Genomic DNA, 123,765 nt, shown 5'->3' on the forward strand with positions numbered 1-123,765 from the left:
AAAGAAGTATTAGGCACTATATAAGCAAGTATAATTATTATTACAAATACATCTATATAATCCATATATTTTTAGTGCAAATGTGAAAACACAAAGTTGTGTTAGCTTTTGTGTCTAATGGTACAAAGTCTTAAGTACAATCCAATCAGTAAAGGAAGTGAGACCTGTCCTAGGGGTCATAAGTGATTTTCATCACCCATGGTGATCCTCAAATTGGCAAACATGCTTCAAAATGGCTCATTTTGTGGACAACTCTCCATTTGTTTTGTACACAATTTTTCAGATTTTCCCCATTATCTTTCAAATTGCATATTGCCTCATTCTGAGCATAACATATGTCATGGGAAAATATGATTCACACCACATATGTCAAGGTCAGGAGGAAATGATGTGAAATATATAAAAATAAAGGGGAAAATTTGTGTACAAAACAAATGGAGGGTTGTCCGCAAAGTCGGCCATTTTGAAGCATTTTTACCAATTTAGGGAACCCCATAGAAAGTACAACAAGACTTTTTAAACGTCCATAACTTGCCTATTTCATAACCGATTTTGATTAAACTTGTTTTAAATTGTTCCTCTCATACTCTTTGCATTAAGATTGCTTCTTTTCTTGGATCTTGGTTTCCTTTAACTGTACAATCTGGATAGGAAATCAGATAGTATATTGGAATTATAAAGAAAGGGAAGTGAAACCTTTTCTAGAGGTCATAGATCACTGTCTTCACCCATATTGACACTGCCCTACTTTAAAGAAAGGAAGTAAGTGACAACATGGGAATTTCCTGTACAAGAGCAAACCATGTGTAAAAAATTTACTGCATTTCAATAGTAATGATAATAATAATGTCATATTTTCCTCAGGGTAGCCACTTCAGTTCCAATAACTATTCTCCCAGCGCACCTTGTTTAATATGATAATGTATCTCATTAACACTATAATCAACAATATATCGTGATGTCTCTTAAAAACATTTTATACGTGGGCCTCCTTGCATCAAATGTTTCTATAATCGTATCTTTACCATGGTAAATGATTGCTCAACAACCAATCGGAATCAAGGATTCCATGGACTTTACCATTGGATGGCAAAGTTACCCTAATGGCAAGGAGATGATTGCATGTCTCTGTGAATGTATATATTGTGATCGGGATCATTTTCTTGAGTGCCAATTGCTTTCATTAGCTAAACTGTACTGGTCAAACCAGATTTATATTGCTATAAAACAAGAATAAGATGAAAAGGTATTGTATTGGAATATCATTCTAACTTTTATAAAGAATAAAAAAAAGGTTACAAGTGTGCAGTGACTGTTATACTTAGTATATTACTGTCATGGGAATATTCATTGATGTTGATGATAAACATAGGTTGAGTTTAATGTCCATCTTCTATGATGTGTAAAATATAAAAGGAGATGGATGCACAAAATTTGTGAATAGATGAATGGATAGATAGATAGATAGATAAAATTTATAAGATCAACTGCAATTAAAGGACAAGTCCACCCCAACAAAAAGGTGATTTGAATAAAAAGAGATAAATCCAACAAGCATAACACTGAAAGTTTCATCAAAATCGGATGTAAAATAAGAAAGTTATGACATTTAAAAGTTTTGCTCAATTTCACAAACCAGTTATATGCACATCCTGGTCGGTATGCAAATGAGGAGACTGATGACGTCATCCACTCACTATTTCTTTTGTAATTGATTATACGAAATATGAAACATTCTAAATTTCTCGTCATTGTCAAGTGAAACAACGATTGATTCCTCTCTAAACGTGTGGAATTAGTATTGTTTAATAGTATGTTTATGTTTCAGTGAAGTTGGTCCTTATTGTCAAATTTGTTAAAAATGAAATATTGTTTAGTTCAAACAATAAAATACAAAAGAAATAGTGAGTGAGGGACATCACCGTCTCTCTCATTTGCTTGTCACTGGGTTGTGCATATCACTGTTTTGTGAAAAATAAACAAAACTTTAAAATGTCATAACTTTCTTCTTTTACATCCGATGTTGATGAAATTTTCAGTGTTATGTTAGTTTAATTTTTCTCTATTTATTCAAATCAACATTTTCTGGGGTGGACTTGACCTTTAAGGCTATATCTTCACTTGCATTCCAGTGGACAAAATTCAACTTTCATTGAGAAAGAGTTATGGGAGAAAGTGAAGCACCCAAAGTAAAAGTGAAATGATAATGGGACCTACGAAACAAATCGGGGGGGGGGGTGAAAGGGTAGACCCATAATGAACCCAGGATTATACTGCCGCATGTCTGCCATTTATACTTGTCGGCTATTTTGTTGAGAAAGTTAGAGCCAGAGGAAGGTGAAAACGAGCAGGTTAGAAGAAAGGAAGGAAGGAGTGAGACGAATGAGAAAATGGAAGAAAGAATAGAAGAAAATAATTCCATGAGGACTACCTCATTCAATGTGTCCGTTATCTACTTCCGTCTTATATTTTGTGAAGAAAGTCGGAGGTTGAGGAAAACTTGAACTTTTGTTCTCATAGCAACACACAAAGAAACTTTTCAACCAACACAGATGAACTTTCATGATCGTATAAAGTCAGAGGTTGAAAAGTGGGTCAGACTAGAGGAAGGAGTGAGACCAGTGAGAGAATGAAAGAGAGAATAGGAGAGAAAATTATTCCATGAGGACCCCCTCAACCCCCTTCCTCCCTTCTCCTCACTATACATTTTGTTCAGAAAGTCAGAGAGGTTAAAAAAAGTGGGTCAGACGAGAGCAGCAAGAAAACGAATGAGAAGGATGGAAGAACGAACAGGAAAAAAAGTGATTCCATTAGGACTCCCTCAAACCCCCTTCCCTTCTCATACATCGTCCATCTTGTCTTTTGTTAAGAAAGTGAGGTTAATAAAAAGTGGGTCAGATGAGAACAGGAAGAAATAGGACTATCGAGAGAATGGAAGAAAGAATAGGAGAGTAAGTGATTACATTAGGACTCCCTCAATTCCCTTCATCTCCCTTCCCCCTCCTTATTCATCTACTTCCATCTTACATTTTGTTAAGAAAGAGAGGTCAATAAAAAGTGGGCCAGACGAGAGCAGGAAGAAATAGGACTATCAAGAGAAAGGAAGAAAGAATTGGAGAGAAAATGTCTTATTAGTCATTCCTTTTTCCCTCCTCCTTCACATCTGTCACACGACTCCATTTTCCCCAGTCACCAATTTTTTGTTGTTAAGAAAGTTGTTAGAAGGAAGAAATAGGACTAGTCAGAGAAAGGCCTGCATCATCCCTCTCTTGCTCAAACTAATGTTTACCTCCTCACACACGTTAGCCTGCAGTCACAGACCCTGATTGAAACTTTTATCAACAAGTGGGTCTTCAACAAAAGACTAGCACAAAACAATACTAGTACTTGCCATTTCAGAGGGGACCTTCTGCACACAAGTCAATGCCAGGAACCTTAGGCTGCATATTCAGACCACTTTTCTTGAGTGAAGGGTCTGCACAGCAAACTACACAGTACATGTCTCTCTACATCTCTCGTCAATCTTGTCTTTAAAAAAAAAAAAAAAAATTCCAACAGCAAACTACACAAAGGTAAACATATTCTTTAGAATGACACAAACACAACTACTCTGAAACAAATTATCAAGTTATATTCTATGAAATTAGGAGTTTTCAATTTTATTCAACATTCACATCAGTTGTTGTTCACACAACATCATAATAAAGACTGAAAAATAACACATCGTCTCATAAATAACTTTTACATACATCGACAATTACAAGCTGCATGAAAAAGGGGCGTGGCGACTATTACCAAAAAAAAAAAAAACGGCAACATATTGAGGATAGAAACACCTCCAAGATATTGAAAATAAGACATATCCAAACATATAAAAGACACTGTTTATTTAAGACAAATTTCATTCACAAAGTTTTATTTCAATGTACATACACTATGTCCTCACCTGTTGGAGTCTATGGAAAACTTATGTTATAGCAAAATCATTCTGTCTCTCACGGGTTAGTCACATCTAAAATTAAGTAAGCAATTTGCTTTTGTTGGGGGGGTGGGGGCCTTGGAGATATATCAAGATCAAAATGATGTTCACGTAAATCAAGACAATTATCTTTAAATTGTGTCTTGTTTATAAGAATTATTTGGAGACGTCAAATGGAAATTAGTCATGACGCCACAAACTTCAATGATGCTGGAGCGTAACTGAATAGTTAATGATGATAATTCTTAATGATTTTGAAATAGTAGAAAGAGAAGCGTTATAGACATCAAGAATATACCTATTGTTTGTTAACAAATTTTTCGGCATTACTCCTATTTGTTTAAGATCAGTATGCTCGATCTGTAATGAAAATCATAAGATCAGTATGCTCGATCTGTAATGAAAATCATAAGATCATAAGTCAGAAAAAATTGGAACCAGTGGGATTCGAACCTGCCATCTACTGCTTTCCGGGCAGCGACTCAACCACCAGGCTATTCTGGTTCACGGCTAAGCCACGATGAACTGGAATTCAAATACCCTCGATCCTCTTCTTTCTGACTCATTAATATTCAAATGCCGTCCGCCGTGGACAATAGATAGTAAATTAAGAGGCTTTTATAGGAGGAAATTATAATTTGTTAACAAATTTTAATTTCCTCCTATAAAAGCCTCTTAATTAAATACCTATTGTTATTATGTAAAAAACCAAAATAGAGAGGGAGAAAGAGAGTGTTTAAAATATCTGCACTAACCACAGATACGTTGTTAGCGCTAACAGTGCACTAACAGAGGCCCTGTTACAACCGGTAATGTGGCGGCGATGCCTAATGTTACAACAGTGCATTGCTTAACATTGAAATAAATGTTTTGACTTCACAATCTGAAAGATGTGGTGACTGAGCTTACTGTTAGTGCTCTGTTAGGCTAACAACGTTTCTGTGCGGTCGGCACTGGTCTACAGTACCAACAGATGCAATGGTCCAAGGAAAATTGACAATACAATTTTTTTTAAGCCAATAGGGTACGAGAACCTAGTAAATTCTGTAGGCAATACCCTTATACATGTATTTGCAGTAAGGCGCCATGTATCAAATGTAAACTGTCACAAACTTTCCACATCAAAGAGGAGCAAGACGCATATTTCTCCTTATAGTTACTTACGCCCCCTTTTCACGCAGCAGGTACCATTTACATTGCAACATTCATAATACAGTGACAATATACTTTGTTGTAAGGCAGTCACAGAACGCTAAATGATAAGTGTTTTCAGTTCCCTTTCCGGAAACACCATAAAAGGCTGGATAACCCTTTCCTGAATAATCATCACAACTTGTTCATTTAAAAAAAAAATCATTTTAGCTGTTTCAAGAAGCATTGGATCTATTTGCCTAGTCTTACTCTACTTTGATTTTTATATTTATAAACCATGGCATTCAAACTCTGCACATAAAATACAGGAGGAAGAATGGATTCGTCATCCAACACCACCAATACAGCAGTTTCCACATAGGTTTGCTTCATAATGATGAATAGCACAAATAATTTTGTTGACCGATTTTGTCGCCTTCCCGCAGAAAGGATGTTAGCATGCAGTGAACAGTGCGCGCTAACGGCCTTTGTGCGGGAAGGCGACGCGGAGTACGCGATAACGTCCCTTAGGTGGGAAGGCGACGTGCAGTCCGCGCTAACGGCCCTTAGGCGGGAAGGCGACGTGCAGTCCGCGCTAACGGCCTTTGTGAGGGAAGGAAACGATATTATGAAGGGAAAAATGCAGGAACCTTCGGTTTGCATCCAACGAACAACAAAATTAACCGATTCAGTATTCGCTGGTCAAAATGGAAAGTGGCTGGCAGCTTTTACTGTTACATTTTCAGGTTATTTGCTACACACAGTTCTAGAATACTATTGTTGGCATAAAGACAATGTTCCTCATTAAGTCTTCCCTCTCTGTTCAGGTAGGTAAAGTGGTTCTTTACTGTAACAACCATGGTATAAGAAAAAGGATGGGATTATGAAATACTATTTCATAATTTTCTGCTAACCTTTTGTTTCATATATATAAGCTCATACTAGCAGTGAAAGACCATATACATACCGTACACACCATGTATATTTGATGGGGACAAGACATTTGCTCCTGCGACAATTGCTCCAGTCTTAATAACTACGAGGGCGTAGGGTTGGAGTTCGGATTGTAACACAATATTTTTGGTTCAGAATGATGTAAAGATAATAATTAGGGTTTATTTACAGTAGTTATGGAGATTGGATATCATGTTTGGTTAAACTTGCAGATTTTCCGTCAAGGCAATTGTTGCCAGAGCAAATGTCATGGAACCATTTGATACTTCAAATTTGAGGCAACTAGAATTTTAGAAATAAAATCTACATCAACACTGAAAATGGAGACTTATATAGCATGAGGATGATTTTTGATCCATTCTATGCATAACCAACCTTTCTGAACGTCTGACCCCCCCTCCAAAAAAAAATCTCTATTCTCAAACATACTTCACTGCTCAAGCCATAGTAATAAGCATTATACGGTGAAATACAACTCGTCAAATGAAATTTATAGAAAAAACAAATTATTCCAGGAATGTTAGGGTGATCTAGGGCCGATTCCATAAAGACTTGTTATATATAATTAATAACAACTTTGCAATAAGAGTTTAAAGTGACTGAAATCATTCAATATGATCGGATGAAAGTAAACTTGTTCTAGAAATCATGCATTTGTTATTATAACAAGGTTTTTATGAAACAGGACCCAGGGACATGTTTGGGATTACTCTTTGGGAGATTCTCTTAGTAATGGATAAAAAGATTGAATAAATACAAGATGGCTTTAATCTAGGCAGTGTTCCGATTGTTAAGTTGTCTACAGTTACTAAGGTAAAATTCAAAAATTCAATCAACAAACTTCCTCCTCATACTACAACATCAGGTAGGTGTTTCATAAAGCTGTTCGTAAAGTTACGCACAACTTTACGCACGACTGGAACATGTTCTTAGGTCACAAATCAATTATATAGGGATATCATTTAGCACAAGAAATGATCACCAGTCCTGCGTAAAGTCATTCGTAACTTACGAACAGCTTGATGAAACACCACCCTGGACCAAATACATTGTTTCTGCTTTCTTCAAGTTATGAAAATGCAATAACATAAACAAAAAATATGCATCCCATGCATAAATTGGCATAAAAAATAGGAGACAATAGCCAAAAATTCATGATAATTGATCATTCATGGCAAATAAAAAGAGGGAAAAGGGTTATTGACTATTAACATTTCTTTAAAATTTCTGTGTCTTTAAAAGGCAGTTAAGCAATGACTATGCTGTACAAACTAAAATACTACAAAAATATACAAATAAAGCAAATCTAAAAACCCTGAAATTCAAACAAATACTACACCAAGACATGTATCTCTTTCTATTACTATTTTGCGGACAAGGATAAGGACGTCTTGTTTTCAAATCAAAATTACTTTTTCATCTGTGATGACGAATTTAAAGAGAATATTCAAGATTATATAGTGAAAATATAATATATATTCAAATTGGACATACTGCAAAACAACTATGCAACTATAGTACATCTCCAAAGTACTATATAATAAAAAGGAATAACAAACCAATATATAGCATTGTAAACTGCTTACCAAATAAAGTAACTTTCAGCATCCTCAAATGCGTATTACTCAATCATAGCCCAACTTGCAGTTGGGAACCGTTTACAATCGAAAAGGCGGACATCAAAGTGGGTTGATAGCTATAATAAGCAGTAATGCAACATAGCATACCTTACACACTTAACATGACATCCTGGATGTAATTTTTTTTTCAGAGAATTATTATGTATATATTTTTTTTTGTCCCTGGCTGACAAGAGGCTGCAATGGCAACATTCAAAACAAGGGTTTTCATAAGGGCCACATTCGTAGGTGGAAACCTTTACTTCGCTGCTATTCAACTCGCATTGAAAGCAAAGAGATCAAAGCCTCACTGCAGGGGGTCAAAGGGCCTGCCTGAATACCTCTTGTGTGTGTGTGGGGGGGGGGTATAGGGGCAAAGCCCGCAAAATGTTTGAATACAAGCCTTTTCAATTGGCCCCAAAACTCATGTGCAAAAAAAAGTGAACATGAATTGGAACAAAATTTATGAGAAAATGAAATATTGTTAGTTATTTACGTTACGTTCACAGCTGTATGCACCACTTCACAAGGCCTGGTATGCCACAAGCGGCCCATGCCCAAAATGAGAACCCCTGATTTAAAATCATACTAGGCAAAAATAAACTGTTGTGTACAAAATGTGTATATACATCTACAAGTTTTATACTGAGCAGATAACACTTTTTCAGGGAGTTGGAGTCACACCTACACTCTCAAAAACCATTGGACATGCTCACAAACCGATGGCCCTTTCAATTGAGCAATATCAGGCAAAAGCAGCACCGATGCTTCTTTCAAATTCAATAGGAATTAATTTCAGTAGTAATACATACTACCCTCTAATGGCCAGAGTGTTTTCAAGGGCAAAATCTATAAAGGGGTACAAAACCTCGCCACCTACATGTAGACTATGACTTCATACATACCAAATGAGCATCTTAACATCACCCCCGAAGCAGTTACTATCAAGTGATACCTCCTTTTCTTCTTGGAAAAATTACCACAGATGCTTCTTCACAAAGGACAATTAGTAGAATTTGCAATTGGCATATTGTGGATGGGGTATAAAAACTTTGTTTCTCAAAATTTCACATAGAAGAATTCCATTTCATCTTTCTTTCTTCATTTTTTCCCTCTTTCTTTAGAGTGAACAAATTTTGTAAACACATTCATAACTCCTTACGCAACCTATTTCTTACACTCTTCAATATGCAAGCAGTAAATTGTCTAATGTCTATAACCAGAAGGAAATAGTTCATAATATACTCTATATAATAATATCATATATAATCACACAGCAAAATATATTTCATACTTTTGATCTTTTTTCAAACACTTTTCAAGGAAGATCAATTTTTAATAAAGCATTAATTTCATGAATATATTATATTTTCATAGTGATCTGTAGTAATTTTTATTTTTTTATATACATGATCAACCACTATACCACTCTCATTCTTTTATCATACCCCTTAAAGGACAAGTCCACCCCAACAAAAAGTTGATTTGAATAAAAAGAGAAAAATCCAACAAGCATAACACTGAAAATTTGACATTTTAAAGTTTCACTTAATTTCAAAAAACAGTTATATGCAAATCCTGGTGAGTATGCAAATGAGGAACCTGATGAGGTCATCCACTCACTATTTCTTTTGTATTTTACTATATGAAATATTCTAATTTTATCCTCATTGTCAAGTGAAACAATGATTAATACCTCTCTGAACATGTGGAATTAGCATTGTTTAATACTTTATGGTTCAGTCAAGTTGGTCCTTATTGTCAAATCTTTAAAAATTGAAATATTGTATAATTCAAACAATAGAAAACAAAAGAAATAGTGAGTGATGGACATCATCGACTGACTCTTTTTCATGTCACCGAGTTGTGCATATCTCTGTTTCGTGAAAAATAAGCGAAACTTTGAAATGCCATAACTTTCTTATTTTACATCTGATTTTGATGAAATTTTCAGCGTTATGCTTGTTTGATTTTCCTCTAAATATTCAAATCAACATTTTTCTGGAGTGGACTTGACCTTCAATATCACACAAAGGCTATGTTCCTTGCTATCACCCTTCTCAACAGAGCAGCAAATTTGAAGCTGCTAAACATACGGTTACGAACCACATTATTCTTATTCCTTGGAAAATTCAATACCATTTGCTTGTACATGTACGTATATATAGCCTGGGCTATTTTGAATTGCATAGGGGAGGGGGGATTCTCTCTCGTTTTCATCTCATTCGCAAATTAACGCCAAATTGAATTGAGAATTGAAGCTATCATACAATCGCAAATGAAGATCAGCGGATAACTGCATAGTAAATTTTTCCAAAAATATTCAAACTCTGAATTGGAGTTTGGCTGTAAATCTTCAGAAGTGAACAGTACACAAGTATACGCATTTTGCTTAGCCAAGTAAAATGGCAAGCAATTTACTCAGCCAATCAATAGTTTGCATTGAATACCGGCTCGTGTAATAACAAGGAACATTAACAACAAAAAACTTCTTCTTTTTTTCCTTTTTTTTTTCCTAACTGCTCATACCATGATTAAAGTCAGACTGGAGCTAAAACTAAGGGCACATAACTTCCATACTCCAAATCTTGCAACTCATATATCACCATTAAACTTTAACAAACAACAAATGTTTAGCTTGAATGTCAGGATTCTCTCAACATTATCCAAAGTCTTTCATTCAATGATACTTCTGGAAACAATGAAAATATACAAAATATGGGGGATAAACAATTAAAATGTATGAAAAAACAAATATTACATATAGGAGAATATCATGATAAATTGCGGGAGTATAACTTTGAACTCCTGGAGATCAGAAATAAATTTTAATAGAATTTTATGAGCACTTACATGCAAACTGTATCATGCTATATGCGATGCAGCAGTGCACATAAATTCAATGTGTCAATTCAGATCCAATTCTTTTCATGACAGCAAATAATAGGATTAATTAGAATTGACAAAATAGAAAATACGTTTATACTTATCATTAAAGCTGAAAACGCCAAGTTTATAACACATCTACAGATCTAAACATAAGAGCAATGTTCGCACAGGGCAAGCTTCAAACAGAACTGTGGACTACCAAAATCGGCACATTCCAAAATTGCATTGGATCAATTCCATACTGATATAAAAACATTTGATGGCTGAGAGCAACGCATGTATCATTGCATCAGTGCCAGGACACTTCAAGCTCCAATCATTTGCAAATTGCATAAGTGTTTGATTCGCAAAAACATTCTACTGTAGGCATTCTTGCATTCACATGGCAACATACTTAAGTCTAGTAATCACTATATATATGCCCTGAATATCTTCTCAAGTTAAGAATAGATTTTAAAAATGTGTGTAGTCACTATATATTCACTATGTTGTGCAAGATATAGTATTGTGGTTCAGAGATACAAAATAGACAATTGTACAAAGTGGGAAAAATGCTTTCATTAAATGAAAGTAAAATATACATATATGTGAACAATTTGAAAATGCCTAACTGTCTATAATGAAATTGACAGATGTCATTATGAGGACAACACACATTCCACAAGTGCTTAAAAGATGAAATATACATAACAAGAACGTAACAACTTCTGGCAACAATCATCATAATTCTTCTCTCCGTACAGGAAAACTGGGAGGATCGACGACGGACTGAAAGACATCTTCACCTGGGATATGTTCCTGACCAAATGAACCAAGGTGCGACCTTTGCAAAGCATGCTGGGAGGTCAGAGTTGAACTGTTGTTATTGACATTCAGCATGCTTTCGCTTTCTCCTTCTATGCAACCTAAATCGAACCCGGACATTTCTGCCTCGCTCGCGTCTTTGCATAATGAGCTGGTGTCCAGTAACGGTTCCCGTTTGAGGAGAACGTCCGTTGGCGTGGAAACGGCACTACCTGTGGAATTTGAGGCATAGTCACTGCTATATTCCATTTGGGAGGTCAGAAGATCGGCTTTGGTCTCAAGATCTCTATCGCTCTTTTTCGTAACAATCAACTTCAGGTTCTCGTTCTTTCTCTCCACGATACCTGCCTTCTTGGTGGTCTCTCCTTCTTGAACGTCGCCCATCCCACTATCTTCCCGATCTTTATCCAATCCATCATCTCCTATAAAGCTTCCTTCTGAAACACATTCAGTCTGGCTTTCTCTGATAGGGTTCGTGTCGCAAGCAACAGCATCTGTTGCCTCTGCATCCCCACTGGTGATTGGCACTTCTTCTTTGCTTGCAGCAGGACTGCCATCACTCGGTGAACTCTGTCCACCCTCGCCTTCGTTGGCCACAACGGTGCTCTCGCTGTCATCCGTAACATCTCCCGCTTCCTTTCCATCGTCACTCGCGCAGCTGCCGCTTTCATCGCTCTGACCAGCGCCCTCAACATGTGGTTTAACACTCTCCTTCTCATCTGCAACCTTGGATGTTCCCAGGCTTAACTTAGCTAAAGACACGTCACTCCCGTCATCAACGGAGGGCTCTCGTATACTTGGCACATCCTGGAACCGTTTGTCCTCTGTCACTTCGGACCCATCCTCTTCATCAAGTGTCTTTCCTTTTGCACTTGCAGCATTTTCAAGCTCACCAGTCTCCTCCAAGCTACTGCTTGGCACGATGTCAAAAGGCGCATCCTCTGGGAAGTCATAGATATCCTCAACATCGGTTGCCGTGACGATTCCCGAAGAGAATGAGGACGATGCACTGATATCCTGGGGTATTGCACTGTGGGCCAGCTTTACACTGGTGGCAGCGTCCTCGTAATATTGCTATGCAGGGAAAGAGGAAAAGGCAAAGATTCAGTCTTGACAAGGATCTTACCTTGATAATTTAGTTGCTTACATATTAAACAATTTTTATCCTTTTTTTTCTTTAATCATATATAAGTTTTGGTTATGACTCCATACATACCACATCAGCATTAACATCACTCCGAAACAGGTTAATTTTGTATCTATTCATATGATTGAACATTTCTTATAATGGAAAATAAAACAACAAAACACTTACTATCCAAAAGCCTGTTATTTTCTTGTCATTACCTTCATTGCAACTAATGTTTCTTCAAAGTCAAACAATGTACTTTTCTCTGCTTAAGTAGAGGCATGTTTTAAAGATAAATGCCATCTCAAAATGACTTTTTACAGAATCCAATATAATGACCACCCAAGTGTCTGTTTGTATGAATAAAAAATATGTGCCAAAGGATTCTGGAAGAAATTATATACTTGCTGAGAAATAATCAAAATAAGCGCAGATTCGGGCACTTCCGTTGGGTCTTTATTCCAGCAATAATACACTGTACATAATATACACTGTCCCACTTGTGCCTATCTGTGTTGGTGATCTTCAGTGTGATCATTTTTCAGCTTAGATTTTATGGTTTCACAAAGTTCAGTTTATGTAACTGTACCAGATCTAGATCCACGATGATATAGTAATACTTAACCTTGGTTTTACAGACTGTCTCACGAAATCAGTGTTTTACTGCAACTACTTTCATTTAGCTTTAAGAAGGGCTTATGAGTTCAAGGTGGGTGGTTCGAGGAGGAGGAAAGGCCAAAGACGACACTAAAGAGGCAAGTGGAGGAGGAAAGTAGGAGGGTTTGGTCGAGGATGGAGGGATGCACTGAATCGGGCAAAGTGGAGTGAGGGGGGTAAGGGCAACTGCAGCGAAGTGTGAGATGAATCAGCCCAGCCCCTTTCACAGGGACAAAACAGAGAATAAAAAAACAAAGACACTCACCATTTTTTCCTGGAGTTTATCCAGACAATCCTGGATCTCGTTAGCAGTAGACGGAGCAGGAATACCCATGGACGTAAACTGATTGAAGATCTCTCGGCTGTGACGGAGAGGCTTGTTCTGAGGTAATAACAGATAATAAAGGAAGGGTTCAAGTACATGTATTAAGCCAATAATGAGAGAGTATACAGGTCATGTTTTATTCTTACACAACCTTCCAGTCATGCATTCTAGACACATCTAGCATTTAAAGGACAAGTCCACCCCAACAAAAAGATGATTTGAATAAAAAGAGAAAAATCCAACAAGCATAACACTGAAAATTTCATCAAAATCGGATGTAAAATAAGAAAGATATGGCATTATAATGTTTCGCTTAATTTCACACAACAGTTACATGCACATCCTGGTCGGTATGCACTGGACGAGCCTGATGATGTCATCCACTCGAAATTTCTTTTGTATTTTATCATAAAAAATAGGGAATATCCTAGTTTTCTCCTCATTGTCAAGTGAAACAACGATTTATTCCTCCCTGAACATGTGGAATGAGCATTGTTTAATACTATATGATTTAGTCAAGTTGGTCCTTATTGTCAAATCTATAAAAAATGAAATATTGTATAATTCAAACAATGAAAAACAAAAGAAATAGTGAGTGAGGGACATCATCAACTGTCCCATTTGAGTTGTGAATATCACTGTTTTGTGAAAAATAAGCGAAACTTTAAAATGTCATAACTTTCTTATTTTACATCCAATTTTGATGAAATTTTCAGCATTTTGCTAGTTTGATTTCTCTCTATTCAAATCAACATTTTTGGGGGGTGGACTTGACCTTTAAAGATAAAAAACTATGGAAATATTAACTGCAGAAGATAAATGTTCACAGAACTGAACAAAACTTACACAGAATTAGAAAATATAAATAAATAAATATGTGCCAAAAAAAATTTAGGGAAAATTTATTATTACAGAGTAATGAACAAATGAAGATCGGAAAAATTTCTGAAAAATCCTATCATTTTATAGTGTGATCCCACATGTGGTTTGCTGTGTTATCTACACCAATAACAGCACATGATAATGAAATGAATATTCTATACGTATGATGAACACTTAATAAAGGAGAATGAAACCCTTGAAACCAGCTAAATCCATATCAAAGAGAAAAATCAAAGAAACATATTGTTGAAAGTTTGAGGAAGATTGAATGAATAATAAGAAAGTTATGAGCTTTTGAATATTGAGATCACTAATGCCATGTAGATCCTCCCATTGGCAATGCGACCAAGATCTGTGATGTCACACACGTACAACTCCCTCATTACTTTAGTACTTATTTCACTTATATTCTCACTTTTATAGAGTCTATCACAAGGTGAGGTGTTCTCTTTATGAGAGCGCAAGTACAGAGGTTTCACAACATTATATCATTGATGAATCGTTTGTCATATGATTAGAATGAGCAAAAAGAGATGTTTTGGGGTATATTTTCAGTGTCCAAAAGGGGAGAGTTGTTCATCTGTGACATCACAGATCTTGGTCGCATTGCCAATGGGAGGATCTCCATAGCATTAGTAATCTCGACATTCAAATGCTCATAACTCTTCTATTGCTAGTCCTATTTTACTCAAACTTTTGTTGATCTTATTCTTTGATTTTTCTGCTTTCACAAAAGCTAACTTGCTCCAAGAGTTTCATTCTCCTTTAAGGGTTGCTTCCATTTAATTCCTGTCAAAATTAGTTATCTACACCCGGGTCCTGTCTTACAAAGAGTTACGATTGATCCAATCAATCGTAATTCTATGGAAATCCATCAGTGTCATAATTTTTTCTACAGGAAATGTGCAAAATGTCCTTTGTAAACAAAGAGAAGCACAGTGAATTTTCAAGAAAACAAAGAATGCATGAATATACATCATAGATGTGTAACAAACATGCATATTAGATGTCGATGTTGCTGGCTGTCAATAATTGTGATTGATTGGATCAATTGTAATTCTTTGTCAGACGGGGCCCAGAACTTGACCTTAAGTAGCTTTACTAACTGAGAAGCCATAAAATATGTTCTCTTCAAAAGTGAAGACGCTATCGCAATGATTTTTCATTTCAATGCACTTACCAGCCATGACTTTCTCCTACTCTTCTTTTTCTTCGAATTGGCAGCTTTTTCGAACACCTCATCGTCCTCATCGCCTTTCTTCCTCAGAATGGTGTATGACCCCTCCTCGTCTTTGAATGATGGACTCCGGCCAAGGGAACTCACTGTAGGAGGGATGAAAAAAGGGTTACCATTACTTTCAAGATATGTGATAGAGAGAATACTAGAGAGTAAATTGAGATTTTTCAAACTTTTCAAACTTCTATTTTTAACTGATTTTGATCAATATCTTTTAAACAAGTGGAGCGCCTCGGGCAGTCTCACCTGCATCACGCGATTCAATATAGCAGCAGTGCTGACTTTGAAAACTACTATAAAATAATTCACAAAAAACACCATTCATATAATGATACAATACTACGTTCATTGACAATAAATGACATTGGACCTTGATCATGCGACTAAGACTTGTCAGTGATACTTGATTACCCCTATATCCACATTTTATAAACTATATCTATAAACTTTGAAAGTTATGACAGCAATCTAATAATTACCTCCAAAACGGCCAAAGTTCAATGACCTTTGACTTTAGTCATGTGACCTGAAACTTGCAAGAGATGTTCAATTATACTTGATTACTCTTATGTCCAAGTTTTATGAACTAGACCAATAAACTTTCAAAGTTATGACGGTAATTCAACAAATACCCCCTACTTGGCCAAAGTTCATTGACCCTAAATGACCTTTGACCTTTAATCATGTGACCTCAAACTTGCACAGGATGTTCAGTGATACTTGACTACTATTATGTCCAAGTTTCATGAATCAGATCCATAAACTATCAAAGTTATGATGGTAATTCAACAGATACCCACAATTTGGCCAAAGTTCATTGACCCTAAATGACCTTTGACCTTGGTCATGTGACGTGAGACTCAAGCAGGATATTCAGTAATACTTGATTAACCTTATGTCCAAGTTTCATGAACTAGGTCCATATATTTTCTAAGTTATGATGACATTTCAAAAACTTAACCTTAGGTTAAGATTTTGATGTTGATTCCCCCAACATGGTCTAAGTTCATTGACCCTAAATGACCTTTGACCTTGGTCATGTGACCTGAAACTAAGGCAGGATGTTCAGTAATACTTGATTAACCTTATGGCCAAGTTTCATGAACTAGGTCCATATTCTTTCTAAGTTCTACTGTCATTTCAAAAACTTAACCTTCGGTTAAGATTTGGTGTTGATGCCGCCGCCGTCGGAAAAGCGGCGCCTATAGTCTCACTCTGCTTCGCAGGTGAGACAAAAATTGCTTCTCCCTCTCCTCCTTCTTCGTTAAAAATTGATATTTCCCCAGCATTTAATTTTAAGTTAGTTACGTACCTGAAGAAGATGGGCTGGCCCCGCTGAGGGGGCTACCCCCTTTGGGCAGCAGTCTATGGAGATAGGTCGTCAAACATTCAATCTGGGCACGCTCTTCTTGAAAAGGCTCTCTCGATGTCTCATACTCAAACCTGAGAAATGAAAACAAGAAAGTTATGAAATTATTTAGCTTCACACAGTAAATAAAATGTTCAAACAAAGAGGACACTCTATTAGATTCACTGAATATATCTAGCATTTTGGCTGGCCATGACCTGGACTCGACGCGAGTTATCAAAGCCACAAGGAACAAGGCCAAGGATGAGGTCGAATCATTGGAGAATGAGGCCAAGGCTGAGGAATGTCAAAGTCATCTAGGCCAGCCTCGAGGCCTCCAACATTGATTTTGTCCCCCACCCCCTTTCTTCATTTCATTTCAAACTTGTATGTTATCTCTTAATTAGCAAATAAAAAGATAACCTACAAGCTGATAATTCTACATCATCTCAAGGATTTGTTTGATCAACAAGTGGAACGCCTCTGGCAGTCTCGCCTGCATTGAGCAGTTCGATACAGCAACAGTGCTGCCTTTGAAAACAGCTAATGAATAATTATTCAAAGAAGAAAACACTATTAAAATATGATGATAAAATATTATTTCCATTGACCCAAAATGACCTTTGACCATGATCATGTGACCTAAGACATGTGCAAAACAATCATTCATACTTGATTACCCTTATATCGATGTTTCATGAGCTACATCCATAAACTTTCTAAGTTAACTTTTCTACGGGCAAATCAAGACTTGCGTGCACTCCTGCGGGCAACTATGTGCAGATACGTGCAAGATACGGTCAATAGTCATGCGCAAGTCGCACGCAAGGCTTGCACGGAACCATGTGACAAAGCCTAATCCAAACTGGTTCAGGTCCAGCTGGAACCAGTCCGGGGAGTGAATGTGAACAAGGTCTACGGTTGCCTTACCATTCTCTTTTGTACGTGGCCTCCTGAGCCCTTTTCTCCTCTTCTTTCCGTCTCTCGTTCTCCAACTTTTGCCACTCGTTGTATTCCTTGTAATCGCGCATCTGCAGCTGGAAGTCGGCATTGAGCTGTCGCCGCTCGTCATACAAACTGTCAATTTCTGTTTGAGGTACATAAAAGAATGCAGATGATGACGAGAGCAAAAATTTCAATGATAGCACAAGGTGACATCATTTTTAAAAGATCAACTGACATTTAGAAGCCATGTTTTTTAAGTCACATGACTTCAGGTTGGTATTCCAGACCTTCAGGTATTTGCAACTTCACTGCACAGCCAGTTTTTTCCGGCCGTTCGGGTTCACAAGGGTTAATAAAAAATGAGAGCAAAAATGAAAGGAGTACGATCAAAACGATGTAAACCTTACAATTACTCAGCTTCTTATTTCTAGGTCAAAATATGCAATTAAGGCTGTTTTGATTCCCTTCTTCTTCTTCTTCTTGATTATACTCCTCAACGTCCCTATTAGGAACCACCCTACATGAAGTCATGAGGTATGATCATGATTAATCAACCTACTACACAAAAAATGAGCCAGTAACAATGGAAGGTTTTCATCATTATTAGCCATGAATATATATATTGCATAAAATAATCAATCAAGAGAAATGTACTTTGGAATGGGTACTTAAAGAGAAAACCACATATCCCTGATAATTAAGTTACTGACATGGCAGAAAGTTTTCCTTGCCCCTTGTCACAATTTACTTACCCAGTTGCCAATTTGAAATATGCATAGTCTTAGGGATTTCAATTTCAAAGCAGCCATAACTTCCTTATTGCTTATCTGATTTCTTTCAAACTTTCACCATATTTTTTTTCCAACGCAACATTTTATGACCAAGGCTGAATTCCCCTCTAAATATTGTTTTTCGCAGATCTTGGGGCAACTTTAGAAAAGAAAGTCACCCCGATGCATTTAATGTTAGGAATTTTAATAATAATAACAATATTCAGTTCTTTTATAGCACATAACACATAGCTACACATGTCCCTATGCACTTGGATGAAAATAAGGAAACTGAGAAATTAGAAAGTAAGTAAAGAGTGTTGGGCACTGAATTCATTACAAGTTAAACATATACTTTTTTAGGGAAGTCTTATCTGAGTCATGTATATTTCTCATATAATTAGGAAGTGCATTCCATAAGACGGAAGAGGCATGTGCAATGAGCACTCACCATATGTTTTGGTAAAGATGGGAGGAATAGCAAACAGCCGTTTTGTGCTTGATCTTAGAGTACCAGTAGTCTGATGTAAAGTTAATAGTTCGTTTAAATACGATGGAGCTATCTCATGGAAGCATTCATATGCAAAACTAATAATTTGAAAAAATACGAGAATGAACAGGAAGCCAATGTAAATTTCGTAAAACAGGGGTGATTGATTCATATTTCCGAAGTTTGAGTAACTAAACTAGGGGCAAATGAGCTGCCATGGCAAAATCACCCGTCGTCTTCATGTATTTCATATGCTGATTGGTTACCTTTTTTAATTCTTTCTCTCTGTGGTCCAGCTTCTCTGTATCGATTCCAGGCCTCGTCTGTCTTACTCTTTAACCTGAAGAGCTTCTGACGGATCTCGTCTTCTTTAGATTTCAGCTCCGAAACTTTCTTAAAATAAATCTGGCAATGAGAGTTTCAAATGAGAGAACTTTCGTCAATATCAATTGCACGTTCACAACACATTCACTTTCAAGCTTAAAGCCCTATTTCAGCTTTTGCAGGCAATTAAAGAGAAATGCAAGTTGTGGGTAACGATCTCAATGAGTTTTAACAGAATCCGATCAATTTAGATAGAACCAAATATTGAAGGTGCTCTAGGAACCATGGTTTTGTGCAAATTTCTTGATTATGCTCAGTTTAGCAAGTACGCTGAGAAAATTTATAATATTGAATGCAAGCTTTTGTCAAAAAGTGCTATTAAAATGAAGTTTAATGAACACTTATTGATCTGGTTTGAGACCATAGTTAAATTATCCACCAATATAAACATATTCATATTTACTTGAATAAACAGGGCAAACAAACCTCACAACAATTGAAGGAAAAAAAATATATATTTGGACGAAACTTTATCATGTCAATTTATTAACTGGGTTCTGTAGTCAACCATTAAACACTTCCAGGCATCTAGATGCTTCCGAAACCAAAACTGCTTACTTAAAGGTCAAGTCCACCTCAGAAAAATGTTGATTTGAATTGATAGAGAAAAATCAGATAAGCATAATGCTGAAAATTTCATCAAAATCGGATGTAAAATAAGAAAGTTATGACATTTTAAAGTTTCGCTTATTTTTCACAAAATAGTTACATGCACAATTTAGTCACATGCAAATGAGAGAATCGATGATGTCACTCACTCACTATTTCTTTTGTTTTTTATTGTTTGAATTATACAATATTTCAATTTTTACAGATTTTCACAATAAGGACCAACTTGACTGAACCATAAAATGTTAAACAATGTTAATTCCACATGTCCAGGGAGAAATAAAACTTTGTTCCACAGGACAATGCGGAGAAATTATAATATTTCGTATTTCATATAATGAAATACAAAAGAAATAGTGATTGAGTGATGTCATGTGTTCCCTCATTTGCATACCAACCGGTATGTGCATATAACAGTTTTGTGAAATTAAGCGAAACTTAAGAATATCCTAACTTTCTTATTTTACATCCGATTTTGATGAAATTTTCAGCATTATGCTGGTTGGATTTTTCTCTTTTTATTCAAATCAACTTTTTGTTGGGGTGGACTTGACCTTTAAATGTCAAATGATGCTTGGGTATGTCTTGAAACATGTTTGGAAGGATTTCTGGTTTTCAGGTGGTCAGTAGCAAGACAAAGGAGGACAAACATGCTATGATTTTTTTCCCCAGCTGCAGTTGAAATTGAAATGAAGAAAAACAACCACAGAGGGACTCTCCCAGATTTAATAGCAGACAGGTCTATTGCACAACAAATGAAAAACACAACAGGGGAATACTTTAGGGGGTTCCCCTTTAAAAAAATACACATTTACCAGTACACAGTAGCATATCTTGACCTGGGGCCAAGTTTCATAAAACTTGTCACAATACCAAATTTACATTAACAGTTAAAAGCTACTAAAATCCTTCAATCTGATTGGCTGATTGTACATTTGTTATATGCTTACGCAGACCATTTACTACTCACCTTACATGTACATACATGAATGAACAAACATTGTTTCTTCTTCTTTTTTTTTACCAGAGAAACACAGCACAGAAGTTGAATCACAAATCTAAAGCTTTATATAATGACTAATTTCTGGAAACATATACAATACATGTACATTCAAACTCATACAACAATCCAAGTCCCCTTAGAAGCATCTAAATAGTACATGATATGCACTATAAATGAACTGAGTTTATTATTTAATGAGTCTTTCAGGTTGGTATGCAGTGATGGGAAAGGGCATTGGTGACCAAACCACACACGGAAGGGAACAGAAACTCAAAACAATAACTTGATTTCCACAAAGTAAATTTCCATCAATCGAACAAAGTGAACTAAATGTATATATGTATAACTGTAGTCAAGGAGAGATCATAATAACAGGAAATCATATCAAGAATTATGCTTCCTTTTTATATGAATAATTCAAGTTAGCTTACGCAATTAATTAATCGAAACTCAAAATGAAGCAAAAACAAATTTGTTCAATACAAGCAGGCAAAAATATATGTTTTTACTAACAGGAGCGACTTTTCGCAAATTACTGCTTAAATCTGAAACGTTGGATAAGCTTAAAGGCTGGGATGAATAAAGATTTCCAAGGCTCCTTTTTTTTTGTTTCCAGGGCCCTTTTGAGCGCTTCAGGGGCTAAATCGCAGACCTGTCAACCTCTGGGAATGAAAATATGTATTCTGTGATAAAAAAAACTGTATTTTCCCAAAAAAAACTGTATTTCATAATAAAATGCGTGGCGCGCGCTCTCATCGAGGCACTCAAGCTGCATGCCAGCTAAAATGCGCACTGCTCTTGCAGATGAAAAAAAAAAAACATTGAAACATATGCAAATCTCACCCTGGTTTTAACAATTTTTTTTTTTTTTTAAGTTACCTGAAATTACATTAATCCCAATAGCCATATTTGTGAAAGTTCTATGAAATAGAGACATATAGGGATGATTTTTCATAATAAATTACGATTTAAAAAAAAAATCGTATTTTTTAAATAAAAAACGTTCAGTCATATTCTGGTTGCCAAAACATACTAAATACGCCAAAAACGTACAGGTAAGCAGCTCTGAAATCGCCACCAACCCCTGTGTAATTTTTTTCCTCAATTACAAGGCTTTGCAATGTAACAATTATACTCTGGTAGGAAAATGGAGTGTATTGCACGTATTGTTTTCACTCGGTCGACTTCTTCTAGGCTATAAAACCCATCAGGTCTGCCGTCACTTTAGTCTAGTTGCCATTTGGTCCAGACTAAACTTGGTGTAAAAGCCTCCTATGGGGGTTTTGCAAGAACATATGTGCAATCAATTGCAAATTCACAATTTAGAGATCAGTTTTAACTTTTTTAGCAAATCAATTGAAAGTTCTTGATTCAAAAAGCACACCAGCGTTGAGTGCAAATTTGCAATCAATTTCAATAGATGCTCGATTCTGTGACCAAGAATATGCTTACAATTGAATGCTACTTTCTTGCAATACTCCGCATCTGTCTAGTACTCATTTAATCAAATACCCTGTTGGTCTAAATTCCAAACGTTCACTCATACGTGTTTACTATTACATGTAAAGTGATGCTGGAACAAGTGGATATTAGACAAATAGGTATAGCCTAACTGGAAATTAGATAAAACGGTAAATGGGCTACATGGCATATAGACAAAATGGTTAGTGGACAAACTGGTTGATCAGATTTTAGAACTAGGATTAGACCATGTGGGAGGAGATAGACTAGAAAGTAGACATTGGTGTAGACCAATTCAATAACTCAAGAAAAAGAATACTTACATTTCTTTGTTTCTTCATCTCCTCCTTCCTCCGAATACACGACTCGATTTCAGTCCTTTTCGTCTGGTATTCGCTGTTAAAATACAATATAATACTGGATGGTTAAAGATAACCATACAGGTGTATATTTTTATAGGGATTGAAAAAATAAATAAATACACCAAAAGAGAAATTACATAATGAAATGAAATGGTCCTTTAGAACTACAAGACAACATCACCCTGATTACAGACCAACATACAAATGCACTCAATTTTGAAAGCATCGCTCAAAAAAAAGTTGTTTGATCCATAATATTTTGCAATGGTTCATTGTAAAATTGCCATTACCATGGCGATAATATCTGACACATTATCGAGCATGTATTATCCCAATCGGATGAATAAGTTTGATCTGCAAAATTTCCTATTTCATTCCTGAGATAATAAAGAGATTGTATCTTTTCATTATAGAAAAATAATTATTTATTTATTTCATATCATATACCAGATAACAATTTTCATTTGATGATATGAGGGCCATGTTTCTCTCTCCTACACATCTATATTTCTTGAGACATAAGGATTTGTAATACCAGCAGACATATACCCCTCCTCCCCATTCCCCTACCCCTCCCCCTTCCCCTCCCCCTTCCCCTCCCCATCATCCCCCCCCCTTCAATTCTTATACCAGCAAGGGGTTGTATATAAATTGTCAATAAGTTCAGACTGCTCGAGACTCACTGGACTTCTTTCTTTGACCGCTTGAGTTTTAAGATCTCGGCAATGAGCCTGTCCTCGTCGCGGCGGAGCCTGAAGTTGTGGTTTTCATACTGGTACTCCAACCTTCTAATGTTATCGTCAATAGCCTGGATGGTCTTGTGAGGCAGATTGGCTTTGATCTTGGAAAGTACGTCGCTCTGCAGTGATTCGAGAATTCACAACACAAAGCTTGTTAAACATAAATACAAGATGATAATAATGATATTGATATTCATATAGCGCTTTTGACAAGAGATTCAAAGCGCTATTTATACATACATAAAATGAAAGAAAAAATTACATGAGAACAATTACCTATACAAAATAAAATGTTACCTATTAATTATCAAGATGTTACAATAACTTTTTTTAAATGAGTTAACTCGAATCCAATGAATTCCCATCCAATTGTATGCATACATAATTGTTTTTTTTTTATTATTCTAGCACAAAAACATATTGAGAAAGGAGTAAAAGAAGCATCACATTCCACATTCCTGCCAGGAGTTGGGTCTTTTTCTGAGCAATGATAAAAAACAGTCCCACATGTCATATCTGTGTTGCTGATCTAATATGATCGAATGTTTACCAAGCAAGCTTACAATATGTCTTTTTCTTTCTAAGAAAAAATTATCAATTGTTTAGCTTGAAAAAAAAAGGTCATTAGAGAATGGCTTACGCCATGAAGTCATCCGCCAAACTTTAAATGGAATCAATTCAACTAGCATTTGTTTAACATTACATTAAATTTATAGTACATGTACTTCAGTACCTTCACTCAGGGTGCTACATAAGCACTTGCCCAATTGCCCGGGGCAAGTAAAAGTTAGAGTCGTAAAAGTTAGAGTCGGGCAAGTGTTTTGAAGTAAAGACCAAAACTACTTGCCCAAATTGGGCAAGAAAAATTCTCACAGTAGAATGACCAATATTAGGGTCGATATGATATATTGACCCTAATTTTGGTCATGGCAGGCAAGATAAAATCACTTTGGAAAAAGAAATGCAATAACAAAGTTGATCAGTTCATGTCAAAAGAGAGAAAAAGGTCAATGGTTTATAAAACCGCAAAACTTTCTTTTGGAGAGGTAAAACTTTTTTTTCAATGATTTTTTCGAGCAAGTGAAATAGATTTTTGGGCAAGTATATTCCAAGTATTTACAAATTTACTTGCCTGACTGGGCAAGTACTTCTAAAAAGTTATGTAGCACCCTGCTTCACTCTTTGGTACTTCATATTCCAATCATTCACAAAATACCGGTACAAGTTTATTTATAACAGGCAAAAAATATATAATTTTATATTTTGGGGGGCTACTTTTCGAAAAAATAAAACCTAATGCCTAAATCTGTAACAATAACATCAGATACCAGGAAGTGAACTCAGTTTTATAATTATGAGGGGCGCAATAAAAAGCTCTCCCAAAACTTTTAAGGGGAGTGGGAGGGGAGCACTGAAAAAGCTCTTCTTTGAGATACATGTACAATGGGAGCTTTTTTGGCCAATTACAAAATGGATGGAGGATGTCCACTAAGTTACAATCCACAACCAAAGGAGACAAAAATCAGATGCCCTGAATATATGCAAAATTCATCTTATTTTAAATGTGTGTTATTGCTTAAATGTAATTTGGTAATTGTGTATTATTCATAAAACCTTGACTGAGAATGAGGTTTTCAAGGTTGGCTCTAATACATGTAGTTCGATCATTGACTGACACTCATTCTAAATTCTGAAGTTAGAATAGTTTCAGTTTTCAGTTTCAGTTTCATTTATTTCACATCTCTCATAAAATCATTAAAATAACAGATACAATGTAAAAACATATTCATACAAATATACACAATAGATAATGGATAAAAGGTTTGGCTTAAAAAAAAAAAAAAATACAATTGTAATCAATTGTAAAAAAAGTGGACGGATAGGAGTGAATAACATTAAGAAGCAGTGGATGTGGGGGATCAGCAATAAGAGGCTGATCCCTAGTATACTGCAAAAAAAAACAGATTTAATAGAAATACATGTAGAAATAGATAAGAAAGACCCTACACACAAAAAAATGTAAATAGAGATATAACATGTACTTGGAAGTAAAGTGTTGTACAAATAATACAAAAGTGTATGATCTTGCTCGATTTCTAGTTTTTCTGCATTTATTATTTTATGTCACAAACTCCACTTCCCTTTTAATAGGCGAGTGATATCTCACTCTACCTGAAACAAATAAAGGCAAGAGGTACATGTAGCGAGTGATCACTCTTGCTCCCCTTAATAGTGAGTCCCTGAGATACACTTCAAATTGCAGTGAAGTGGGATTTTCCCCCAGTAATTTTGTCCCTGATTAACAAGCAGTTTTATGAAAAACATCACTGAGATAAAAAGAGAGAGTTTATTGCTCTGATTCCATCAATTGGATATGGACCCGGGCACAGTCAAACATACAATGTTAATAACGCTTGATTGTAAAGCTGGTTTTTTTTTTCATTGAATTACAATAATCACTACATGCTGTCAAGCATAATAAAGACTAAAAAGGACATGATTCATGATTGACAACAGGGAGTCTTGTAGGTACACAATGAAATTTTCAAATCAAATTTTTTTTCTTCATATTTTCAAATCAGATCATAAAACTTTATATTGAATCTTTAATCTACATGTACACAATAAATGGAGAAGTAGATAAAGTAAAAAGTCAGCAGCCATTTAAGATTACTCTCCGTACTCAGTTTGCCAAAAAGAAGTCATTATGCATACATACAATAAAGGAGTTTTCAACCATAACAAAGAGTTCAAAAACTTGGCCTAGTACACGCATGTACAATGTACTTCTACATGTATACCGTAATCATAAACCATAGTTTAACAAAACAAGGTCACTTTGAGAATCACAATTTGGCAACAAGCCCAATGCATATGTAACCTAAAAATTCCAGTAGATTGTGTTGTTGGTTTGAGTGCACTTAAAATATATTTTGATACCTTCTACACTAACACAGCTTTTTATAGGTTAAGGTGTCTTGTTGACTACCTTTTTGCACATATTGTAGGTCAAATAACATGTCCTTTCTTTGTGATTTACACGTACATGTAGGCCTACAAGAAGTTTGCCCAAGTTCAAGGTCCTGGTTTCATAAAACTTGTTTTCGAAGGCCCTTGATACATGTATGAGTTACTGAAATGGTGTGATTTTACGATCTATTAAACTGAAATCTAGCAAATTCATGTTCATGTGAAACAGGACCTTCAAATGACATGTAGGCCTGCAAAAGTCATCATCTGGGCTCCGTAACACAAAGATTTAATAGCGATCGATCGCTAAATGAACTGACCAATCAATATCAATGTTACACACGCATTATAGTACATGTTCATGTGCTGACCACGGACCAATCAGTACGGTTCTTTTATATTTGCAATCCATCGCAAACCTTTGTGTTACGGAGCCCTGGTGAGCTTTGCACCGACTATTGTTATAAGCTACAGAAATCCTTGCATCTGATTGGCTCAGAGCAAATCTGTCAGTGAAAATCACTGAGAAGATGCTTAATGCAACACTTGCTACGGTAGGTGACCCTACCGCGGAACTTTTCAAAGTGGGGGGCTGACCATGCAAAAAATCACAATCTTATGGTCATTTTTACGTTTTTGTACATGGTACATTCTGGAAAAGAGTGGGGGACTGAAGCCCCCCAGCCCCCCCCCCCCCCCACCCCAGCCAGGCTTAATAATTAATATTAATTATTAGCTTTGGTTATCAATGACCATGAAATGTATTAAAGCAGGAGCATCCTACCTTCTTTGAGATGTCATCACTGAGTTTACGAATATCTTCATCAAACTCTTTGCGTTTGGCAATGTTGGCTTCTTTCGAGTCCCTGATGCTCTTCTGATCTTTCAAGAGGAGTTCCCTTTCTGCCGTTTCAGCCGGTGAACTTTCATTGTTGGGTCGACCCAAAGATTTCTGAAAAGAGGAAAGAAATTTGTTGGATTAGTATAGTTTTGTCCAAGTTTTTGACACGTTCTTGTCAATAACATCCTAGTTATCAATTAGAATTAGAACTGTATTAAGCATTATAAACCAAACACCCATAACAATAATGCAATAATGGCTATCATCACCAATAATGCTGATATTTCCATCTCTATCATCACCTATATTTTCATCATTGATCAACCATCATCCTGATCAATCATTTTCATCATCAGTAGCAGCAAGAGATACATGTAAGCAATAATCATCGATCAACATAATCAATATCATACCATCCATCCATCCATCATCATCATTCATTATCACCATCATCATCATCATCACCATTATCATCATCATCACCACCACCATCATCACTGTCAATACCATCATAATCAACATCACCATCATCATCATCATTACCATCATCACCAATCATCACCATCACCATCATTCACACCACCACCACCATCAACATCATCATCATTATCACCATAACCATCATCATTCACACCACCATCATCATCAACATCATCATCATCATCATTATCACCATCATCATCACCATAACCATAATCATCATCATCATTCACACCACCACCACCATCATCATCATCATCATCACCATAACCATAACCATAATCATCATCATCATCATCATTCACACCACCACCACCATCATCACCATCATCATCACCATCACCATAATCATCATCATCATCATTCACACCACCATCATCGTTATCATCATCATCATTATCACCATCATCATCATTCACACCACCATCATCATCAACATCATCATCATCATTATCACCATCATCATAATCATCATCATCATTATCACCATCATCATCATTATCATCATCATTCACACCATCATCATCAACATCATCATCATCATCATCATCATCATCATTATCACCATCATCATCACCATCATCATTATCACCATCATCATCACCATCATCATAATCATCATCATCATCATTCACACCACCACCACCATCAACATCATCATCATTATCACCATCATCATCACCATCACCATAATCATCATCATCATTCAAACCACCACCACCATCAACATCATCATCATTATCACCATCATCATCACCATCATCATAATAATCATCATCATCATCATTCACACCACCATCATCATTCACACCACCATCATCATCATCACCACCACCATCATCATCACCCCACCATCATCATCATAACCACCATCATCACCACCACTACCATTATCACCATCATCCTCATCATCATTATAACCATCATCACCATCATCATTATAACCATCATCATCATCATCATCATCACCACCACCACTACCATTACATGTACCATCATCATCATCATCATCATTCACACCACCACCATCAACGTCATCATCATTATCACCATCACCATCATCATTATTCACACTACCACTGCCATCATCATCACCAATCATCATCACCACCACCATCATCATCATCACCGTCATCACCACACCACCATCAGTATCACCAAATCATTACCAGTTCGGCCTCCTTGCCACTGATCCTTTCTGTAAGGGATTGCAGATCTCGTTCATGGAGACGCCTGTTGGGTTGTCGTACGACCCTCCTCTTCCCAACCCCTGAAGAGAAGAAAAAGAACATTTAAAAGACTAATTTTAGAATGAGATCATGAGAAGTCAATATACAAAAACAGTGCGGGGATTAATTTTACTTCTCACATTTGATTAGCATTTCTGGTTGTAGGAGAAATTATTTCAACAATGTTTTGTACAAAAAATGCTACACAAAGGAAATTTTGTGCAACTCTCTTTAAAAAATGTGGAGGGGATTGTGATGCTATAACAGGAAAATTATCCCCTGCAGTAGAGTGGACACATTTTATGGATTAAAGGAGTTTCCCTGACAAAAAATTTATTGTAAAAATAGGAGAAAAAATAATCAGAATTTAGGAAAATCCCTGAAAGAATTTTTAAAATAGTTATTAGAATTTCAATTTTTGGATTGTGACGTCATACATGTACATGTATGCGAGCAGCTAAACAAAATGTGTACATGTACATGTATGTAGAGAATTTAATTTACAAATAGAGTTCATTCACAGCTTCAAAAGTGGGCAAGATGACGTTCTTGTACTTTGTTATTATCACTTGGATGAAAATTACAAATTATAAAATGGTAATAACAATTTACACAAAACATGTGATACTTTTAAACATAAATTGGTTCAGAGGGTGTGAAATAAAAATACTGCAGCATCCTTGCCATAAGCACGACATTAAATAGCATATGATATTAAAATAAATACTAGCTAGATTCTTTTTAGGAAATGATGACAGAAATCATGAATGTAAATACCATAATAATGTACTTGTAGAATAATCGTAGATTACCTCTCTAAAGGAGATTTTTATGAAAGTTTAATGATAAAACAGGTAATTGATCAGTCTCATGCTAATTCATGTCTGGTTCATTAACCCTGCAGGGACTTTCATGTTTCTATTCATGACAAAACATGTTTATATAATTTCATTCTAGTTCGTGTATTGAAAAAAAAATGATTATAATATATAATCCACAAAGAAATCTCTGCTCTTCTAGCCAGAATTTATTAACTGTACCAACGTCTAAAACATGTTCGTTTGGTGATCGTGCCTTTCAGTCAGCAGCACCTGTACTGTGGAATAAACTGCCTAATAATCTGAGGGCCATCACATGTACTTCCACCTTTCTAAAATCTTTAAAAACGTACTTGTTCTCATGTTAGATTATTTTGTTTAGGAATGGTATGTTACAATGTTTGGTTAATTTTTCATTTAGTATAATTTATGTATTTTATTCCAAGTATACCTGTATTAGACTTAATCACCTCTTTTGTAAAGCGCATAGAGATTCTGTTGAATATTATGCACTATATAAGCATATATTATTTTTATTATTAATACCAGTTGAGTGTTTCATAACACTGTTTGTATGTTATGAGCGACTTTACAAACGACTGGTGATCCTTTCTTTAGGGTAAACGATACACGTCAGATTTTCATTGGTGTCGGTCTAATTCCTAACTAAGTGTCACCAGTCCTTTGCAAAGTCCCTCGTTAAGTCTTTTTTAAAGTCCCTCTTAACATAAGAACAGCTTTATAAAACACCCACCAGTCGTATTAATATGTTGAACCCAGGAATAGTCCCACAGATGTTAAACCAATTTACAACCAACACAATAAAGATCCTGTTTACAATCTTTCCATCAGATGGGAACCTCTTGTGTCATGATAACCATGCAATGACATATTGGTATCAACCACAGACATACATGTCTGTAAAGAATATGGATGTCTATACTTTGAACTCTACCCAACAGACCACAAAACCACTGAGATATTGGCAAAAACATATGAACAATCCCTGTCCAATAATGGATGATAAATGTGTTTGTTATGTGTGCATTTCTTCCATCCTCTATAAATTGAAACTACCTTCTTTATGTACATGTACACTCTATATCCCTCGCCCCTTCCCTCACTCAACACCCCCCCCCCCCCCCATGCATGACTACATGTACATCTCTAGCTTCTTCTTCTTTTTTACCCTGGGCAATACAACATGCATTTGCCAATGTAAAGGCCTACATGTATCTGTGTTTGATTGTTTTTTACTTTTAAACCTTCCCACTCAAGTTCAGACCACAACAAAGCACACAAAACTGAAATAAAATGAACAAAATTGGTACGGGTGAGTTCCTCCTCCCCCCTCTCTAATCAATGTTTACAGACTGTCTAAAGCTTTGGTAAAGGACCAATAATTCCACTTCATTTCATTTATTTCCATTTCCAACATTTACATATTTTTTTTGTACAATAATGATTATAATACAGAACATAAAGCAATGAAACAGCACTTTTAAGTACAAAAACTTTACGATTATTAATGAGAATTATACTCCAGTATCATCTACATGTGATATTCTAAAAGAGTGGCCACAGAACATTATTTTCAGCCATTACATGTACATTAATACATATACATGTAGGCCTACGTTCAAATCAAATGTATGTATTTCTCTTCTGCAAAGTAATGTACATTATGCACCATCACTGTTACATTAAGAATGATGCAAATCCATCTGAAATACTTTGTGAAAGTCAATTATTTTAAGTTGAAAGAGAAAGTAAAAATCTAATGAGGAATATCGAGAGGATGTACAAATAAATGATGGATCCTCTTTTTACTTCCACCGGCTACACGTGTCTGAAGCTACATGTACGCCTTCAAACGTCCGGGCAAACTTTAACATTGTTTACCGTGTCTACTGAACTTAACTCTTCAATTCCTGTATGAGGAAGTTTCGCTAGAAAACGGAAAACTCAATTTCGAAGGACTTGGTCTGTTTCCTCTTTGGGAAATGCAGACAGGAATCTTATTTCACTACAAGCAAACAACTTAATATCACACTATCTTCTTTTCTTTTTAAAAGGGAAATAATGAAGGTTGACAGGTACCCGTGTACTTTTTTTTCTCCACAATCAAAGATTAAACTAATATACGACCCTAAACTTGTTGCTGTTGTTTTATGCTCTGACAAGCCTGTGTCCTACGCACAAATTGCTGCAGAGAGTATAGGTAACATGCAAATATTACCAGTTCTTGAAAAGAACTAGAAAATTTCTTGGCTTCCACCTAAAAAGTACATGTAGGCCTACATAAAATTAATTTTGACGGTTTATTTAATAAACTCAATTTGTTATCAGCCTTAATACTTTTGTATAATATTATCACTCCTACAGACGTACATGTATGTCTACAATGTGTATTCAAGAATGCGATGTAATAGCTCCATGGTACAAGCAATAAATGTACATTTATATAGCACTTTACAAATAATGTTTCTAAGCGCTGCATAGTAGTACATGTTAAATTTCAAACAAGGAACTCCCACTTCTCTGCTTCAAGCAATCCTGACAGAAGATACATGTACGATCTACATGTAGCGGGAGGCTGCTGTAGATATTGTCTTTGCCTAATAATACGAGTCTGATGCTGTTTATACGCAAAATTTCAGCAGTGTATGTGATGCGGAAGAAGAGTAATAAAAACAATGCTCTTCAAAAAATCCATTTTGTTTATATACTGAAATAGAAATCGGAAATAGAAGTACTAAAAAATAATTTTGTCCAATTGATCGTGGGCCCGGCAGCCATTGAGCAGCACCAGATTGATGTCATTGATCAGGACACATATTACAGGACAGCAGCGATTCCCATTTTTCAACGTCTTTCTGGTGTGACACAGCCGGGACTTGTACTCCCGACCTACCAGTTGTGAGACAGATGCTCTACCAACTGAGCCAACACACCAGTTATACCTTTGCGCTCCCCGTCTTACAATATAGTCAATTGACATTTTCTTTTTATTGTCTAGGATTCATTTCAAGGTTTTTTTTTCTAAAAACTGCCAACTGATTAATAAAGCAAAAGAGCCTATGTTACATGTAGGTTAGGATCCACTGTGCGATTCAGCTGCATTGTATCCTCTTTAAAAACGAGTACAATATGAAAAAAAGTAACATACCATAATGACTGACAAAGACATGTCGGCAGCAAAACTGAGCATTCGGTGTCATGATGTAACTCTTGGGGAAAAACTTGATTGACGATGCCTACAAGGAATAACTTTCTACGAGTGAAGTTGCTTTCAAATATTTAAGTTAATTATGAGATATCAATGTTTATATCCATCATTGATAGGAAGCTAACAATTGAAACAAAGAGAATACACCTGTTGAAACAAGTCTAATTTGACTCGACATGTAAACACACTTCCTGATGCAAGGACAGCACCTTTTTCATATTTGCAGTCCAAGTTCGTTTAAACATGCTTCATTTTAGAAGTCTGAATATTCATATTAGAAGAGGGTATTAATTTCACTCCCCTCCATAAACCCATACTTTTGAGAAAAACCTATACATGTAAGCACTTTATAATTTTTATTACACTTTGTTTCTTAGCACTTTGCATTGCAATCATTATTACCTAGACATTGGAGTCTGGCATGCCCCCGCACAATGTGTGCACTTTCTCCACTCCCTGGGGAGCATTCTAAGAAGATTTCCAAGACTACATTTCTAGGTATAGGACATAGACTTTCGCATCCTACTGGGTACCCATAATATATACATGTAACACCACGGTGGAGAATGGCAAGTGTGGACTGATGCCTTGCCAAAGAAGCCATGGGGGATTAAAACACAGGACCCTCTGATTGCAAGGCGAGAATCCAAACTGCTACACCACAATGCTTCCAAGTGTAGGCCTGCTAGAAAGTTCAATGAAAAGTGACAGGCCATAGTTGAGAATCAAGTTGGAACATGTTCATATACTGTATAGACCCCACACCACCACCCTACAATTGTTTGGAATCTGATATACATGTACCCCATTGAATTATGACTTAGTTCCCCCCCCAAAAAAAAAAAAAAAAAATATATATATATATATATATATATATAAAATAATCACAAATAGTTTAGTAATTGCCGTAGAAATAAAATCATAGATTTTAAAAGGAGCATAGCTCTCAAAAAATGAAAGGTAAAGTCACACTCTTCGTCATATATATATATATATATATATGTATGACTGCACTAGAGTTATTGTTCTCTTTAACTGTACTTTAGTTCAACATTAAATTTGATTTAGTTGCTGATGAACCCTCAGGGGGAAACAGTCTGTACAACTAAAATCTAAGCAACTCGCTCCACCCTATTACTATACTATATATATATATATATACAGGGTACCAAATATATATATACATACATAATTAGAGGCTACATTCATATAGGCCTACATGTACATTTTATAATTTGATATTGATACTCAGGAGGCCATTACCAAGGAGGGGTGATATCTCCTTGCCATTCTTATGCACACAAAGGGGTCATTGCAATTCTGTGATACAGCAATTTGAATTGCACAGAAGCTACAATGTTACGTACATGTACAGTATGTAAATCCCCAGGCATAAATGTAGGCTACATACATGTACATGTAGCACAGAAGTTGCGTGAGGTTTTCTGAGCACACATACAGGCCTACATGTAAACCTCGCATTAGTGCAAGTGCCCTTTACACAGCACATGCACATTGCACATAATGAACAGAGACTTCAAACTTGTAGCAGGCCTACAATAGCCATGACTATAATTTAATAAAGTTTATATACCCAGATATTCGGATTGGTAAATTTTGAATATATTATTTGAAATGTGAAGGTCAGCCACTCGTCAGGGCTATTAACATACATGTACATAAACATTTAATGTCACAGCACTTCCTATGTGCAATTCAATACAATACATGTACATGTATTCTGTTTACACTATACATACATTAGGCCTATAGTGGTTTTAACAACACAGTACTATCTCTCAATGATAATGCATGCAATCAGGGGGTGAACCTCCACCCCCCCCCCCCCCCACTTCATTTACAGTGTGTGTTGTGTACATTGGAATCTACAGATCATGCATGTACATTGTACAGTACATGTACTCATGAGCATACAAATTACTATATTACAGTGTACTGTACAAAATTAAACTTTAATTTAAAGCCCACAATTATCTACCTTAAAACCCTCAACTGCATGTACATGTTCCCTTGCAGGGATCTTCCCTTGAAGGGATATTAGTGGGTTTTCGCCCAGCGTCGTACGACGTAGAACGTACGTGTGCAAAAATCGCCAACTTTCATGGAAACAGAGGCCCGAGCGTTCTTGAGCTCAAATCACGGACGGTTCTTCCGCAAATTAGCGGGCGTCCGCATTAGAACGTAGGATTTGTCAACAGCCGTCAACAGCCAATCAGATCGCTTGTAGAGCGAGCAAGCTGAGCCGATCGATGTAAACACATTCGCCCATCGCGTGCATGCACATGTTGTACTCTACTCTGACTACACTGATAGCTGAAAGCTTCAAAACATGGACTCGAATGCGAGTTTTTCGGTGAGTACCATTTCAATTATACTAAAATCAAGCTAAGTATAATTTCAAAATGTTACAGTAGAAGTTTAAACGAGTATGATTATTGAAATATGATTGAAAAGCCGTTGCATGGCTCGGTCGACGACGCGACTGCAAGACACATGGCACTGCCAGTTGTGTGCACGTAGTAGGAACATATACAATGCACATGTTGGCGTGTCAACATTACATGCCAACCATGCCAGCCGGTCGATCCGGCCGCGTTCAGCGATTTGCGAAACTGCTTACAAGCGAGAGTTGAGCGCGACGGACGCACGAACAAAGAGATCGTTCTACGTCGTAGATAGCGTCGTACGACGCTGGGCGAAAACCCACTATTTTCAATGTAAACAGTAACTTTGCTTTTTTATCAAGTCTAAGTTGTATACCGTAGTCTGGTCTGTTATATGCTTTTCACACAGCATTTCCTTAACCCCATACTATCCTTAACCCCGGACTATCCTTAACCCCATACTATCTTTTTTTCGATTCACACACTGTCTTTCTTAACCCCGTACTATTTGCTTAGCCGGGGTTAACGCCTTAACCCCGGGCAATCACACAGCTCATAAATATTGATGATTTTACCATACAGAGCGCGATTAACGTGCAATTTCGTCTTCTGTGATTGGCTAATGCTTAGCCCCACTTTTGCTTTATAATAGCCCTGTTTCGTTTCACACTGCATCTCTTAGCACCGCAATTGTGGTGCTAGCACCACAATAAGCCGGCTAACCCTGCCTTTTTGCAGGGCCAGATAGTACCGTACTATTTAGTATTTACCGTGCGAGCCCACTTTGCTAAAACGTAGTGTGAAAACGAAGTGGGCTAAGCTTAACCCCGGGATATTGGTGGGGCCAAGACCCCCCCCCTTAGCCCCACCAATTTCCTGGGGTTAAGGGAAAAAAGTGCAGTGTGAAAAGTATATTAGTGGAATTATGTGGACACGGTGGACAAAAGCATGATTTTTTTTCTCCAGACCTTTGTTTATATATATAAGAATGAATGCACAAGGTTAGAGGCAATAATATTCAAGTTTTCTTATTTAATTTACTGGTACTTATTTTTTTTTTGCTTTAATGGTTAGGGAGGTATAAATACATCTACAGGTAAAAGGATCCTGCAGTGTAATACAATACAATACTATAGAAGTTGTAGTGTATTCCATTACTATTTCAATGACGACCATGTAAAGTGTACATGTTAACATTTACTGAAGGTTTATTTTAGAGGCTGTTCTCACTACGTTCCTCAAACTAGTTTACTGGAAACTAGTTTAACGCGTAGTGAGAACGGTCGTAGCGGTCTTGGAAGCGATCTTCCAAACCAGTTTGGAAAACCACCTCGCGATGTAGTTTTCAAGATCGCTTTGCCTCGTTAAACTGGTTTTAGCGTAAGTGAGGACACAACTGTTCTTCGGGAAGCGATCTTCGCACATTTTGAGCGCGCTACTCCACACAACAGGTGTAGAATGCCTATGCTGCGGTTTCGAATTTCGCGCGAAACGTGTCACCCCACTGAGAGCATTTCCATAGCAACAAGAGCGCTTTACGTGAAGTGATTTAGAAAACCACTTTCGGGTGATCAAGTGGGAACGCCAGCAAAGCGATCTTCCAAACTGGCTTCCTGAACCGTTTTCCAGTAAACTAGTTTTAGAAAGCGTAATGAGAACGGCCTCTTACACACAATTCAATAATGTGCATTGGGGTCAATGGGTGTCTTCTGCATGTACATGTACATGTACACACAAAGGATGATGACATCCCATACTTTGGTACACGTGTACCTATAAAACCAAGCGACCCCTGCCCTGGGCTGGGTTGTTTTGTCCAGCCAAGGATTACACCATCTCCTTCTGTTTTGATGCAATCCCAGACCACTGTAGTCTACTACCCTAGACCCATGTAGTGTGTGGTTTGTAAATCCAGGGACTTGTATGCAGTCAAGCACAAAGGCTGACACTTTTGGTCACACCCAGAAAGATTATTTATTGTGCAGGGGGGGGGGGGGGGAGGGATATGTATATGTGCATGAATATCATGTTTTACAGCAACAGGGGCTTTATACCACAGTAAATACCAGGGTATTACAATTTTTCTATCCCTGACATTCCAATGGTTGATATTTCTTATCTTGTATTGTTTACACATGTATACTGAAATGTACTGTATTGATCTTTGTATTTTTTTCAATGACAATGTACTGTAATAATACTACTGTATAAGTTTTACTGAAGGTTAATTTTACACGCAATTCAATAATGTGCATTGGGGTCAATGGGTGTCCTCTGCGTATGTACATGTACACACAAAAGATGATGACATACTTTGGTACACATGTACCTATAAAACCAAGCAACCCCTGCCCTGGGCTAGTCTACAACTGTAGACCCACATCTGCAGTGTGTGTATCACAGCTGATTCAAGGAGTCTGCATAGCAGACCAGAGCCTGCAGATCTGGGTCTACAACTTGTTTGACCAATGTACACGAAACGTGTACACAAGGCGGAGCTTGCTGAAACCCTCCGTTGCCAGTAGATACCATGATTGACAGCAGATTTGTGGAAGTAGGGGCAAGAGAGGGATTAGGATCCAGCTGTTCTGACCATTTCTTATCTTGTGGAATTTAAACAAATAGGGTATACTCCTCTTTCACTTTTGGGGCTTGCTACATACACATAGGATCCATATACATGCATAGATACATATATGAATGTACTTGAGTAGTCAGGAGATGGAATGGTTTGGATGTCCATGATGATACCAAAGTCTGTAATAGCTCATGGTTATAATAGCATAGGGCATATTTTGAAACATTTTTTGTTACAGCAAGGAACGTGTATGGAACTAATACAGTATATGAATGTGTAGAAGATGCCCTGATCACCCCCCCCCCCCCCCCGGGTCTTTTATAAGTGACATGGAATAAACCTTGTCTTTTTCTTCCTTTCTTTCCTTTTTTTCTTTTTTCCTCTTTTCATTCTTCTTGATTTTTTTTTCTTTTCCTCTTTTCTTCTCTCTTGTTTTCTTTCTTTTTTCTCTCTTCTTTTTCTCTTTATATCTTCCTTTCTTTCCTTTCCTTTCTTCCTTTTTCTTTCTTTCTTTCATTCATTCATTTTTCCTTCCTTCTTTTTCATTTTTATCTCTTTCTCTCTCTCTCTCTTTCTTTCTTTCATTCTTTCCCTTCCTCCTCCTTTCTTATTTTTTCTAATTTTATTTTCATTTTTATTTCATTTGCTCTCTCATTCTTCTTCCTTTCCTCCAATGTCCTGTTTTTTTTAATGTTATTTATCATCCTACGTGTATCTTTATCATTTCTACAATATAATGGAACTGATTGATTAAAGGACAAGTCCACCCCAACAAAACTTGATTTGAATAAAAAGAGAAAAATTCAACAAGCATAACACTGAAAATTTCATCAAAATCGGATGTAAAATAAGAAAGTTATGACATTTAAAAGTTTCGCTTCATTTCACAAAACAGTTTGATATGCACATCTCGGTCGGTATGCAAATGAGGGAACTGATGACATCACTCACTCACTATTTCTTTTGTATTTTATTATATGAAATGTGAAATATTTTTATTTTCTTGTCATTGTCATGGTGAAATGAAGTTTCATTCCTCCCTGAACACGTTTAACATTTTATGCTTCAGGCAAAGAGGTCCTAATCATCAAATTCGTAAAAATTGAAATATTGTGTAATTCAAACAATAAAAAACAAAAGAAATATTGAGTGAGTGACATCATCGACTCTCTCATTTGGATGTAACTGGCTCGTTCATATAACTATTTTGTTAAAAATAAGCGAAACTTGGAAATGTCATAACTTTCTTATTTTACATCCGATTTTGATGAAATTTTCAGCATTGTGCTTGTCTGATCTTTCTCTATTGATTCAAATCAACATTTTTCTGAGGTAGACTTGACCTTTAATGAACCAAACCGTTTTCTAAAGTACAAAATAAGAAATTATATGAAATTTTAGCGTGCAACATTAACCTTATGTACTACTCACATAAGATATGACTTGTTCTCCTTTCTTATACCCTCTTTATTTCTTCCCCTTCCTTTCCTTCTTGTTATCTTTTCTTTCTCTTTCTCTTTGTCTCTTTTCTTCTTTTCCGTTCCTTCTTCTTACATCTTAATAAATTAAGTTTTGTTTGCCCTGCCATTAGCATTTAGTTTCACATTTTCTTTATAATTCTATTCTTTCCTTCTTCATTAAGCCTATTGTGAATGTTTTGATGTTTTGTTTTATGGCTAATATCAAATAAAGATAAATTATATATATTTCATTTACAGATGAGATTCAGACATCCCCATTGCACATGAAATACAGGGGCCGCGGAAGCGGGGGGGGGGGGGGTGACCCCACTTTCAAAGCCGTGTACATAATCGTAAAAATGACCATATGATTGTGATTTTTTGCGTCATCAGCCCCCCCCCCCCTACTTTGAAAACCATTTCCACGGCCCCTGAAATATACACTGTTCATCATCACACCGGACACCTCGGGCCCACCCTGGATCCGCCTATGAAATGCATTTTTTTTTAGAAGAAGTAGCATACACTACAGCAGTGGCGTACCTATAGGATTTTCCACAGGAGGGGAAAATTTGCCCGCCAAAAAAGTTGACAAGCAAAAAAAAAAAGAAAGAAAAGGTCCTCAATCGAAAATAAAGGTTTTCGTACCAGAAAAAATATTGACATGCAAAAAAAGAAAAAGGCCTTCAAGTTTGTCAGGGGGGGGGGGGGGCAATAAAGGTCTTTCAAGCTCGTCAGGGGGGGGGGGGGCAGGGATATGTCTTTTGTATGGGTTGTGGCTCGTCAGGGGGGAGGGCAGATTGCCCCCCCCCCCCGTAGGTACGCTAGTGCACTACAGCCAATATAACTGGTAAGCACATATTTAACAGACAACAACAAAAAATTACCTACTTTCCACAATTCAAATCCAACATATTAATATTTTGAAACAAAATAATTATCCTTCAAAGCAATGGGGCATAGTACATGTAAGCAGTTTGCACTAATGAGTAAAGCATCAAGGCATATAGCTCCCGGGCATACCAATATGCAACTTTCACATCTTTGGCATCGACATTGCATGTGTTGACAAAGCTAATTGTTTTCATATTCAGTTCATTCAGCAGGATTGGCTGATTTAAATCACGTTGATTTTAATCGCGATTTAAATCGCGATTTAAATCACTGTGATCATTTTTTTCAAATCATTGATTTAAAGGTCATATCCACCCCAGAAAAAAAGAGTTTAATTGAATAAACATAGAGAAAAATCAAACAAGAATAACGCTGGAAACTACATCAAAATCGGATGTAAAATAGTTTATGATAACATTTTAAAGTTTCGCTTATTTTTCACAAAACAGATGGGTGTTTTATAAAGCTGTTCGTAAGTTAAGAGCGACTTTAAAGATAAATTCCAGTTTTGGTAACGATCTAAAAATGACTTTTTACAGAATCTAATATAATGACCACCCAAGTGTCTGTTTGTATGAAATAAAAATATGTGCCAAAGGGTTCTGGAAGAAATTGTGTAATTGCTGAGAAATAAGCAAAATAAGCGCGGATTCGGTCACTTCCGTCGGGTCTTTATTTTAGCAATAATAATACACTGTCCCACTTGTGCCTATCTGTGTTGGTGATCTTCAGTGTGAACATTTTTCAGCGTAGATTTCAAGATTTCAAAAAGTTCAGTTTATGTAACTGTACCAGATCTAGATCCTCGATGATATACTGACAACTGAGCCTTGTTTTACAGACTTTCTCATGAAATCAGTGTTTACTGCAAATACTGGAATTTCTCTTTAAGAACGATTTGAGATCCTTTCTGGTGGTAAATTGTATATACATTGGCGATGGTTTATCGCGTAAGAAGTGTTCACCAGTCGTTCTTTAAGTCGCTCTTAAAGGACAAGTCCACCCAAACCAAAAATTTATTTGAACAAAAAGAGAAAAATCCAACAAGCATAACACTGAAAATTTCATCAAAATCGGATGTAAAATAAGAAAGTTATGACATTTTAAAGTGTCGCTTAATTTCACAAAACAGTTATATGCACATCCTGGTCGGTATGCAAATGAGGAGACTGATGATGTCATCCACTCACTACTTCTTTTGTATTTTACTATGTGAAATATGAAATATTCTAATTTTCTCCTCATTGCCAAGTGAAACAACGATTAATTCCCCCCTGAACACGTGAAATTAGCATTGTTTAATATCATATGGTTCAGTCAAGTTGGTCCGTATTGTCAAATTTGTAAAAAATGATATATTGTATAATTCAAACTATAAAAAACAAAAGAAATAGTGAGTGATGGACATCATCGATTGACTCATTTGCATGTCACTGAGTTGTGCATAACTGTTTTGTGAAAAAATAAGCGAAAATGTAAATGCCATAACTTTCTTATTCTACATCCGATTTTGATGAAATTTTCAGCGTTATGCTAGTCTGATTTTTCTCCATTTATTCAAATCAACATTTTTCTGGGGTGGACATGACCTTTAACTTGTGAACAGCTTTATGAAACGGCCCCCAGTTATAATGACAATTCAGTGATATGAAAATTAGAGAGTCGATGATGTCACTCACTCACTATTGCTTTTGCATTTTTACTGTTTGAATTATACAACATTTCATTTTTTACGAATTTAACAAATAGGACCCTCTTGTTTGAACTACAAAATGTTAAAACAATGTAATCCCACATGGTCAGGGAGGAATGATTTTTTTCATAAAAATATTTCATATTTCACATAATAAAATACAAAAAAAAAATGAGTGATGTCATCGCCCTAATTTGCATACCGACAAGGATTTGCATATAACCACGGTTTTGTGAAATTAAGCAAAAATTTTAAACGTCATTACTTTCTTCTTTTAGATCGGATTTTGATGAAATTTTCAGCGTTATGCTTGTCTGATTTTCTCTTACTATTCAAAGCAGCTTTTTGTTGGGGTGCATGACTTTTCCTTTAAATCACTTCCATTGAAACATGTACAAATTATTTGGGATTTTTTATTGTTTGTGGCAGTTTTACTTTTTAAATTAAAAAGAGAAAGATTTTACCAACTTTATATCATGAGAACAGGAATAAATCCTTCATATCTACTCAGAACAATTGAAATCAAATCAATGAAATCAAGTCAATCTTGCAAAACCAAAGATGAACATGTAGCCTACATTATATGCGACCCCTACTCAACTTGTATGTATGAGTAGACTTTGTTAATAGTAAAACAAATTTCTTGTTTCTTTATGTCAAAATTCAAAAGTGTTTTAGAGGGCAGTTTTCAAGAAAGTAAAGGAACTCTGAACTTATTAGGCTGAATCTCAACATGATAGATTTTTGCCAGGATGGGTTATAACCATGGATCCTATACTAGAAAAAGCCTGTTCAGACATTCTGAGTAGGATTGTGCTTCATTCAGCCAGTTCACTGAAAAAGGTTCAGTAATTAAGTATACATTTACATTTATTTTAAAATATGTATGAATGTTCTTGGCAAAGGGCACTAACATGACTAAATCATAACAACTATACATTTTAGTGCCCTTTGCCAAAATGATTTATGTTTGTACATTTTTAAGTGAATATTTTGAATTGAGTACAATAAAAGTAAAAATCGGCAACGTCCCTGCTTACCCAATACACCGATATTTTAACATTTATATTCCTTTACATGTTCCTGTATTCAAATAAATAGGCCGACACAGTAGTATAAGGGAACCCGTTTTCTTATTTTAGCAAAACTGCTGCTAAAATACTAGTTTTCCAGTTTATTGTAAACGAAATCATTTAAATCAACTTGCAAGTTTGTCAAAACTTTGCAAGCCAATGCTTTGAAACAGTCAAATAGTTCCAACTATGGCTCAAAGAAGAACTTAAAGGAATTGTCCAGGCTGGAGAAATTATGATACATGTATCAATAAATAAAGTAAAATTCACAGAGTAAAATACTGAAATTTGATCAAAATCGGATAACAAATAACAAAGTTATTGAATTTTAAAGATTTCTTTTCGATTATTCCGGTAAAACATTTCTAGGCATGTCTTCATGAATATCCGTTAGTTGGGCTTATGATGGCATATCTCCACTTGTTCTTTTGATTATGATTATGTGAAATTAGGTTTATTAAAAAGGAATTTACCAAGAACTAAAAACAATTGAATTGGCAACTAATTAAGTACATTAGTTATTTATTGCCGCAACTTATTTCATCATAATGGAGACACATTATTTACACATGTATAAAAAAAATGAAACAATTATGATTTCATGTTATAAGAAAAAGGAAAGAGGGGATGTGACATCATCAACCCACCAAATGAACATTCATGACGATGTAAATATAACTGTTTTCACAAAATACTGATAAACTTTAAAATACAATAACTTTGTTATTTGTCATCCAATTTTGGTGAAATTTTCATCATTTTACTCTATTTATTTAGATCTGAATATTTTCAGCCCGGTCCATTCCTTTTAGGTTGATACAAACAAAAATAAATGCAGTCGGTCAAAGCTTTGAAAGCCAATGCTTTGAAACAGTCGTTCCAACTGTGGCTCAAAGAACAACTTGGGGTTGAAACAAACAAAAGATAAATGCAGTTTTCTTTAACATGTATGATCTTCAATCCTTGACCTGAAAATAAAATTTAAAAAATATATCTCTTTGGAGAACTTGAATCTCTGAGTCATGGAATTCTTCCAAATAAACTGATCCTCATTAAATACCAAGAGCTTTGAAAATGAGCACCAACTTTGCATGTTTGCAGCATTAGCTGTACCAAGACAGTTCCTTTGAACCAATAAGTAGAAGCTCTCTACATGTACTTTAGACACAGCAGAAAATGTCAGCTTCTTTATGGCTTTAATATTTTCTATAAATTATATTTTGACTGGATTTGATTATGAAATAGTTAAGAATAATTTTGGTGGTGAAATGCATAATTTTAAAATTGATGTCAGTGTGAAGGGTTATATTTTGGGTGTTTGCACTTTGTTAAAAAAAAATTGTTAGAAAAAATCAGATTGAAATTTAAAAAAATCTGATTTAAATAAAATAGATCCGATTTAGGTTTATATAAAAAAATTGCCAACATTTTCATTCAGCATACTTTTGAGTTTGAAAGTACCTGATTATCACATACATTATGGCTGGCATAAAAACACTTTTAATACAAAGGTGAACGAATGTTGCTGGGCATGACAACTTACACAAGGCTAATTAAGGCTAATTAATATCAAACTGAGCTAACATAACAGTAAAACAGGTTGAATACAGTAGCATGGAGAAGTGACTACAAATACAAGGTCCAATCAAGAAACTATGGTTAGAAGTTAATTCCAAACAGGAACAAAATAAAACATAGCTATCCTGTTTGATTAAAAGTATGATAGTTTACAAACTTACAATCGTGAAATTTAAGATTTTCATTTTGTAAACTATCATATTTAATATTTAAGTTCTGAATTTTATGAGAATGGTGTTTTTGAGTTTGATATTTTGGGTTTTAAGTACCATATGATAAATGTTTTAAGGAATACTGGTTTAATTTACAAACTTAAGCTTAGTTTGCTTCATAAAAATCTGATAACTTTATACCATTCCATGATTTTCTCTTATTTAAAATATTGCAATACCAATGTAACCTCATATGAATTGGACTCAATATTCAAAAGAAATGTTTAAGAATAATTACCTATTCTAATAGCACCATCCGCACCTTTATTTAATAAGCGAGAACTCACAATATTTATCTAAGTTCAAGAAGAGGTAGTTGTTACCCATGTAGTTTTCAGATCTTTTTCAATGCAATAATCAAGTTCATAACCATAATATACCCGTTCTTCCAATAAATTTCATTTATGGTCTATTAGGTCTATAGTCACGAAGCTGAGTTATGTAGGTCCCAAACAATGGAATGAGATTCCCCAAATAATAACTAATTCACAATTTATATATTCTTTTAGAAAACAGTATTCAAATTTTCTAGTAAATTATTATTAATTCTCACACATGATATCAATGCATACTTGTAACGTATCTACCCCCCTCAACTCGTGTTTTTTTTCTCCTTTTTATATACACTATTAACTATAATGATATGATATTCTGTTTTGTATTAATGTTGTTTTGTTTTTACTATGTTTTGGCGAGCCTCACATGTTTCTTATTACCTTCATGGGAAGCCACGCAATTTATTTTTATTATCTAATCACATTATTTGATGTTTCCTTGTATTTTTATCCTATTTGCGAAATAAAGATTGAATTGAATTGAATATATATATAGAGCTATGATAAAACCATCCACTATTTTGGGCCATGGAGCAAGGTTTTGGCCATACATGCAGCTGCTCAGTGGAATGTCATATGTAAACACTGTCTGATGGCCTGAGCGGAGGGTATTACATAATAACCCTGCTCATGGCTCTGTGGTTTGAAGTAGGGGATTATCTATACTCCTCAGTGGTCATAAAATTTGGTTTACAGACAGATGAAGTTATCCAATGAAAGCTCTCTGAAATTTTGGGTGGGTGGGACTTATTTTGACCGTGGGAACAAGTTTTCCAAAGAAGAAGCAGACTCTGAAATGGCTCGCTTCGCTCGCCCTTTCAGGCTGGTTTGCTTCGCAAACCAGCTGCAGATCCCACTTCACGAGCCATTCAGAGTCTGCATAGCAGACTAGCCCTGGGCTGGGTTGTTTTGTCCAGCCAAGGATTACACCATCTCCTTCTGTTTTGATGCAATCCCAGACCACTGTAGTCTACTACCCTAGACCCATGTAGTGTGTGGTTTGTAAATCCAGGGACTTGTATGCAGTCAAGCACAAAGGCCGACACTTTTGGTCACACCCAGAATAAGATGATATATTGTGCAGGGGGGAGGGATATGTATACATGTATGTGCATGTAATCATGTTTTACAACAACAGGGGGCTTTATGCCACAGTAATTTATTTAAAATTTTCTGTCCTTGACATTCCAATGGTTGATATTTCTTATCTTTGTTTATATGTATTAAATGTATTGTTTTTTATATTTTTTTGCCGAATAGATAATAATAATGAAACATATGTGGGCCTTAATTAACCTACATGGACATGTATGTGTTCAAGAATTTATCTCTATGTACAACTGGTTTTCATATGAAAGAGAAGGATATGATTATCCATAAAAACAACATAAAGAACATGTGAATGTACATGCACAAACATAATGTACATGAACATACATGTTCATATGTGTAGTTATACCAACTTTGTACATTGTACAAAATTGTGTTACATGTACATGTGCACTGTTCTTTTTCTTATTAATAAAAATAAAATAGAGATTGTGATGGTGGATGACCTTATAATAAACAACATACATAGCTAGACATACCTGGCTGCAAGTACATGTACATGCATTTTCCAGAATCAAGTCATAAAAAAAAAATTTTGACAAAAAATTATGCATGTAGGGACAGTGACTTTCCGTTTTAGCGGTATTAAACGGAAATTCCGTTTGGTTCTTATACTTTTATTATAAAAATTCATGGCATTCACCTTTGCTTTGCAAATCGGAATCAGGTTTTTGCTGAGTACATTTTCAGTGACAAAATGAATTTCCGTTTTTAGATCAAGTAGAAACTGAATTACAGATTTCCAGAAACAGAAAAGACAATTTTGTGAAACAGAAAATCACTGTCTCTATGCATGACATCCCCTTTTTTTCAACATATGGCGCACTGTAATAACTGTATGTACACGCAAGTCACATTTGTATTGGGATGAAGGTAAAATTCATTACATACTGTAATTTAAAACTACATTTTGTAGGCCTAAATGTGTGCACATAACTCAGGGTGCTACATAAGCACTTGCCCGATTGCCCCGGGCAAGTAAAAGTTAGAGTCGGGCAAGTGTTTTGAAGTAAAGACCAAAACTACTTGCCAAAATTGGGCAAGCAAAATTCTCACAGTAGAATGACCAAAATTAGGGTCGATGATATGATATTGACCCTAATTTCGGTTATGGCAGGCAAGATAAAATCACTTTCGAAAAGAAATGCAATAACAAGGTTGATCAGTTCATGTCAAAAAGAGAAAAAAGGTCAATGGTTTATAAAAACCGCAAAACTTTCTTTTGAAGAGGTAAAACTTTTTTGGGGGCAAGTGAAATAGATTTTTGGGCAAGTATATTCCAACTATTCAAAAATTTACTTACCCGACTGGGCAAGTGCTTCTAAAAAGTTATGTACACCCTGACATAACTACATGTATACATGAATAATACATGTAGCTCTAGAGTCATGATGTTGATGTGTTTAGAATGTACGTACAATGTAGAAACAGGGAGTTGGGAGAACACCTGGGCCCCGTCTTACAAAGAGTTGCGATGGATCCGATCAATCACAACTATGGACGGCCAGCAACGTCAATATGCATGTTTATTCAAAACAATTTCCAGCTACATGTACATGTGTATGATGTATATTCATGCATTCATTGATTTCTTATAAATTCACTGTGCTTCACTTTGTTTACGAAGGACATTGTGCAAATTTCCTGTAGAAAAATTATGACACTGATGGATTTCCATAGAGTTACGATTGATTGGAACAATCGTAAATCTTTGTAAGACGGGGCCCTGGATGAACATTCTATTCATGTGCATCGTGCATGTACATTTTACATGGACCATGTGATGTACACTAACAATTCCTGGCATGCACAATGCATGAATAGTTTACAGCAGAGCATATGTGGAAGAATACAGTAAGGGTAGCTTAACCACAATCAGCACAAGCCCTGGTATTCTCAGAAAACCATCAAGGCTGTTGATAGTGTCTTTCAAAGAAAACTAAATTCAGTTACTCTTTAGCCAAAATCAGTCCCATGCCTTTTATCCCCTGCTGTTTTCAATTTTCACAAAGATGAAAAAGTTCCCATTTTTATTACATGTAACGGTATCAAACTACAAATTTCCCAGGTTTTATTTTACATGTATTTGGTGATTTAAATGTGAAGTCGAAAAGTTGATTTGATTTAGACAAGATAAATCAAACAACCAACACTCTAGTCTAGAAAATCATCATACTTGGAAGTAGTGACATTTTAATAATAATTTGCTTGTACACATACATGTGAGGTGCACATTCTAGTTGGTATGCAAATTATAAGAGAATGATGTACCCCACTATTTCTTCAATTTTCATATGAAATATGATTTTTTTTTTCATTCATGAAAACATGAAAGATAAAGTTTGTTTCTCTCAGAACATACACACAGGAGAACATTACCAGCTCATGCAATTCTTATGATATGAAATGGGGTTTAATCATGATTTTGATCCACTGGAAATGTAAAGCACAAAACCTGTGCAAAGTTTAATACTTTACTAGCTGCATGCATGTTAAGTGTATGTGCTGAAAATTTTAAACTATTGGAAAATCCACACAAAAATATTTAATTTGTTGAATAAATACAATAAAATACAAAATTGAGCATTTTCCATACAAGTAGAACAAAAGCAGAATTCTAAGATGCCATAAATTTCTTATTTTACATTAGACTTTGAAAGAATTTTCAGTTATCACTATAGTATGTGCTTGATTGATATTTTTGTTTCAAATCAACTTTATGCCACCCACGGCTACATCTCAGCCGCCGACTACAGAATAATTGAAGGCACGGCGCATTCAACAAATAACGTTAATTTACGAAAAATTAATACGAGGACTTACAGAATGAAGTCCTCCTACGAAACTTACGAAACGATGTGAAGTCAATTGCTCATAATTTGATGAATATCCCTCAAAATGTGTCATTTAAGCGTTGATTTTTCTTCTCGTTGACGAAATACGAAAGCCACCTTTCTAGCTCTGAAATTTTTCGTCTAATGAGCGAAAGAGGGCGCGCGATTTATCTTCATATCAAAGACACTACAATTGAAAGACTAGACACAGAAATTATCTTACACGTAAATCGATGCAAAGCGTTACGCGAAGTCGGCAAAGCGTTCAATCTTTTTACTGTGAAGACTTTGGTGGGACGTTAATTGACAAACGAACGGTAGCACTTGCGGGGCTTTGTTCAAGGTACATAGAATTTTCTATATTATTTGTTTAATTTGTCATCGTTTTGGATATTTTCCAAAAAGTATTATCGTCAGCAAAAATAATAAAAAAGTATGTTTTTTTAATTATTGCATTTATTGGGGTCTCTATTTTATCAAACAATTATTGGAATTGCGCATACAATGAATCATGAATCTAGTTTTAAAAATACCACCAAGCTGAATTAAGGTTGCAAACTGTATTAGCGCCACCAACGACCATCCTTTTATTTCCGTGGAAGAGACGTGCGAAGCCACTTTCCAGGCGGAGGTAAGCGATTTTGCTCTTTTTTGTGTCCTTTTTAAATTAAAAAAATATGTTGTAAATTGAAAATAGAACGCTTTCTACCAGAAAAAGCCCTGGTGAGTAACGGAATGGGTTTCGGCTATCATCATTCACGTTATGAAGCCATGTTAACGACAACTCTAAAATCCACTACAAAAACACGTTGGTTGTGCGAGGTTCGTATAGCATATAACCTCGCAATAGTGTGAGTGACTTTATGCTGGGGTTTACATGTAGCTCGGCTCACATATTTAGATTTTTAGCTTGTGTTCACCTGCATAAATGTCCAAACGCAGACACACAGTCAAAAACTGAATATGGTGAAACAAGCCTATGGTCGCATTTCATAAGTTGGGTAGGCCTATGCAAAAAAGGATGGCGAAAAAACAGTTTCCCATGCGGTGCCATGGATAAATTGTTGCTACATCACAGCAACTTGACCAAATTTAAGATGAGTAAGATCTCATTTTGAAGCTATGCTAAATATAAATTAGATCAATACAATATCAGGAACAAAAACTATAGCACTTTTGAAGTAACGGGGGTGGCGGAGCCAGTGAATGATTATTAAATTTAATTACATGTAACAACTGACTAGGTGTAATATGACTGGGTTTCTGTTAGATTAATTTCAACAATAAAATTAAAGGGAAAAAATGACTCAAAATAATCAAGCGGTTAGCCTACTTAACTAAAGACAGTTTCATTCTTGCCGACTTCGTCATTGACATTATATTATTATTATTGGCAATTGTCTGGCAATAAAGACACAGTACCGGTAGTGCAGGCCTAAACGATTGGGCAAAATCAGACAAAGTAGAGAGGGTCTATATTGTAAATACGGTAGTAGTAATAGATCAATCTAATTAAAAATTTGGCCAGCATTTCAAATGAACCTCACCATCACTTCCAGATGAAGGTCGTAATTTCCCATCCTCCTCAGTATCTGTTGTCGCACTCGCTTCAGCCATCTCTCCGCGTCTCCACCTTTGCTCTGCTCTGCCTCTGCTCTCAAGCTCCCCTGCTAGCAGCGCAGGAGAGCGAGAAAACACAGATTAGGTACCCGGAAGCTCAGGGCCGAATTACCGGTACCGGTAAGGATGCCAGAGTGGGTCCTCTGCTTTTGCCTTTTCTTCTGCTGCAAAATCGTATAACTGGGTTGTGACTTTCAGCAACCAAACTCAGTAATTTCCAACTGCATTCTCCGCTGAAGGAATATCCATACCTCCAGGAATATATATCCAACTTATACATCCATGACAACTTTTTACTGAACAAGGATCAGAATGCAGGAACGGGGATCGGCAGAGGCTGGCTAGCTAGCTGGCTCCTTCGTCTTTCGATATGATATGATGAATGGATTCCAAGTCACGTGAGGTGTGTGTGTGTGTGTGTGATATATGTGTGCTTACATGCGATATAATGCAAGGACGTCCAGACGTGTATAACGTATGTGCAGAGATGTTCGTTTCTGTGTGTGTGTTGTTTTTTCTGGTTTATTCAAGTTCAAAGAGCGAAGCGCGCGCCTGGTATACAGAATGGAATATTAATATACAGGCATGTACTGGTACTCGCAAAAGACTCTGGAACATATACATTGAGGTCCTGGTCCGGGACAATTTACGTCATTATACGCCTATTCTGAATAATATTCAAATATACTACAACGTGTTTTCCATGCCCAGGCATAAAAAAGATACAACAGGGGCCGCGGAACAGGCTTATAGGCTTATCTATATTTGAGCCCCGATGAGGAATGGTTTTGTTCAACCTGTTTTTTACCATCTTTCTGTGAATCTTTATTTGACGACTACAATAATACTATTGTAAACTGTGAGAAAGAAATTCGGGTACCCGAAAACATTCCAGAGCCAAATTTACAACAAAAAAACTCGAAGGATTCAAGTTTACTTTATCAAGATTTTGAAAACATATTTGCTGTAAAAGGCCTTCACTTTGTACATCTAAATGTTAGATCTATTCTACCAAAAATTTCAGAACTTCGAATTCTTTTTAAGAGAAAAAAATCTTGCAGTCATTGCTTTTACAGAAACATGGCTATTAAATAACTCGGTGAACGATGAAGAAATCAATATAGATGGATACAAAGTAATACGCAATGATAGATTATCAGGCTCTGGGGGTGGTGTATGTTTTTATGTCCGAAATGATATTGCATTCAATATCATAGATGTTTTAAGTACAGGTGATTCTGAATCACTGTGGATTAATTTGCTTCTACCAAGATCAAAACCAATTATTGCTGGCGTCATTTATAGGCCTCCGAAAAGCAATCCATTTATTGAGAAGATGTCAAATGATTCTCGATATATTAAAGAAAGATGATGAAATTATACTTTTAGGCGATATGAATGTTTGTCTTTTTCAGAAATCTCCACTGGCTAAAAAATATACTGACTTACCCTTTCATAAACCCAATAAAACCCAATTGAGTCTTCATGGATTTAGCCAACTCATCAAAGATGCAACCCGTGTCACTCACACATGTTCTTCTTTATTGGACCATGTGATTTGTAATAACGAACAAAAAATAAGTCAAAGTGGTGTTTAATTTTGATCTTGGTATAAGTGACCATTCTTTTACTTTCTGTACACGAAAGAAAATAAGACTGGCTATAGGTGTTCACAGAACCACTGATATCAGATCGTTGAAAAAATATAGCGAAGAATCTTTCAATCTTAAACTGTCTGCCGTTGATTGGTCAGATTTAACCCAATGCACTGACGTAAATAAGGCTTGGTCAGTTTTTCAAAATACTTTTATTTCAACGTTGAATATGATAGCGCCTCAAAAACGGATTAGAATTAAACAGAGATCAGAAAACTGGATGACTAAAGATATCATTTCTCTTATTCGAGAAAGAAATGTGGCGTATAAAAAATGAAGAAAAATCTAAGCGATCAGGATTATGACACGCTTTCCAAAAGATACAAGAAATTAAGAAATATGGTTCAAAGAGAGGTGAAAAAGGCCAAATTAGAATACCTACAAAATAAAATAGAAGAAAATAAAAATGATTCTAAAAGACTTTGGCAGAATCTAAAAAGTTTGGGATTAAAAAAGAAAAATGGAAAGGACCAAGAATTAGTCGTTTCAATTGACGGAGACTTATGTCATGATAAGATAACTATTTCCAATGAATTCAATTCCTATTTTACAAATGTCGCAGCTACGTTGGTAGATAAACTTCCATCTTGCAAATACATTTTCAGTGCAGACAGTGAAAACATTCGTAAATTTTATGAAAAAAAAGGTATAAGCCAAGATAAATTTGAATTATTACCTGTTAGTGATCAATTCATTTTTAATGAGTTGCGTAAATTAAATGTATCAAAAAGCACTGGGTTAGATTTTATACCTGCTAAATTTCTAAAAGAAGGAGCAAATAGTTTGTACAAACCATTAAATTTCTTAATAAATCTATCTATCTTTACTAGCACTTTCCCAGAGGATATGAAAATTGCAAAAGTAACTCCTATTCATAAGAAGAAAGATAAAACTGCTGTTGAAAACTATAGACCTATCAGTGTTTTAAGCATATGGTATCCAAAATTCTAGAAAAGGCGGTATGTGTTCAGATCGAAAAATATTTTAAAGAAAATGATATGATTTACGAATATCAGGCAGGTTTTCGACATGACTATTCGACTGAGACATGCCTTATTCACTTGACTGATTATCTGAGAACAAATATGTCTAAGGGACAATTCGTTGGGATTGTACTCCTAGATCTTCAAAAAGCATTTGATACAGTTAATCACGGCATCTTATTGAAAAAATTACAAATAATGGGTTTTAACCAGGCTACTGTAGCATGGTTCAAATCCTACTTGTCGAATCGACATCAAGTAGTGGCTATTCGCGATATTTGTTCCAAAATTATGCCTATAACGTGTGGAGTTCCACAGGGAAGTATTTTAGGCCCAATCCTATTTTCAACTTATATCAATGACATGTCTATTTGTTTAAAAGCTGACTGTAAATTATTATTGTATGCAGATGATAGCGTACTACTTTGTTCAAATGCCAACCCAAAATTTGTTGAGGAAAAACTTAGCGAACAGCTGTCTACATGTGTCGATTGGATGACTGATAATAGATTATCGTTACACTTAGGCAAAACCGAAAGCATTCTGTTTTGTTCTAAAAGTAATCATAAAACTTCATTTGAATTTGAAGTATCATACAATAATAAGATAATTCATAGGAAAGAATCTGTAAAGTATTTAGGCATTGAGTTGACTAGCTCCCTTTCATTTTCATCTTTAGTAGAATCAATCGTAAAAAAGGCGAATGCCCGTTTGAAATTTTTGTACAGGTATCAAAGTTGTATGGATCAAAAAGCAAGGCGTATTCTCTGTTTTGCTCTTATTCAGAGTTTATTTGACTATGCCAACCCTGCTTGGTTTAGTGGCATATATAAGCGAACTCGATAAAAAGAAGTTGAAAATTATACAGAATAAAATGGTTAGATTCATTAGCTGTTCTGGTCCCAGAACCCATATTGGCTACACCGAACTCTCTGGAGCAGGTTTTCTTGAAGTCAACAAAAGATCAAAACAGCTTATTTTGCACCACGTGCATAAAATCTATCAGAATAGATCGAATCATTACATTGGATCAAACTTTAATCTAGTTACCGAAATACATAACTATAATACAAGAAACAGCCATTTCAATTTTTGCTTATATACCAGAAAGGATAGGTAGTATTGGTAACTCATTTTATTACAATGCTATAAAACATTGGAATTCCCTTCCCAATGATATAAAGGAAATAGGAAACTTTTTGCATTTTAAGAGGAAATTGAAAGAATATCTTTCACTTGAGAGTCAAAAAGAAGATGCAAATGATATGTTGTACGGTTGATTTAGCCTGAATACTGACCTAGTTCTTTTCTCTTCTCTACTAGGTATTATTATGTATTTTACATAGTTTGATCATGGACCTATTACGAATAGGTCCATGGTTTGATTGAAGCTTCGATATGTCCTTTCTTCGATTCTTTCTATTTCTTTTATCTCTTCCTATTCTCCTCTTCTTGATGTTATTGTCGTCACGTTTTTGCTGTTGTTCTTCTCCTTATTTATTTCCCTTCGTTATCAGTTTCTTCCGTCTCCTTCTACTCCTCGTCCCCTCTCTTCTTCTGTTCCTCCTCTTCCTTCTCCTTCTTTTCTTCTTCTTCTTCGTTATATTCTTGTATATATCTTATTTATTGTCTATATATCTTATTTATTGTCTATATATCTTATTTATTGGTAATAGTAAATTCTTATTTTTTTCTTCATTTTTAATATGTAAATAGTATAATTTTAACATTTTATTATCTTAATTCTGTATATTGAGGACCCCACTGGAAATAAACTTTCGAGCTTTCGTGGGTCATCCTGTGCAAGCCTGTTGTTTTAATGCTACTGTATATATGTTATGGTGACTTGCCAGATAAAATCAATCAATCAATCAATCAATCAAGGCTGCATGCCGGCCGCCGGCATGGCCGGATGGCTTCATTGCAGTGAGCCCCCCCCCCCCCCCCCATTTGAAAAATATAAGGAAAATTGAATACAAAAAATAATGTTGGGGCTAAAAATAATGAAGCTAGAACACTTTTTCAGGCTGCACCTTGAAGCTGCGGGCTATTCTTCAAATTCAGAAAGAGCATAATTTCCTTGGGCCAGAAGCCTTTTGTTATCAAGAAATTTAAAGAAAAAGTTGATTTGAATAAAAAGAGAAAAATCCAATAAGCATAACGCTGAAAATGTCATCAAAATAGGATGTAGATTGACATCGTTGAAGCATTTTATGGTTTAGTCAAGTCGGTCTTTGTTTTTAAATCTGTAAAATTTGAAATATTGTATAATGCAAAAAAATAAAATAAAAATAGAAATAGTCAGCGAGTGGCATCATCGACTCTCTCAACTGCATGTTATAAATTGTGCATATAACTATTTTGTGAAAAATAATAGAAATTTGACAATGTTATATCTTTGTTATTTTACATCCGATTTTGATGAAAATAATGTTCAGTGTTTTATTCTTGTTTGATTTTTTCTGCTTTTCTGGGGTGGACTTGACTTTTTAAAAATAATCAAAATCGATGTGAGAGGGTTTTTTATTCAAATATTAGGCAAACCTACGTCTATATAGGCCTACCTAATCATCACTGGCTTTTTGATTGAATGAGAAATAAAAACAATTTGTAGTGTGGAAACGAGCTGGTCGGGGGGGGGGGCGCATAAACTTATCCCGCACCAAACGTTGAGCGATTTATAAAATTAAAAAAGAATTAATAGGGAAGACAAATATTCCTGGACTCAAATTTAGATTACAATATGATTTCGAAGCGTACTAGCATGCAGATGGGGGCCATATACCCCCCCCCCAAAAAAAAAAAAAAAAAAAAAAAAAACGGTGCCTATTTTCTGGATATTTTGTCAATATCTATCATAAAACACCAATTTTGTGATTTAAAAAAAGAGAAATTTTTACTCCGCTCGCTGGCTCGCAATTACTTTTCTGGCCCCCTACTTTTTTTTTTACTCATTACGTCACTGCCGAAACGTGCAAAAACTATATAGTCATACAAGCACTCAAATCAGGGAGAAGAAAGGTTCCCCTCCCTCGCCATGATCGTCGGACTCGGTGAAGTTTCATAAAAAGAAGAAGATCCCGATAATATGAAATAATATCACTCTCTTGTCATGCTTGTCCATTTTATTCAAGTCTATATGACATATACTTTTCCAGACATAAATTCAAAATCCTCATTAATAACATATTATTATGCAGGGGCGTCGCTTAGACTTTTCCAGTGGAGGGGTGTGGAGCGGAGGCCCTGATTGCCGACAAATATCGGTACCGATTACACATTTTTCTTTTGTAATACACAGGGGCAGGTTCAACTTTAATCAATAGGGGGAGGATTGAAAAATATTTTCATTCACATTTTCCCCGTCTTGGCCGCCCAAATCTGATTTTTTTTCTTTTTGGGGGGGGGGTGTTGTCCCAATTAAAATTTCATTCATAGAAACAAGATAAGGTATTTCATGTGGCCTGAATATAAAAAAAATACCATGCGATCTCGAATTTCTTATTTCATATATTTAGACCTTTAAATAGAACATTTTGAGAAGCTTTTGTAATAAACTATATGCGTATCTAACTAGAGGATCGATGCAAGCGGGAAGACAGTGCGAGCTGAAATTTTCTCCAGATTTAGAACTAAAACAGGGCATTCAAAGCAACGTAACCATGATGAGGGTGGGCATCGAACTAAACAATTGTTGCGAGCTGAATTTTTTTCATTTTACAGCCTGAAAATTGGACATTCTAAATGTTTTTTTTTTGCAATCCTCAACACGATGGATATCTAATTAAACAATTCAATAATGCGAGCGCGAAATGCGAGCTGTTTTATTTTATTGATTTTGAATTAAAATCGGACATTCCATGCAGTTTTTGTAATCATGAATAGGAAGAGTGTCAATGAATGATGCGAAGCGCGAGCTGAATATCTTTGATATCTTAGCTTGAAAATTAAGTATTTTTGCACGTTTTTATAAAAAGAACAAACTCAGATTCAGAATCTGTAATTGAACAAGCTGTGTATCTCAATAAACATCATGCTATCGCGAAGCGCAAGCTGAGAAATTTTCGATATTTTGACTTGAAAACTAAACATTTTATATATAGAACAAACTCAGCTACTGCATCTGTAATCGAACAAGTTGTGAATCTTAATAAACATAAATGCGAGCGAAGTGCAAGCTGAACTTTTTTGACATACTGACCCGAAAGAGAAATATTAAGCACTGTCCAACATGAAGTAAAATTGTGGGGAAGATATCGATCTCACTGAATATATTATTGCGAGCGCGAAGCGCGAGCTAATCATTTTTTTATATTTTGACCTTTGACATTCTAATGACTGTCGGTAGAGAAGCGTGAGCTGACAGCTTTTGCATATCTTGACTTCAAAACTTAACATTGTCACACGTTTTTATAAAAAGTACAATTAATTTGTATTTCGCATAAATTATGTAAGTCTAATCGAACAAGCTGTCTTAATAAACATAATGCGAGCGCGAAGCGCGAACTGAAATTTTTGATATACTGACCAGAAAAGAAAAGTATTAAGTACTGTCCAATCTGAACTGTGGATAGGATATCGATCTCACTCATGATGCGAGCGCGAAGCTCTTTTAGATTTAAACCTTAAACCGGGACATTTTAATCACTGTCGGTAGAAAAGCTGACAACTTTTGATAATCGAATCACTGTCTGTACAGAGAGCTCCCTATATACGTTCGCATTGCGGGGGATACAACTTAAAGATAACAGTATGCAATTTTATCACGGGCAATTTGACATTTATTGACAAATATAAAGAGCGAGCAAGAACAATTTTTTGAGGAGTTACGACAGTCTTTCGTGACCCCAAACTTTGTCATTTTTACCGACAGGTATCAGTCCAACAGCCCTGCGCTTACGTAACAGATTATCACTTTTCCAACATCTCAGACACCGCATCTTCAATTTCGTAATCAATACCTCGTCTATACCCTGTCACCCTCTCTCTCTAATTATTCTCCATCCTTTTGTTTCGTTTTTTCATTTTTTTCGTTTCATTTTGTTTTCCTCTTCCTCCTTGCCTCCTTTCTTTCTTTCTTATGTGGAGCGTTGTGTCCCATGCAGTGGATTAGTCTTCTGACTTTGAAACAGAGGGTCGTGGGTTCGAATCCCAGCCATGGCGTAATTTCCTTCAGCAAGAAATTTATCCACACTGTGCTGCACTCAACCCAGGTGAGGTGAATGGGTACCCAGTAGGAAGAAATTCCTTGAATGCTTTGAGCGCCTAGGCAGCCCAGCTAAAGCCGGGGTAATAATAATAGCAGGGCCCACTCGGAGAACAGTTTTTAGAACTGAAGTGGCTTCCCTGGGTAAATATACCTATCATGGGCGGAAATCTGTCCCCAAAGATAGGGGGACCAGGGCCTGGAAAATTTGACAAGCCAAAATACATGTATTATTTCGTTTGTGAAGTGATGTATTTTTTTCTCCATCATAAAAGACCAAAAATAGTAGGGGTCATTTGATATTGTGTCCCCCTACTATTTTGGGTAGAAAGGACGCGTCCCCCCCTGGGATTTCCACCCATGATACCTATATTATTATTATTATTATTATTTCTTTCTTTCTCTTTCTTTCTTTCTTTCTTTCTTTCTTTCTTTCTTTCTTTCTTTCTTTCTTTCTTTCTTTCTTTCTTTCTTTCTTTCTTTCTTTCTTTCTTTCTTTCTTTCTTTCTTTCTTTCTTTCTTTCTTTCTTTCTTTCTTTCTTTCTTTCTTTCTTTCTTTCTTTCTTTCTTTCTTTCTTTCTTTCTTTCTTTCTTTCTTTCTTTCTTTCTTTCTTTCTTTCTTTCTTTCTTTCTTTCTTTCTTTCTTTCTTTCTTTCTTTCTTTCTTTCTTTCTTTCTTTCTTTCTTTCTTTCTTTCTTTCTTTCTTTCTTTCTTTCTTTCTTTCTTTCTTCTTTCTTTCTGTCTTTCTTTGATTCCTCCATTCATTCTTTCTTTATTTTTTTCTTTCTTCCTTTCTTTCTTCCTTCCTTTCTGTCTGTCTTTCTGTCTTTCTTTCTTTCTCTCTCTCTCTCCCCCCCCTCTCTTTCTTTCTTTATTTCTTTTCCTCTTTCTCTTTATTCCCTTTTCTTTCCTCTTTCTCCCTTCCCCCCTCGCCCCTTTTCTTTATTTTTTTCCGACGGCAGCGCATATTTACCGACGATCATAAAGAAGTGGGGGGAAGGGCAGGGGCGTCGATCCATTTTTCAGATTGGGGGGGGCAAAATCATGAATCAACGTTCAAAGGCGCTCGATCGTACAAAACACCCCCCACACACACACACAGGCATATATATATATATATATATGTATATATATATATGTGTGTGACTAATGAGATACAAACACGTATCTCACCAACAAATTAATGCGAGCGTGAAGCGCGAGCTGAATTTTTTTTAGTATACTGACCTTAAAACAGGAAAAGCATACCTGTTTACGACTGTTTGTAGTAACTCATGAGGAGGATACATATCTCACTAAACAGATAATGCGAGTGCAGAGAGCGAGCTGAAATTTCTTTATATTCTGACCTGAAAGCTTGATATTGTAAGTATTTTTGTTACCAATGATTAAGATTGGTATCTAAAAGAACAATAGATGCGAGCGCGAAGCGCTAGCAGAAAATTTTGATATTTCGATCTGAAAAAAATGACAGTTTAATGGACATTTTTTATTTAAAAAAACAAGATGTATATCCAACAAAATATTATTGTAAATCGAAGCGGGAGTTCTTTTGAGGTTTAGAACTGAAAACGGGACATTCTATTCACCTATTTAATCATGAAAAGTATTGTTTTTTGCCATATAAATGATGCGAGCGCGAAGCGCGAGCTGAAAATTTTTATATTCCAATCTGGAAAGTGGACATTTTGAGCACGATTTGAAATAAAGAACAATTTGTGTATCTCAATCTCGCTGGCTGAACATTACAATCATATTTTATTTTTGCACATCCGGAGTTATTGGGGGGGGGGGCAAAACGATATGTTTGCCCCCCAATATTTTCATTGGTGGGGCGATCGCCCCCCCTTGCCCCCCCCCCCCCCCAGGATCGACGCCTCTGGGGAAGGGTGCATGTCGCAGACTCGCAGCCACACATCCCCTCCCTCCTCTAGCGACGGTCCTGATTATATTATGCAATAATAGTTCCAAATTCATTCAAATTTAGTTTCAAATTATGATGATGCATTTTAGTTCAGTATGATTTTTTTTCTTTCTTTCTCATTCAACCTTTTAAGAGCTGTTTATGCTGTATGAATTTGATAAATGCCTCATTTCCTCCGATCGCTCTCCTTTTCTTCCGCTGTAAGGTTTTCTTCCTCTTTTCCTCTTCCTCTTCTGCCCTGCTTCCATCGCTATATTTTCTTCTTGAATAATGATTATGGAGCGTATGTTGCATATTTCACTTTCTGTTCATCTTTCTGAACTGTATTTGCTTTATTATAAGACTATCCTGTACATGTGCAATATGATTTTCTCCCAATATAGCTCCTTAGTGAAGGGTCACATGACCACTGGCGTATAAAGATGACACAAATCAAGACAAATCAAATTGCATCAAATTTTCGATTATCTTCGAAAATTTGAAGCAATTTTGATTGGCAATATGTCTTTAGCTTGATTATGTATCGGTGGCAAGATATGGCAAATGGGGATGAAATTACAAAAGTTGCTTGCGAGCGAAGCAAGCATTTAAAGAAGTTTGGTGTTGTAAACAAAAATCAAATTTTGTGATAAATTATGACATAATATTCAGAAAAATAATATCGTAATACTTCACCCTTCTCTCTTTCCATCTCTTTCATTTTCTTTTTTTTTTCTTGGTCTAGAATTTTTTTAGGGAGGTGGGAATGAAGAGCCACCCAAGCCCCCTCCCTTCCCCATCTGTACGCCACTTGATCGAATATTTTGCTTGCTCGCTAAATTTGGGAACTATAACAGCTTTAGTTGTTATTTTTTTATTGCTCGATCCATACCGGCAAATGATAGGTCTAATGACCCCCTCAAAGTTTTTTCAATACGCCACTGCACGCGATTCGGAATTCTCTTTTGGGTCTCTGCTCGTTATAGGCCTTGCTCTATCTGGGGGATGAAGGCATGGTTAAATAAGATATTGAATAAAAATGAATAAATAATAAAAATCAATATAGGGTGGCAAATGGCAATGCAATGATAACTACTATAGATCTATATAAGACCCCGGAGGCCTGAGCAGTCCCTGATATGTGGGGAAGTTAAGGCATTTGAGATATTGCAATTAGTACGAAGAAGTAACCGCTTCTAATTCTCTTCTAATAATTTGCAATGTTAGGCGCATACTAATTAATAAATAATACTACATAAAATAAAAGAGACGCCCATATACGGATGTAAAAATTATTAAACCGTGTTACACGTATATTTCATGAATCCATGCGCTATATGTGACGCTGCCATCTATCCAAAATTAACCCATGTGTAGAATCTAATACATGCTTATACTTTTCATTTGTCAATTTGAAATAATGGAAAATATATGTCTTTCAATAAATTTGGTACTATGGAATAAGATGACTCCCCCTCCGCCCCCCCCCCCCCCCCCTTAGGCCGCATCACTCAATATTTCAAAAAGTATGTTTGGGCGGGAAACAAATTAGAGACGCCATCTTGAGCGTCGGTACGAAAAATCGTCTGACTGATGTGTTTTTGAACGCGAAAATCATCACTTTGGGTCGAATCACAATTGCTCTGCGCCTGTATGTGGTGTTTCCATATGGAGATATATGATACATAATTGTGTAAGTAGTTTCTTAAAGGATTATTATTTTTTCTTGATGTTTTTCATTCTTTTTGGCTTTTGCAGGAAATCTCTGTGCGATTGAGTGCGAGTGCGAGCTACGTTTGCAATGCACACGGTACCGTATAGCTGGCTGAGCTGAGAGAGTGGGAGCGTTGCGTGTGTACGTACGCTACGGTGCCCGAGCCCTGTGACTGTGATGCGAAAGCTAGAGCATGGAGCTGTGTGACTGTGAGTGACTGTCTAGTCTGAATGCGATAGCCGATAGATATACATGCTAATTGCTATGCTGGATGGTGGCGCCGTTCATGCTGTGATGAAAGTGATTGATATTTTAGTAAAGTTTGCACCAAAAATATGAGTTTATCTGTTTATGGGCCTTATCCTGAAATAGGCCACCTCTCTTCTCGTTTGTGTCGGTGTGTGTGTGCTCATTTTATTGTGTGTAACTGCGTCTGTACAAAGTCAGACAAAACAATGCTGGGAGAGGAAAGAGCTAGAACTCCACCGTCGCTGACGAAATAAACGGCATTGAATGGAGTGGTGACCTAAACCAGGATAATGCCAGTTTTAGACAGGAATAACCGTCGTTTCTGGGGATTTATTCAACAATTTCTGACATTTTACTGTAATCCCCATTTACCGACGGTAGGGTGTACGTGTGGGCTCGCATGTGTTCTCATTCCCTCCCTTTTGTCAATTCACAGTCCAAAGTTTGATGTAATTTTACACATCGAATTTACAATCTAAGGATGTATAAACAACAAACTTTTAAAACTTGATGTTTTAACATTTAAATACTTTAAACGATATAGATGAAAAAGGCATGAAAAATATACTTTACCGATGTTTAATTGGGTTGAACACGATAAAAATGGTCAAAATGGCAGCCAAACTATAAAATATTTACAAACGAACGTCAACAATCACGAATGTGATATCGATATTGCTTTCGATATTATACGATCTGCTCCATATGCGAACGAAACCGAAGATAAACGATACTAGTTATACTAGTACTAGTACTAGTTATAATCGCGATATATCGATTCGAGACATTAAGTTAATACGATAATGACGTCATTCAAGATGGCAACTTGCAAGAAAAACCGTCAGGTCAGGTGAAAATGTCTTAGATGACAGATTTCTCAATCATCCAGAGGATTTTTTTCAATAACTCCGGCCCAAGGTATGCAATTACTTAAGTTATTTATATTTCCCTGATAATGGAAACCATGAAACTTTCAATTTTGCTTAAAAAACAGTTTTAAATCGCGATCTATAAAACGCTAGTTCACTATACGTTGGCTGTAGGTACGGGGCCCCATCCCCTTCAGTCTATGTATGGTGAGTGGAGCCAACGTAGTTCAGCGGAACAACCAAAATACAGAGACTGAAGCTTTTGGTCTAACTAGCCTGTTGAGGACTTTGTGATGATATTTTTTGATAGTTTGACATAGGCCTATACTTAACTTATTCATCACCTGATCACGAAGCCTTGAAACAAACCCATGCCATAGCATAAGCAAGACTTATTTAATTTTTAAACTTAGAAATCACATAGATTAGTTTGATTTTATTTATCTATAAATTACACCTTTATACGCCTAATGCGTATGAAGGTGCAAAAAAAAGTTATTATAAATGTGAAAAATTAGAGGTTTCTTACCAGATTGATCTCGTGTACATGTAGCTAGATCCCTCGATCCATTCGTAAACACTGCACATACAATAGGCTTGAACCGCTTCGTTATGACGTAGCTTCGATACGCGATGTTACAAAATGCCATTTTGAAAAACAATATATAGATAAAAATTATTATTTAACAAATAATACAAGTTTGAAACTTGATTATAAATAATTATTATTATTAAGGTAATATGGATTAAAATTATTTTAGTATTTATACAAAAAATTAGAGGTTTCTTACCAGACCGATCTCGTGTATAACCCTCGATCCATTCCTAAACACCGCAAATACAATAGGCTTGAACTGCTTCGTTATGACGTAGCTTCGATAAGCGATGTTACAAAATGCCGTTTTGAAGATCAATTTATAGATAAAAATTACTTAAAAAATAATAAAATTTAAAACTTTATTATAAATAATTAGTATTACAATAATAATTATTTATAATCAAGTTTCAACTTTACCCTTTTACTCTACCCTTTTTCCAGTTATTGTTTTTGATACCCTTATTAGGTTATGTACGTACATGTATGTAACATGCCCAATCTTGAAAAAGATATCCTTTTTATGCGTTTCTTTGGACCCACATGGCATCCACTCATCACCTTGTGTGATTTCAAGTTTGATGTTGGTGTCGGTGTTGGAAGTACAATTTTGATTACATTCTAGCTCCTAAACCTATTCTGAGTTTACACAAATGATTAACAGCTCAAAATCTAGTGAGTGATTTTTCAGCATCTAGTTTATTCTACATATGTATGTTTGGTTCTTGTAAAAACACTAGCACCAAAAGTTCAACACTGAATTTGAAATCATGTACTGTAACTAATGTTATGTTGCATGTTACATGTATCTGAATGAAGCTTGACTCAATTAATTTTTATCTCTCTGATTGTTAATTGATTTCTTTCAGACAAGTGATAAAGTGTACTTCTCTTTGGGGCTGAAAGACAAACCTTTGAAGAGTAACTGCAGCAGCAGCAGAGGTCATCATGTTTTATGCACATTATGTGCTGAGTAAGAAGGGGCCCTTGGCCAAGATTTGGTTGGCTGCCCACTGGGACAAGAAGTTGACAAAAGCTCATGTATTTGAGACAAATGTTTCATCATGTGTGGACAGCATCATTCATCCAAAAGTAAGTGAACACAATCGGTTCTGTTACAAATGTAAGTTTCAAAATGTTCAAAATGATTGTACTGGTACTTTTATTTTGTGAAAGGTAAAAATAGTTTACAGTTTATGTTTGAAATATCTTCTGCCTTTTACATAAGGTATAGTTATTAAATTCAACTTATCTTATAAAAAACAACTATTGTAAATAGTCTGATTAGAAAAAAATGGTATAAAAGCCTGAGAATAATTGATGGTATGAAAATCGTAGTTCTAATAAGTAATTATAGCATATAGCACACATGCACTATACAAAATTAATTGCCAGAAATCTTTGAAATATATCAGATTGAGGATAATCCTCTGTTTACATGTATTCTGCCGTGTTGATTCTATGGTAATAAATTTCATCTTCTTTTCAGGTCAAGATGGCATTGCGAACTTCTGGGCACTTGCTGCTTGGAGTTGTGAGAATCCACAGTAGGAAGGCTAAGTACCTCTTGGCCGATTGTAATGAAGCCTTTGTCAAGATCAAAATGGCCTTCAGGTAATTCTTAATCAACAATGTATGATTTAGATACAATACAGTTGCTGCAAACATGGTTCCCGGATAATTAGTTTCCTCTTGCTATAATTATAGTTAAGTTATAATAATAATAAAGGTATATTTACCCAGGGTAGCCACTTCAGTTGCGAAAACTGTTCTCCCAGCGGGCCCTGCTATTGTTACCCGGCTAAGCTAAGCTACCTATTCGGTGCACACAGCTTTTTGAGGAATTACTTCCTGCCGGAAGTTACTACACATTATTCTGAGCATAAGAACAAAATATTATCGAAATTCACAAATAAAGCTGAAAGCAAAAATATCATGAAATATATATTTTTGAATGAAAAAAATATGAAAGCATGATAGTAAACTAAAAGTGGTAATTTACACATCCCCCTTGTAGATTTGCAAAATTCGAATTATTTTATGATAGTTTATACTTTTTCAATGACAAATCTATATGACTTATAAATGTTTTTTTTTGTGTGTGAAGTAGGCAGGACTAAAATTTATTGAAGGCCAATCGCCTTGGATGCATTATTGATAATCCTTTAATGCCCTTTCTTTTCCTAAGATTTTTTATGTGCCCGTTTGTGCTGTAATGTACAAATGTGTGAATAGAAAAGTGGCTTGAAGTAGGAGATGAATGTACAATTATGGTAGAATGGCACAAACATAATGTGATCATAAAAAGGATGAACATACTTATTCCAAATAATTGAATAGTTGGATTTTGTTTGTTTGTTTTGATTAACATAGTCGTGCATTTTCTTATTTTATGATACACAGGCCTGGTGTTGTGGATTTACCTGAAGAGAACAGGGAAGCAGCATTCACAGCCATCACGTTGCCAGAGGTCTTTCATGACTTTGATACAGCTGTTCCTGACCTCAAGTAAGTCATTCAGTGACAGCAAATAGAAACACACGATCACAAGACAGATAATAAATGAATTAGATTCATGATTTTCTAAATATTTCTAAGTCAAACTCCCAATTTGCACCACAGTTATGATTTGAATTGAATCTTCATATAGAGTATATTTCACAAGAAGTACAAATCTTTTGATTGTCCATACTCACCCTTGATAAAAAGGCTGATTGAAATTGTCAAAAAATACTGTGTATTTGTACATTTCTTTTTAAATCATGTGATAGTTCAGTTTTATTGGGATTTAATATTCTTCTGATGTAGGTATTTGTGTTTCTTTTTTAAAGACATATTTCACTCGGAGCAATTCTTTTATGATCATTTTCTTTCTCCTCTTCCCCCAGTGATGCAGAGGTCCAGAAGCAGTTCGCCCTAAATCAGAGCCGAGTAGAAGAAATAACGATGAAAGAAGATCTTGGCAACATCACTCTCACACAAGATGATGCCTTTGGTAAGTTCACTATCTTGCAAGAAAAGAATAAAAAATGCATTATTCAAATATACAAATTTTACATTGCGGCAATTCCGTAAAATAAAAAACCTTTATGTACATCTTACCCCCATTTTTCTCAAGTTTTACTTCTCTTCATAAACTGACCAAGTCTTGGTCATTTGAGGGCATTACAGACTGTCAAAAGAACCAGGAATCAGAGGCAGAAAATTTCATAAAGGTCCCACATATATGGGTCCCATGAAGGTCCCACATATATGGGGTCGGACGTACATATTTTATGGAATTGCCCATGAGCTACTTTTTTTTTTTTTTTTTGCAAGAGTGTATGCTCAGCTACATGTACTTTTAATGCCAAAGAAGGGATTGTGTTGGGGGCGGGGGAATTTTGCAAATTTTTCCTAACTTATTACCCAGGTGATAAACATGACCAGATTCTTAGAACAAATGCGCATTTCTATTGTCTTTCCTCGGGTACTACCAAAAAACCCCAGGGGTTTGTTTCATGAAGCAAATAGACTTTCAGGGTGCTACATAAGCACTTGCCCGATTGCCCGGGGCAAGTAAAAGTTAAAGTCAGGCAAGTGTTTTGAAGTAAAGACCAAAACTACTTGCCCAAATTGGGCAAGCAGAATTCTCACAGTAGAATGACCAAAATTAGGGTTGATATGACCCTAATTTTGGTCATGGCAGGCAAGATAAAATCACTTTGGAAAAAGAAATGCAATAACAAGGTAGATCAGTTCTTGTCAAAAGAGAGAAAAAGGTCAATGGTTTAATAAACCGCAAAACTTTCTTTTGAAGAGGTAAAACTTTTTTTTTCAAGGATTTTTTCGGGCAAAAAAAAATCTGGGCTAGTGAAATAGATTTTTGGGCAAGTATATTACAACTATTTAAAACTTTACTTGCCCAACTGGGCAAGTGCTTCCAAAAAAGTTATGTAGCACCCTGCTTTGGTTTTGAGCTAATCAGATGCAAGGAATTCAGTAGCTTATAACATTTGTCAGTGAAAATTACTGACTAGTTGTTGCATGAAATGCTTCCCAGTTTACAAAAGATCAAGGTTACATGCTTACAGGGTAGGAAGTAATTAACACAATACATTCTAAGGAGCTCTTTTTTCTGCATTTGTGTGAGTGTTGAATTTGGGGACTATTCCTTTCATTCCAAAGGCTTCCTCTACAAAGACGAATCTCATTATTATACCGTGTATGTAGAATATTATTTTCAGCATATTGTTGGATATTGTTTTTGGCAGGTGACTCTAGAAAATAAGGTCGCCCCAAAGCATTCAATTTTGTGAATTTCAGGGGCAGTTTGGGCTCTGATGAGAAAGGAATTACTAACCAGCCTCACATTTTTCCTACGTTGCTCAATTTTCTTTCAAGGATATGTTTCTGCACTACCGGTACACTGATACTAATCTTATCCACCCTCTCCTGTAGGTGACATCACGTTCGATGACCGTGAGATGATGCGCGATGCCCCCAACATCGATGATTCCCTCTACAAGCGTGGCTCAGACGAGTCCACCATGCTGAGTGAGATGGGTAACAGGAAGGACAACAACACCATCGACACCACCCTGGAGAAGCCCATGGACCTTGGTCTGGATGAGCCTATCAGAGATGATGGCTTCGGAGCAGAGATGGGCATGGGGAGTGGCATCCTTGGTAAGAACATCTTGTTTCCGTAACTAGGGACAGTGATTTTCCGTTTTACCGGTAAATAAAACTTAATGGAATTCACCTTTGCAGAACGGAATTCAGGTTTTTACTGTGTACATTTTCAGTGACATAACGGAATTTCCATTTTTAGATCAAGTTCAAACTGAATTACAGATTTTCAGGAACAGAAAATACCATTTTTTTAAACGGAAATCACTGTCTCTACATAACATACAACTCAGTGATTATTCTTACAGTTACTACAGATTCAAAATAATTCAAATTCATTAAAAAACAACATCATGATAACAAAATTATTTACGGACTAAGAAAACATTGAAATATTACGGATATCTATAGAACATTAATACAAACAAAAGTAATAATGAAAGAAGAGTTGGCACATAGCTATGACAATGGAGTTGAAACAAAGTAATGGAAATGTGGCATGTGCTAAAAAGCAATAAAAAGCCTTGTTGAAACACACATGCCCAAGAGAAATTGATTCGTTTGAGTGATTGACATTGTACTTGAATTTTACTATAATTAATATTAAGAATTGGTATTTCATTTATGTGTGTTTGTGTGTGTGTGTGGGGGGGGGGATTCCCCTCCAATACCTTTTTTTAAATATTTCTCTTTATCATGCCTGAGAATAGTGGTGATCACATAAAACTACACACTTAACACATGACTCACAAATAATGTTGCCCAGTTGGCGTAATGGCATTAGGATTTACGCATTCTCAATCCTGTAGTTCGGGCAGAAGTGTGTTGTCTCCCATGTGTATGTACATTTCACAAAGTGCACTCTTTAGCTATGCCTATGACAGTATGCCACACAGGAATTAAAAAAATTGCTGCACCCGCACAACCTACCGTCATTCTACATGATACACATCCAAACATTTTGTACATTGTAGTGTTTTTTTCCCCTTTCCACCAGGCAATGAGTTTATGGGACCTGAAGAAGGTTTATTTGATGAGCAACCAGAGATTCATGCTGGTGAAGTGCCCATGGGAGGTACTGCATCAGGAGAAAGCAGTCCAGAAAGGCCGAATGAACCAGAGAAACAAATGCCAGGTAATAGTAAAATTTGAGAAATAGAATATTTTACCCATTTTTAAGGAGTAACTGGCTTTCCCCTCCCATTTTCTAATAAATTTATGTTAAATCTATTTTTTAAAGAATTCAGACTTTTGTGGTTATTTTTTTTTCCTAATTGCTAAGAAAACATAAATGTTTGTAAGCAAGCAACCAGAGGACCAAGGCTCAAGGTCGTCCCCAAGGGACCTGTGATAAGATAAATGCCTTACCAAAGGGCACCAAGTGGGAATTAAACCAGGGTCACCGGAATCTGAAACCCTCTCTACCCACTGAGCTATTTCTTATTGCCTTGTAATTCTTGTCCTCTCTTTCATTCAATTTATGGAATTAATTAAAGCTGATGTTAACATTACAGAAAGTGTTTCAGCATTGCTGTGTAGAATTTCTTTTAGGTGATATATTTTATACTCTTGATAAGTCCTTGATCAGCTGATTCATGATGATTTTAATTTACCCACTTCAGGTCAACCGATGGAGCAAGGGGAGGATGTTGCTGAACAACCTGTAGCAGATCAAACAACACTGGTACCAAATGATGAGGATGCATTTGCCCTTGAACCAATTGACATTTCAGGTGAATATATTCGTAGACAGTATGTGTAAATGGATTGATTTCATTGTCAACTTTGCGAGTGTCTAAGTTGTTAACTTATGATTTTTATCAATTTGAGATAGAATGGTATGAAATAACTATTTGCTTCATTTGTAAGTGTTGTCTATGATAGTTTGATTATGCATGTATTATGAAAGGAAAGAATTGAACTACATTTGACATCCCATGTTCCACTTGTTAGTAAATCTATGAAACGGGCCCCTGCATGTACAAAGGCATGATGTTTGGGGTTGGGTTGCTCAATTTTATGTTTTTTTAAATCGGGGGTGGTGTATTTATTTTGTGTGTGTGTGTGCGTTTTTTTTTTTTTTTTTTATGGTATAGGACCTGTTAAAAAAATTGTCATGTTTTTTCATTCACAGCTGGCATGAAAGAGACTAGACAGAGACGCAAGAGGAAACTGATTGTTGACGAGATGAAGGAACTGGCCGGGGATGTCATCAAATCGCAACTCAAAGACACATCCGACATCGTGGCCACCCTAGACCTTGCCCCACCCACCAAGAAACTCATGCTGTGGAAGGAGACTGGCGGTGCTGAGAAACTCTTCTGTCTGCCAGCAAGGCAACACACATCAATATTCATCCTGTCTGTAAGTCCATTGTTCCTTCTTACAAAGAATTATGATTGATCTTATCAATCACAACTATGGAAAGCCAGCAACGACAACATCTAAAATGCATGTTTGTTCAAAATGTTTTCAAGATGTGAGGTACATGTATGCTCGTACGTTCATTGTTTTTGTAATTCGATATGCCCCTCTTTGTTTACAAAGGACCTTTTTCAAATTTTCCTGAGGAAAAATTATGACAATGATGGATTTCCATAGAGTTACGATTGATTGGATCAATAACAAAGCCATGTAAAATAGGGACCATAACAGACTCCCTCTTTTCATCATTATTCAATGTTAAAAGAGTTACACTTCCAAAGACTGCATGAAAAAAAAAACAGTACAGATTATCAAGAAATAGATGGCTTTATGCACCATATTTGCATGATCATACTCTTTTGTATTTTCTTGATGAAATTGTCTTTCCATTCACTTTTTGTAGGTTTATCGGGATGTATAAACTCATGAAACTATCACTACTGCAAAACATTGATCAAACACAATGGCATTTATCAGTTTGATAAATATATAACAAAAATGGTGATGGTTATGTGATGAGGATCTTTTGTTATCTTAACCCTCTTCCAATTCGACACATTCCAGAAAGGTACTCCGTGGGCTGTAAGACCCTGTACCATGCCATCGTACATAATGGTAACCATAGTTTTAATTCTTTCTTTTCTTTTTTGTTGTCGACAGATTTATAGACGGAATCTCACGGCCGACATTCCCAAAGATCTCAAGATTGTCCGAGATGAAGACTTTGAGCTTGAAGAGCCTGAAGTACAGCGAAGAGTAGAGCACCACGACTGTAAGTATAGCCTCCCAGAGTTGCGGATCTTTTCTGTGGTTTGAATTAATCTGCTTTCATTCCTCGAATTCGCAGCAATTTATTTATTTCTATTTCCCCTACTTTTTTAATCCTATTTAATAAAATGTTGCATGGATATAACACAAGTTGATATGAAGAAGAAAAAAAGTTGAATCCAAAAATTGAATCCAAATCAATATACAGGCAGAGTTATCAATGTTCAGCTCTCTCTTTTCTCTAAAAGTAAAAAGCTATGACAATTTGCTTCATAAGACGCTGCTAAGATTTCAAATTGATGGTAATCTGGATTGCCATTGACAGATCAGTCGCAACATTTTTGGAAGAATGTGTACCGATGTAATGATATATTTGTTTCCCCATCAGTCACCCTTGAGGCTACCAGAGACCAGACGTCACTATCCATCGACGAACCCTCAAGGATTGAGGAGCAGCCCAGTACCTCCGCTACACCCGCCCCTCCTGCTCCAGCCGACTTGCCCATCCCCATATCCAGGAGATCCTCATCATCGGACGGCGGTGACTACGGTGGGGACCTCTTCGCTGGCGACTACGATGATGATTATGATATCCCGTCAGTGGCACCCCAGTCTGTCGGACCACGCGATGTTGAAGAACCCGAGGAGGAAGAAGAGGTGAGGAGAACTTATCTGCTGACTCTACTAGGGAGAGTGATTTTCCGTTTCTAAAAATTTTTAGTTTCAGAAAATCTTAAATTCCGTTTCAGCATGTCTTAAAACAGAAATTCTGTTTCCCCATAGACTTTGTGTACGTGAAAAAGTGACAATTCCGTTTACATAGAAAATCAATACGCAATGAGAAGCGATGTCAAAATGCTTGCGCTGGTCAAACTTTGTATCTGCCACTGTACTAAATATGCTTTAAAATCGATTTTAATCAAAGAGATTCAAGTACAAAAACTATTTTAAGAAACATAATTAACTTGAATACATCTTCACCTTTCTTATTAGCACTATTTTATGGTTAAATGAGATTTTATCGCTGATTTGGGGACTTTTTGGACATCATGTAAACTAGTTTCGATACGATCGAGTGATGGAGGAGGGGTTTGAGTGCAGTTACGATGTGTGGATTGTCATGATTGTTGTAGCGAAGTGAGATCGTGTTTTTTCCAGGTTGATATTCGTATTTCGTTGAGGATTTGGGAGTAATTTCAGTTGCTATACTGAGCATTTTGAGAAAAAATATGTTTTTTGTGATTTTCCGTTTGAAAAGCCACTTTCCGTTTGAAAATGCAGATTCTGAATTCCATCCGTTTTCCGCGATCGTGGAAAATCACTGTCCCTACTCTGCTTAAGTTTTACAGTCAACCTGTGCATACAGACCTCCCAAGGGATGCGAAGAAACGGGTCTTTATGAGCACGTGGTTTTTATGATCAGGTTTTTTTAATACATATTTTAAATAGGGATTAATTTTCACCATATCATCATGGATCTTGTGAAATCATAACCAAAAAGCGATCACACTGAAGATTGCCAACACAGATAAGCTCACATGTGGAACAGAGTATTATTAAATTGCTTTTAAAAAATCTGACATCTGATCAGAATGCCACATGTATTTTGCCAATTTCTCAGCAACTTCACATTTTGTCCCATAATCATTTTGAACATATTTTATTAATGCTTACAAACACTCGGGTGATCATTTTATTGGACTCTCTTCAAATTCATTTTGAGATTGTTATTCACACCTCGAGCCCGTTTCACAAGACTTGTTACAATAACAAATGCACAATTTCTGTAATAAATTTACTTTCAGCCAATCAGTTTGGAAGATTTCAGTAGCTTTCAACAGTTAGTGTAAATTTGGTATCATAATAAGCTTTATGAAACAGACCCCTGCCATTTATCTTTTAACATTGTTCTCTTTGGTATTTTTGCATTGCTAGCTCCAAGAGGGCGAAGACCAGGAAGCACATGAAGAGAGGAAACTCAACAAGAGAGCACATAACATGTTGACAGCTATCAATACCAGACTACAGACGTCATCTGACGTATCATTCAAGGTATGGCTTTTGTTGTTATTTACTTGCTCACCTTAAAAACAAGTACAAGTTAAAGGAAATATTTCATTTGCTTACAGGGCAATTCCATGAATTAATCAAACTTTTTGTGCTTCTGTCCCCCATTTTTCCAATTCTTACCTTTATGAACTTCTTGAGCCATGAAAAAAAAAAGTGGCATTACTCCTTTATGTGAACTAGAGACAAATGAGTTCAGATTTTATTAGAGGTGTTCAAACAACCCTTTTTAAATGAAAATGAAAACATAAAGGGGACACGCTAGATATATTTAGACAAAAATGATGATTCCATTTTTCACAAAGGATCATTGTCTGAAAAATTAATTCAATTGCCACTACACCTCTTTAAGATTGGAGTGTGAGACGATACTTGAGTATAATTCAAATTACTAACATTTACCAAATATTAGGCAGGCTTTTAGGAACACTTACAGTTCACACTAGCAAAGTCAATTTTGATACATTCATTTTGGTAATTTTGCAAATTACTACATCTTTAATGAATTTACCTTTTATTAAATACATTTTCAAGTTATATGCAATAAATTATATTTGCATTAAGAAATCAGCATACAACTTAATTTGAGTAAGACTTATTCGTCTATAGATTTATTCACCCTTCTTTTTTATTTTTAACATGCCTGATTGTACATACTTGCCTTGTGAGTCTCAATAATGTTGGTTGAATGTGTTTATATTGAATTCATATACAGGTAAGTGTGCAATATTTCTCATTGGTTTTCTGTGAGGGCTTGCATGCCTGTGGGCAACAGTATTGAACCTTACTTTAGCGAGCCCTGGTCCATGTAAAACCATTTTTTAAACTTCTTCTTTTCTGTTATTTTGCTTATTTATATTTGATTATTCAAATTGTGTTTTTGTATTTACATTGTATGATTTGTATTTTTTTAATGGCTGAATAAAGATATTATATGATAATATTCCCTCCTGTTATCTTTGCACAGCATGACCTCACGATGCGACTGAACAGGAAGCAAGCTGCAGCCAAATTCTACACCCTCTTAGTCCTGAAGAAGCAGCAAGCCATCGATGTCTTCCAGAACGTCACGTACGGAGACATCACCATCCAGAGCGGGCCCATGCTAGAGGGGGTTGCATAGGCAGCTTGGGGGGGTTTCACCCAGTACCCTCGCCGCTAACCGCAACCAGTTATTACATTGAACAATCTCAAAGACATGGCCATCGTATCAAGTCCCTTGGCATAATCAGTGTGAATAAGTCTGCAGGGCTGCCAGGTCTCCCCGATTTCCAGAGACACACTGAAAGTTGACTGATTTTTTAGTGAAACACTGCAGATTCTCGACATCTTCCTGATTCATACGTAGATTTCTTTCGTCAGATTGAGTGTAATTGGGAGGGATTTCCCTCCCTCCCACAGTAAATTCTTCCAGAAAGGTGAATATCAAAGTTGGCAGCACCGAGTCCGTTGCTGCATCCTCATCTGTGTAAAATCAACCCTAGGAGGATGCTATTTAGACATACAGAGTTCTTTTCTAGAGATCATTGTCATCGACTCTTTGCATCAAGACTAAGTTCCCTACAACCATCATTCATCTCGCCCCTGAGGTTCATTCGCACTGGATGGAAAAGGAAGTACATGTACCAGTCAAGAATTCAGTCCTAGAACAGAGATGTCAGGCTTTTGCCAGGACTGTGGCATGTTATTGCAGCTGCCTGATGATAGTGGATTTTACAAGTGGTTTAGATGCACATCAAGTCGATTGCAATGCATTTTCAAGCGAGACGGGAATGATTTCACCTGACAAACTCATTGATTTTACAGAAAGCTGTTTTAGTCCCTTATATCCAGTTGACAAATTTCATTCATAGGTTTTATTACCTGAAAGTTTGCTTGATTTTCTCCACTTCATGTAAATGCTTTGTTCCATCAATAGATCTTATACACTAACTCAGCTCGGAAATAACCCTCTTCGCCCATGTGATTTTCAAAATAAATTTGACCAACATTTTCATTATTGATGGTATTTGATCCAATTGTAAAAAGTGTGTACAGTGATGTAGAATTTCTGCTGCTGCTGCAAAGACTGGGAATCCTAACATTGTGATTATCTTATTCTTTCCAATGGAAAGCATACCAGTTATATTTATATGGCAGTTATTTCACCATTCAAGAGATGTTCGTGTATTTACACAGTATTTGTTCTGAGTCGTAATGTGGAATATAAGGTTTGATAATACTTTCCATGAATGAAGAAATTTTCATATTTTTATAGGAATTTTTTAAAAAGTTACAGATGTCGAATTGAATTGGAATATTTTCACAAACAAACCTCATTGAAATTCAAAATGCTATGAGGAAAAATGTCTTGATAAATATGGAAGGCTTATTCTTCATCTTACATTTACGATGACTATTTCAGATTTTGTGAAGAGTGCTTTTAATACCGTTTAGCATTGTTAGAGACAATATAAATCCTAAACGTTGTCCACAATGTTTTTAAAGGAAATAACTTGTTTTTAAACTTAACGTTGGTTTTATCGAATGATACTGGTATTTGGAAATGCTTTTATAATCAATTACTGATTTCATTAAGTTATAAGATTTCCTTGATTTCATAAATGACTGACAAAAAGTTTGCTGACCAATTCCATGCTAGATTGACTGAAATGGTGTTTAATTTCAATCTAGGTCCATTTTTACTGTAAAGTCGTCTTCTATTGTACATAACATAGATTATCTCAACCTCCATATTTGTAGGAATATTTCATTTAGCTATTTATTTGGCCATCAATAAAACAGTGAATACATGCTGGATTCTCAAATTAATGTACATGTAGACTGGTTTGATTATACTCGAAAAAAATCTGTTTGATGAAATTCTGTGAATTAATCTCTGTAGCTGATTCTTATTCGACAATATTTGTGTGTCAATGGCTCTTTGATTTTAACCAAACACTCTTATAGCTAGTCTTTTGATCAAGGGTTCAGGCTGGTTTTGGGGAAGGGGAGGTACCTCCCTCCCCCCCCCCATGCTTCCAAAATTCAGTCAACCCCCAACTTTACCCTGCCCCCCCCCCCCCCCCACCAAGATGTGCAGTGCACAGTGGAATTGCTTTTGAAGCTGTTGAAAGCAGAAAGGGGGGGGGGGTATTTGGGGGCTTGCAAGGGAAGGAAAAATACTGTTTGCCTTGTGCCCCCCACCTTCCCTTGTTAGATCTACATGCACATAAAACGGCATAAACATGGTATCAGCCTCCCAGAACTGGTAATTTTGTAGTAATGTACTAGTGTTTAAAATTGTGAAATGCAAATACTTTTTCAGAGTTTCCATTTCCTCTTGATATATAGACTTCTGCCTTTGAAATTGAGTTTGTCCAATTGCTGATGGTTCCTCAAACATCAACGATTCATTGTCATACCAGTTGAATATATTGCCTGAATTGTGTACTATTGTTTGTCCTATTGTTCTCAATAGCTTGTTCAAAATGCGTCTTAGATGTTTGAATGTTGTTACACAGTTTGCCAAAAATTTCACTTGCATTTCTTATATATTGTACACATAGCACAATGCCATCATTTTCAATGAGCACTTTTGTTCGATAAGAAAAGGAGCTAATTAGAATAAGTAATGCTAGATATCTTCTTTCTATCTAGGATATGCTGTAGCTGAGTCAGTTGTCAAATATGTCGGGAACAAATTTGCAACAGTCAAACCTGCTCCAACATAAGAAATATACATCCAAGAATGCAAAGATTCTCCATCATTGGTATTTTTTTTTTTGAAACACCTTGTTCTAATTCCCAGAAACCATCTTACATGATGTATCTGCATAATTGACCAGGGGCCTGTAACACAGAGCTTAGCAATGATCGTGGAACATTTTTTTACGATTGATTCCATTGACTACAATGTACAATCAATCGTGAAAATCAAGCGTATGATTAATCGCTAACCTTTGTCTTACCGGACCCAGGCCGTATTCTGAACTCTGGTTTGAAATTGTGGTTAAACTGTGGATAGCCAATGGTGGCACAAGTCTCTGTCAGTACATGTTCTATTTATCAACTCATTGACACAGTGACACTGGAATCATTCATAACTCTCTGGGAATGTTTACCAAGGTCAGACCTGCCAACCAGTACGTTTTAGCCGTATTTAGTACGTTTTTGCAACCAAAATACGGCAGTACGTTCTTTTCTTTTAAAAATATGTTTTTTGTATTAAAAAAAAAAAAAAAAAAATCATCTCTATATGTCTCTATTTCATAAAACGTACATAAATATGGTTATTAGATCAATGTAATTTCAGGTAACTTGTTTTTTTTTTCAATCATTTTGTAAAAACCAGGGTGAGATATACACAAGTTTCAATGGTTTTTTTTTCATCTGCAAGAGCAGTGCGCATTTTAGCTTGCATGCAGCTTGAGCGCCGTGATGGGCGAGTGCGCCAAGCATTTTATTATGAAATACACTTTTTGGGGGGAAAATACAGTTTTTTGTATCACAGAATACATTTTTTCATTCCCAGAGGTTGGCAGGTCTGCAAGGTATATTTCTTCATCATGAAAGCAAGAGGAAATAAAGTAATAAATGTGAGAAATATGCAATGTAAACAAAATTGTGGATTTTTGGCTTCCCATAATTTAAGCACATGGTCTAAAGTTAACTTGGACTACAGAATATGGGTTTTATAGATACTTTTGTCATTAGCATTCATGTACTTGACTTCCTAAAAATCCTACCAAGAAAGCAAAGAACTAGAACATCTTTTTTCACTTTTAATTAAAACATTTTAAAAAGTCTGTGATTAGTAATTATACTTTTGTCATTTTCATGAAGTTTGCTAAAAATGTAATTTTGTTCTAAATTGCCCATCCTAACTTTCCTTTTTTTCTACTGATGTAAATATCACTTTGTAAATAGAGATACTCCTGTACTATTCCCTTTTTGTTTTAACAGTAGCTTTCATTCCTTATTGTCCTGTATAAGATCCATTGTTTGTTTTTTTAGATGATATATAACTTTTGCCCTGACCTGTATCTTTTTTGTTTCTTTTGTATTTAAGTTGAAATGTGTAAATATGAAATGAATATGATAAAATTAAAAAGGTATTCCAAGTTGGATTTACAAGTCATGTAATGTGTTCTGTGAAGATTATTCTATTGGAGTCTGTATGTTAAAGCAACCTTTAATTGACAAATCATGGGGAAATCGAGGCTAATCTCGGAACAGAGAAGGGATTCAAGTCTTTCACTCGGCCGCATGCCTGGGGGTGTTATGTAATAGACGCCGGCATGTCTGGGAGGTCTATAGGAGAGCAATTAGTAGACTAACCAACCAGAAGTAAACTGCGTGTTTTCACTTTTGAAACATGTAACTTCACAGAGGTTATTTATTTTGGTTTAGCAATCAAGAGACATGCTATGAGTCTAGGAATTGGGATTGTTGGAAACTGGAACTGCGATGATCCGAAGTAAATAACCATCAAAGAGTTCGGTCAAATTCGTGCTGTACAAACTTTTATCGCATTAGTCCGACGGGCGCTCATGACGGACAGATTATATTATGCAAGTCAATTGGCCTTTTGCAAATTTCATATTGAATCAATTTCCCCATGATTTGTCAGTGGCTGGGCGCTTCAAATGACTATCTTCCTAAAGCAAGTAAGCATGAAATCATTATTTGATGAAACGACTCGAGTACTGGTAACTCTGCCTGAGTCGGCCTTCCACAATATGCATAATCACTGAAGTCCATGCAAATTTTCACACCAGATTATTCAAAATGTGTTAAGCACTTCTTCTAAGTCAAATTTTTCCCAAATCAAACACATTTCTGTTGTCCTAATAGATTGGACTTATACCTCGGTCACATTTGCTCTACGGCGGCCGTACGACTAATTGAAAACAGCCTTTTTATTCAAACCACCTATGTATAGCTGGAACAAAAAATGTTAAAATGGCTGTATTTAACTCGACCGTCAGATGGTAAAACGGTCTATCTCGAAAATCGCTGAAGTATGTTGTGCATTGGGGTAAGATGGTAAAATGGTCTATCTAGAAGATAGACCATTTTACCATCTTATGATGTGTAGTATGAGTGTATACATGTGCTGTGGTTAAACAGTCTATCTACACAAAAATCTCATTTATTTCATAATTAAAACCCCAAATAAGCTAAAAATTCTTCAGTTATTAGTGTTTATTGTGCTTCTTCTTTTCCCATTGCAAAAAATGCATCATTTCCGTCTCATAAAAAAGCTCAAACCTCTAAACTTCAAAGTCATTTCTCTCGATCAGAACAGCGATTTTCGAGATGGACCGTTTTACCATCTGACGGCCGAACTCGCCGTAGAGTAAATGTGACCGAGGTATTAGACAAAGGTACCTGTATCTTGTCAGCTTTTTTACTTACAAAGCAGATAGAAAAAATATCAAGTCCCAGTCCCCGATACCCATTTTTGATCTTCGACCTTAAAGGGCCCAGCCACTGACAAATCATGGGGAAATTGATTCAATACGAAATTTGCAAAGACTTGCATAATATAATCTGTCCGACATGAGCGCCCGGCGGACTAATGCGATAAAAGTTCGTACAGCACGAATTTGACCGAACTCTTGATGGTTAATTTACTTCGGATCATCGCAGTTCCAGTTTCCAACAATTCCTAGACTCATAGCATGTCTCTTGATTGCTAAACCAAGATAAATAACCTCTGTGAAGTTACATGTTTCAAAAGTGAAAACATGCAGTTTACTTTTGGTTGGTTAGTCTACTAACTAATTGCTCTCCTATAGACCTCCCAGACATGCCGGCGTCTATTACATAACACCCCCAGGCATGCGGCCGAGTGAAAGACTTGAATCCCTTCTCTGTTCCGAGATTAGCCTTGATTTCCCCATGATTTGTCAATTAAAGGTCGCTTTAACAGGAAGGATGCAAGAGAGAGAGAGTGGCTGAAAAATTAACTTGCAATTGACTGCAACCATTTTGTCAAATGACTGCTTCATGACACCCTCCCAGCTCTTGCCCTCCTCTCTGGGGATACTGACCCCACCATGTCCCTTCATTCATTCATTTTTGCCAAACACACAACAATACTCTGTTCTCTTGTCTTACACAACACATCACTACCAGTACATGAAAGAATAATAAATCAATCTATTTTCACATTTTCAACATTGTTGATATGTATTATTTCATATACACATAATATACAAGTACATGGACCAATGGTATACACACCATCTAAAAAGTGTACATAGATGAAAAATAGAAGATATTCACTGCCTCAAATCAAAGAGTTTAGTGGATTGTACAAAAGCATAAAATAAACGAGTCTTACAATATAAAAATTGAACTTCTAGCAAAGAAATAGAGAAACTTAAAATGACATGGCACATAGAATTATTTTAATTCACAATATTTGTTTGGATGTCTAAAAATAGATTTGTCCAATTTATGGCTTTGAATCGGGGGGGGGGGGGGGGGTAATCAATGTTAATTGCCAATATCATTAACAAAAAGTCGCTTTGCACAAAGGATAAGCTCCCTGGTTGTAGATTATTGGGTCCAGGATTCAAAACCCACCACTGCAGCAGCTCCCTTTGGCAAGATGTTGATCTATCTTTTGCCACTCTCCACCCAGGTGTTATCTAGCCACCCAACTATCCAGTTCTGCATTTTAACTACCTCAAAATGCCTCTCGGTAGAATACGTCCCTTGTGAGGGGGAATGACGTGAACAATTAGTTTATCTGGTGTGCATGCAAGCCTGTCAACACTTTGCTACAATGGAAGTCAATATCGCACTGATCACAGATTTCATTCGATTTTTTATCAGCACATCTTTGTGTATCAAAGGCTCTAATTCAAAGTTTTAACAATTATCTCGTGCACTTTACTGAACACATGAAAACAATAAAACTTGATGAAATTCGGTTGTACAATAATTATTGGAATATTGAAGACATTGTAAATCTGTGCTAATAATAGAATCAGCTAGATGGATTCTAAACATATGCCTCCACCATTGCAAGAAATACATTACACACCCAACTTCCAACATTCTCGAATATTGTGTGACCTCTGACCCCAAAATCTATTTAGAGCGTCATCATTCCGAGATGCAAACTTATTGGACCAAGTTTTAATTTGATCAGCCAAATGGTTCTTTAGCAATTGCAAAGAACAAAAACAGGGGAGGAAAGATGAACAGACGATCAGAAAACATAATAATCTGACAACCAGCCGGATGGGCGGAAGCATGAAAATAGCTGGAAAAAACATAGCCAGATCTGAGAGTAGTCCCATTTACTTGCTTTTGAGTCCTGTGAAATTTACCTTTGGTTAAAAGATAAAAACTTTCCTTCTTTGACTCTAATATTGGATTTTAAATATGCTCCCAGTTACTGCAATTCCACATCAAAAGAAAATTCTGAGTTGGAAACATCGGGTTACTTTAATGGTGAAAATTTCTATAAATCTACGTGGAAATTCTATACACGACCTACCAAATACCAGATTATTATTAAACAGTTTGCGACTTACTGACAAAAACTGAAGATCATTATATTGAATACAATTTATGGCTTTCACCCAGTAAATTTACGAGATTGATCAATGCGACCCCATTTACTAGGTGACAGTCATAAATTGTATTCAATATAATGAAGCTTCCTTACAAAGCCTTTAACATTCCATAACAAACAAGAGTGTCGCTAGGGCGAGCACATAATACGCCCGCCTGTTACGTAGAAAATGGAGTTATTGGTCAAGCAAGAAAAGTGGAAAGTGGCAACTTCACCTTTGACCTTCGGACCTCAAAATCAATAGAATTCCTGGTATCTACGCTAGTATCATACACACCAAATTATATGAGCCTAGGTTAAGTCAAACTGAAGTTATCGCGTTTACAAGGAAAAGTTAACAGATGGACAGACACCGAGCGTGATACCATAATACGTCCCGTCTAGGACAGGCGTATAAAAATCATAGGGAAGAATCAATGTGGAAGAGTAAACATCAGTGGAAATCATCTAAACTTAATCTCAATTTTCAAGTACTGGGTTTGTTTCACAAGTATGAATTGATTACAATTACCTCATAATATAATGATTAATATAACAGCTGCATTATCATCAACAACACTGAACACTGAAATATCAAAATGCTGAGATTTCGGTTTCCTAAAATCAGAATTATATTCAGATGACAAGAATTTATGCTTGAACATTTAATATTTCTATTACTTAATGTCAACAAATTTATGTTCATTGATAAATTCAAAATACATTCATTGAGAAATTCCTAATCATGATCCAAATTCCTACATTTTTTGGCATGAAGAAAAATAAAAACCCAAATTTATTCAATCAACATCTTCGTACGAGTTTACGAAAATAACAGCAAACATAAACATTATTGCGGTTTCTAATTTGAATTCAAATTCATCGAACCGAAATCTTGTACAAAGCCGAGCCCTCTTTCATAAAACTAGAATCGATGGCAAGTTAAAAACCACTTTCATAAAAGCCAGTGAAGTGGTGCGATTTGATTGGTTAAGAGCGACTGTCAATAGAACTTTTTTGTATCAATACTATAAGTGTTACTGAAACGGGAGCCATTTCACAAAGGATTTATGATGATTGTAACTTTGCATTTATGGTAAAAACCTTGGCTCACCAGCCAATCAAAATCTTCAAAGAATTCCATGGAATTTACCAAAACGGCGAAGTAGAGGCCTCAGGAGTCCACTATCCATTCCACTCATAACAAAATATATATCAATATTTCTATCATGACGAAGTGTGTGAATCATTGGAAACAGATCCGTACAATGACAAAGTTGCAAAAGTGGAAATCGCACTTAGCTGTTCTGAGTATTTTTTTTTCTGGCAAAACTAGGCATATTGTGTCTTTTTATTTACCAGTCCCCAATCGATTTGTGCATAATACAAACAATAGTTCCATTTTTACTGGTTTAACTATACTGGCCCATAATCTAAAGTATGGTATATCTTGGTGCTAAAATTAAGGAAAGCTAAAAAGTCAAAGTTTTACTCTACGGCGGGCGTACAGCGAGTCGGAAACAGCCGTTTTAACTTTTTTTGTACCAGCTATACATAGGTGGTTTGAATAAAAATGAATAAAACGGCTGTTTTCGACTCGCTGTACAGCCGCCGTAGAGTAAATGTGACCGAGGTACATGTATTAGATATGCATTGATTCTTCTTGTTTGCTTTACTCTTTGCTCTTTTTTTTTAGATTGTTCTTTGGGCCTGATGTTGCCATCGTAAAATGATGAAAAGTGGCCCATGACTGCCACGTAATAAACCATAATTAAATTAAAAGTATGTTTTACATCAAGCTAATTGAATATGTATTAACATTTTGTTTTTTTAAGTCATTTTTTACCCATGCTTTACTGGTGAAGAAAAATAATTTTAGTTCTTATTTCCCGACAATTATGAATGATCCGAGTGTCCTATGTGCTGATAGATAGAACCTGTACCATTAGAGATGGGTGTCACAGTTGGCTTTCCATAGTTATAACACAAATGTATACCCTAGTTTGAATTAAACCCGAGTTCAGAATACAACCTACCAAGGCTTAACCCTATCCTAACTGGGCTATTTCTGACCAGGATATACTGGGGGGGGGGGGGGTCAATATGACCCCCCCCCCCAGATCTCGGTCGCTGATTGTTAGATCGCCACGAAAATTTGCACGCACATACATGCAGAGCGGGATGTAAACTACAAGACTGAATCGTACAATTTTCACAAAATTAATTGTTTATAATATTAATTGATTATGCAAATAAGCATATGAAATTTGCCGAAAATTTGATTTTTTTTTTTTTGTGTACATGTATGTTTTTGCCTTAACTCAATTTATGTAGCTAGTAGAATGCTAATTATTGGTGGGAGTATCAATTATTACATTTCTGACAAATATCTGCAAAAAATTGCAAAAATATAATTTCTTATGTATTTTATTATTTCTTTAATTCTTATGTATTTCTTTGTTTTTTTCCAAACCTTTGTTTTTTATTGTTTTTCCGATGAACTTTGTCGAGGACCCATTGCGATCATAAATAGCATAAAATAAATCCATTAAAACCAACTAAAGTAAAAATAATCATACATTTATGATTTTTGGTTGAATTTAACTCTATTGAGATAAAAGTATCTTCAACCCGGAGCATCCCTTTAACCCTTATTAAACTGGGAGGGGGGGGGGGGGTCAATTTGATTCTACACTTACAATGTGAACAGTGAACACAGCTTTGGAAGGCAAGCATGTAAAACAAAAAAGGTACAAATATATCTCCACATGCACATGATTTTGGTAATGTTACAGAATATAGCAATGTCATGAACACTTTATACAGATAACAGATCCAAAACATGTATGTACAGTTTATAAGTATGACCTACAGGCAGGTCTAATCTAACAAAACTTTCAGAATAGGCCAGTGAACAATGAAGATTCTTGCAATAATTATTGCTGGTTGACAAGAGACAAGTGAGTGGTGTTATCTCATGCACCTTTTATAAATATTGTAAATATTGTATATATCACAGATATTACGCCATGGATCTATACATGTAGCTGCCCAAACATACCAGGAATGGACACAACAGTCATTAAAGTTTCATAACCAAAGACTTTACCTGGGTCCCGTGACACAAAGAATAGCGATTAATCGTACGCTTGATTTTCACCATTGATTGTACATTGTAGTCAATGGAATCTCTCATAGAAAAATGTTCTACGATCACTGCTAAGCTTTGCGTTACGGGCCCCAGAACATTGTGCTACGCAACTGATGTATTTTGAAGAATAACTGCCCTTGAAGCATGTGTGGTGCACATGTCCTGAAAAATGTATTTCAGTATTGAGAGGAAATTTCAAATCATACTAGATGAGGAAAAAGTAATATATGAAGGACAATAGGGTTTCATTTGTATATGAATTTGTGAAGGTGACGATGGACTGGCTGTAACCTGTAATGTTATTAATTACAAGACATAATCTACAACATGGACTGCTTGTGGTGGTTTCAATACAGATTGACTTCTGAACAGTAACCCTGGACCAAATCTAAGCTCCATTTTGAAAACTGATTTAAAAAAGATATGAACAGAAGGATGGTGCCTCTCGAATAGGAAGTTACTAAAGCAGGTAAAAAGACCAAAATCTCTGCCATTACTAATCACCAAGTGATGTATTATTTCAAAACCCTATTTACCTTCCATACAACAGTGTTAAGTTTTGTGTCAAGACGAGAAATATATATTGTCAAACAGCAAGTTGCCATAAGTTTATCACGGAGAGATAAATTTCAACGAAGCCATGACATAGGGAATGCTTCGGTCGTAGAAGTCTCCTTGTACGACTTTCTAACACTAAACCAATTACTGAACATGTAATTAGAAAGAGTATTGCATACAGTTTATTCTTATGCTGCACAGGCTTTTACCAAGATGTAGACAAATACAAAACACTTAATGTCTTGGTTTTGTACTATCTCGGTCGAGAGCCATGTCCATAATCTCTTGATATAGGCCGATCACGACCCATCCTTGGGTCTTTCAGTTCGTTTGACCCATGCCTGTAATCAACTCTCACTGGTTGATCTTCGTCTCTATCAGAGTAATCTCTTGACCAGTCCTGTCCCCTCCCCCTACCCCGATCTCCTTTGGGCCCCCATTCCTGCCTCGGCCAGGGTTCTCTCTCCCCCCTCCTGCTACGTTCCCAATGTTCTTTGGCCCATGCCTCCCGGGGTTTATCACCCTCCCAAGGCCTCCTCTCGTCAGTGTCCTCAAACTGACCAGCACTCTGCCGCAGGTCGACATCTCTTCGGAAGTCAACATCCCTGGAGGGTTGCTTTCGTTGAGCCATTGGGCCGGGATCATCACCGTGTTGGACCTCTCCATCATCGTCATCTCCGTATTTCCATCCTTCTTCGCCAGGGGGCGGTGGCTCCAGTTTGCGCTTCTTGGTGACGGGTACTGATGGAGCCACTGGCGGTGGGTGATGAGGGACGAGTGGTGCCCTTGGACCAGGTGGGCGTGGCAGGCGTGGGGGGAGGTGCAGTTGGTGTCGGATGGGAGGCTGATGGGGTGCAGGTTGATGGTGGGGGGTTGAAGGATGAGTGATGGGTAGGGGTTGGAATGGAGCCGGGGGTTGCCCTTGAGATAACGGAGGGCCAGGGTGGTGAAGAGGGACATGAGGAGGGGCAGTGGAATGCGGATGGTGAGCTGACTGTGAATGTGGCTCATCATGATGGTGCATGGGGTCGGGATACCTTGGAAAGTCTTTTTGTGGGAAAGCGGTAGGCTGCTCCCTCGGAACTACCGGTTTTTGTTGCGGATGACCAACCTTTTGGGTTAATGCTTGAGATGTTGAAGAAGCCGAGCTGACTGTATTGTTATCTGTTGTCACTGCTTGCGGCACTGGCGGGTTCAGAGTTGGGCTTTGCACTGCATTCCACAGCACTGCTCCCACAGCAAAAGGAGGCAGATTCGGTGGTGGGCACAATGGTTGTACATCTCCACCCTGAGATTTCTCTTGGGCGGGATCCGATCCAGTTCCTCCTGGAGTGCTTGTAGCATCATCCTTGGGAGTCATTGTACTGGAATCTGCCTGAGCCAATCGTACATCTGGTGAGGTACCTGCCTCATCTGACGTTTGCTCATCTGTTTTACCTAATTTCCCTGTAGCTTTGTTGATCTCTGACTGCAGTGACTCAATCTGTCGGTCCAACAGGGCTCTCTTGGCCTCCTCCACTTGCTTGGTGAGTTGAATCAGTAGCTGCTGTTGTTCCGAGAGACCAGATTGGTCACTGAATGAACTCAGAATGTCCTGAGATGCATCGGCTGCCACACTCGCAATATCCGCTGCTTTCACTCCGCTCTCTGTTCCCTCATCAGCTTTCACCACTTCCTTCGCTTCTTGAATAACCACTGGAGGAACCTGAGGGTACAGAGCAGGTTCTGGGATCACCGCAGAAGATGGCATGCTGCGTCCTGCATGCCAGTCGTCCGTCGGATCCGACGGATCATACGGAGCCTCCCGCTCTTCTCGAGTAGGTGAATACGGTTCTTCAAGCTCCACTTCGAGTTCCTTCGGGTCAGCATTGGCATACTGTGCCACGATTGGATCCACCAGCTGATCCTCGGTAACATACATCTCCTGTTGCTTGGGATACGAATCCTTAGGGGCCATCATGTCAGATATCTCCCTCATGGATGGCACGCTTGAGTGGAAGGACGACATGGTGTTCTCGGGAGGTGCAATATCATGAGATGGCTGATGGTGGGGTTTCCTCTTAGGGACATGGTGGACCGGAGGAGGCTCCCTAGGAGGTTGACTGATAGGCTTAGAGGCAACCTCTGCGTCAAGGCTCATGGACCGCTGCTTGTCCTTGTGACGGACTACTACACCTAGCATCATGTGTGGTCGATTAGATGGTAGACCTGTGGTTAAGAGAAATAGTTCATACAATAGTTCACTCAAGATGGAGAAATATTACCTACGAACACCTACACAGGAAAAATATTACCATTTTATCTTAAATTATTCTTGTAATAAATACACCTTTCTAATATCAAAGTTAGAATTTCTTAATATTTCATTACATTGTACCAGATTGATTAAAGCCTACTCAATGTATAATAGAAAAAAAAAATTGCTTCTTGTATTCAGCAAGTTTTTTAAGAACTTGAGAAAATTTGCAAATATGCAACCTTCACAGCTCTACAAGTTAAATCTGAGGGAAGACGTACCTGGGCCATTGAATGGCAGTATCTGGTGGGGAACCTTATCGCTTGACGGCAAGGCTATCAGGTAGAAGTCCTTGACATGAGGCCGGTTCTTCCCAATCACACCAATGCGCTGGCGGGTGTAGAAGTAGTCGAAGAGGGCAAAGAAGGCCGGCTCCTCGTCCTCCTGCCAGACGTGGAAGCGGACGATGGTCATCTCTGTCGATTGCGACTGCTTGAGCTTGGTGAAGTAGTCCCAGACCACCTTATAGGGGATACGCCCACACACCTCCAAGGTGTCCTGAAGGTCCTGTATTGTGATATTGAAAGTTTCACACGGGTTAGTGGCTACCACGTCAGATTTACCTTCTGAAATTTCATGATCGATATGTAATATGTGAGGCGAGGTATGAAAAAAATGATTCTTCATACATTTAATATTTTTTTTCAAAATCATCATCGTCATCAACATCATCACCATCATCATCACCTACCTTACCACCACCATCCTCACCACCACCACCACCATCATCATCACCATCTAGAAATCTACATTCCCATTGCAAACAAACTTAGATACTCACCAATGTTATACTTTGAGCAGGACCAGACACATGATGGGCCACGGCAACAAACTTGGACACCTCGTGCATGAAGATGAACCCCCTCCAAGCCGGTGTGGGCGTCAGTGCAGCGGAAGACACCGACCTCTTGACCTGCGAAGGTCGCGAAGCCTTCTTCTCCTTGACGGGTTTGGGAGCGGTGCGCACTACGACTGGAGGCGGAGGACTTCCTGGAGGGGTGCTAAAATCAGAGAAACACAAAACAGAATAACGTTTAGACCTTCTAACCAATCCCTTTTTTCACAAATAAGAAACACTCAAGCTGCAGAATGATTTTAAGGAAATTGATTTTTCACGAAAACACAATTTTTCGGGCCAAATACAATGAACTCATAAGACTACAGTGAATAGCATGAAAATCAAAGAAATAACAACCCTGCACAAGTGGAAAATCTGTCCATGAAACCTGTTCACAATGTTTTGCATGTGTTTTATCAGCTTGATCTTCATGGAAGCTTACATATTTCTAAGAGTTTCACTATTGACAATCACTCCATTGCATGTTTTATATATGCCATCAAGGAACAAGCAGTGTAATGCTTGGATCACCGAAGAACAATGATATTGGCATAACAGAAAACAGATAACTGGAATCTCTACAGTAACCCATCACTTACGTGGATTCCTCCACCGTTTCAGTGATGGCAGCAGCGGCATCGTCGTCATCATCGTCATCCTCGCCTCCACCGACCGTCTCCATGAGATCGTCGTAAAGGTCCTCCGTGACCGATTTCACCTTTGGTTTTATCTCCTCAATCTCCTCCCCAAAGAACTTGACTGGTTTCTCCTTGACGATGCCTCCTCTCTTCTTTTCTTCCACCACCGCTACTTTCTTGATCTTGGGGGTTTTCCTTACAATGGCTTTCTTCTTGGCAACCTTCTCCTCCTTTGGAGCTGGTATTTTACCTAAAAGATGTAATATGCAAAAGCTGTAATTAGAAGATTCAATTCAATTTGTGGAAAATAATTGTACATTTTCACTGTACTGCAATAGCAGTAGTTTGATTGTAAATTACATGTATCAGGCATTATTATGGACAAGCCTTTAAAAAAATGAAAGGTACACTGACAGTATATAATAATATGTGCTATTTATTGCTCAGTGATGTTTATCAAGAATGGCCATTAGAGATATAGGGGAACAAGTTGCATTAATTGGACCAACTCACAATTTAAAGAAAAAAAATCTGCTGTTTCTGAGCAGTTGTTGGTAAGATAGGTTGGTTGTTTAGGGGGATCTACTCACAAACATTTTTATTATCATTGACAAATTGCAATAAGGAGCACTTTTGGCAAACTGGCTCATTTGTGCAGTTCTTGCAGTTGAGATCAACGAGATGAGCTTTGTGTTGAGCATGATCGTTTGAGTCCTAGAATAGAGAAAAGATCAACAGGGTGTTTTCATTGAACCTACTCGTAATCTTAAGTTTTATCATCAATTATGAGAAATGCTTTCGAGGATAGTTTCATGGCAAACCGACTCACCTGTGCAGATCTTGCAGTTGAGATCAAAGAGATGTGCTTTGTGTTGCTCAGTGGTGTCTATGAGCATGGTCGTGGGAGTCGTCGGCGAAGTGGGCGTGGTCGGGGAGGATCCAGAATGACGCCTGGGAGATCCAAACGAGGGTCTCGATGGACTCTTCAGCTCGGACTCTGTCGAAGGTCTCTTGGACCGCTTCAACGTTTCCTCCTCCACCTTGGTGTGTGGCTGCAAGAAACAAAACCCTCAATCAAAACAACCTCATTCTCATCTACTTTCTAAAACCCCACTCCTGTAGTTAACAGTTTAGTTAATACCAGATTAACGTCTAATGAGAACACTTCATGCTTGGGAGCAATCTTAAGTGGTCTTGGAAACCAGTTCGTAAATTTACCTTCCAATGTGGTTTTGCTTCGATAAACTAGTTTAGGCATAGATGAAGACACAACCCTTCTTCAAGAACTTCACTCAGAAATACTGAAGCATGTGCATGTTGGGCGCGATACTCCACACACACACACAGTATGACTCGTCGATGCAGAATGCTGTCACTGCATGCAATGTTCTTGTGCGAAACATGTGATCTTATCGATTTCCTAAGAATAAACTGACATAAATTTCAGGAATGTCCCACTTACAGGGGATGGAGCAATCTTAAGTGGTCTTGGAAACCAGTTCGGAAATTTACCTTCCAATGTGGTTTTCAAGACCGTTTTGCTTCGATAAACTAGTTTAGGCATAGATGAAGACACAACCCTTCTTCAAGAACTTCACTCAGAAATACTGAAGCATGTGCATGTTGGGCGCGATACTCCACACACACACACAGTATGACTCGTCGATGCAGAATGCTGTCACTGCATGCAATGTTCTTGTGCGAAACATGTGATCTTATCGATTTCCTAAGAACAAACTGACCGAAATTACAGGAATGTCCCACTTACAGGGGAAGGGGCAGTGGGATATACATATTTTATGGACTTGCCCTGTAGGTAAACCAGATTGATGAGAGACCCACACAGATCACATCGCGCTCAAAGAAAAAGTTAAAAAGAGAGCAATGCAAGATTTCGCACTTAGGTGCCTCAAAGCACTACTGTGGTACCAATGTACGTAGCTTACCACTAGCTCTCCTAGGTTGTCCTCCTCGCCGAGCTCCACCTCTCCTTTGTGGGTCTTCTTCATGATGGTCATTGGCATACTCTTCTTATCTTGCTCAGTCTGAACAATCATCTCCAACTCCTAATCAAGAAATAAACATTGAAATGCAAAATCAAGACACAAATGATGTTTAAATACAATTAGGGTTCTTCATGGTTCAGGAAAAGGTAAAACTATGGAAAGGCAGCAATGAGCTGGTATTCAAGTATGATCTATTGTATGATCTATCCAAACTCAAGTTGGGCCACGCTCAAACTATTGAAAGAGGACATTTGGCCAAGTACAATGGATTGAAAAAGAGAGCAGATAGATCATATTAAGAAGCAAAAGAAAATGTTGGCATAATAAAACACACATATGGAGAATAAAAATACAACTCTTTAAGAGAGATGGCGAGGGAGAGAAAGAGAGGAGGGAGATGGGAGAATAAAATGTTTAGATAGGGCAGTATGCATTGTAGAGGAAAAATAACAAGTGATAGGCTCAAAACAGAAGTCTTGCCAGACATGATATCCAGTAATAAATGCAAACTGGCTCAAACTATTAAAGACTATCTACAAAAAGCTGGTTGAATGAATGTACTTTTGCTAGGAGCTCAAAGAAAAATGTGCATATATTACAGACTTGATTACATTATCATAACAGTTTGATTGTCCAACTGATAGCGACGTTCAACAAAAAATTATAAAGTTATGTCATAATACAATGTAATTCATTCAGTGAATGAGTTTTTAGAGACGGTATTTGTGCACCTGTTATATTTGTTTGTCTGTGGGTAATTTTTCTTGTTTTTGCTGAATGTATAATGATTTTTTTTTTGGTGAAGTTACGGAAATGAAAATTATTGAAAGATGAAAAATACTAATGTTGTTTTTAATTTGAGCTGATGATTTTCATCATGGTACATTTTACTCACATGCTTAGCCTCCTGTTCCCTCCATTTCATGAGCTCCTTGGATGCCAGCTGATCAGAAGACATGCGTACCAGATTCCTAGGGGAGATCTCTCCCTTTAAGATGTGACGGAAGAGACCCTGCATGCAAAGAGATAGCAGTGTGAGAACAAACATGCACGTTGCAATACGACAGGTCTTTATAATGCCTGCACTGTATACCTACGAGAAACACTGACCGGATGGATGACTTATCCTAGTCTGCAGGCTAACAGTTCGCCAATCAATGTACAACACTCGGTCATCATCACAAATCCCTCTTCACATCCCCCGGACATTCAAATCAGTAGGTGATAGGTCATTTTCTGTGTTTGCCCCAAAATATTGGAATAGATTACCCCCATAAACTTAGACTATGTCCTTCTATTGATGTGTTTAAGATGAATAAACCTATTTTTTTAATATATTGCAAGTAGTGTTTCATTTGTGTAGTTTTTTTATAAGTTTTTACCGATTTGTTTTGTCATTTGTACAGCGCTTTGTAACTTTTGAAAAAGCGCTTAATAAGAATTACTATTATTATTATTACCAACAGGAAAAGTGATTACAAAGTTTCTGCCAAACTTTGTTCAGATGAGACAAAAGTTGTATTGAATGATGAAATGGTTTACCACACAACAATTGCAATACACCACACTAAACTGTCCGAATATGACAACCCCTTAACATCGTTTATTGAATAATAGAACTTTCAAGTCTTTTCAAGTTGAATATTTCAGTTTTGTATCAATTTTGCAAAATTTATTATGCAAAATCGTTCAAACAATAATAATGCCACACAAAGAAGAATTTACCTTATTCTTCATGTCTTTGATGTTGAAGATGAGTGTCCTGTACTTTGCTTTATACTTGGCACCTGTATCATTGTAAAGCTTGTAGAGCTCAAACTCCACCTGCTTGGAGACTTTCTTCACATCGTCTGCTGTAACGTTCTTCACATCCGGAGCTTTCTTCACCCTATAAAAACGTAGCATGAAAAATGAAATCAATCAAAAATTCACATGGCAAAACGAACACTAACATGTGTTTATCACTATTCAACATTTCACAACTTTAATTTAAAAGGAATTCAATCCTGAGGGAATACAGCTCTTTCATCAATGTCATTTTCAAAGAACATATTTTATGATAATTTGTTCAGGGAGACATCAGAGACTGCTGCATATAACTCTGCGATGAAAAAAACATCAGAGATACATTATTTTTAGACAATGAAAGCTCCCATTTAGGTCTGCAGTCATTTTTTTAATGCTGCAATTGATCACAATATCTATGCAACAGGCCCCTGAGGACTTAAATAAAAAGTAACACAGCGACATTGGATAAATTGGGCAAAACAAAATTTGTTGAATATAAGATCATCAATAGAAAACAAACCTGGTTAGGAGAACATCCAGGAGCGTCCTCTTGACGTTGACCCTTACGCTCTCCGATGTCTGCTCAGCCAGCTTACTACTCTCCGCCTGCTGCCTCAGACGTTCCTCCTTCTCTCGCTTCTCCCTCTCCCTCCTCTCTCTGTCTTCCTTCCTCCTCTTCTCGTCCTCCCTCTTCTTTCTCTCCTCTTCCTCTCTTTTCTCCTCCTCCCGTTTCCGTCTGCTCTCCTCCATCCTCTTCCTTTCCAGCTCCCTCTCCCGGGCCTCTTCCTCCCTTCTTTTCATCTCCAGTAGCATCCGAACCTGAAGAGACAAAAAACATTAGCAATGTCACAGTCTAGACGTAAATGCCAGTTGCGGTAACCTCAAAATAAGTTTGAACAAAATCCAATGTCCTAGAGTGACTATATGTATGAATTAAGATTGAGTCACAACACATTTTTTTTAAGTGCCTACATGCAACTTTTTGGCAGAAATCGGTGGACCAGAAAAAAAAAATCTGAAATTGTTGGCAGACATTTTGGTTATAGTCACATGCATGCTATCTGTGTCCTGTTTTGTGACCGTTAGGAGATTTGATTCAGTTTGTTATAATTTCAGAGATTCCAGTGCTTCAGTGAAGTTTACAGCACACCCCAAGGGGAGCATTTCATGAAAGGACTTGTCCGAAGTTTTATCGGACAAGTCCCATTTTATCCGACATTTACCATAATAACATTGCTTCTCAGTCAATCAAAATCAAGGAAAGTTGTCAGATCTGACAACTTGTCAGACAAAATTTTTGATGAAATGCTCCCCAGTTCTTAGACCTCATGAACTGCCTTTCACAATCACTATGGAACAGTTCCACTATTCACAACCTGAACTTTATCTGAAAGTCAGTAAGGGGGTCAGCTTTCATGGGGAATATGACACCTTTCGGTCCTGGTAGAGCTATGGGAGAACAAGATTTATGACGAGCAGTCTCTATGTAATGCTACTGGAAGATGCCTTCTTGTAAAGTTGTAGTGTGGTCTAGTGGTTGGAGCACTGGACTCATGATCATGCGGTTAAGAGTTTGAATCCCTGTTCTACCATTGTCCCCACTCTGAAGACCAGAGAGTAATTTCTGTCATCTAAAACTTATAAAGTCAGCCACTATGCCTGATTACCTTCGAAGTCAAATATCTCATGTGTATTTGATCATATCAGCAGAAAGCTATCCTGCAGAGTTATTACAGGAGATATAAGCTCACTTTCCCTGGCCTGACAGATGCCCGAGGCTAATTAGAATTGGCCGAAGTATTTCTCGCTGGTGCACCGAGTTTGCTGTCCCCCCAAAATGCCAAAGGTATTTCTAATGCTTATCACAAAATCTGGGGTCAGCAAATAATGATCCACTCCTCATGAAAGCCAATGCCCAACCGAGTGTAAAGCATGACTTTCAGTCTGACTGAACACTTTACCTTTTCTCTCCTCTCTCTCTGTCTTCTCTCAATGTCGTCCGCCCCCGTGTTCGCACCATCCTTGGTAGGACTGGTGATTTGCTTGGTACTAATCTTACGCTCCGAATCAGAGGACGACAGATTCCTGCTGGGGTCGCCCTCGTGTGACAGCCTCCTCGATTCAGATTTATGCTTTGATGATCCTTTACCTGCACCAAAAAGAACAAACATAATATTAATAATAATAATAAATCTCAAACAAGAACTTATCAATTACATTCTTTACACAGAACAATATACATGATAAATAATACATCACATTTTATTACGATAGCAGGCACTCAGAATTTTTGCAATAATGTTTGCACAATAGATGGGGGGAGAGAGAAAACAAAGCCACAGAAAGAGAAACAAATAGGAAGCCAAAGGAAATAGGAAAATACAGATGAGGTAAGGACAACTGACAGGAGAGTGCACTTCATGATTTAAATAACAAAATTCACTCATGTTCCCCTATATGGGTTTGTATAATAGAATTTTACAAAGGAAATTCAGAGAATCCACACATTTTTTTTTAGTGGGAGGGGGGGGGGGCTTTGGAACCGTAACATTTCAATATCAATAACAGTAACCAATTCTAGCACATTTGCTTATCTATAGAATTAAGTCTAATTGCCTAACTTCTTATAAAAAATATGAATGAAAAGCAATCAAAGACAGTTTTATGTTTTAAGGGGGGGGGGGGGGGTAAGTTGGTACGTGTTCCTTTCAACAAGAAACAAGCATTATCATGATAAAGTACTCATCAATGCTTTAACCCTATTTAGGCCGGGGTATTTTGGGAGTTCATATGGCCGTGGGGGGGGGGGGGGCCTCCCAGGCCCCCCTTGAGATCTCGGCCGTCAACCGCGCGATCGCGCCAAAAATTGGCATGCGGGTTGCCTGGGACATAATCTACAAAATTGTATAGTAATTTATTTCATGCGAATGGCTATTAAGTGATTATGCTAATTTATGCGTAATTAGTATGCAAAATCATACTTTTTCCTCTAACTCCCGAAATAATGCTCCAAATGTTCTAATATTTGGTATAGAAACTCTTTGTGGTGTTCTTAGCAAGTGCACATGAAAAAAATTGCGATATCAAATCAATTTCTTATGTATTATATTGTTTTTTGCAATTACTTATGTATTTCCTTGTTATTTTTTCCTTTTGTTTTTCATTGTTTTTTCAATGGAATTTGTTGGGGACTCTTCAGAGATCATAAAAAGCATAAAATAAATACATTTAGACCAGCAAAACTAAAAATAATCATACATTTATGAATTTTGGTTGAAAACACAATTTGCATTGACTTTGTACACAAAACCACGTTTTTGAGCAAATTTTGGTCTGACATGCACTTACATAATGTTGCGTAATTTCGGAACCATGTACCCGGGTGACACAAAATTGGTCTCAAAAGTTGCGCAAGACTTGAAAGTAAAAAGTCAGCGAGTGGCGCAGTCAAAAAATTTTGCACAGCGAAAATATCGCACAATTCGATGAGGGGGGGCCTCCGAGGCCCCCCCCCCCCCCCGGCCTAGATAGGGTTAAATAGAACAAAATATGACATTGTACTTTGTTGATAAGAAGTTGAATCCTATTTCTCAACATATATTTAGATCCGGGCCCCATCGTACAAAGAGTTGTGATTGGTCCGATCAACCTCAACTATATGGAAAGCCATCAATGTCATAACTTTTTTCGACAGGAAAATTTGCGCTGTGTTCTTTTGTAAATAAAGAGGAGCACACTGAATTATCAGGAAAAACGATAGATGTATGAATAAACATATCGAGAAACTTTTTTTAAAAACGTGAATTTACATGTTGGCATTGTTGGCTTTCCATAGTTGTGGTTGATCAAATCAATCACAACTCTTTATAAGATGCAGCCCGGCTCTACATTTCAGGAATAATTTACAATGATTTCAAAGGCTTTACCAGGAGAATATGCAGAAGAGGTGTATCCATGTTTGATATTTGGCCTGAGCACTTCATACGTTGGATGTCTACCCAGCCAATATGGCAGCTCTTCATACGTCGGTGCTGTTAGGCCCGTGCGAAGACGACCTGTGTGACGCTCTATCACTGATATACGCTCGTCCTCTCTCAGCTTCAGTGACTACATAGAGGAGAAAAAGAATACTAGTGATTCAAAAAAACTGAAGGCCATCAGTCTAAGATTAAACATTAATGCTAGTTGTGGCAACAATCTGTAAATTCGTTCAAACCGAGTCCCATCACATGATCACCCTAATGTTTGTGTGTATGAATAAAATATATGTGCAAAATGATTCGGGTGGAAAATGTGTAATTGCTGAGAAATCTACCACATAAGCATGGCATTCCAGTGAGATGAGTCTTTTCCCAAGAAATAATAATAATGCGTTGCCCCATACATTCTCATCTGTGTGGGTGATCTTTATTGTGGTCATTTTTCAGCTACTGTATAGAATTCTTCCTGCATCAATTTTTCAATAGGCAGTTATTTACTAAATAAAAAATTTTGTGACAAACTTTTTTTTCACTAGGGTATATCGACGCCATACTGAAGAATAACCAACCTGAGTCGGAGTGCCGGCAGAACCGCCTGCGGAATCCCTCCTTCCCTTGAGTCCCGTAGCCCTTTCCTTCTCAGCGGCAAGGAGCTTCATGCTCTCTTTGGCATGCTTCACTATGCAGCCTGGACTACAGTACACCGACCCGGCCCTGGCCCAGTTCTCACACCGGGTCCCGATGCAGTGCTGCTTGGGTGGAGGGGGTCGGAAGAACTTGAGCCGTTTCTTCTTGCTGGCCACCTCCTCCTCGGGCTCCTTTTTAGACTTTTTCATGAGAGATTAAAAATAAATATGTATTTTAAATGGGTAAAAATTTATCAGACTGGAATTAAATGATTGAAATAAAAAGATCAAGACAGGATCAAAATTGTGTGAAATATTCCATAGCATTGTTTTTACACAATGGCATTCTTTAAAAAAAAGTTTCCTCTTTAACTAACATCATCTACACAATGTATACTTTTTTATTGACCTCTTTCATAACCAACCACTTCATTAAGTTTCATGTATGATGCATCAAGCACTATTTTAATGAGGTGAAGAGAAAAATTAACTAACGCTTGAATTTCGAAATGTTCTGATTTTTTTATTAGAAAAGTTGAAAATGAAAGCAATACATACCTCTGAGTCCTTCTTTGTCCCTGCATCGCTCTTCCTTTTCCTCTTCTTCTCTTCACCCGCCTTTCCTCTCTTCTTCTTTTTCTCATCTTCCTCGTCGATATACTCCTCATCTTCCATCTTTTCTTCTCTCCTATCTCTGCTCTTCCGCCTGGCTTTCTCCTTGGAATGTGCATCCTTGGAGTCATCTGTTTCTTGCTTAGACTTCTTACTCTTGTCGTCCTTTGCCTTGGACTTGTCTGTTGCCTCGGTCTTTTCCTCTTCTGACAAAATGATTCAAAGATTTCGAAATCAATCAATATAAATAACTTGACAAAGTTCCACTCAAATTGTTACAATATTTTTCTAAACTAAAGCATGTTGTAGCAGTCACAAGTGGAACGCCTCTGGCAGTCTCACCTGCATTACGCGATCCAATATACCAGCAGTGCTGACTTTGAAAAACAGCTATTAAATAATGATTCACAAAACAAAATACTCATATGATAATACCCAACATGGCCCTTGACCATGATCATATGACCTAAGACATTGGGTATACAAAGTTTCATGATCTCGTCATGTCTACATCTTTTAGAAGAGATAATCAGATGGCAAGATCTTTAAAAGATGTAGACATGACAAGATCCAAGATATTATCATCTGATCATCTACATGTATCCCACATGATGCAGACATGACGAGATCCAAGATCTTGCCATCTGATCATCTCTCTCACGGGATGTAGACATGACGAGATCCAAGATCTTTTCATCCAATCATCTCTCCCACAGGATGAAGACATGACGAGATCTAAGATCTTGCCATCTGATCATCTCTGTTACTGCGACGCATTGCGCGCATTAATTGTGACGTAATTAGTGTAATTTTAATCTTGATTGCTGCGTCATGGTTGCCATGTATATTTGCGCATAATAATAATAATAATAATCATAATAGTTGCGCGCGTGTTATAAATAATTGTCATTGTTTAAGTATTACGAAGGAAAAAGGCTGTGTCCAGTCCAGTATACAGAAAGAAACAGAAAGCCATATTTGGTAAGATTACTTTTATTTGATTATTAATTGCACTCTGTTATTTACCAAATATTCATTATGAGAATAATGATGAATGGATGTTGTTATAATGTGAATGATGATGATTAACTAAATTATGTAAATATGAATCTAATGTGTAAACGAAAAGATAATATGTCTGTGTATTCATGATTCTTGTATATCTGTTTTATAATTTTCAGAATGTTATCTGCAACGCTTAATCTACAAAATATTTCTACTGATCATTAATCGACAATCATCTATATTAAAGAGTTCTTTAAATCGTATGAAACTCGTCCTGTCATTCGTCGTATATTATTGGAAACTCCTCTTATATAGAGGCAGCCACAATAACATTCAAATTAAGCATCAAGCTGAATAACATTCAAAAAGCTGACAATGGACATGATGGAGAGAAAAGATAAGCATGATAAGGAAGAATGCGGATCTCTCAAGTCAAAGTGCAGTTCCACGAGGACTGGAGTAAGTCTAGCGGTCTCTGTAGAGCTGGAAATGTTGGAGTTAAAAAAGAAGGCCGCCGCCATGCAAGCAAAATTGTCTTTCAAAGAAAAGGAAAAGAAAGTAAAGGAAATGGAAAGAAAAGCCAAGATGGCACAAGAAGCATACGAAGAGATGCAAGATGCATTAGTCTGCGAGATAGAACTCGCAGAAAACGAAGCTAAGTTAGAAGTGCTGGAAGAATTTGGATTGGAGAAATCATCCCTATTGGAAGGACTTGATGTCAATAAAGAAGCTGATATGGATAGATTTCTGAAGTCATGCGAGGCAGATGTAACGCCTCCTCCAAATCTTGTAGCGTGGCAGTCGCCGCAGAATTTCCAAGTACCTTCTACCCAACAGTCAGGATGGGAGCAGATTGCCAAATCACTGGAAAGATGTGTTACTCAGCTCGGCAACGTAAGTCTCCAACAATGTGCCGCTAATCAGGAAATGTCGGCATCTCTTCAGCTACCTAAGATAGACATTCCCATCTTTAATGGAGACCCCATGACCTACCCAATGTGGAAGCATGCATTCATAAGTATGATAGATAGCAAGCCAATGGGATCTACCACCAAGTTGATGTACCTGAATAATTATGTAACAGGAAAACCAAAGGATGTCGTCCAGCATTTCATGCTGATAGGAAGTGAAGATGGCTATGAAAGAGCGATGAGTCTCATAAGTGAGAGATATGGAAATCCAAGCATCGTTAGCACAGCCTACATGAATAAACTTGCCGCCTGGCCAAAGATAGGACCGAAGGATTCAAACGGTTTGATGGAGCTCGCAGATTTCCTAGGAAAAGTAAAGGCAGCAAAGCAATCAGTAAAATCTCTTGGAATCTTAGATTATCCACAGGAGAATGCCAAACTTCTAGAGAAATTGCCTGTATATCTCGAAGGAAGATGGAGAGATGAGATTGACCGTCAGAGAGAAAACATCGACCAACAAGAATATCCATCATTCTCAAAGTTTGAAGAGTTTGTGAGAAGGGCAGCTAATAAGGCCAACATCCCTGAACTTGCAGGCCTCAGAGAAACCTCGAGAAGTCTTGGAGCATTGGGTCCTAAAGCAAGAACCTTCGCTACAGATGGAAGGAGGGTAAAATCGGAATGGTCGAAAAATGGAAGCTATGCAAACTGTCCTTGGTGTAAGGAAGACCATACCCTAGATGAATGTGATGATTTCGTCACCAAGCCTATGTATGACCGGAAGGCATTTTTCTTCAAGCGGAGACTGTGCATGGGATGTGGGATGACAGATAGTCATCGTATCAAGGAGTGCCAAGATCGACGATCGTGCAAGGAATGTGGGGGTAGCCATCTGTCCTGTCTACACTATGCTACCAAGAAGACTGAGCATGCAGGGTTTGCCAACTGTACTACAGTATGCTCAATCCAGGATCAAAACGGCAGAGATCATAGTATGATTGTACCAGTCTGGGTGAGACATCAAGAAAATCCAAGTAAAGAGTGCCTTGTGTATGCAGTGCTTGATGATCAGTCAAATGTAAGCTTCATGTCAGAGAAACTGCGTGACAAACTCGGCGTAAAGGGAGCTTCAACAAATCTGCAGCTGACAACAATGCATGGAAGTTCTAACATCGAAAGTAAGAAAATCAAGGGTCTGGAGATACAAGACTATAATAAGGAGCATGTAATTCAACTACCAGTGGCCTTTGCAAGACAGGAAATACCAGCCAGCAGGTCACAAATACCCAAGAAGGAGGTGGTAAATCACTGGCCTCATCTTCGTCAAGTTGCGGATGAAATGATACCCTATGATAGAAACATTGATGTGTCACTCTTGATCGGAAATGATTGCCCAAGAGCTATCCGGCCTCGACAAGTAATCACTGGAGGGGAGGATGATCCCTATGGTCAAAAATCTCTCCTAGGTTGGGGAATTATTGGAAAAGTCTGCCTGACATCTGAAAGTTCAGGTGCTGTTGTTTGCAACAAAGCTACAAGTTGTGAGAGCGAGAAGTTTGCAGTCCCGTCAACAGCGAAAGAAATCCTCTGCCCGCAGAAAGTCATTGCGATTCTCGAGAAGGACTTTGCTGATGAAAACATGGGAGGGCAGTCTATCTCAATGGAGGACAAGAAGTTCCTGCGAATCATGGAGAAAGGAATAAGGAAACGACCAGACGGACATTATGAGATGCCCCTCCCCCTCAAGACGCCTAACACATCGCTACCATACAATCGCAAAGTAGCAGAGAACCGATGGAAACAACTAAATGCCAGGTTTAGAAGGAACCCAAAGTTTATGGAAGACTACATAGAATTCATGAAAGATGTGCTTGAAACATGTGCTGAAAGGGCTCCCTCTAGCTACAAACAAGGAAAGGTAAACTATGTACCCCATACTGGTGTCTATCATCCCAAAAAGCCAGGGAAAATACGTGTGGTCTTTGATTGCTCAGCAAAGTGTGAAGGAATCTCACTCAATGACAACCTCCTACAAGGACCAGACTTGACTAATGGCTTAGTTGGAGTACTGTGCAGGTTCCGCCAAGAAGAAGTTGCTGTCGTTGGAGACATCAAAGGAATGTTTCACCAATTCTTCGTGTCGGAGGAAGATCGGGACCTTCTCCGTTTCTTGTGGTGGGAAGATGGTGACCCAAACAAAAACGTGATCGAATACAGGATGAAGGTTCACCTATTCGGCGCTACTAGCTCACCTGGATGTGCTAACTATGGCTTCAAGAAAGCAGCAGATGATGGCGAAGCTGAGTTTGGGTCCAATGCAGCTTCATATATTCGAGATGACTTCTATGTCGACGACGGACTTAAGTCAGTCGCAACCCCAGATGAAGCCGTGAGTGTCATGAAAGCAAGTCAAGCAATCTGCAGTAAAGCTGGACTGAGATTACACAAGATAATGTCTAACAATAAGGAGGTTCTGCAGAGTTTTCCTATCGAAGACAGAGCTAAGGGTATTGCTGACTTGGACCTAGAAGTTGATCCACTACCAATAGAGAGAGCATTAGGTGTATTCTGGTGCGTGGAAAGTGATACATTGCAGTTCCGAATTGAGCTTAAAGATCGCCCTCTTACTAGACGGGGAGTTCTATCCACTGTTGGCTCAATTTATGACCCTATCGGCCTTGCAAGTCCAGTGACTCTGAGAGGAAAACAGATTCTCCAGGACCTCTGCAGAAGGAAACTTGATTGGGACAGCCCCTTATCCGATGACGTCAGACCACAGTGGGAGAAATGGAGATCTGAAATAAGTGAACTCGAGAAACTAAACGTCCCAAGATGCTACAAGCCTCCAAACTTCGGCAAAGTAAAGCGTACGGAGTTACATCACTTTTCAGATGCAAGTTTTGATGGTTACGGACAGTGCTCTTATATTCGCCTGGTGAATGAAGAGGACAAAGTGTGTTGCTCTCTCGTGACAGCCAAATCAAGAGTAACCCCACTCAGACAGATGACTATTCCCAGACTCGAACTGACGGCTGCCACTGTATCAGCAAAGATGAGTACATTTCTAAGGAAAGAATTGACAGTGGCTAAACCTCAAGAATTCTTCTGGACAGATAGTCAAGTAGTCTTGGGTTACATTCGTAACGAAGCAAGGAGATTCCATGTCTTCGTGGCAAATAGGGTGCAACAGATACATGACGAAACAAACCCCAAAAGATGGTTCTATGTGAACACAGAAGACAACCCTGCTGATGAGGCGTCTCGAGGGATGACAGCAAAGGAGCTCGTTGAAAGTAGCCGCTGGCTGGTTGGACCGAAGTTTCTTCATGAGAAAGGAGAATTCAAGATTCCTACAGAGCAGTATAAAGCCAGCTGTGAGAAAGATGACCCAGAAGTTAGACATGTGTCGACCTTGTCTACAATGACTGCTAGAGCCAACCACTTCGAGATTAGTCGCCTCCAGCATATCTCAAGCTGGCAACGTGCCAAGAGAGTGGTAGCACTATGTATGATGTTCAAAAGTAAACTACGAAAGAGAGAAGTGAAGAGGAAGACAAGCCCTAAATTGAACCGTCCACTCCAACGTGTTATCTTGACAGTTGCAGAAGTCGATGCAGCAGAAACTGAAATAATCCGAAACTTGCAGATAGAACATTTTCGTGACGAATTGATGGTACTTCGCAACTTAGGCTCTGGTGAGCAAAATGACAGACAGACAGCAAGAAAGAGAAACAGTGAAATCAAGCCAATCAGTTCTCTATATCGTCTAGATCCATACATTGGCAGTGATGGTATCATGCGAGTTGGTGGAAGAATCGACAAAGCTGCCGTACCTGACGAAATCAAGCATCCCGTCATCATGCCGAGAAATTCTCATATGACGACATTGCTCATAAGACACAAGCATGAGCAGGATAACCACATGGGAAGAGGAATCACACATAATCAACTGAGACAAAATGGATACTGGGTGATTGGTGGTTCTTCTGCAGTTTCCAGTATCATATCAAAGTGTGTCTTGTGCAGAAAAATGAGAGGACCATTGCAGCAACAGAAGATGGCAGATCTGCCAAAAGATCGCCTAGAACCGGCACCCCCATTCACATACTGTGCTGTGGACTACTTTGGACCTTTCAACATCAAAGAAAAAAGAAGTATTGTGAAAAGATATGGAGTACTTTTCACTTGTATGGCATCAAGAGCCATTCATCTAGAAGCAGCAAATAGTCTCACAAGCAGTAGCTTCATCAACTGCCTCCGGCGGTTCCTCACTCGTCGTGGACCAGTCAGACAGATCAGATCTGATAGAGGGACTGCTTTCGTTGGCGCTAGAAACGAGTTGCGGGAAGCAATGAGAGAGTTGGACCAGGAATCTATCCAGCCAGACGTATCTACTAGAGAATGGAGTTGATTGGATACCCTTCCAGATGAACACGCCGAGTGCATCTCACATGGGAGGAGTTTGGGAGCGCCAGATTGGTACAGTACGCAGAGTCCTTGAACCCCTCCTCATGAATTCAGGGTCACAACTAGATGATGAATCCTTCCAGACGTTCCTTACTGAAGTGGAGTCAGTTGTCAATTCCAGACCACTGTCTACAGCTAATCTATGTGCAGGAGATGCCCCTGAACCGTTGACTCCGAACCATCTTCTAACCATGAAGGCAAAAGTTGTGATGCCTCCCCCAGGCAAGTTTCAGCGAGAAGACGTGTATGCTCGGAAGTGGTGGCGTCGTGTGCAGTATCTAGCGAACGAATTCTGGAGTAGATGGAAGCGTGAATATCTCCAAGACATCCAAACAAGACAGAAGTGGGTCCATCCAAAGCGTGACCTCGCGATAGGCGACATTGTCATTGTAAAAGACTGCAGCGATACTCGAAGTCAGTGGCCACTAGGAAGAGTGACAGAAGCCTACAAATGTGATGACGGCCGAGTTCGTAAAGTGAAACTGATCATGGCTGATCGCGATCTTCGAAAAGACGGTAAACGTAAGCATGAGCCTAGATTTTTGGAAAGACCCATACATAAGCTCGTTTTGATCCTAGCAGATGACTAGATTTGTTCTTAATGTGATACTGACACTATAACAGAAAGAGACTGCTTTTCACATGGGCAAGTATAATCCACGCGAAAGACATTTAGGGATTCCCCCGCAAGGAGCCAAACACAAGAACAATTAGACTGTTATATTATTATCGTTTATTTCTATATCAATAGGCAATGAGCAGATTGATATGCAAAGTTATTGATAGCTTGGGAAATTGTTTCTGTGCTATTTAAATATGTGATCTTTTATTTTGTCTTGTTCAACCAAATGAGCGAAACATTGCTTATATTGCAGTGTGCATTTTTTGGCATTATACATATACAAATTTAATATATTATCTTCTTGATGTTTCAAGAATCAAATTGGATCAAAAGAAATGCATTTGAAAAGAAAAAAAAGGCTTGCTATATTTTCAGATATCGTTCAAAATATTGTATTATGCATTCTTTTATTTATCATTTTATGATTTGATCGTATAGTTTTGACCTTAATTTGCTTTCGAACGCTTGAAACTTCGATAATATATTAAAATTATTCACTTATCAAACTGTGATGAGAGCATGCAAGCATAATATTAAAGCATGAATACTTTATTGTTTATTGATATTTTTAATAGTGGTTTATAGTGTTATTCTTTTTATGCAAGCGCTATATATATTTCTAATTGAAGTTTATAATTATATATAAGTAACTGTTTTGGATAATCAGTTAAAGGAGCCATGTTACTGCGACGCATTGCGCGCATTAATTGTGACGTAATTAGTGTAACTTTAATCTTGATTGCTGCGTCATGGTTGCCATGTATATTTGCGCATAATAATAATAATAATAATCATGATAGTTGCGCGCGTGTTATAAATAATTGTCATTGTTTAAGTATTACGAAGGAAAAAGGCTGTGTCCAATCCAGTATACAGAAAGAAACAGAAAGCCATATTTGGTAAGATTACTTTTATTTGATTATTAATTGCACTCTGTTATTTACCAAATATTCATTATGAGAATAATGATGAATGGATGTTGTTATAATGTGAATGATGATGATTAACTAAATTATGTAAATATGAATCTAATGTGTAAACGAAAAGATAATATGTCTGTGTATTCATGATTCTTGTATATCTGTTTTATAATTTTCAGAATGTTATCTGCAACGCTTAATCTACAAAATATTTCTACTGATCATTAATCGACAATCATCTATATTAAAGAGTTCTTTAAATCGTATGAAACTCGTCCTGTCATTCGTCGTATATTATTGGAAACTCCTCTTATATAGAGGCAGCCACAATCTCTTCTTAAAGATGTAGACATGACGAGATCCAAGATCTTGCCATCTGATCATCTCTCACATGGGATGTAGACAATTCAAAGATCTAAGATCTTGCCATCTGATCATCTCTCCCACAGAGATGTAGATATGACGAGATGATTATATGAACATCTGGGTGGCACTTTTAAGCTTCCATACCATATACTTTCGAAGTTATGATGACATTTCAAAAACTTAACCTTAGTTAAGATTTCAATGTTGATGACGCCGTCGGAAAAGCGGCACCTATAGTCTCGCTCTGCTATATGCAGAAGAGACCAAAACATTAAATACCGGTAGTACATTATACAAATGATTAAATTAGCGAAGATTATCACATTTCGGGTGAAGGGTCAAATTTGTATTTGAAAAATAAAAGCCACGTTTTACAAAGGTTCAAGTTCAATTTGATTCAAACCAATCAATCAAGAGATATAGGTTACAAAGTTTGACAAAAAAGAAATAAAACAAGACAGATTTGGGTAGGTCGGGTAATAAAACATACACGTTTTCGGGGGGGGGGCCAGTATGAGCATCTCCCCTTTGGGAATTTCTCTTCAAGCAACATGTTCAATCTTTTGTTAATATCATGTTGTGATGGGCTTGACTTAGGCTAAATGCAATTAGGGAGTTATGAAGTACTTACCAGTACACTTTGGACACATCCAGCTAAGATTCTCGCTTTCCATGCGCTTTCCTTCTTTCTTGGTGATGTTCACACACTTGCCATGAAACCAATCTTCACATTTATCACAGCATATCATGAACCTTGAAGAAAAATGATAGAAATATGTACAATAATTCAGTGTATGTATGGCCTTATCGTGAAATTAGTCACCTCTCTTCTCGTGTGTGTCGGTGTGTGTGCACTCGTTGTTTATAAAGTCAATGGGAGTTGAAAGAAGTTCCCAGCACTAACAAAATAAACGACAGTGAATGGACTGGTGACTTAAACCAGGATAATGCCCACTCACACGTATTGCGAGGTTAGTATTAGTATACTAACCTCGCACCACTAACCTCGCACCACGAACCGCGTTTGGCAGTGGATTTCTTACTAGTGGGTCGCGCGTGCTGGGATCTCATTTCTTGGGTCCACAACACACGACTTCTATGGCTTGATTTTTCTGTGCGCGGCGGCATGTAATGAACCCTTGGGTGGATAATGCCACATGTATTAGTAGAAAAACAGATTCATTTGAATGAATTCATTCTTACTACTCAGGCACCCCTTCACAGGCAAACACACATTGTGAGAGGTATTGTCTCAAGTAAACATTGCCTGGAAAATCTCCTTCGATCCTGCCGGCAAATAGCAATATCAAAATTTTTACACCGCAATATGATCATTACAAATGTTTTCAATATGTAACTTCAGAAGGTTTCCATGGCAAAGAAGAACAGTGTAGTGACGTTTCGACGAGTGTTCTTGTTGTTGAAACGTCAGGTTTAGGTGGTCCTTTTCAGGACCAACAATTGCCCATGAAAGATACATGGTGCACCGTGAAACCTAATACACTTCTTTCACCCTGATTAGCAAAACGTGATGTTTCTTCAGGAAATGCAGAACTTTTTGTTTCAACATCAATGAGCCGATTGTGCAGCCAGGCAATAGAAACACTGCTTGGTTTGAATTGCCTAGGTGGGTGATAGGCCCATTGATCGTGCAACTGTTTTCCATGACAAAAATCAAGATGGAGGTGCAATGATTGGCAAATTTTTTAGAGTGGTTCCTAAAATACTATTGGGATATAGCAATTCACAAAGAAAGATAAGATTTTAAATTATTTTGTCAAAACATTTGGAATGTAATCATTGCATTTCTACAAGGTTGATAGAACCAACCATCGTCAGTCAACAGAAAATGGGATTTCCTGGGCCCCTCTTACAAAGAGTTGCGATTGATCCAATCAATTGCAACTATGGAAAGCCAGCAAAGTCAACATTAATTAATGTCTAGATATGAATGTATATCCATAAATTATTTGATTTCTTGCCAAATTGGTGTGTGATCTCCTTTATTTACAAAGGACATTTTGCAAATTTCCTGGAGAAAAAATTATGACACTGATGGATTTCCATAGTTTGTAAGACGGGGCTCAGCCCTTGTTCTGTGCGACTGATATACAAAGTGCCAGTACATACATGTACGAGCAACCTCACGTACATGTAAGCAAATAAGTTTTGCTCTCGAAAACAACTTCATGCTATTTCTACCTAACACAGGAACTACAACAGGAAGTTAAGGGGGGCCCCATCGATCTCACCTGTTTTGAGTACTGAATCAATAACATGGTTAAATGCTTTTTAAAACGTGAAGCTGCGATTCTACTACCTCTAGTGGCAGCAATGCCACTGAAGAACCACATGTACCGTATCTTCAGGAGGTTGCTCTACATGATATACAAATTTGTGTATGAACTTTGGGGGGAAAATGTTCATCCATTACAAAGGAGAGGCAGCTGGCTGAGCTCCAACTATACAGAAGGCATGTCATTACATCATCAAAGGAACCTTTAGATTGACTTCCAAATGATAAAAAGAGGCTCCATTCTTTTATCAATAAGATTGACTAACAATCATACATTCCCTGACAGGTGACACAAATTCCAAATGCATGGAGGAATTCCAGGGCCCCGTCTTACAAGGAGTTACGATTGATCCAATCAATTGTAACTCTTCCAATCAACTGTAACTCTATGGAAATCCATTAGTGTCATAATTTTTTCTCCAGGAAATTTGCAAAATGTCCTTTGTAAACAAAGGAGACCACACCAATTTTCAAGAAATCAATTAAGTTATGGATATACATTCATATCTAGAAATTTCTTTGAACAAACGTGCATGTTATATGTTGACTTTGCTGGCTTTCCATAGTTGCGATTGATCAGATCAATCACAACTCTTTGTAAGACGGGCCCCTGAGTAGCTTCATTTAGCGTATCATTATAAGGAAATGATCCAACATAAAGGTCCATGATAATACATGTTATCTCATGGAAATAGAAACAGGACATCTCAAGCAGCTGTTCCTGAGCAGCATAACTTTCCCTTTTTACACCTCAACCAGTTGTAAGCATGATCTTGCTATGTCAGATAAAGCTCGTCAATTAAGAATATGCGCATGTACTAGTAAATTGAGTCAGCACTATTTTGTTGAATTAAAAAGGTCAATGACCCAAATGACAATGACACACATTGAAACTGCTGGGAAGAGGGGAGCATTGAAAAATACATGCCCCATGACAAAAGGAAGTAACTTAATTTAGATTTTTTTTTCTTCAAAATTTATCATTTTTCTTGATTTTGGGAAATTTTCTGTATAAATATACATAATGCTACATAAATTGGAGCCATGTACATGTAGCCCCAATTTTTTAAATATAGACATTTCAAAAGCAAGTAACTCTACATGTAGGCCCTATACATTTCTGTTTTATTTTTTCCTTTCCATGTCGTGGCTGATGTTCTACCACGCCATTCATCAGTAAAACAAGTGGAATGCCTCTGGCGGTCTCACCTGCATCACGCGATTCAATACAGCAGCAGTGCTGACTTTGAAAACTACTATAAAATAATTATTCACAAAAAACACCATTCATATAATGATACAATACTACGTTCATTGATATTTGACCTTGATCATGTGACCTAAAAATTGTCAGTGATACTTGATTACCCCTATATCCACATTTTATACACTATATCTATAGACTTTGAAAGTTATGACAGCAATCTAATAATTACCTCTAAAATGGCCAAAGTTAAATGACCTTTGACTTTCGTCATGTGACCTGAAACTCGCATGATATGTTCAGGGATACTTGATGACTCTTATGTCCAAGTTTTATGAACTAATAGAGCTATGATGGTAATTGAACAGATACCCCCATTATGGCCAAAGTTCATTGACCTTTGACGTTGGTCATGTGACCTGAAATTCGCACAGGATGTTTAGTGTTACTTGATTACTCTTATGTCCAAGTTTTATGAACTAGACCAATAAACTTTCAAAGTTATGATGGTAATTCAATAAATACCCGCAACTTGGCCAAAGTTCATTGACCTTAAATGACCTTTGACCTTGATCATGTGACCTGAAACTTGCACAGGATGTTTAGTGATACTTCATTACTCTTATGTCCAAGTTTCATGAATCAGATCCATAAACTTTCGAAGTTATGATGGTAATTCAACAGATACCCCCATTATGGCCAAAGTTCATTGACCTTTGACCTTGGAGATGTGACCTGAAATGCGCACAGGATGTTTAGTGATACTTCATTACTCTTATGTCCAAGTTTCATGAATCAGATCCATAAACTTTCGAAGTTATGATGGTAATTCAACAAATACCCCCAATTTGGCCAAAGTTCATTGACCCTAAATGGCCTTTGACCTTAATCATGTGACCTGACACTTGCACAGGATGTTCAGTGATACTTGATTACTATTATGTCTAAGTTTCATGAATCAGATCCATAAACATTCAAAGTTATGATGGTAATTCAACAGATACCCCCAATTTGGCCAAAGTTCATTGACCCTGAATGACCTTTGACCTTGGTCATGTGATGTGAAACTCAAGCAGGATGTTCAGTAATACTTGATTAACCTTATGTCCAAATTTCATGAACTAGGTCCATATATTTTTTAAGTTATGATGACATTTCAAAAACTTAACCTTAGGTTAAGATTTAATGTTGATTCCCCCAACATGGTCTAAGTTCATTGACCCTAAATGACCTTTGACCTTGGTCATGTGATCTGAAACTCAGGCAGGATGTTCAGTAATACTTGATTAACCTTATGGCCAAGTTTGATGAACTAGGTCCCTATACTTTTTAAGTTATGCTGTCATTTCAAAAACTTAACCTTCGGTTAAGATTTGGTGTTGACGCCGCCGCCGCCGTAAAACAATGAATATCATGGTCTGACTTTTTTGGGGGAGTCAAATTTGAAGAAAAAAAATGAAAGTTGGCAGGTTTGACAAGGGTCAGTTGAGTCGCAGCAAACAAACTTTCTTTTTTTTGCCCTCATAGTATGAGACGACAGTTTGAAAGGTTCCATGACACTTGCTCCCGCAACATTTTCTCCAATGGAAACTTTGCATGTCAAGCCAAGCATCAAAACCTAACCTCTAAAATCTCAACCCTAATCCTTATCTACACATTATTCTGAACCAAAAACTCTTACAATCCTAACTCTAACCCTATGCCCTCTGAGATATCAAGACCGGAGCAAATGTCGGAGGACGAAATGTCATGTCACGGTATGAAAAAGCATTAGATGACTCACTTTCCGTCATGAGGCTGTCTGCATATACACCATAGTTTCTCTGGATCATCGTCACTGGTCCAGTCACTGCCAGTATCATGTTCAGCCTGATCTGCCTCCTCCTGCGCTTCAGGCTCTTCTTCCGAAGAAAACGGAATATCGCTGAGCTCATCTGCACCTAAAAACAACAATTTTTCAAAGACCAAACTAATGTTTCACACCATCATCATTAGAAATAACAGTTTGCAAATGGAATATTGCTAAGCTCATCTGCATCTAAAATAACATTTACACAGATGTAAACATTTTTTTATTCAAAGACCAACTAATATTTACATCAACTGAGATAAATAATAGTATCTTTCTCATGGAAATGGAATATCTCTAAGCTCATCTATACCTAAAGCAATGTTAACCCAGAGGAATTATTGATTTAAATAACAGTTGCTATCTTCTGGATATGTTTGTTCTGCAAAAAGAGAACATTATTTTCTCTTCAAGATATAGATGCATTTCATGATTAGTCTCTTCAGGCTTATGCTCCTCTTCAGATGAAAATGAATATCACTTCGCTCATCCGCACCTAAAACAACATTAACACAGATGTAAACATTTCATTTTTAAAAGACCAAACTAATATTTTACATCAATAGTATATGGATAATAGTTGCCATCTTAATTTATGGATATGTTTGTCCTGTAAAAGGTGGAGTATATTTTTTCTTTTCAATTTATATCTCTTCAGGCTTCCCTCCAGATGTAAATGGTTCATCTGCACCTAAACCAACGTTAACACAGATGAAAATAAAACATTTATTTTTAAAGGGTAAACTCGCAATTCCTTTCACAACATTCTCTATTAGTTGCATTTAATGGATTTTTTTTATTCAAAAGGAAATCTTTTGTTCCCTTTAAAATATTTCATATCAAATGATACTATATTTTCTCATATGAATGTAAGACAAGACACAAGTTGAAGGAGACTTAAAATAGCTCAGATGATTTGAATATTCTCTAACTTTTAAAATTATCTAAGCCACCAGAAAATGTTAAAAGTAATTATGAGCTGAACAAGTAAAGTTTGCCCCAAAAATAAATACTTCTTTTTCTAAAAATTTCATAAACCAAAAATTAACTTTGGTGGAAAATATTATAGTTAATGGTGCAACTGTGCTTAAAAAATAAAAAAATGCACAATGATTCCCTAACTTCACAGGAAATGATCTAGTTTCTGGTAAACGTAAAATTTCCTAGAAACAAACAACCCTTGAAAGTAAACTTCACATAATTGGAAACACATGACGGTACATACATATACATATACATGAAGTCATTCATTAATTGAAACTGAAACAGAGTATTTGACCTAAAACCTTGTACTGTACAGGAATAGTGTAGACTGAAAATGAAACAAAGTGTAAGACCATGTTTTTTTATTCAAAAATAGAAACTATGCATGTATTAAACAATAGATTCAAGTAATTCAAAAATACTTCTTCACAGTCTACAATTGTGTATCCAAACAATCATAAATTATATTAATGATCCGATCAAGTCGGACTTGCGATCAATTAAGAAAAAAAAACTCTTACCAAGTTTAGTTTTCTTGATATCTCTGGAGCTTCTTGAGGATTTCTTCTTTCTGGATTCTTCCTTCTCTTTGTCTCTTTCTTTGTGTTTCTTTTTCTTCTTATCCTTCTCTTTGCTGTCATCCACAGATTTAGACTGACTCTCTCTTCGATGTCTCTCCTCTTTAATGCTACTCTTCTCTTTTAACCTTGACCGACTGTGCCTTTCTTTATCTTTCTTCCCTTTTGATGTCTTCTTGTCCTTACGATCATGTTTTGATTTAGATTTCTTATCCTCCTTGGCTTCTTTGCCCTCTTCTTCTGTTGAAACTTTTGATTCTCGTCGCGAGGATCTCCGAGGTTTTTCTTCTGCTTTCTTTTCTTTATTAGGTTCCTCAGAGCTTTTCTCTTTCCTGCTTTCGCTTCGAGTGCTGCGCTTCGTAGGAGAATCTCCTGGGGTTGTTGCAGGTACGTTACTGGAGGCTGGAAGTGCGGAACTTGCAGCGTAGCTATGGTCCATCCAATAAACACTTGATTTGGATTCAGGGTGGCCGTTTTCATCATCGGACAATTCTCCCGTTTCCTTCTCCTCCTTCACCTCACCCAACTCTAATTCATCCTTTGAATCTGATAATTTTTGCCCCACTTCACTCTTTGTTTCTTCTTCAAGTGGTCTCTGACTACCTTCATCGGGAGGTCTTTGACTAGATCCACCAGGTTTCTCTTTCTCCTTGTTACCTTCTGTTGTTCCTTTCAAAATGTCTTCCTTCACAGTATCATCCTTAACTTCTTTCTTTGGTTTAGCCATTCCAAGGCTTTCAAACAGGTTGAGACTTGTAGTTTTCTTGCCTCCATCCTTGTCTTCCTCCTGCTTTTTTGTTGCTTCTTTCTGTTCTGCCAAAACTTCCTTCTTCCCCTCTTCTTTCTTTGGATCCCCATCCTTCTGCTCTTCACTGTGCTTAATTTCCTGATCAATGACCTTTAAGTATTTCTCAATTTCACTACTTATGTCTGTCCCTGATTTCCCTTTCTCTTTCTGTGCAGTCGAAGTGTCACTGTCATCCTCTACCACACTCACATTTTTAGAATCCTTTGCTTTCTTTTCCTCTTCCTTCTGCCGTTTCTTCTCTTCCCGCTCCTTCTTCTTCTGTTCCTTTTCTCTCATGGCCTGTCTCAGGGTCAAGTCGTTTGCTGTTATGTGCGCAATCCGAGCAGATCTCCTCTTCAGGTTATCCTCCTTCTTTTCCGACGTCGAGTCCGTGGTCGATTCACCCTCCGATTCATCATCACTGTTCGCCTTGGCCACGGCCACCGTAGCAGCCAGTCCGTCATCACCGATGGCTTCCATGAGTATCTCACTGCTCATGACCTGGTTCATCAGATGCTTGGTGCTGAAGCTTCCGGGTCCGATGTCGAGCACGCTGTCGATGTTGAGTTGAATCTTCTCCTCCACTTCCTGGTGATCCTCTGGTTCTTCGATGGGAATGCTTTCCATGTTCTCTTGGGGAGGAGGTGGGCCTTGTAGGAGAGGGTTAGGCTCTGATTTGATCTGTTCAGACTTCAAGGCAGCGTCGATCTTGAGAATCTGATCCTGGGTCAAGATTGTAGAGGCACCGCCTAGATCTAAGGGAAAGATACTTCCTGTCTCCTTCCCCTGAAAATGAGAAGAAAAGAATTATAAATCTTTTACTGTGACTCAATATGGATATCTAACTCATAAAGACATGGAAAAAATTGAGTTTTACATTTCATTCTTAAGGCCGAATTCATTTAAAATATCTTTATTAAACACATAGAATTAATTGAGTTAAACATAGAAAGAATTACAATCATTAAAGCCCAACTCTGCAAAAATCACACAAGACTTTGTGAACATTATTAGCATGGAAGTAACTGATAAGAAACAGATGCCATATAAAACAAGTTTTAATGATGGCCAAATTCAAAGAAAGTTTTAAAGGGGAATGAAACCCTTGGAACAAGATAGCTTGTGTGAAAACAAAAAAAGTCAAAGATAACATTTGGTCAATGAAAGTTTGAGAACAATAAGACAAACAATAAGAAAGTTATGGGCATTTGAATGTCAAGATCACTAGTGCTTTAGGGATCCTCCTATTGGCAATGGAAACGAGATGCATGTCATACTTGTACAACTCCCGCCTTTGTACACTGAAAACATACCCCAAACCATTTTTTTTTTGCTCATTCTATTATTATAAACTCTTTGTCCATGATAGACTTGTGAAACCTTTTCTTTTGTTACATGCCTCCTATAAAAAATAACAGCTAATCTATTGATAATTTGATGAAAGATTTCAAGTAAAATATGTCCAAAAGGAAAAGGAGAGTTGTACAAGTGAGACATCACACTTCTTAGTAGCATTGCCAATGGATATTAGTTATTGGAAAGTTAGTCATTTAAAATATGGTGGCTACAATGCTTAGAGGAATAGATCAATAGTGATAGGCCTTTTCAAAATCTGAGCTACAAGTTCCCACTTGTAACAAGTTCATTATATTTTTTAATAAGACCTAAAGTTAGCCTATGCCTAGAATGAGTATGGCACTTTGATTTTCGAGGAATAGGTTTATGGTACATCACATAGTGAGTCCTACACGGACTAAGAAAAGTAGGAGAGGTAAAATAAGGAGGCGAGGAGGTGGAAGGTTGGAAAGTAGATTACTCTTTTCTAGGATGAGTGTAGTCCTTGAAAGGACTGTAAAACAGAAAAAGTTAGAGGCTTTAGAAGAAATCGGAGAAAAGGCTAGCCAGAGTGGGTGAGCAGAGTTGTAAGGCAGACTCAACGTTTTAAGCAGCTTGACTGTCCGTCTTACAAGACTGCAGGTCAAGCTGCCTGAAACGTCTAGTCTTCTCTTTCAAAAAGTAACATTCTCGATGACATGAGAAGATAACTCAGGGTGGTGTTTCAAAAAAGCTGTTGGTAAGTTACACACAACTTTAAAGATGACTGGGACATGTACTTGGGAGCCAAACCAGATTGTCCATTATTCTTATCAAAGCTGAAAGCCAACCTTTGTAAATTTTAAGTTTTGTCAATAAGCATCCGAATGTACAGAATGTGACTCCCACTATATCAAAACAGGATAAAATTTAGGGGTTTTCCCCAGAGCACATGACCATATCATAATTTGTGTGTAATTTACAAACAGCTTCACCACCTAGACTTATAGAAGAAACCTCAAAAAAATCTCAAACATGGGCTTTGTTAAATAAAGAATTTAAATTATTCAAATCAATCTAAAATATGGAAAACCAGTGATGCCATAATTCATTAGCATACTGATTGAGTCAACTAATGGAACATTCGTGAATGACATCATCTCTCCAGAGCATAACATTAGCATTTTTAATACTTAATTTTCTTTTAATCCTTTTGTTTGTCCTTGATACAAATCTGTATCATAAGGAAAATCAGAATAAATGTATTAATTTTATAACCGTAAAGATCATTTGATTTCTATACAATTAGTTCATATTCTTTCATGGCGTCATTTCATGTTATAATTTGTAAAGATGTTCTAACTTGGGTCTTTTTCTATCAATTTTTGCTAAATATATCTGCTCCATTAACTGTGGAGGCCAAATTAAGAAAAACACCCATGTGTTGAGATCATATTAATAAGGCTATCATATAGATGTAGTTTGTAAATAAATAGACAAAGTAAATCAAATCCTTAATGTAGATAATGAATTGTGACGTAACTGGCCTTCCATACTTGAGATTAACTTGAATCAATTTTGAGCTCCACAATAATAGTTTATATGGAGCTGCAACTCCCAGGGCCCAAGATGAAAACAGTTTAGTAAAAAGGGAAAATGAATAAATGTTTTATTAGTTTACACGCTTTCACACTAAGCAGCAACTTTAGAAAAAGAAGCCAAAAAATTTGACTGAGACCAACCCAAGCAGATGGTGCCCCCTCACTGAATCCTTCGCTTGCGTACATTGGGGCATGATCAGGAGAGATATTTGGGAGGGAAATTACCTCCCCGTCAACATTGCCACCAGTTGCTGCCGTCAGGTTCCACGACATCAGCCCACCACCGACCTTCTCCACGACGACATTTGGTGTGGTGCTGACAACTGTCACAGAGGACCCATCTTTTTCAGAAGACTCCTCCAAGGTTTGGTCTTCAGACTGCAAGGTTGAAACGCCATCTGATCCTGCCAAAGGTTTCTCTGATGCTTCGTCCACGGTTGCAGATGCAGTTCCATCTGAGGATATCCCTGCGGCACCGGAAGCGGAAGAATGGGTTGGCGTATCCACTGCGGTGCCTGGATCTTGTTCAGACGATGCGCCATCATTGGCCGACGCTGCTACAGCAGGTTTTGAATCACTTTGGGGAACTTCACCCGAGTTCCCAGCATCTTCACCATCCATCCTTGGAGCCTGTTGTGTAGCACAAAACTGATTTTAATCTGTTCGAAAATAAATAATTGGCAAAACAAATTTGTTGAAATTTCAATAAGAAAGTGCATTTTATCAACTTACATGTAGATTTAAAGAAATACTTGCATCAGCGATAAATATCATGAAGTAGCCCATGTACACAAGTATAGGCTAAAAAAAAGTAGAAATAACAAGTATTTTGGCGCAACATTATTGTTGCCCAATTCGTTGGTCCGTGTAGTAGAGCAATGGTGTGCCGAGTCTTGCCGACCCAGGCTTCATGGAGAGTAAGCCTATATCAGTAGTACTACTTAGATCCAAAAGCCTCCAGGGGCCTGTTGCATGAAATGGTCTTTGGTAGAACCGCTCTACGTAAGGACAAGATATCGCTCAACTGTTTCACAAAGCCGATTTGGGCGATACGAAGAATGGTCCTTAGAAGACACCGCCAGACATGTCCTACGTACATGTAGGCATGATCTTCTTTGCACACCGCCCGCCACCGTCAGCATTGAGAGAATATGCGTTTACGGCAAGCCACACTGACATATCACCTTTAAACATTTTGGGGGGTCATTCGAGTGCACTCTGATGCATTTTATCTGGGATAGCGCCCGGGGATGGCACCAAGTTATTTTTTATATGGGGGTATGATTTCAGGTCATCTTGCACAGCAAGACGACCCAAAACAGATGTCATTTTAACTTCTCCGGGGTCAATCAAGGCCCAAATAAATTTTTTTTAATATGTTTTCTTTTATTCTTCCTCCTGTCTTTTCCCCACCCCTTTTCCAGTTTTTTCTTTCAATTAAACTTGAAATATCGATATGGGCGGCAATCTCTCTCATTAGATAAACAACATGAATTCAAATTTTTTTAAAGAAATTTTATGAATGGTAAAAAATGTGTTTATAACGTTCAGCAAAAAAACAAAAAAACATGATACAAAACTAAGATGTTATTAAACATGCTAAAACATTTATTTATTCTTATTTCATTTTCATGTCAATTATTTTTTTGCCGAGATTGATTTACAATCAATGAAAATTAATTGATGGATTTGCGCTAACTTAAGATGATGAATGAAAAAAAAAAAAAATACATAGATTAGGCCTAATAGCTTACGAATCCATCACAATCATTACAAATGAAGATAAGTTCGGTTTACCAATAAAAGAAAAGATTATGGAAAGTCCAAGAGGCACATTTTAAATCGTAGGGTAGGCCCTATCGGCACCTATGTCATGTTAAAGCAATATTGTAGTCTCAACTCTTTAACTTTGAAATGTTGAACATATATGTTTTTTATATTCTTAAAGCTTACATTCTTATATAAACTTCCATAAAGTTATCAACTTTAAATATGACCAATTACGTTTATGATTGTTGTCATTTTTAGCATTGTTTCTGAAAATTGTATTTGTTTCCATTGCGGATTGATTTCATACATTTTTCTATTTATTTATTATTGCAAAGCACTACTGTACCCACTTGGACATGTTTGCAGCAATTTTCATTTTTTGCTTGTCTTCGATTACTCATCATGCAAAGGTATGTTTATACTCTAAACACTCACATTTGTATTTCTTGCGTGATATCTGACAAATAAAATAAATTAGATTTTTTTTCACACGCAGCCTCTCATATTTTCCTTTTTAGTCTCAAACAATCAGACACATTGATTAAGTTTACTCCATATTTCAAACCCTATTTTTACCTCAACAAATAACATTTAACGCATAATTTGCAAAATTATCATTATAAATAAGTATTCTATAAAAAAAATCAGATTAATATTGAACTAATACAATGTCAAAATTGCTTAGTTAATTCAATTTTTATGTCGGACAAGGGTCTCTTTCGGTGAAATATCAATGAAAGGTGTCTCTAAAAGGACACCGTGTTCTAAATAAGGTAAATAATGAAAATTTCTATTTTATCCAGTTTGTTTGTGAATCTTTAAAGTTTTTTTCTCCTCTTACCTCATAAAGTAAGCTCCATACATCAATTCTACAATCAGTAATGAATAAAACATTATTTGATCTCCATTTATTGAAATATATTTTATGAAAAGTCATCATTCCGAAAAAAAAGGTTCAGGTGACGATGTAGACCAAAAGCTTCGGTCTCTGTTATGTTGGTTGTTACGCTGAACTCCGTTGGCTCCACTAACCAAATACTGAGACCGAAGTTCTAGCTCGATCTGTACAGGGTCTCAATGCCATATGTTTATGTATTAAAATCGGATAAGCCAGGGAGTGGGAGTTGCGCGACAGCCGAAGTACAGTATCGCTCGAAATAAAGTTGACACCATTAACGGACGTAACGCCGCACCGGCCCGTACTGCGTTTATTTTTTCATTAACGTTCACGCGCGTTATTGCCAGCGCGGAAGGATATCAAACAAAAACAACAAAAAAGTACCTCGTAGACGTACGTCGCATTATTATCGCGATAATAGCGCAATAAACAGGAAGATTGTCATAATAAGATGAATCGGCGCGCCAATGTTTTACTAAAACCTCGTGTAAATATCTTGAAATTTACTACCCTAACGGAGATCGAAATCCAAGGGTGTCGATTTGGGTTGATTAATGGTGCGCTAGTTGACAAGTCAACAAACTCAAGCCGTCTCGGAGGAGGCGACTTGGTTTGGGGGGGGGGGGGCAAGAGCAAAAAATTTCTCGGTCATATCATGGTAACACGAACAGGATTTTTTTATAATTGTGCTCGGGCATTATTAGCTCAATGCGTGATATTTAAACACAAAAAGAGGGGGAACATCATGGTGACTTCTCTTTTATTTCATTTCCTTTTCGCCAGTGTCAGAATAATGCTTCTTTTATATTTCTTAGAGAGTTCATAACAAAAGGTATATAAAATATATGTTAACTCCTTATAGCATCTCAAAACAATTTTGAAACATGTCCTGATCATTCGTTCATTAAATCTGAGATGTTTGTGACTTCTATTTTATTTCCTTTTGCCGTTGTCGGAATGTCTCTTTATATTTCTTAGAGAGTTTATAACAAAAGGTATATAAAATACATTTTAACTCCTTAGCACATCAAAACAATTTTGAAACATATCCTGGTCATTCGTTCATTAATCTGAGATGTTTGTGAATTCTCTTTTATTTTGTTTCTTATTTGCCGTTCTTAGAATAGTGCTTCATTTATCTTTCTTAGAGAGTTCACATCGAAAGGTATATAAAATATATTTTAACTCCGTAGCATCTCAAAACAATTTTGAAACATGTCCTGATCATTCGTTCATTAATCTGAGATGTTTGTGACTTCTATTTTATTTCATTTTGCCGTTTTCGGATAATGTTTCATATTTATATATATATTTCTTAGGGGGTGTTGCAAGAAAATATTTGCAATTCAATTGCAAATATTCTGTTGCAATTTCACAACTGATTTTTACAACGTTAGCTGTAGCAAATCAGATTAAACTTCTTGTTTCAAGGAGCAGATTAACAATCAATCACTAATTTGCAATTAATTACAAGACTTATGATTGATTTAGGGACAAAGAATAGACTTGCAATTGATCGCAAGTTTCTTGCAACACCCCAATAGAGGGCTCATAAAGAAAGGTATATAAAATACATTTTAACTCCTTAGCACCTCAAAACAATTTTGAAACATTTCCTGATCATTCCTTCATTAATCTGAGATGTTTGTGACTTCTATTTTATTTCCTTTTGCCGTTTTCGGATAATGTTTCATATTTATATATATATTTATTAGGGGGTGTTGCAAGAAAATATTTGCAATTCAATTGCAAATATTCTGTTGCAATTTCACAACTGATTTTTACAACGTTAGCTGTAGCAAATCAGATTAAACTTCTTGTTTCAAGGAGCAGATTAACAATCAATCACTAATTTGCAATTAATTACAAGACTTATGATTGATTTAGGGACAAAGAATAGACTTGCAATTGATTGCAAGTTTCTTGCAACACCCCAATAGAGGGCTCATAAAGAAAGGTATATAAAATATATTTTAACTCCTTGCACCACAAATCAATTTTGAAACATGTCCTGATCATTCGTTCCTTAATCTGAGATGTTTGTGACTTCTCTTTTATTTTACTTTCTATTCGCCGAGAGGTGCTAAAGAGTTAAAATATATTTTATATACCTTTCGTTATAAATTCTCTAAGAAATATAGAAGAAGCATTCATATTCCGTCAACGGCGAAAAGGAAATAAAATAAAAGAGAAGTCACAAACCTCTCAGATTAATGAACGAATGATCAGGACATGTTTCAAAATTGTTTTGAGGTGCTAATAAAGGAATTAAAATATATTTCATATACCTTGATCCTTAAGAACTAAGAAATATAGTCACTGCATAATGAGTGATTTCGGGGGATTTCATGCAACGGTCTAGAGTGGGCCATAATGTGCCTGCACGTCTATGATCATGTACTGTGTTATATAGAAGCGTTGGTGTATATAGCTACTACGACCCGTTGAACCTGACTGGGATCAATATTCGTCAATTACGCCGTCTAGCACGTTTTGAGAACAATGGACGAAGGTGTGAAAATCACAAAGCAGCCAACAATAGGAAGAATCCGTTTCAATTGAAGTTATGCTCAGATCTCTTGCGTAGCGGTTTGAATGTGAATTAACCCTGAATGGTCTTTATGATAAAAAAACATTAATTACGCATATTTTATCTTCAAGACAGTTATGAGAAAAAAAGGATAAATCAATGAAAAAATTAATGTATGTGTTTTACTTTTTACAAACGTGTATCAATCGAACATCTTATTTGCTGTATTGATGAAGAGTGCCAAGGTCGATGACATGATTTATTGATAATACGCCATCTGAGTTCTCAAATAATGGTACAAGATTTTAGAAAAAGAAGTTTTGAGTGTCGTCTCGTTTATATCAAATCTCAGCAAAATTAAAAAAGTTTCTGAAATGTCATTACTTTGAAAGTATGCACTTCATTAAACTTGCACATCAGGATGGTCTCCCTTAAAAGGAAAACATTTTGCCCTATCAGGGTGCAACTCCCCTTGTAAGGAGACAAAGGAGCTGC

The 123,765-nt window shown here is 37.0% G+C and overlaps 4 protein-coding genes across 6 annotated transcripts in view; 2 read left to right on the top strand and 2 right to left on the bottom strand.

Moving 5' to 3' along the window:
• The window catches only part of LOC129262709 (pyrroline-5-carboxylate reductase 3-like), a 16,600-nt gene extending 15,273 nt beyond the window's left edge, over positions 1–1,327 (top strand). Inside the window, exon 6 of the mRNA XM_054900764.2 lies at positions 1–1,327. This exon is cut by the window's left edge and continues 1,815 nt beyond it. The gene's annotated coding sequence lies outside the window, so the exon portion shown is untranslated.
• An 8,111-nt stretch (positions 1,328–9,438) lies between these two features.
• On the bottom strand, positions 9,439–29,729 carry LOC129267113 (uncharacterized). Of its 2 annotated transcripts, XR_010294233.1 has the most exons (11): positions 29,179–29,729; positions 27,473–27,640; positions 23,662–23,837; positions 22,940–23,012; positions 19,426–19,564; positions 17,885–18,041; positions 16,919–17,049; positions 15,550–15,692; positions 13,428–13,544; positions 10,483–12,450; positions 9,439–10,240 (listed from the first exon to the last, which is right to left on the bottom strand). XR_010294233.1 is itself a non-coding variant. In XM_064102752.1 (10 exons), exons 1-10 carry the CDS (start codon positions 29,299–29,301, stop codon positions 11,293–11,295), a joined length of 2,385 nt encoding a protein of 794 aa, XP_063958822.1. In that variant the 5' UTR covers positions 29,302–29,729; the 3' UTR covers positions 9,439–11,292. The 2 variants fall into 2 exon arrangements, 1 of the variants encoding a protein (XP_063958822.1); XM_064102752.1 differs by having other exon boundaries at positions 9,439–12,450.
• Positions 29,730–62,340: 32,611 nt separating this feature from the next.
• On the top strand, positions 62,341–79,240 carry LOC129262725 (double-strand-break repair protein rad21 homolog). The gene is made up of 13 exons (XM_064102772.1): positions 62,341–62,517; positions 65,121–65,343; positions 65,741–65,865; positions 66,655–66,759; positions 67,140–67,246; positions 68,692–68,919; positions 69,860–69,997; positions 70,485–70,595; positions 70,997–71,226; positions 71,947–72,058; positions 72,443–72,711; positions 73,990–74,106; positions 75,089–79,240. Exons 2-13 carry the CDS (start codon positions 65,200–65,202, stop codon positions 75,242–75,244), a joined length of 1,842 nt encoding a protein of 613 aa, XP_063958842.1. The 5' UTR covers positions 62,341–62,517; positions 65,121–65,199; the 3' UTR covers positions 75,245–79,240.
• Positions 79,241–84,970: 5,730 nt separating this feature from the next.
• LOC129262741 (death-inducer obliterator 1-like) lies at positions 84,971–121,144 on the bottom strand. Of its 2 annotated transcripts, none has more exons than XM_054900770.2 (17): positions 118,214–121,144; positions 114,314–115,943; positions 112,743–112,899; positions 108,091–108,212; positions 99,115–99,374; positions 98,500–98,757; positions 97,877–98,057; positions 95,912–96,099; positions 94,471–94,769; positions 93,888–94,050; positions 93,058–93,174; positions 92,103–92,222; positions 90,986–91,208; positions 90,118–90,406; positions 89,462–89,681; positions 88,902–89,187; positions 84,971–88,592 (listed from the first exon to the last, which is right to left on the bottom strand). In XM_054900770.2, the coding sequence occupies exons 1-17, from the start codon at positions 118,691–118,693 to the stop codon at positions 86,638–86,640; spliced, it is 6,948 nt and encodes a 2,315-aa protein (XP_054756745.2). In that variant the 5' UTR covers positions 118,694–121,144; the 3' UTR covers positions 84,971–86,637. The 2 variants fall into 2 exon arrangements, with proteins under 2 accessions (XP_054756745.2, XP_054756750.2); XM_054900775.2 differs by having other exon boundaries at positions 118,298–118,733.
• Between the last annotated feature and the right edge of the window lie 2,621 nt (positions 121,145–123,765).

Source organism: Lytechinus pictus, chromosome 1 (genome assembly GCF_037042905.1).
Source record: "Lytechinus pictus isolate F3 Inbred chromosome 1, Lp3.0, whole genome shotgun sequence".
NCBI lineage: Eukaryota > Metazoa > Echinodermata > Echinoidea > Temnopleuroida > Toxopneustidae > Lytechinus > Lytechinus pictus.

Excerpts from the sequence above, each read along its gene's own strand:
- LOC129262725 (XM_064102772.1), top strand. The coding sequence starts at position 65,200 with ATGTTTTATGCACATTATGTGCTGAGTAAGAAGGGGCCCTTGGCCAAG. Across the intron at positions 66,760-67,139 it reads ACAGCTGTTCCTGACCTCAA|TGATGCAGAGGTCCAGAAGC; the intron begins GTAAGTCATTCA and ends CTCTTCCCCCAG. Across the intron at positions 72,059-72,442 it reads AAGAGTAGAGCACCACGACT|TCACCCTTGAGGCTACCAGA; the intron begins GTAAGTATAGCC and ends TTTCCCCATCAG.
- LOC129262741 (XM_054900770.2), bottom strand. The coding sequence starts at position 118,693 with ATGGATGGTGAAGATGCTGGGAACTCGGGTGAAGTTCCCCAAAGTGAT. Across the intron at positions 93,175-93,887 it reads TCAAAGACATGAAGAATAAG|GGTCTCTTCCGTCACATCTT; the intron begins GTAAATTCTTCT and ends CTTTGCATGCAG. Across the intron at positions 91,209-92,102 it reads ACAACCTAGGAGAGCTAGTG|CCACACACCAAGGTGGAGGA; the intron begins GTAAGCTACGTA and ends TGTTTCTTGCAG.
- LOC129267113 (XM_064102752.1), bottom strand. The coding sequence starts at position 29,301 with ATGTTCTTTTTCTTCTCTTCAGGGGTTGGGAAGAGGAGGGTCGTACGA. Across the intron at positions 18,042-19,425 it reads GAGAGAAAGAATTAAAAAAG|AAATTGACAGTTTGTATGAC; the intron begins GTAACCAATCAG and ends TACCTCAAACAG. Across the intron at positions 17,050-17,884 it reads GCCACGTACAAAAGAGAATG|GTTTGAGTATGAGACATCGA; the intron begins GTAAGGCAACCG and ends TTCATTTCTCAG.